The 144,179-nt window shown below is 32.4% G+C and overlaps 11 protein-coding genes, 1 long non-coding RNA gene and 3 pseudogenes across 12 annotated transcripts; 12 read left to right on the forward strand and 3 right to left on the reverse strand.

Annotated features, from left to right (window-relative positions):
- The first annotated feature begins 12,952 nt into the window (after positions 1 to 12,952).
- Positions 12,953 to 13,703, forward strand: LOC123213524 (auxin-induced protein 15A-like). The gene has a single exon (XM_044632979.1). The coding sequence runs from the start codon at positions 13,202 to 13,204 to the stop codon at positions 13,505 to 13,507; it is 306 nt and encodes a 101-aa protein (XP_044488914.1). The 5' UTR covers positions 12,953 to 13,201; the 3' UTR covers positions 13,508 to 13,703.
- Positions 13,704 to 24,017: 10,314 nt separating this feature from the next.
- Positions 24,018 to 24,770, reverse strand: LOC123214735 (auxin-responsive protein SAUR15-like). The gene has a single exon (XM_044634699.1). It carries the CDS (start codon positions 24,625 to 24,627, stop codon positions 24,286 to 24,288), a length of 342 nt encoding a protein of 113 aa, XP_044490634.1. The 5' UTR covers positions 24,628 to 24,770; the 3' UTR covers positions 24,018 to 24,285.
- Positions 24,771 to 33,985: 9,215 nt separating this feature from the next.
- LOC123214269 lies at positions 33,986 to 34,733 on the forward strand (annotated as a pseudogene).
- A 12,096-nt stretch (positions 34,734 to 46,829) lies between these two features.
- On the forward strand, positions 46,830 to 48,376 carry LOC123212694 (putative HVA22-like protein g). The gene is made up of 6 exons (XM_044631826.1): positions 46,830 to 46,861; positions 46,954 to 47,052; positions 47,126 to 47,182; positions 47,525 to 47,588; positions 47,674 to 47,880; positions 47,964 to 48,376. Exons 1-6 carry the CDS (start codon positions 46,830 to 46,832, stop codon positions 48,258 to 48,260), a joined length of 756 nt encoding a protein of 251 aa, XP_044487761.1. The 3' UTR covers positions 48,261 to 48,376.
- Positions 48,377 to 48,986: 610 nt separating this feature from the next.
- LOC123212691 lies at positions 48,987 to 54,507 on the forward strand. The gene is made up of 5 exons (XM_044631823.1): positions 48,987 to 49,552; positions 53,193 to 53,489; positions 53,574 to 53,792; positions 53,877 to 54,005; positions 54,104 to 54,507. Exons 1-5 carry the CDS (start codon positions 49,283 to 49,285, stop codon positions 54,308 to 54,310), a joined length of 1,122 nt encoding a protein of 373 aa, XP_044487758.1. The 5' UTR covers positions 48,987 to 49,282; the 3' UTR covers positions 54,311 to 54,507.
- Positions 54,508 to 54,540: 33 nt separating this feature from the next.
- On the reverse strand, positions 54,541 to 55,648 carry LOC123212692 (probable aquaporin PIP2-8). The gene has a single exon (XM_044631824.1). The coding sequence runs from the start codon at positions 55,400 to 55,402 to the stop codon at positions 54,572 to 54,574; it is 831 nt and encodes a 276-aa protein (XP_044487759.1). The 5' UTR covers positions 55,403 to 55,648; the 3' UTR covers positions 54,541 to 54,571.
- A 3,649-nt stretch (positions 55,649 to 59,297) lies between these two features.
- On the reverse strand, positions 59,298 to 60,502 carry LOC123214270 (aquaporin AQPAn.G-like). The gene is made up of 3 exons (XM_044634041.1): positions 60,420 to 60,502; positions 60,249 to 60,345; positions 59,298 to 60,151 (listed from the first exon to the last, which is right to left on the reverse strand). Exons 1-3 carry the CDS (start codon positions 60,500 to 60,502, stop codon positions 59,402 to 59,404), a joined length of 930 nt encoding a protein of 309 aa, XP_044489976.1. The 3' UTR covers positions 59,298 to 59,401.
- Positions 60,503 to 88,935: 28,433 nt separating this feature from the next.
- LOC123214271 (COBRA-like protein 2) lies at positions 88,936 to 91,028 on the forward strand. The gene is made up of 6 exons (XM_044634042.1): positions 88,936 to 89,011; positions 89,102 to 89,181; positions 89,467 to 89,917; positions 89,992 to 90,151; positions 90,221 to 90,480; positions 90,564 to 91,028. Exons 1-6 carry the CDS (start codon positions 88,936 to 88,938, stop codon positions 90,854 to 90,856), a joined length of 1,320 nt encoding a protein of 439 aa, XP_044489977.1. The 3' UTR covers positions 90,857 to 91,028.
- Positions 91,029 to 91,656: 628 nt separating this feature from the next.
- On the forward strand, positions 91,657 to 97,243 carry LOC123212693 (5'-methylthioadenosine nucleosidase-like). The gene is made up of 8 exons (XM_044631825.1): positions 91,657 to 91,825; positions 91,924 to 91,987; positions 92,656 to 92,747; positions 92,899 to 93,005; positions 93,125 to 93,199; positions 94,964 to 95,038; positions 95,963 to 96,055; positions 96,626 to 97,243. Exons 1-8 carry the CDS (start codon positions 91,768 to 91,770, stop codon positions 96,821 to 96,823), a joined length of 762 nt encoding a protein of 253 aa, XP_044487760.1. The 5' UTR covers positions 91,657 to 91,767; the 3' UTR covers positions 96,824 to 97,243.
- Positions 97,244 to 98,484: 1,241 nt separating this feature from the next.
- LOC123212696 lies at positions 98,485 to 99,121 on the forward strand (annotated as a pseudogene).
- A 2,028-nt stretch (positions 99,122 to 101,149) lies between these two features.
- On the forward strand, positions 101,150 to 101,766 carry LOC123214816 (auxin-induced protein 15A-like). Its single transcript, XM_044634812.1, has one exon. It carries the CDS (start codon positions 101,288 to 101,290, stop codon positions 101,588 to 101,590), a length of 303 nt encoding a protein of 100 aa, XP_044490747.1. The 5' UTR covers positions 101,150 to 101,287; the 3' UTR covers positions 101,591 to 101,766.
- Positions 101,767 to 102,886: 1,120 nt separating this feature from the next.
- Positions 102,887 to 103,886, forward strand: LOC123214817. The gene is made up of 2 exons (XR_006501901.1): positions 102,887 to 103,027; positions 103,148 to 103,886. It is a non-coding gene; the product is annotated as an uncharacterized LOC123214817 (long non-coding RNA).
- Positions 103,887 to 133,380: 29,494 nt separating this feature from the next.
- Positions 133,381 to 133,966, forward strand: LOC123212961 (auxin-induced protein X10A-like). The gene has a single exon (XM_044632228.1). The coding sequence runs from the start codon at positions 133,472 to 133,474 to the stop codon at positions 133,772 to 133,774; it is 303 nt and encodes a 100-aa protein (XP_044488163.1). The 5' UTR covers positions 133,381 to 133,471; the 3' UTR covers positions 133,775 to 133,966.
- Positions 133,967 to 135,193: 1,227 nt separating this feature from the next.
- LOC123212960 (auxin-induced protein 15A-like) lies at positions 135,194 to 135,898 on the forward strand. The gene has a single exon (XM_044632227.1). The coding sequence runs from the start codon at positions 135,421 to 135,423 to the stop codon at positions 135,721 to 135,723; it is 303 nt and encodes a 100-aa protein (XP_044488162.1). The 5' UTR covers positions 135,194 to 135,420; the 3' UTR covers positions 135,724 to 135,898.
- A 1,270-nt stretch (positions 135,899 to 137,168) lies between these two features.
- Positions 137,169 to 138,035, forward strand: LOC123214979 (annotated as a pseudogene).
- Positions 138,036 to 144,179: the final 6,144 nt, after the last annotated feature.

Consider the following 144,179-nt stretch of genomic DNA (forward strand, 5'->3'; position numbering starts at 1 on the left):
AAAAGGAAGTCGTTGTTGTGGGGAATGGTGGCTAGAGAGAGAAAAAACCCTAGGGATGAGAGAGAAAAGTTACTTTTCAAAACTGAAAAACGTGAGAATGTGATGAAATTATAAGTTTTTAAAACTGAGAGGAGAAGAGAATGAGATAAAATTATATTTTTATAATATTATTAGTAAAATAACAGTTTTACCTTTAATCTTAATAGAAAATTTTAATCAAAATTAGATAATAGATAGGTATTTAAATTTTTGAGCTTTAGCTAGTGCAAGTTTGGAGATGGATCAAACCTTAGTGGGAATAAGTCTTTTGGCCTAACTTCTACTGTGCTCTTATCAGTTTGGAACTCATTGTGGGCTACAATTGTATGTAAGCCAACCACATTTGTTGCTTTGCTATGCCCCATGTCTTTGATTTTTTTTTTTTTTTCGAACATAGACAATGACGGCAAGAATTGGGTCTCCCAGTGGCACTGAACTGAGGAAAATCCAAATTATCAGCTCATGCGAGTCTAAATTTAAAGAGATGTTATGTTGAAGGGGAGCATCATACATCATACCAACCTAGCGTTTGATACATCTTAATCTGCAATGCCGCTGTCTACATCCCAGTTGGCCAGAACATTTTTATTAGAAGATACTATGACTTGAAAATTAGTTCTAAAAGAGTGAACAAGCTATCTTTGAAGCATATTAAGCCATGACATATTCATTTCATGAGCAATTCAAACTGTTGAAAATGATGACTATATTTTGAAGGGAAAAGGATTTGTCCCACCCAATTTTTAACTGAAATTTAAAGCACAACCATCATAGTTGAAAAACCCAAATTCTCACCAATGTCTAACTTCTATTAACTTTTTCTATTAGAAGCAAGGGTAAAATGATTATTTTACTATTTATATTAAAAAGATATAAAATTTATTCTCTCCCCCCCCCCCCCCCCACCCAGGTTTTAAAAACTAACAATTTCACTATTGCTTAAAGTTTTTAAATTTTGAAAAGTAACTTTTTCATCCTCAAACTTAGGGTTTTCATATTTTTCAAACTGTAGTCGCTCACCAAAACTTTAAAAAATAGCAAATTCACCCTTACTCTTCAACTTCAACTTTCAATATCCCTTCTGACGTCCTCTTCGGACTCCTCATTCCCTTGAGTTGACAGTTGGTTGTGTGACGAAGAGGTAGATCGACAAATTGCGTAACGTCGTCTCACCTTCTTTTGCTTGATTCGTCTCTCTAGCATTGTCCAAGTGTCTATCGTTGTCGTCCCAACGTCTCTCACGGTTGTCCGACGTCATCCCATTGTCATCATTGCTGAATTGAGCGTCATGATTGAGATCGATGAATCATTTAACGTCGCCCGAGTGTCATCCGAATGTGACAAATGAGTGGTCATCCAAGTGTTGAATGAAAGATGGGTGGAAAAGCCAGCTTCGGTCACCAAAGAAAAAAACCCTAAAAATTCCAAACCTTAGGGGGAAAATGGTGACTTTTCAAAGTGATGTATGGGGTGAAAGCAATTTTCAAGACTTTGGGGGGGGGGGGGGAATGAAATAAAATAATATATTTTTAATAATATTATTAAAATGACTATTTTACCTCTATTTCTAATAAAAAATTCTAATGAAAGTTAGTTTATAAGTGGATATTTGAGTTTTTTATCTATTGTGGGTGTGTTTTTGAATTTCGACTAAAACTTGGATAGAAAATTGTCCTTTGCCCTATTTTAAAATACCACGTTGGTTGTCTGAGACTGTAACAAATGTAGGTGCATTTTAAAGTCAATAAATATATACTTTTGAATACATATTTGAGTACACAAATGATATATCATATTGTAATTGAATAATTTAAAATTAAGAATAACACTTAAATATATAATGATATATCATCTGTGTATTCAATTGTGTACTAAAAATATATACACATAATATTATTTTTTTAAATGAATAGATAACAATTCCATTATTCTCATCAACAAACAACATTGAGTGTATGCTATGAACCCTGTGGTAGTGTAAATTGAGCCAGTTAATTAGAATTTCCAAAAACTTGAAAAATGAATGTTATTTATCATACTGTCTCTGGTAAAAGGCAAGTGAACTCGATCGTTCATTTCAATTTGTATGCACTAAGTGGGTAGGGCTTTCTCTGTTGCAACTTATATGTTGTGTGGATTCTGGTTAAATTGGGAAAGCACAGACATGTGATTTGTCAAATGAAATGCACATGAATCATGCCCTACTCTGAACGCAACTGACAACATATTACTAGTGCAAAATAAATAACAATGCCCTTTGGCAGTAACTAATCTTCTAGTAGATTATATTAGACAGATCTTCTAATTGCCAAAACACCTCAAATTCAAGGATTTGATAATAAATTTTTATGATAAAAGTATATATATTTATTTTAAATATATAAATAAATAAATAAATAAATATTTAATATATATAATTATATGATTAAATAATTTTATATTAAAAATAAAATAATATTTAATCACATGATAACATATATAAATATATATTTATTTATATATTTTAAATAACTATTTATAAATTTAAGTGTTAGTACGAAGGATGCCCAACCATTTAATGGGAACAACAAATCTCTTATTTTTAGATCCTCCATGTGAACAGTAAAGTGGCCTTTATACATGTCGATGGTCTGAGCAGACCAAAAACTCTTATGGACAGAAATATCAGAAAGACTAATTAAGAGGTAAAGTGAAGTGACAGCTGCAATGGGGTCTATTTAAGGATGGAAGGCATGAGAAGCCACATGGTTTTGCTTCCATCTATATTTGAAGTTGCGATAGAAATGCACATTCTTACAGCTCATCACGAATGGTAATAGTACAAATTTATTCAAAGTTACCATAAGGACAAAGATAAAGGACACTGGTACTATGTGATATGACCCTACCAATATGAGAAACGTTCAAGATATAAAGCGTCCGATCATGTGAAGGTGCTTTGGGAAGAAGACAATAATTATATGAATGTGGGCTTAATTTGAATTGATGATTGATTGGAAAGAAGCGGAAAACAGCCTGGAATATTAATTGAGAAACTTTTCTGTACTGCAGCTAGTTTGACCCTGATTGACCAAAAAGCAATCAGCTATCATGAATTGCAGGACAATAGCAAAGGCAATCATGGAGTTGAACTTGGTGGTTCCTATGAATTTCAAGATTGTTAAGTGCTTTTCTACATTGAATCATAAGATGAACACAGGAATATGAAACAAAAAAGGATTAATAAGATTTTACCTTTCAAAAACAAGCTACAAACCTTTTGAAATTAAATGAATGTCTATGGTGCAAATCATAGTAATCTTCCGAGAAACAATCATCTCAACGAAACTTGGGTTCATGCCCACCAAATCATAGTAATCTCAATAGGATCATAGTCTCTTAAATACCCTTGAAGAGGTCTTTGCAAGTAAGAAAACCTATTGGTGATAGGTCTTGATTGATACTGGCGATCGAACAACCTCTAATTATCATGAAATTGTTAAAATTTGGGGAGAAAAATCAAAATAAATCGAATACAGAAATTTCTTATTAACTGAAAAAAAGCTAAACATAGTGCATAAAACAATAAAAAAGTATATCTTTTATACGCTTACAAAAAATATTCATTATCCTATTTTATCTAAATCACGTTACCCACTTTTCACACATATTGTATATCAGTAACTTAATATAAAATTAGGAACCATAAATACACAAACTAATAATCCATTTCAACCTAAATAAAAAGACCAACTTGACCTTAATTAATAAATAAATTTGAATTATTATTTAACACTACTCCTTGATTCAAATTTGCAAACTCTTATGCGCAATCTGAAATAATCATGCTTGACTGGAGGAAGTGACTTGGTCAAAATATTTGCACCTTGCTCATTTGTACCACATTCCTTTAATGTAAGAATTTCATTTGTTACTAGACTTAGAATAAAGTGATAACAGATGTCAATGTGTTTGGTTCTACTATGACAAGTAGGATTCTTTGTCATTGCAATTGTTGCTTTGTTGTGACAAAAGATTTCACTTGCTCTAACTTGCTCTTGATGAAAATCAGAAAGTAATCTCCTTAACCAAATTGCTTGAAAAGTTGATAAAGTTGCTGCAATATATTCTACTTCTAAAGTTGATAATGCTACAACTTCTTGTTTCTTTAAACTCTAAGAAATTGCCCTAGAACCAAGGCTGAAATAAGTTTCCTAAAGTGCTTTTTCTATCATCTAAGCAATTTGCCTAATCACGATCAGTAAAGCCAATTGGTCTGAAATCTGATACTTTTGAGTACAAATTCCAAACTCAATTGTTCCTGCAACATATCTCAAAATTCTCTTTGTAGCTTCAAGATAATACTTTGTTGGATTGTGTATAAATGTGGATACCACGCCAATAGAAAATATAATGTCTGGTGTTGTATGACATAAATAATTTAAACCACCAAGAAGACTTCTAAAATAACTTGCATTAGCCATTTTAGTATCATCATCAAAATTCAACTTTTCATTCACATTCATAGGTGCGGCTACCACTTTACAATTCACCATATTAAATCTTTTCAAAAGATCTATTGCATATTTTCTTTGTGAAATAAAAATTCCATCTTCAACTTATTTCACTTTAAGACCAAGAAAATAATGTAATGAACCCAAATCTAACATCTCAAATTTTTTCATTATATATGATTTAAATTCACCAACAATAGATTCACATCATCTCATATATATTATATCATCAACATAAAGACAAACCACCAAAAAATCATTTTTACTTTCCTTTTTAAAATAGAGAGTTGACTCATTGTCACTTCTTTTAAATCCATTTTCTTGAAAATAAGAATCAATTTACTATACCATGTTTATGGAGTCTGCTTCAATCCATAAAATGTCTTTCTCAACCTGTAAATTTTATCTTCATTGCCATTAACTACAAAACCTTTAGTAGTATGCACCATTTAAAAAAGCAGATTTAACATCAAGTTGATAAACATGCTAATTAAGTTGAGTAGCCAAGGCTAAAAAAGTTTTTACCATTTCAAATCGTGCTATTGGAAAGAAAGTTTCTTCAAAATCGATCCCTTGTTATTAAGAGTATCTCTTTACAACTAATCGAGCCTTGTGTTTTTGTATGCTCCCATCTACATTGTATTTTGTTTGGTACACCTATTTGAACTTAATTACATTTTTTCCTTCAGGCAAATTCACCAAATCTCAAGTTTTATTTTTCTTAATTGTCAACATCTAATCTCTCATCACATCACACCATACTTTTGCTCTTTTGCAGCTTTTTCAAAACATATAGGATTAGAGGCAAACAAAGCAAAAGTGTAAGTTTCATAAATCTCTGTCAATGATTTGATTTTTCTTGGTGGAGTTTCACTTGAAGAACTTGAAGATGAGAAAGCATTGCTACTTGGAATAGATGAATTACTACTATTAGAAGAAGAAATAGAATTTGTTGGTATTGCATCATTATGTGGGATCACTTCATCTTCTGGATTTTGAACATGTCCTTTATCTCCATTCCATTCCCATGCAACATTTTTATTAAAAGCCACATCCCTGCTAATAATCAACTTGCCACTAATAGGGTTATATAAACTATATGCCTTGGATTGAGAACTATAACTAACAAAAATGCATTTAACATATTTTTCATGGAGTTTTTGATATTATGATTTTACCAAAGCATAGGCTATACAACCAAAAACTTTTAAGTGGCTTATTGATGGCTTTTTACCTTTCCAAGCCTTATACGGTGTTTGATTCAAGATAGCTTTTGTAGGAGAAATGTTGAGGATGTACATAGTAGTTGCAACAACTTCTCCTCATAATTGATTTAGAAAGCCTACTGCTTTAATTATGCTTCTTGCCATTTCAACTATCATTCGATTTTTCTATTCAACAACGTCATTCTGCTTCAGTGTGTGTGGTACAGTAAGATCCATGTGATTTTCCTCTCAAAAAGCATTGAATTCAGATGAACAAAATTCTCTTCCTCTATTTGTGCAAAGTGTTTTTATGTAATACTCATTTTGTTTCTTAACAAGAACTTTACAATTTTTGAAATTAGAAAAAGCTTCAGATTTACTATTTAGAAAATAAACTCAACTCATACAGCTAAATCATCTGTAAAAAGCAAAAAATATCAACTTTTACAAGAGGTCTCAAGACTCATAGGCCCACATAAATCAATATCCATTAATTCAAGACAATTAGATGCTTTCCAAGTCTTGCCTATAGGAAAAGGTTTTTTATTTTGCTTTCTATAAACATAACCTTCATAAAACTCAAATGTACCAAGTTTAGGCAGCCCAAAAACTATTTCTTTTTGGCTTAACAACTTCATCCCATTAACATTCAAATGACCATAATGCAAATGCCATAATTTTGCATTACTGCATCTTTTAATAATTAAAACAGATTCTTCAACTATTGAAACTTCATGTGGAAACATTTTATTACTAGCCATTTTAACAGTAACAATATTTTGTCCTGATTTTTTGTCCTTAATAAAACATGCCCCATTGTCAAACAAAATGCAATATTCACTTGTCATCAATTGCCCGATACTTAATAAGTTATAAGTCAATCCAGGAACCAACATTATATCATGCAATAATTTTTCTTTACCATGACTTATGAAAGAAACTGTATCTTTTTCTTCAACTTGAATCTACTTGTTGTCTTCTAATCTTACTTCTGACTTTTAAGACTCATTGAGCTCCTTGAACAATAATCTTGTACTTGACATATGATTAGAGAACCTATTATCTAAAAACCAAACATCATTAGAGACAACATTAAAGGAAATGAAACTGTACCTTTAACTTGAATTTGCTTGTTGTCTCCTAACTTACTTCTTACTTTTGAGACTCATCAAGCTCTTTGAACAATGATCTTGTACCTAACGTATGATTAGAACACCTGCTATATAAAAACCAAACATTACTAGAGACAACATTTTCACAAAAATGAGCCATGAAAAGCTTACTTTCATCATTTATTTACTCTATAAAACTTGCTTGATTGTTCTCATCTTTTGCTTTAGTCCAACAATCAGCTTCCTTGTGGCCAAGTTTCTTACAATAATGGCACCAAATTAAGCTTTTATTCTATCTATTTTCATCATATTGTCCTCTGCCTTTGCCATGACTCGATTGCAAAAACCACCTCTAGCCTTGTGATTTTTCAGCTGAATACAATGACTTGTTTTTCTAAAATGACTCCCCCTTTACATGAAATACCTTTTTCTCATTCTTTTCATGTGTATTGGTTAACTAATCTTCATGAGCTTGCAAATAACTTATTAGTTCAATAAAAAAGAATAATCAAATAAATCATGTGATTCCTTAATTGTAGCAAATACATGCTCAAATTTTCGAGTAAGACTTCTCAAATATTTTGTTTTTGGTAATTAAGCATAATATTAATAAAAAGACTTAGCTAGGCTAGGGAAACAACCAAAACTTTACTTGTTGCAAACCAAAAGGACAACAAGCAAGCAAAAATCTATACAAATCACAAATAAGAAAGCAATGACAAACCCACCTTCAGCCCAAAAGACACAACCCTAAGGAAAAAAGGAAAAAGACATCACAAAAGAGGAAACAACTCTTCTTGATTAACTATCTAAGAAGATTCAAAAATAGAGTTCAAGAAGAGGCAAAATAACCAAATCAATGAAAAACAAATAAATTAAATTCATAAGGACCAAACAACCCTCCACAAGTAAGCAAGGTAGCAAAAAGTGTAGCAAAACAACAAGTAGTGGATGTAACAATAAGATTAAAATTTCCAACAAGAGAAGAAGTGCAATAAAACCAAATACTCCTAAGCATAAATTGCAACAAAATAGTAACTAGAGGAAGTAGCACTAGGATTAGAGTTTCCAATAAGAACAAAAAAAGTAGATAGACAGAGCAACAAGACTAAAACATTTCTAAGCAGAAAGTACAACATAACAACAACCTTAAAATGCAACAAGACATTAATTTCTAGCAAAAGTAGAAAGTGTAGCAAAACCAAAATACTCCCAAGCAGAAAGTGCAGCAAGAAAAGCAGTAGAATCAGGGTCTACAACACGGGGCAACATTGTCTATAGGGTCTACAACACGGGGCAACATTGTCTATCTCCGAGACTCTATAGGTAGAAGCCTATTAGCCAACAAACAAAGGGCATCAGTTAACACCCAAACTTAAATTTTAGTTCGGTAAAAAGTTGAGTTGAGTTTGTAATTTCGCCAGCAAAGAAAAAATCTAAACATATTGCTTTGAACTTCTTGGCTTTATCTAACAATAATGAAAGCATCAACAAGAACATTCCAATAACCAAAATCAACAAAACCTGTAAAAAAAAGCAAACCATTTAGGCATAAACCACTTTGACTTCTTCATTCTATTTGGATTTATCATACAGTCAACGAAAGATGTAATTTGGGAACTTCTACACATTGGTTAAAATTTATACAGTCCTTGTTCTTCTCACTTGAGTCATCTCAGAAGCTTTATCCCTAACTATCACTTTGATTGAATTAATAACATACTTCATACTCCTCCTCTCATTTTTAAAGTTCCTTATATTTCTTTCTCTCCATAATGTGTAAATTGTAGCTCAAAGGCTAATCTTGCCCAACCTCTCTACTAAATAGTTTTCTTTCTAGGTTTGGACCAAGTAGTTAACGCAGTTCCTCCAAGGTCTCAGATCATAAGATAAATCACTCATTTCCAGGATTTGCCTTCAAACTCTTAAAGTCTCCCTACAAGCAAAGAAAAGATGGTCCAAAGTCTCCCTTCTACTCTCATAAAAGCAATAGTTTACATAACTTATAATGCCAGTTATATTTCATTTATCTTTAGTGTATAGTTTATCTTTAAAAGCTAACCAAGAAATAAAGGCATCTCTTGGAATATAATTTTTAAACCACACAAGGCTCGACTAATTCACAAAGCTCTCCGTTTTTCGAAGAACCTTTTAAGTCGAGCCAATGCTAAATTTACCGAATTTGTTAGCTTTCTAAACAACTTTATCACCACCACCATTTGGTTTTTGGAAGGCGTGAGCTTTTAATTTCAAGGTGCTTCATAGAGAAAGTTGGGGGCTAAGTCCACTCTCCATTTAAGATAGTGTCATTCACCTTAGCCTATTTTGAAAGGTTTAAGTCATATATGATTTCAATGTCATATCTTTCCACAAAGGGACCTTTTGGGTTCCAATTAGTGTACCATAAGGAAATGTTCTTTCCATCTCCAACCTCAAAGGTAATATAATCCCTAACATCCTTCCTAAGCTTAAGAATACTCCTCTTAGCCCAAAAGCAATTTTGGGAATCTTTCTCTCCCAAATTGAATTGTTTTTTAGGAGGTTGTTTTTGGCCTAGGTCACCTAAATCAAATTATTATTTGCAAAGGATAAGTTCTAAATATGATGCACCATAGTTGCTTTGTTCCATTCTTTAGTTCTCAATAGACCAAAACCATCTTCATGGCAATGGGTGCACATCTCTTCCCATGCCACCTTGGCTTTGTGACAATCAAGATCCACTCTTGACCAAAGGAAGACCCTTAGTTTACTTTCAATTTCCTTGTGCACCATTGATGGGAGAATAATGATAGAAAACCAAAACATTTGAATACTCATCAATATGGACTTCTTGAGAACAATTCCTCCAACATAAGAGAGGAACCTACTCCTTTAAGAATCTTATTGATGAGAGATTTACAATCTCCTTTTTTTAACTTTGTAGTAATGAGAGGAACACCAAGATATGTGACAGGGAGAGACCTTATTTGGAAACCCATAAAGTCCATAAGCACCTTTATATCTTCGTTACTCATTCTCGAGAAAAAAATGTTACTTTTCACGAGATTAGCTTTAAGACCAACCCATTTGTAAAACAAATTTAAAACATGCTTTATAAGGCATATAAACACTTTATTCGCTTTACAAAAAGGCAAAAGGTCATCAGCAAAACTCAAATGGTTAATTTTCATTCCCTTGCACTTGTTATGAAACTTGAAACTATGATTATTGGCCACTTTTGTAAGAACATCTGACAAAATCTCCATAACAATAACAAACAAATAAATGGAGATATGATCCGTTTGTGTAAGCCCTTTATTGTTATCAAGGAAACTAACCAATTCACCATTCAAAGCAACTAAAAATTTGGGAGTTGTAATACACTATTTAATCTAATTAACCATGGTTTCCAAGAATCAAAATCGCTTTAGAGCACCAAAGAGAAAATTCCAATCCACATGATCATAAGCTTTTATAATATCAATCTTCATAGCATAGTTTTTAACCTTATTAGAAAGTCGATGATAATTGAGTAAGAAATTTTGATAAAGAAGAATGTTATCTCCAATCTTCCTTCCTTCAACAGAAGTTCCTTGGGCGGAATTAATAATCATCGAGAGAGTAACCTTAATCCTATTCACCAAAATCTTTGTGATGCACTTATAAATATTGTTACAACAAGAGATAGGGCAAAAATCATTGCATGAATTTCCTCCCAAGTCACTTCCTCCACCTTTCTAGAAGCCATTGCCAAAGGGACTCTCTTATTGATCAAATCCACCATCCATCCATGTTGTGGCTCACAAAGTTTGAGTTGAAAAGGTTGTGAAAGTATTTAATAAACATCTCTTTGATACCCGTAATCTCCCTTTCAATGCTACCATCACCTTTATTTTGTTTCTATTTCTCTTCTCATTAATACTCTTGAACAATTATTTTGTGTTGCTATCCTCTTTCTTAAGCCAATTAATTCTAGAATTTTGTTTAGTCAAACTCTTCTCCACTTTGTTTAACTTTATTAGTTTGGATATTTTCTCCTTTTCCACTCCCCGCAAAGGCTCATCATTAGGATTTTAACTAATGGCTTGTTGGGTTCTATAAAGATCTTCCCTTACCATAGCCACCCTTTTCGAAATGTTCCAAAATTCCTTTTTATTAAGGTTTCTCAATTCAACTTTGTGCATTTTAAATCACCAATCTATACATAAGATTGCCATCAACATTCTCTTCCCAAACTTTTCTACAATTGGTAAGAACCTCTCATGATCCGCCCAAAAATTAAAGAACTTAAATGGAACCTTTCGATTAATCATATTTTCACCACCATAAACCAAACACGGATAATGGTTAGATAATAGAAGGTTATCAAAATATGCACTTGCATTCAGAAAGCTCCTAATCCATGAGTCATTGATTAGAGCTCTATCCAAGTTGCAACAAATCCTACTATCTTTAATGCTTTTATTAGCCCAAGTGAATAAATTACCTCTAAAATTGAGATCCTCCAAACTAGCCTCCATACACATCCTGTTAAGGTCTTCACTATGGGAATTGTCAAGATTATTTCCTCCCATTTTTCCGAGCAAAAGCGGACTGCATTAAAATCCCCCATAGTAATGCACAACACATATTTATAATCAGAAGCTAACTCAATAATATGCTTCCATGCAATCTTCCTCTCAATTGGATAACTACTAGCATAAACAAAACAATACATGAAAGGAGCTTGACAAGCTTCAAAATTAACTTTGCACCACAACAACTGGGAAGTAGATTTGATTACTGTAAGGTCAACTTCTCAAAATTTTTGCAACAACTATTTCATTAGTAATTTTCTCACCAAACGACTTCATCTGATTAACAAGAATAGAGACTCTAGACAAATAATCTTGTACAAATTCATTAGCTTTCATAAACAAAATTTCAAATTCACAATGGTAAGTTTGCAATTTTACCGTAACCACCTTTGCTGAACTTTGAAAATCTTTCTTCAAAATTCGCCATGCCTCTATTGAAGTATCTGTCGCTATTTGGGTCTTGCTTTTGATGCCCAATTAAAGAACATAACCTATCTTTGATACCAAGAATGTTGAAATTTGAAGAGAAAAATTAAAATAAATCGAATGTAGACTTTGGAAATTTTTTATTAACTGAGAGAAGGCTAAGCACACAATATATAAAACAATGAACAAGCATGGCTTTTGTAGGTTTACAAAAAATACGCACTATTCAGTTTTATCTAAATCACGTTACCCACTCTTCACACATCCTTTGTATAAGCAACTTTACATAAAATTAGGAACCCATAACTCTTTATTTCAGCAACTAAATTTAAAATCAGGAACCATAAACACAAACTAATAAACCATTTCAACTTAAATAAAAAGACCAATTTGACCTTAATTAATAAATAAATTTGAATTATTATTTAACAGAAATGTATTTTATTTACTATTAAGTTTTAAATTGTATGCAAAACAAATTACTTTTCTCTTACAAAAGCTAGAATCATACTAACATAATATTATAATTACTGTTCTTTTTAATATATCATATACATGATGTGAATGATAGCCATAGCAAAGTTCACAGAGAATTGCGTTGAGATGGAAATAAATAATTCCTTCATATCCATTGAATCATCACTTGAAATGTCAAAATCAAATAGCTTGAAGAATAAAAATTTTTTGAGTAACTAAGTAAATTAGTGATGAGGCAACAAACTTGGCGAAACTACTCATAGATAGCCTAACTTCATGGAAAAATCTTAGCAATTAGTCATAGCCAAATTTTAGAGATTGAAGACAGAAGTAGCAGTTTGCAGATACAAAGCAGGCAGTCAACAATTTGAGACCTAGGTGGAGAGACCTAGAGAGTCATCAAAGTAATCCAAAATAATCGACTGGTTGGCTAGTTGACAAAAAGAGGACAAGGTCTAAGTTCAATGCTTCTCTAAATGAGCAAAATGCATATGAAGGTCTATTTGACGAAGACAAGTCTTAATTTGATGCCAAGAACATGTTGAGCATCAAAAGTTAAGTAGTTTATAATTATTTCAAAGCACACAGGGCCAATATTTTTGTATACAAAATCACAAGCTGCACCTCTCTCTCTCTCTCTCTCTTTTTTGTTTTTATAGGTGTGGTAGGGCATGATGCTTTACCATAGACAGGGCAGAAGCACGTGAAATATAACAAATTCTTTCACCTGATATGTTTTCTCAAGATTCTTCAATCCCCTATCATTATCCAATTCCAAGCTAAGGTTATTTAACATCTGCCCCTATAAATAGTTGGTTAGTGAAGAAACCGTTTCAACAAAATCGTCATCCATCCGTCGTCAGTCTCTTCAATCAAGAGTTTTCTTTTCCAAGATGGGTTTTCAATTGTTGCGGTTAGCTAATGCTAAGCAAAGACTTCAGAGAACACTTTCAGCTAAAATCAGAGTAGCATCAAGCAATAGTAGCAATGTTCCAAGAGGCCACATTGCAATTTATGTTGGAGAAAGCTACAAGAAGAGATTTGTAATTCCCATATCATTCTTAAACCATCCTCAATTTCAGAATCTACTGAACTTGGCTGAGGAAGAATTCGGATTCGATCATCCAATGGGCGGTCTCACAATTCCATGTAGTGAACATTACTTCATCACTCTAACTTCGGCCTTGAATTGTTCATAAATGGTGGCTTCATCATCATCAGTATATTGTTCTTGCCATAAGATCGATTCACTCGCTTGGTTCATTAGTTTTTATTATCTTCACCTTGAAAGTACATAAATTTTAGATGATATTAAGAGCCTGTCTCTTCAATTTTGTATGCAGGATCTTTTCAAATATGAAAATATCCCATGTAATAAACTATTAATTAACATAATATAATTGTTATCAATATTCTCATTCTTATCATGAATAGACTCCATTTCATGTAATGTAAAAATATTTTAAAAAGCAATTGTATATTTCATAAAGACAAGCAATACGTCAAATCAAATTAATTTTATAAGAAAAGATAATGAGTGTTTGATCTGTCACTTTTTAATTGAATTTTCATATGCAAGAGAAGATAGAAAATATTATCCAGCCTAAATTCCATTACTAAGATTTTTGTTTTAATATAGGAGGGATATATCATGCTTAACAACTCTTCTAATTGTTTGCTCTCACGCTTATGGTTAAAAGTGCCGACACTTTTTGTTGCTGGAGCTACTAATGTACATAGTTTTAGTAGTTTGTTCATGAATCTGGCTGCGCCCTCCTTGGTCTGTTAATGTTTTTCTACGGATCTTCATCATTAATTATTAGTCAAACATGCATTTAATCTAGCAAAAACAGAGAAATAAAAGCAACGCAAGAGCAATATACTTGGTTCGGATTACAAACTCGAAATCTTACATATAAGGCAGATGATAATCCTTTAGTCAGTCTACTAATAAACAAAATATAGTGTTTACAAGTTATAATATACACCCAAAAATCAAATTAAGACTAGATATTATCAATTTTACATAGACCAACGACATCTGGAGAGTAGATGATCTCACTGGACCAAGGACGATGACTGGACAATGTGAGAACCAAGAGTTCTCATTGGTGCAGAGTATCTCTTGCAGTGGAAGCAAGCCGAGAGCAAAGAGAGGGTTGGGTAATTCTAGAAGAAACAGAATGTGTTGGTTCGGAAGTAAAAAACTAAGTAATATATTTAGGGTTCCAGCCAGCAAAATTACTCATCTGCCCTTTATGCTCAAATGACAAATATGACCCTCACTTACTCTGCTAAATTACAACTATACCCTTCATTCAAGTTTAAGACATATATGCTAAATAACAAACTCTACCTTAACTTAAACTTGACATTTGAGACTTGACACTTGACATAGAAAATTACCCTTTGCAAGACTTTATAAACATTAGACACCAACTTCGCGCAAGTCAAAGGTTAACTTAAACTTACTCACAGGGACAACATTGGTTATAATATCAATTAGATTGTCTTTGGTTGACATTTTCTCCATCTTAATCCACCCATTAGCCATAACATGTTTAAAAAAATGTAGCATTACATCAATGTGTTTTGTCCTCTCATAAAAAACACTGTTGGACAAGTGGATAATACTCTGTGAATCACTATATAGAATCAAAACTATACTTATCAACTCAAGCTCATTGGTTACGCCTTTAAGCCAAAAAGACTCATTCATTGCCTCTATTATCACACCTTTGTTGTTGATAGTGCAACAATATGCCACAAGTTGCTCTTCAAACTAACCACATTTTGACCAAATGTAAACAATAACTTGTCAAAGATCTTCTCCTATCTAAATTTGCATCACAATCAAAACCATAATAGCCTTTGACAAGAAATTGGTTAGTGTTATCAAGATTATACATCAAACTAGTATCATCAATACTTTTCAAATATTTCAAAAGTCATTCAGTTGCAATCCAGTGTTCTTTACATGGTTTACGTAAAAATCTACTTAATAAGCTAATAACATATGCAATGTCAGATCTAGTACCAATCATAGTATACATGAGATTGCCAAACACATTAGAGTAAGAAATTCTCTTCATGAAATTAGATTCAACATTAGTCAAGTCATCAACAATAGATTTCAATTAAAAATGAACACCCATCAATTGGAACACTAAAAAGTTTAGCATCAATCATTTAATACATTTCTAACACCTTTTTAGTACACGAGGCTTGAGACAATACAAAATTATTCTTTTCTCTATTTCTAATAATATCTATTCCAAATATTTTTTTTGCAGAACCTAAATCCTTCATTTTAAATTCAGTCTTAAGCATGTTTTTCAATTTATTCAACTCATTTATACCTTTAGAAATAATCAACATGTCATCCACATATATGAGCGAATAAATAAAGCAGTCACTATCTGTTTTCATAAAATAAACACAATTATCATATAAGCTTCTTGAAAATCCATTTGACAACACAAAATTATCAAATCTTTCATCCCATTGACTAGGGGCTTGTTTCAAACCATAAAGTGATTTATGCAACAAACACACTTTATTTTCATTACCTCTTTCAACAAACATTTAATGTGTAGCATGAGTGAGCCTTATGCCTCTCAAGTCATTTTAGAAGTCATGATATCTTGAAGGACATATCTTTTGCTTTTGACACATACTTAGATGCTACTTCAAATTGTTCACATGTTTTCCCGTTTTATCTTAAAATGCTTTATTAGTCCTTTACATAAACCAATTTTCTTTATGCATCTTTGATAAAACTATAATCCTTTCGACTTAAAAATCCCTTCTTGTTCTATGTATTCTTCGTCTATCTCTACCAAGGTAAGATATTTTTACCTTTGTTGTATTGTTCCTAAAGATAACTTTCTTTAGGGTTTTATTCTTTGGAGTATTTGTTGATAAAATTATATATATCTTTCAAATGTCTTTAAAAAGCTCTAATAATGATGGTGCTCCTTTTTTTGGCTAAGTTGGAGGACTCATCATTTGAGGGGGGCTCCCCAATTAGTCCATAAAGAAATAAGAACATAAGGATAAAAGGTCATGGAACCTCCTCCCAAGGTAACCTTGTGGGCCTAGCCTAGTGAAACTATGCAAGGTGGGGAATGAATAGAGAAAGATATTACTCTAGCCACTCCTCCTGAAGTAAGCAAAAATGCGACATTGTCACGTTACTGCAACTTAGTAGAGCTATAGAAGTCGACAACGTTTCCATATAGTGATCCTAAAAAAAAAATATGTGACTAATTTTATAGCGTTTTAAGGTGTAAGATAACTTTGTCTTTACATCATTTTGTATGGGAGGTGATCAACTTGTTGGGTTCATTTTCTTTCAGTTATCCTCAAATGCTTATTAATGCATTTTGGTGTTGTATATTTCATATAACTTTTTAGGGATTGGTGAGGCTATGACAAAGGAGCTCCCAAATTTTATGTGATGAAAGAGAATCCAAAGGCACCTACATTTTGTATACTATACAAATGAGCAGTAAAACATTTAAGGAGTTTCAATCATATAAAGTACAATATGTGTGATTGGAAAAATAAATACGTTTTCTTTCCATACACCAAAGAAGGAAAATTCCAAAAGTCATGTAATGTGTAATAGTTTTAACCCTCTTATTCTAATTCATAGAAAATTTTAATCTTTCAGTTCTTTTTTTGTAGTAGAATGGCTAAAACCAAGTCTATCTATTACTCAATAGGAACATATTTTTAAATTTTGTAGAGCTACATAAAGAGAGGTTTAACTTGGATAAACTCATTATTGATAGGAAGCTTCGAGCAATCAGTATCATCTTATCTACCTTTTCTATTGAAGTAATGAAAAGGCCCTCTTATAAGTGTTTATATTTTAGGTTGCTCTCTTTGATTTTTTTAAACTACAAATAATATATATTATAATACTTTTTGTATATATTACACCACAAGTATCATCTGCCTCTTTGCCTACTCTATTTGCTAGGACAAAAGCATTATCTTGCCCAAGATAAAGGAAGAATAAAGACACTAAAGCTGTAAGTGGGAAAAAACCTTGTTCAAAAATTCCTTTGGCGGTTTTAGGTGGTGCAGAAGCTTTGACCTCATGTAACACCCCATTTCGAGAACAGACGTCTGATGGTAATTATTATTATTTATTTTATATATATAGGTATTTTATTTTATTATTATTTTTATTAAAAAATGATAGCAATATTAACATAATACAATTTGATGCTTATGAAGTATCCATACGAAATATTTATTAGAAATCAAGTGTGCCAAAATGTCCCAAAATAATTTCAGTAATTGTAGATAAAATGATAATCCTGGAATGCATAAATTACATAAAGTAAATTATTATTATAATAATGAGTGAAATAAAAATAAAATAATTCTAGCCGAAAGCACAACATCAACCTGTTAACCCGCCCGCCTCCTGTCTGTCCTGTTGTTTTTCCTACCTGCAACACCCAAATAAATATATGAGTTGTAAAACTCAGTAGATCTTTATAATAAATTCGATATTCTTTATAGAAATTTTCGATGGAGTCTCACTGTTACATGCGTTCTTGACGCACTCAGTCGGACACCTGTCTCAGGTGCCTCTTATGTCATTGTATTGGAAGGCATCGATCTCAAATACCTCTTATCTCTTATTCTTCAATTTTGAATATCCATCACGAATGTTGTTGACATTATAACTGTATATCTAGTAAATTCTAATTTCCCATTAATTTAAACCGAGACCTCTCATCAATTGATTTGAACATCCTCAAGATCGGGACGTCTCGTCCACTGGTCTCCAATTACGAGTTATATTATTTATACCCTTAATGTGATTATATTAATTCATATAATTTATCGATTAAAAATATGGAGAACATTCACATAATTGTTATTCAAGACAATAAGTTAATTTATGCATATAATCATCAAAAATCTTTAAGAACACATTTTATTCATTTAGCAAACCCAAGAATCCATAACTGTTAGCTAAGATTTTGTTCTAAATGATGTAGATGCATTATAACATGTGTTGCTGCATGCACCATATCCTAGCTCCCAAAAGCAAATAAACACATGTCAAAATTCTTTCTTTTCTTTTCTCTTTTCTCCAAAAAGTGACGAAATTCTTCTTTTCTTTTTCAAACATTGCAGTGTTTGCCTTTCTGGAGAAAGAAGATGACGACAATTTCGCTCATGATAGGTAACATATCTAACATATTTGGAGAAAGAAGATGATGACAATTGCACATGGCTTGCGTGCAAGTAACATAGCTAACATATTTGGTACTCGTTTGACATGTGCATGGCATGTTTGTCGTGCACACTACATGTTGGCAACAAAGCACTTATCGATTAAGACATTATCGACATCTGTGGAGCGAGTCAAACCCTGATGACATTAGAAGGTGAGCCAAACATGGTTCAGTTAAGACCTTTTGACTCTCAAGCTTCTGAATCGCACCATTATAATGCCACAATATACATATGCAAAGATGCCATGGCTTCAAAATTTGTTCCAGAATCTTAAGTTCATGCAAAGTTTCTCTCCCTCTATCTTTCTCTCTCTAGATATAAATATATGTATACACATATCAAAATTACATAACACACCATGCCGACCATACTTCCTAAGAGATTCAAAATAAGCATTCATAACATTTTAGACTTTATACATCAAATTCCAATGCAAATAAATAGGTTAATGACCTACCTCTCTTTCGGCGATTACTATGGTCTTTGCGTGGCAATGGTCTCCTCAATGACTTCCTTCTCTGGTCAGCCAATAGAAGTCCTTCTCCCTCATTTGTTGTGCAAGAAGAGAATTTTGGAAGTATTTTCATGTGTTGAGGGGAAGAGAAAAATTTTTGTAAAAAGGAAACAAAAAAAGAGAAAAATAATGTTCATCTGAGAGGCTTCTGAAACTACCTCTTCATTTTTATGTCGTTTCTTTCCATAACGTCTTTCAACAGAGTGATGCATGGCAAGCATTATCTAACCAAGAGTAACTGCTAGATTTGAATGAGATACTTTGCGTAAAGTCTGTTAAAAATTGACTACTAGGATTCATATTCCCATAGATATGTACTACCTTCCAAATAATTTTACTTATACCTATATATTTTATATTCAAACATACATACATACATATATAGTCATGCAATACTCCTTCGAGTTTACTCTCAGATGTATACAATTTCTGTATATAGACTCATACAAATAATTTATACTTACAAAAAATAATTGGGAACTAAATATAACATTGAATGATAACAAAATGATCAAATTGCCCTTTTTATTAATTTAAAAATATTACACCTCAGCTACCCATTTTTAAGGAGAAGATCTTATTTCAAGAGCTTTATGGAGAGTTAAGCAGTCTTCTCCATTTTTACTAAGGTCATTACCATAGCATGGTAAGATCCCAAGAAAGAATGAGATTCAGTTGATTGGTTAAAATTACTCACCACAATGGCTTTTTAGGTATATAACTTTCCTTTTCATTTTCATTCCAAATTTCTCTTTACATGTTTACTTACTTTTTGCCTTTCTCTTTTTTAGACACTTGATTAAATGAATCTTCTTTAATAATCAATCGCTTGTCTATCTCTAGAGGTGATAACCAAGAAGAGAATACTTGACTCAAGGTATCACTCTCAAAGATATAAGAGAGGTTTTTTGGCCATAGAGAAAAAGCTCTAGGCCACAAAAGAGAGGTCGTGAGTTGTGGGGAAGAGAGTTGCAAGTTGTAGAGGGGAAAACTCTATAAGAGTAGAAGAAATTGCAAGTTTTGGAACATATCTATGCAAAAACTATTGAAAACTTTCATCTAAGTCATGAAACTCTTATTGATATGATGGGTAATGACTATTGGATATGAGAAATTTTATAGGGCTCCTGTAAGATAGAATAATAGGATGTCCATTAGATATGGATAAGGTTATGCTTGCTTGTGATAAGCATAATAGACTTTTAATTGGTCCGACATGCTAGGCATTAGCCTGACATAGACAAATTTTGACTTATCTTGAGATAGGGTAGAATGGGAAATCCTTCAAGTAGTGAGCTCCCTTTTGTACATTAAGAGTCAACATCCTCATGGTAAGACTTTTGGTTATCTCATCTTGGGGTGATTTCATCATTATACGAATCAAGGTCTATGCATTGTTAAGTGGCTTGGTCACAGTGTAGGCCTATACCTTGCTTGTTCACATTGCCTTAACATTAATTATTTTTAACACGTTGAGGGTTATGACTGCCCAAACATGTGACATCAATACACAATGAATATTAATCGTGTCATAACTTGAGCTAGAAAAGTTACAAACTATGGGTTAATATCATCATCCATTAAGTTCAAGTCTACACCTTGGGCATTAATACAATGACGAGGTATAATAGGTTTGTCACATGAGTTATATTTTACATGTTGAACAGGGATTGTTGGGGTTGGTACCCTAGAGCCAATCCCTATGACAATACAAGTTTATTAGTAAAGGTTATATTTGTAATTTATTGTAGCATTCTTTGTCTAAAAAGTATATTAATATATGCTCAGACAAATATCCTGAGAATGGTTGAATCGTGATGAGGAGATCAGTGTTCAACACTTAATTGTGAGGACCCTATGTACACATTAGGTAGTTGTTTTTAAAACATCTGTAACTTTGATATTACCATGACCATGGACACGAATAATAATGATCGAGTTATCATAGTGTTAAATGATCTCATCAAAAGATGATGATAGTTCTCACATATCAAAGTTGTCTGTTGATAGTTTGGTATAACATATGGGTGCACGTTGTAGACGTGTTCATCAGACTGGCCTACCAAAAGGATTTCATATGGATGGTTGCTTTAATGTCTATAAAATATATCTTTTTAATGAATAGAGGTACATGTGATCTTTAGACTTGAGATCATCAGACTGTCTTATATAAAGATTGGTATGGTTTGACACCAATCCAATATAGTATAGTTAGAGGATTGTTAGAAATGTTATGATTGACTATATTGAGATCTATACAAAGACTATAGTAGATCAATAGAGGATTCGCCACTCCTGAACATGAGAGTTGATATCTCAGTTAGGGTCTTCTAATGAATTGCAATAACCAATTAAATTTATAAGCATAGTGAGATAGAGTTGATGCTCAATTCGATATTTCTTCAGTTGCTGATAGAAGTTAGTCTATATAACTCGAGGATCCCTAAAAGAGACACTTCATCTATAAATTAGCCTCAAAGAGATATCAGATGACGAAAGGATCGAATTGTATGAGCAATCGTATAACTAATATGTTAAGAAGTTATATGCTGACACTTCACTGATCAGGTGGCCATGATGTCTTACTTGAAGCCATTCTTAGTTTGGGTCTAGACAAATGTTAGACTAGGAGTTTGACATAAATCCGGTCACTACTGACTTAATGAAGAACTTATGGGTGACAAACAAAAAGGAGTTGATCAAACTTTGAAGGTATAGGATTTTCTAAGATAAATCTGAGTCAGATTTGATTTGGATCATAGATTGAAGGTTTTGAGCCTTAGAAAGATCTTTAGTCTTAAAAGCATATTTTATAATACTTAGAAACTAAAGTAAAATAATCTTCAATGGTTAGGGTTATATGTGAGAAAGTACAAGGTTGGATAGGGCTAGTACATAATTTTATGTGTGCAATGGGTTAAAAAAAAAAAGTAAAATAAATATAACATATATATATATAACCCATATGATGGCCCTTACAAGTGCCTATGTATATATATGCATGTTAGGTGTAAAGTTTTCTCATGGTTTTTATTTTAGAGAAAAGTGAGTGGCGCATATTTATTACTTTCTCACGGAAACAAAAACAAAGAAGCGCACAATCTATGTGTGCTTAACAAAAATAATAAAACCCTTGCCACACCTTGTGAATTCTTTGGTGTTGCTGTGACTATTTATAAGAATTTCATAAATCATACTCATGATTCTAGTAGATCTTTTAGCATAGTTTCAACCTCTAATTTGGTTCATGTTTTGTATGGATACTAAGGTTCAGACTTACACTTAATTCTAGGAGTGACTGTATAATCTATCTCAATCAATGAAAGTCAAAAGAACTATCTTTATACATGTATTTTCTATAAACATCCTATGAGTATTAATAACATATTTGTGAATTAATTATCCTACAAGAGTAATCCAAAGGAGGTTTTTGCAATATATTTGTTCATTAATTAAAAATTTTAATTGTTATTCCGGTGCCCGAAGACCGCAAATTCCTTGCAAGGACAAACTTGTAACCTTAGAAGTTTTTTGTAATTTTCCCTCACAGGGGTTATAGAACTTGTTTGGGAGGCATGAGATCTCTTGTTAGCTATTTTGTGAAGGAACTGATACCTTGTATGCATTGTTGAGGTGGTATTGTCAAGTCGTTATATGAACACTATATTGCTCCATTAAAATTAGTTATTTGTGCTATTCCTTCTAGTGGTGTGAGGAGTTCCCCCTTGTCACAGGGATAGACTGATCTTTCATGAGTGGTGGAGGTGGTGAGCTATGACTAAGACTTTCATCGCTAACATAATTGATGGTAGTCATAAATCGAGTAACTCTTCTTTTTTGAGATGCCATTAAATTGACTATTACATTAATGGTAGGTAGAGAGGTTGTGCTGGAAGAGCAAAAAGCTTATGTTGGAAGACTCTCCTAGCACCAATTTTTTTGTACAAAAATATGCATAAACAAGAAGTTGATCGATTTAGGGAAAGTTGGTTGTAAGAATATAAAACAATGTAATATGTAAGCAGTCATAGAACAATTCTTACATTGTTTAGTAGGAAAATTATAGATCCTATGTCCATAGCATTACTATTGAGTTTATAGAGTAAGATTACAAGATATAAAAGGTACTGAATGCTTGTAATTAATTTTTGTTTTTTATCAATCAATCCCCTTTCCTTTACTATTTGCACTTTAACTGTTGTTACTGATTTTTAAGAGGTTTATTTCTTAACAATAGGATATACTGATTTAATGTTGAGTTATTATTGAGATTACAATGTGAGTAATTTGTATATCTCACTTTGAAGTTTCCAAAAAATGAGTTGTTCTTCTCAAGGCCTGGTCCTATAACCTATGTCATATTTATGAGTTGACTTTGAAGAGAAATTTTGACCTTATAACACATATGCGTGCGCACACACACACACACATATATAGAGAGAGGGAGAGAGGTTAATAAAAATATTGGAGAAAACATACAATGTTAATGTTGTGATGAAATTCTGCATCAATCGTAGGCATGCATGCATTATCCATTTGTTTATTGACGTAGAACAATAATAGATGTACACAATTCTGATACATAATTTGAGTACATAAATAATATGTTATTATATGATTGAGTGTTATTTTTTTAAATTTAAAATCATTCAATAATATAATAATATATTATTGTATATAAAAAATATATACACATAATTTTATTGATTGACATATTTGTTTTCTTATGATTTTATTAAACCTCATATTTATGTTTTTCTTTTTTTTTTTAAATCCTTTTAAAAAATATCACACAACTTTTTGATTAAATATAATTCACATCAGAAATCAATACAACTAAAGTTCAAAGATTTCTCAACTTTCTTAATTGTGGAGAACTTAATTTTATAGTATTTGAGTATTTGATTATATATCAAGCAAAATTAAATTAATTACACTATTCCCCTTAAACATATGTTGGCATAAAATTTGCTCTCTCAAGAAAGCTCAAAAATATTATAAACAAGGAGAGTGTACAATATGGTGAATATTAAGCACTACAAGAAAAAAGTTCGAATGAGACCTCAGACAAACATATAGTATTTGTTCAGTCCCCGTAAATTTACAAATATCAGTTGCCTTAAGCCTTCAACGGAACTTCAAAAAAGACAATATTATATATTAACCTTGCAATGAGCTAATTAACTATATACTTCAATTTCAGGACCATGAAGAGCCATTACTCAACCGAGAAATCAGACTGATAAACACATCTTCAGCACAAGGAATGGTGAGACCCTGCATTTTATGATCAAAACCAAACTCTTCTTCAGCTTCACTCAACAAGGCCTGAAATAGAGGATGCTTCAAGAAGGTTACTGGCACCACAAAACGTTTGGTTTTTTCTTCTTGCTTTCCCACATAAACTGCGAAATGGCCTTTTGGGACATCTAACAAACTTGGGTCTTGGTCTGAAAATTGCTGCAGCTGCTTAGATGATGAAGATCGTCTTCGAATAATTTGCTTAGCATGATGAACCATCTCAGTCATTCGAATCCCCATTTCTAGATATATTCTTATAGTATTTGTTACAAAAATGTATTTGAAATTGGCAATTCTGAAATGGATTTATATAGGAGGAGATAAACTATGAAGCTTGCAACATGTAGGTTGTACTATATATTAAATAAGAAATTGGAGTGTGTGCAACGACTCTCTGAACCACCCACAAGGGCAATTTGGACATAGGTGGTCCAATGAAAATCCAAAAAACTAAATTATATAATAATATATTAGTATATTTAGCAAATCCAAATCCGCCCACTGTTTTTCACATCCGTAAAGGACATCTCTGAGCATGTTCTTGATGTCAGTTTTTTGCATGTATTGATCAATGAGTGGTTAGTTGCTCTAGATCCGAGAAATCATTAAGACTTTTAGGTCTCTACTTAAATTTTTATCATGATATGATAGCATTAAGCGCATGCGCATGGACTACCAGTTATATTAGTGCCAGTTTTTTGTTCTTTCTTGCGCCCATACTTCTTGCAAAACAATTAAATTAAAACATCGCATTACCGGCAGGTGACGCTTGCTTTCTTTCATACCCATCTTCTTCTTATTCTTTAACATTAAACTTAAAACACACCAAACACAAATTTTATATATTCTCTCTTCTCTTAATGTAAAATAAACTTAAATCCACTCTAAAATTAAATAAATAAAAAAAATTTGTTTAAAAAATTGCTAGTTTCAATTACTTCAACATCATAATATTTGAAACAAATATTGATTGTTAATCCTCACTACTATATTATATTTTAAATCCAACCATTAATGTTATAGAATAAAACGCTTACCACCCATCTTGCCACCACAAAAATAATTTTAAAAAATAAATTATTGTATTCATATAAAATCATCTTTCATTTGAACTTCATTCATAGTCACATACTCATAGGCAACTATTTTTTTTTTTCTTTCCATTTCTTGAGTTTTAGGAGCACTTGATGAGAAATGTTGTTATGTTAAAAACATTTGAAACATTTGAGCACTAGACATTTGTTATAGTTTTTCATTCTATGTCTAATACTAAAATTCCTTAAATCAGTAAAAGAGCCTTTTTTTATATAATTTGAGGTAGATTTCCATGCCTCCATGGGATATTTATACTCTCTCTAGAGTACCTGAAAAGAAAAATTTTGAAAGTTTCGAAATGAATACATTGAAATAAAAAAAAAGAAAAATAGTGAAAAACACAATATTAATGGATAACCTGTGAGTCGATCTATACCCACAGAGTCTGATATAAGTTTTAAAAATAATACTCATATAAATTGATCCGTTTTCAACCAACATGCATTTTTACCCACACAAGTTTTTACCAAATCCACCGACCCTTTACCAAGTCTATTGCTAACAAGTTGTTTCTTCAAATTAGGTCTATTCCTAGCAAGTTGTTTATTCAAATTAATGAGTTAATAATAGTATTTCTTACCCGCCCTCCAATAGTACTTACGCCAAAGAATTGGGATATTGTAATTTCTTTTTTCTTCAATTGGGGTTGTGCATTGATAATTTACTTGAAAATGGTTTAATTTTCTCAATCCACGAAGTTCTCGAGGTACAAAGGAGACCATCTATGGCCATATTAGTGATGTTTCCCGCCACCAGATTTTCACCCAGGCAATGTATTGTCCCATCTCCCTTATTTGTGGAATACAATTTGAGAAGTCCAACTCAAGTAATTATTAAATTAGATTGAAAATAGGGGTGTGAATATTTAACACGTACTAGTATATTTATTTCAATAAAAAAAAATGAATAATTGTTTTATTATCAAACACATAATCAGTTATAGTCAATTTGATTATTTTTGTACTTCTTAAGGCTCTTTGAATTAAGAGTCTTCTAAAAATTAATCAGTATCTTTTCAATACATTGAATATTGTAAGTAATAACGAATCAAAATCAATTAAAGTCTTGTCCCTATTGAATGTTGAGAATGTTCTCACATGAAAAACCTCTCCTTAACATATGCTTCATTATTTTATAAACAAAAACTTCAGACACCATGTGAAGCATTTAAAGTATTTTAGGGTTGAGAAATTGAGTGAATTACATTTTCCTACTCAAGGTTTTGCCTAAAAATACATTTTTACCCAAATTCTAACCCCATTAATGGAAAACAATCCTAACACTTGAACGAAAAACTAAATTACTATATTACCTCTATATTGCCCCTATTATACTCTCTCTTAAGCCATTCCTCTTTCTTCTTCTCTTTCCTCCTTTTTCTTATTCTTCCCCTTCCTCCTTTTCCTCCGACACCTTCTCTTTCTTCTACAATTTTGTTGTCTCTTTTCATACATTGAATTTCACCATTCTCTATTGATAGTCTTCTTCCTCTTGACTTTGGCCACCACCATTACACACCTCACACCATTCTCTCTCCCACCCTTCTTTTAGGAACTTGCATGGAAATTTACCACTATTATGCCCATGTATAGCCTTTGAAGCACTGACCTTCATCATCTTCTAAAGACCAAGCATCTCGCTCATCTTAGCCTAATCTCTTAAACACCAAACTAGGTTCTCTTTACTCTACCAATTTTTAATGAGGATTTGGACATAATAGTTAGAGACTTTGATAGTGTAGTAACTTGAGTAAATATTGGCCTTGGAAGACAACCATCGTCGCTAATTTTCCCCTCTCTCAACAACTTATCTTCTTGTATGCTCTATCAAGAATGGAGTCTGATGTTTTTGTTTTTTGAAAGCTAAATTTACTAGCCTTTAATTTAGGAAGATTGAAATATGGAAAACTAAATTTATTAGGAATATATTTGGAAAAGTTGATAACCATATATATATAGGTGTTAATGTGCCTCCTTTTAAAAAAAGTAGTAGATGTGCGTAACACTCTTGAAAAACCTAATGCAATAAAAATCCTAGTGCGGTTATGGACATAGGCAAAAGTCAAGTCAAACCACGTAAAATCTCTCTTGTTTTGTGTGATTGTTTGTAATATTTTATTTCTTTTCTCTTGATTCAATCCTTAAAAACTGGTATCAGAGTTTGGTTCCAATGAGGAATAATGGGAGCGATAGAGGAAGGAAAGGTTAAGATTGGCAAGTTTGATGGCAAAGATATGCAAATTGAAGATTATCTGTATCAGAAGAAATTACATGAACCCTTGTTTGGGAAGAAACTAAAAACCATGAAACAAAAGGATTGAGATCTCTTAGATTGCCAAGCACTTGATGTGATTAGATTAACTTTGACATGAAACGTCACATTTAATATTGATAATGAAAAAATTGTCAAACATGTATGAAAAGTCATCCGCTTCGAACATGGTATATTTGATGGTAGGTTGTTCAATTTGAACATGGATGAAGGTGCATCCGTTGCAAATTACATCAATGAATTGAATATTAGTTAGCTGAATTTGGTGAAGATTACCTTCAATAATGAAATCAAGGCATTGGTTTTGCTATCATCCTTGCCAGATAGTTGGTCTACAATAGTGACTACATTGAGTAGCTCATTAGGTAATTCAAAATTAAAATTAAATGATATCCAAAACTTGATTCTTAGCATGGACGTTTGCTGAAGGGAGTCAATATAATCCTCAAGGTTTGCTTTGAATACAAAACGCAGAAGTTGAAGCAATCATTATGGTCAAAACCATGGTAATGGTAGATCGAAGTTGAGAGGCAGAGGAAAATCTAAAAATCGCAAGGAAGTCATCTATTGGAATTGTGATAAAAAGGTTCACTTTAAAAATCAATGCAATGCTCCAAAGAAAAAGAAGAATCAAACTCAAGATGATGAATCAACAAATGTAATTGAAGAAATTACAACTGATGCATTGATTTGTGATATGAATAGTTCTTTTGAGTCTTGGATTTTGGACTTAGGTGCTTCACTCCACTCCATGCAAGGAATTGTTACATAATTATGTTGTAGAGAAGTTTGGAAACGTTTATCTTGCAGACGATGAACCTTTGGATATTATGGGGAAGGGTGCAGTTCCCATAAAGACTATTCGGGGATGTAGTGGAAATTGCAAGATGTTAGGCATGTTCCTAGACGTTACTTAGATAGGTATACAATAACATTCGAAGGTGGGTCATGGAAAATAACCAAGGGAAACTTGGTTGTTGCACAAGGCAGTAAGGTGGGAACATTGTACATGAGTGAAAAAGGTATGGAGTTGTTTATTGTGGTGTTGATTTGATCTTGTGGCACTGAACACTCAAGCACATGAGTGAAATTGTTAGCTTCAAAGGTAAGTTACCAAATTTGAAGTCTGTTGATGTCGACTTGTGTGAAGACCGTGTTTATAGTAAGCAAAAAAATGGTTACCTTCTCATAGACAAAAAACACATCAAAAGGTGAAAAGCTTGAATTGGTGCATTCAGATATATGAGGACCAGCCTCAGTGAAATCTCTCGGTGGCTTGAGCTATTATGTCACCTTCATTGATGATTCAATTAGAAAGGTTTGGGTTTATTTTCTCAAAAATAAATCTTTTTTGTTTACTACATTTAAAAGGTAGAAAGCTAAAATAGAAAACCAAATTGGTTTAAAGATCAAGTGTTTGAAGTTAGACAATGAAAGGGAATATGATAGCCAAGAATTCAAGAATCTCAATTCAAAAAATGGGATCAAGAGGATCAAGACAGTTTCAGGAACATCAAAGCAAAATGATGCCACTGAACAGATGAATAAAACCTTGAATAAGAGAGCTAGGACCATGAGAATACACTTTAGGCTACCAAAGCAATTTTGGGTAGATATAATTAACACAACAACCTACCTCATCAATTGAGGTCCTTCAGTTCCATTAAGGTTCCAAATAGTAAAGGAGGTATAGATTAGAAAGAAGGTAAATCATTCACATTTGAGAATTTTTTGGTGTGTTTCATATGTGCATGTTGATTCAAATGATAAAGATAAACTTGATTCTAAAGCTAGAATGTGTTTTTTCATTAGCTTTAGATCTGATGATTTCGATTATCGATTTTGAGATAATCAACATAAAAGATCATAAGACATAGAGATGTTACCTTTAATGAAAATGTGATGTTTAAGGACTGGTTCGACATAAAATCAAAGTGTATAAAGGAACAAATAAAGGAACGTGATAACATTGAGCTAGAGGGAATTTCAGAAAATGATGTGGTTAGAAAAGTGCAAGCTAGTCATGAAAATGGAAGTGTAGAAGCAAAACCAATTACTTTTGAGTCTTCATTGAGAAGATCAAATAGAGTGATTAGACCTCCACAATGGTATTCTCCTTCTTTACATTATTTACTTTTGATTGATGTTAGCTCATAATATGCGTATATTCCAATGGTATTATTCTAGTATTCCTCTGAGAATTTCACCGTAACAAAGAATGTTTGTGCATGTATGGTTCCAATGATCACGATATTATTCTGATGATATTGGTGGTGATTTTCAAATCAAGTGGTTGGGAACCAAAATATTTTGATGAGGCAATGTAGGTGAAAGATTTAGTTAAGTATGAGTTAGCCATGAAAAATGAGATGAACTCCCTTAACAAACAATAAAAATGGACACTAACTGAGTTGCTAGAGGGGAAAACAACCTTGCAGAACAAGTGCGTTTACAATGTCAAAGATAAGCATGATGACAACATGAGATACAAAGCTAGATTAATAGTTATGGGCTTTCAACAAAATATGGGGATTGACTACAATGAGATATTCTATTTTATAGTTAAGTTGACTACTATCAGCTGGTGCTGAGTATTGTAGCTGTAGAAAATCTATACTTAGACTAGTTAAATGTGAAAACTACATTCTTATATGGTGACCTTAAGGAAGACATTTACATGGCATAACAAGAAGGGTTTCAAGTTCTGGGAAGGAAAATCTAGTGTGTAAATTGAAGAAAAACTTATATGGATTAAAATAGGCTTTAGGCAATGGTACAAGAAGTTTGATTGGTTCATGTGGACAATGGATTTAATAGATGCAAGATGGATCACTATTGTTACTTCAAGAAATTTGATGATTGTTATATCATATTGTTGTTATATGTTAATGATATGCTGGTTGTTGGGTCTAATGTGAAGGAGATCAACTAGTTGAAGCAACAATTGGCAAAAACATTTGAGATGAAAGACTTGGATCCAACTAAGTAGAGACTTGGAAAGAAAATATCTAAAGATAAATTAGAGGGACTTTTGAAATTGTCTCAACAAAAGTACATAGAAAAGTTGTTAAGTAGGTTTAGTCTTCACGATCTGAAGATAAAAATTACTTCTATGGGAAGCCACTTTCTTCTCTCCAAGGAGTAATTACCAAAGATAGATAAGGAGAGAAAATACATGGCTAGAGTATCATGTACTTTAATAGTTGGAAGCTTGATATATGCTATGGTGTGTAGAAGGTTAGACATAACTCATGTAGTGGAAGTTCTCAACAAGTGTATATTAGATCCAGGAAAGAGCATTAGAAAATGTCAAGTGGATTTTTATATACTTAAAAGGCACATCAAATATGACACTTTGTTTTAAGAAGAATGATGCCACTTTATAAGGTTTATTAGATATACATTTGGGTGAAGACTTAGACAATCGAAAGAGTATGATAGGTTATGTCTTCACTTTGGGTGGTACTATTATTAGTTGGATGTTTAGACTTTAGAAAAGTGTTGCTCTCTCAACCACAAAAGTCAAATCTATGGCTATTTCGAAATCTAGTAAGGAAATAATGTGGTTAAAAAAACTTTCTAAAAGAGTTGGGCTAGACACACGACAACAATGTACTTTGTAGTGACAATCAAAACGTCATTCATCTTACAAAAAATTTAGCATTCTATGCATGATATCAAAACATTTTCAGTTGAGATATCACCACATTTATGGGTTGATAAATAATGAAGTATTGTAGTTAAAGAAATTCTTAGATCAAAGAACCCAGCATACATGATTACCAAAGTTGTCACTGTTGATAAACTGAGGTTGTCCATTGCCTCGGTTGGCCTCCAAGGCTAGTGACGAGAAAACGCCAGGCTAGGTGACCATTGTTTTAATGGGCAACAAAGGTACAGGGTTTCATTAGTGGACATGTTAAAAATCAACCTCTAAGTGGGAGATTGTCAAGAATGGAGTATGAGGTTTTTGTTTTTGGAAAGCTGAATTTATTAGCAATATATTTGGAAAAGTTGACAACTATCCATACACATACATATATAATAAAAATCCTAGTGTGGTCATAGATGTAGACAAAAGTGAGTCAAACCATGTAAAATCTCTCTTGTTTTGTGTGATTGTTTGTGGCATTTTATTTTGTTTTCTTCTTGATTTAATCCATAACATTCTCCTTGGCCAATATCAAAATCAATTATATGAAATTTGTTGCTCGTTGGTTGGTTTAGTGTTTCTTAACTCGTGAATTCAATATTGAACACATATATTCTATTAGTCTCTACTAAACACATGTATTCCATTATTCTCTGAATTACCCCTTGAATTGGAAGTCTGACTCAACTGAGTTAAGATCTTCAAAGCAACATCGTTTTGGTCTTCAAAAATTGTTGGTACAATTTCCATTATGATATGTTTTGAACAACTTGAAAGAGAGTTATTAAAACCATTTTCTCTAAACAGGATTAGAATTTCGATGAGAAAGTGTGATTTATGACTTCATTGGATGGAAATGTTTTTGGGACAAACCTTGGGTAGAGAAATATAATTACTCATTAATTTACCGAAGTAGGTTTTGTTAGTTTTTACAAAATTTATTAAAGTGAATTACATTTTCCCACCAAGGTTTGTCTCAAAAACATTTCCCAATGCCTTGATGGTATAAATCATGGCTTTCCATTCAAATCCTAAATCCATTAATGGGAAATCTATAGTAATAGGACAACGTTGTAATGTTCATTTCTTGAAATTTGAAACATAAAATTAATCCCTTTAACATTCTACATTTCTACTACAACACCATTGCCACCCCACATCCACATCTTTGTCACCACCACACCCACGATTTTGCCACCAACACCACCAAACTCTAAATCCAATTCTGAAAATCACATTCATTATAAATACAATTAGCGTTTTGATTATTATATCACCTTTGTGAACAACAATAATCACAACACAATACAAAATCGAGCTCAAGCGCAAGATCCAGAGAAAAAGATGTTGAATCGTCTATAGGAGCTTGAGAAGCAATTGTTAGACGATAATGCTGAAGAAGAAAGCGATGTAGTTTCTGTGATAACCAAAACTAATAGTGAGTGCTCTGAGATTACACAAAATCTCATGAGTTCGAAAGCCATATCTCCGATTTTTCCTACATCATCGATATCTTTTGCTCCTCCAACTTCATTGTTTTCATTGTCTTCATTGGTGGCTTCTTTGTTTCAAGTCAGTTAAAATGTACTATAATGGAAGCTGCGTCAACGATTTTAGAGGGATAAAATGACGGATTTGTGGAGATCTTAACTTGGTTGAGTTAGGCTTCCAATTCGAAAGGCAATTCAAAGCAAAGATTAATGGAGTACATGTGTTTATTAGAGATTGATGGAATACATACGCCAAGAAAAGTAAAATAATATATTATTTTTTTCCTATTATTCTAGATTTTTATTTGATGGAGTTAGAATTTGGGTGAGAAAACATGATTTATGTCATCAAATGGTGGAAAATGTTTGTGAGCCAAACCTTGGGTTGGAATATGTAATTCACTCTCATATTAGTTAGGGTTCAAAATTAAGAAGAATCATCTAGACAAAGAATAGCAGCACATTAAGATAACTGCCAAACCTAGCTACAACTCATGCTTGTATATATACATATGCCTAACTAAAATATTTACATATTCATAGTTTCACAGTGATACTGAAATTTGATATGCATTTGAGAGCCAGCAAGGAAACAAAAATCAATACTTTTGTTTTGCTTATTTCCTTAACACATTAGATCTCAAAGATCACATGGACATATTGCCCCTAAATTTCAGTGTACGGCCGCTTGTTTTCAGAGCTATATATCTAGCTGATGATCTACCGACAAACCTTACCTAGAAATCAATATAGAGAACAAATGCCTCTGTGACATGAAAATGAAAGATGGATTCAAAGAACAAGTGGATCTTAATCGGTTTATTTAATTTTCAAAATAAATATTTGATATGTTGTAAGATATAGATAAGGAAATTAATAAGCTCATGAATGAGCAAAACCATGTGAGCCTGCAAGAAAGAGGGGCCTTTTAAAATACCCAGTTGCCACTCTGCTCACCACATAAACTCATTTGCCTTAATTTTATTCACTTTATAAATACCTTAATGCAAAAACTGTAGGCCTTAACTCCAAGCTCCAAGTTCTTAGATCAAACTGAAGGATCCATTTATTTGAAGACTACAAATCTAAGATGGGTATTCCTTTGCAATCATTGATTCTAAATGCAAATCAAATTCTGAGAAGCAGACTAGTCTGAGTAGAAATCAACCAGATGTTTTAAAAGGCCACATTGCAGTTTATGTTGGAGAGTTGCAAATGAAGAGATTTGTGGTTTCAATATCTAGTTAGAAATTTCCTTAACGGATAGTTATATTAATTATAATTTTATTTTAATAAAACTGAATAATTAAATAGTTCAACAACAGTTCATATATTAGCTTAATAGATAAATAAATGTAAACTTATTATACTTACAAGTTGTAATCTTGGTGGAAAATATTTGTATGACCCTTAATATTTATTGAATCTTTCCTACTATATATTAAGTAGGTTTCTCCCTGAAACTTATATAATATAATTTTACTTATTAAAAATAATCATTTAGGAAGATTTTAGAAACAGAAAACTTGTCATTTCAATGTAGTTAATTTTGGGAACTATGCAAATTCAATTGTATGATGTTCTAGATTTTTTATAATCCTAAAATTTTTAATTCAATATTTTATAATCTATGTGTAAGACTTGCAAGATTAGGATTGAATGTTTCAATTCCGTTCATATATATAGAATTTTACATATTTGACTTGAATCACCCTTTATTCCTTGATGGGTTACACCGGGCAGAGGAAGAGTTTGGTTTCAATCATTCAATGGGTGGTCTCACAATTCCATGCAAAGAATTCCTTGATCTCACTTCTCGGTTATGTTATACTTCATGAAGTGATGAAGAACAAGTTAAAGTCCACCAAAATTTTGACATATATATTTGTGTGTGTGTGTGTATTCCCTTTTTGTTAGTAACTATAGCTAGATTAGAAGATTGAGTTTTACTATAAATTTGTATAAATTTTCTCACATGCATGTAGGTAGAGAAAGATCAATTCTCTTTCTCCGATCACTCTAAAAATCAATGGAAATGAAGTTCTTTCTTCACTTTGTCCTGGTTCTTTATCTAAATTACGTAAGTAGTTATTCAACTTGTTGATGGACTATTTTCTACTTTATATGTTTGTCTCGGACAAAAGATATTCAATTCGACCAACGTTTCTCAATTTTAAGAAGTGGAACAAACTTTGAAGAATAAACTTTGAAACAAGAAACATTGTAAAAATAAACTTTGAAGATTTAACATCACTGCAAAAACTGGTGAGTTTGATTCTACAAATAATTCGTTGAAGAACTCAAATATAGTCCTACAGAAACCTGATTAAAATATTTTGTAAAAATTACTACATTGATATATACGGTGATATATAATCTGCAGAGAAATATATTCTGCTAATTATAAATCTCAAAATAATATACATAATCCAGCTGGAAATTTTTGGGCGTATATTTCAGGTAACTTCTGTTACTTGTATAAGAATATTTTTCTCGTATAAAAAATATTTACAGATCGAAATTTGCAAAATTTTACGTGAAAATATTAGTTAGGAGACTGTTCAGCTGTGAAATGAATGTCAGACTACGTTATATATAAAAGTGGTGGAGACTCAAATAAAGAATAAAAAAAGTCTCACATCTAATAAACTTAACTAAAATGAGTGGTATATAAGTGTTGTAAATTAGATTTTAACGCAAGTCAATTGGTTTTGTGTAATATGAGTTTTAATCTTCACATTTATAAGCCTAATATATATTTCCAATATGGTATCAGAGCATAACCCAAACAGCAGGTTTAACAGTCTAAGTGTTCCTGGATATAAGTGACAATGCATCCAGCCAAAAATCGGCTGAGCTGAAAGGCAGACCTAACAACCTAAGTGCTTGCACTTAAGCGGGAGTGTTGGAGACTCAAATAAAGAATAAAGAGAGTCCCACATCTAATAAACAACCAATTAGGTTGTGTTAAGGTCCAATCCACAACACTTATATACCACTCATTTTACCTAAGTTTATTAGATGTAGGACTCTTCTTTATTTGAGTCTTCAACACCCCTGCTTAAGTGTAAACACCTAGACTGTTAGATCTGTTTTTCGGCTCAACCGATATTTGGCTGGGTGCGTTGTCACTTGTATCTAGGAACATTTAGGTTGTTAAACCCGTCGTTTGACTTGTGCTCTGATACCATGTCAGAAATATAAATTGGGCTTACAAGTGTGAAGATTGAAACCCATGTTACACAAAACCAATTGGCTTATTTAATATGAGCTTCAATCTTCACACTTATAAGCCCAATTTATATTTTCGACATGGTATCAGAGCACGAGCCAAACGGCGGGTTTGACAGTCTAAGTGTTTTTGAATACAAGTGACAATGCACCCAGCCAAAAACTGGCTGAGCCAAACGGTCTAGGTGCTTGCACTTAAGCGGGGTGTTAGAAACTCAAATAAAGAAGAGCCCCACATCTAATAAACTTAAGTAAAATGAGTGGTATAAGTGTTGTGAATTGGACCTTAACACAAGTTAATTGGTTTTGTGTAATATGAGTTTTAATCTTTACACTTGTAACCCTAATATATATTTCCGACAAAAAGGGTAAAGCTATGTCCGCTGATGGAAAGGATGAATGAGGTTCAGCGCTAAATCCAGAACTCAGATTGCGATGAGATTGGACATGTGGTCATGATGTTACACCAATTGACCCAATTACACTATCTAAATATAGAGATCAGCTTTATTCTTTTTTAGACTGTAATGACAAGAATACTTGCACTGTGAGGTCAAAATCTACAATATTCTATCTTTCAGGGCTGGAAATAGTGGGTCCAAGGCTGGCATTTTCATCTTCTAGGCCGCACTTGTCTACCCAGATAAGCATCACATGTATTTGTTCTTAGGCAGCATAAAGTGTGCGGCAGATGGTTTTGAGGCTTCAAGTTGATTAAGTTTTTATAGACTATGCCTGATTTTCAAAGCCATAAAAAAAAGGGACATCTGTAGGTGCCATAAATTAGCGCATAAATAAGAGACAAGGAGAAAGAGAAAAAAAAAAAAATCATGATGAGCTGTCTTAGCTAAGCCATGTGCACTTTCTGAGTTGCCAAACTGCCGAATTATGCTGCCAGCCGCCACACATCTACATGGCTTTAACTGGAAAAGTATGGCACTCCATTCTTTCACAGCCATATAAATACACCACTAGATAAGCCTTCAAGCTCCAGCGTCTTTGGTCTTCAATCTTCAATCTAAAAAATCAACCAAATTCAACTTCATTTGAGTTTTGGTTATGGGTATTCGTTTACCAGAGATGATGCGTAAAACTTAATAAAAATCAAAGTGATGTGCCAAAAGGGCATGTTGCAGTTTATGTTGGAGAGCTTCAAAAGAAGCGTTTTGTGGTTCCAATATCTTACTTGAACCACCCTTCAGTTGTAGACTTAGACGAGCAGAGGAAGAATTTGGGGTGGCCTAACAATTCCATGCAAAGAAGATGTTTTTATTGAAGTCACTCCTAGATTGATCGCCTTGTGAAACAAGAAATTAATAGTAACTTTTGGCAGGATTTTTTCCTTCTTAATTTTGTCCTCCTGGTGGAGTTGGAAAGTTTGTACTTACATAATTTTTTCATTTCTGTATTTTCCTAAAACTCAGTGTAGGCTGAGAGATAAAATATTAGCTCTCCCGGGAAACATCTTTGACAAATAATTGTAAGTTCTTACTTACCAAATTTTATGAATCTTAATCTTTAAACTTCCCCTTTTTTCTTCTTTGACGGGAAATTTATTCGAATCAGATTATTTTTCAAAGTCGAATTAATTAAATCAAATAGGTAAAATCTTGGATCTAGTAACTGATTTTACAATCACTACAATATGTAATTCAAAAGTTTGATCTTGATATATCGACTTCTAAACTTTTGGTTTGTTAAGTAGTAGGTGAAGATTGTAAACTGCAAGTTTCTTATCTTAGGGCCAAACCCTAGCATAGTCCTAAACATCGAATAATCAAGCAATATAACAAACAAAACTGACTGTCCATGTAGCTAATTGACCTTAACAAGAAATTTTCAAGACTTTTTATATACAAAGTCAAAGAAAACACTTAACAGAACCAGTAAAAAGTACAGATTGTGAAGCCCACTAGCTATGTTTTACACTTCCACTGTAGGATCATTTTGAAATTGCATAGTTATATTACACTTCAACTGTTTTACATTTAACAGTTGAGGTAATTTCCATGAAAAGAGTTACGATTGTTTGATGGATAGTAATCATTTTGAGATTGCATAGTTATATCAGTTGCTGCTTTATCCTGGTATTGGTCATGTTTAAACATAGGATTACTAAATTTTTTATTCACACGGTGACAATAATTGTCTGGACTGGTAAATATTATTTGGACTCTGATATATATCATGTCACTTAAAATGATACTAGAAGATTGAAAAATTGATTAAATAGTTTGTGGATTCCTAACCTATAAAAACACATTTTGTTTTGCAAAACTTAAAAAAGAAACTTCAAAATATTATGACATCATATATAATATTATTTTTACTGCCATGATTTTAAAAACTCTAACTAAATATCACTTAGTAATTACAAAGAATAGATGTCATACATTAAAATTTCACAGGGAGTGAATCCATGTTGTGAGTCTTTTTAACTAAAAATTTTGAGGTAAACCTAATATACAAAAGTGGGTGAGTCAACTTGACAAGTAAAACTTATTCTACGTGACAAGTAAAAACAGACATGATATATAACTTCTTAATAAAACATTACATTTTATAGGCTTTTTTTTTCATATTCATTAATTATAAGAAAAAACAATATTCCTCATGTTTCATAGAATAATTTTTAAGAATTCACTCATATAATAAAAAACATAAATTTCATACTTGCATTTGTCGCATAGTATCACCTAAGGTTAGATTCGAAACGAGTTCGAAATGAGTCAATCGTACAGAACCAAACTTGAGCCTGATTTGGAATATGTTAGAGAATATGAATCCAAGCTCAAACCCGAGCAATGGAGGCACTTGGTTCATTCGGCTTGCAAGCCAAGCATGGCTCGCCTGCCGTTTGAAAATTTCCTAAAAGATAAGAGTGCACAAACAATAGTCAAAGTAAAAGTGTTGAACCCTAAAATTTCTATTACACTTTCTCACTTCTCCACCTCCTCTTACGTTTGTCTTCGACATTTCGATTCTTTAGTTTTAGACTTTCAGTTGGTTTTCTGCGGCCCGCCTCCTCTGCATTTCTGTTGGCTCTTCGCAGCTCTCCTTATCTCGCAGAAGTGTTTGACTCTCCAACATTTCTCCAGCAAGCTTTCACGTTTGGCTGGCGACGACTCAGAGGAGGAAAATTCGATTGTTCTTTGCTTCGGTAACGACAAGTAATCTCTCCAGCGAAATCAACAGAGCACGAAAATTTTGAAAAGTGAAATAGTTAAAAATAGCATGATAATTTAACTTCTTTGACACTATTTTTGTGAGGAACTTTGATTTATGTTTTCAAATAGTGAAAAAGTGTTTTTCCGCCAAACCTTAGGTAGGAAAAATGTAACTTACTCTTTGTCTTTTTAAGAATCATCTTAAATCCTTGATCAAAATATTTCATAACAATTATTTTCAACAGTCTAAATCATGTGAAGTTTCAAAGTGAAGAACATGCGCAGTCTTACTTTTCATAGATTGGACAACATTAAATATTTTCTCCACATGAGAAATTAATGGTCAAAATCAAATTTAATTAATTCAAATCGATTCTGCTATGTTACTGCACTATCTTCATTGATCAACATAATTCAAACATACAATTGTGTTGAGTGTTGGTTAAAAACTGGACCTAGTATTCAGGTTTGAATAATTTGCACGATATAAGATAATAATTAGTTTTTGGTTTATTTTTAAATAGAGGTGAACAAAAGTTCAAATATCCTATTATAAAGGTTAAGAAAAAAATATACTCAACCTAGTATCCATCATTTGGTTTTAGAGTTGGTTCCCTGATCGGTTGGGTTCTTTAAAGTGGTAGATTTAGAAAACGACATCGTTTTCTAACTTCATAATATGTTGGAATTGCACCCAAATTTAAAGTCTACTGTGCACATCCATTCTTGTAATTATGAAATATGTCTAATAAAAATATAATTTATAAAATGTAGGTATACTTGGAAAAAAGTGTTGAAAATAAGTTAAAGCCGTACCACATTGAAACTTTAGAGTCGTAATGGATTTGCCATTACAATTGGTTGAATATTCCAAAAATTAAGAAGTTTATCTTAAATAGACGGTCATTGTATAAGAATTATGTACACGTTAAGTAATTTGTTATACAGATTTTGAGGCTCAAACTTTGCTCCAACGCAATTTGAAATTTGATTTTGAATTTAAATCTATTCGAATTTGACTTATTTACGAAAACGACTTGAACCTTAATTGAGATTGGTTTTTTTCGAGTTCAAACATAACTCATTCAATCCAAGTTGCAATTCAAGCTCAAGCCACTCGAATCAAATTTATCCTATGCATACATTCTAATACTAATAAATTGAGGCTCAAACTTGGCATGTTTTGTAAAATCAAGGCTCAAACTTATTTTGAAAGCGGTTTGATTTTGACTTTGAATTTGATTTAAATTAAGTTTAAACCTGAATGTTCGAATCCATTGGAACTCAATTCATTTATAAAAGTAAGTTCAATCCTTAGTTTGAACTCAAACTTAACTCATTCAATCCCAGCTATGATATGAGTTCAAGTACTTCGGATCAATTCCAACACGTTGCATGCATTCTAACGATAGTAAAAAAATTTTATTATAAATTTAATCAGAGATGGGACCAAGAATTAGACTGTTTCACATGTTATTTAAACTAACCAAGGATTTGAAATTAATGAAAAGTTTAGTTTAAGAGAATCAAACATGAAACTTTCATATTAATAGCACATGTTTACGATAATAATTAAGGAATTTAAACATGATTCTCTAACATTAATCACAGATGTTAATGATCGAGAAGTAGATAAATTATATAGGACCAAAAATACTAAAAGTAATAAGATTTTTTAAGAAATGGTGGATTTAATCCAAACTAAATTTAGAACAAATTTGAGCTTGAATCAAAGCTATAAGACTTAACTCAAATTCAAACTCATTTGAATTATTGTATAGTATGAATGGAAGGTTACTAAGGAAATGTATTCTATTGCATAGAGAAACAATATTGTCAATGGAAAAAACAGCATCACAAGATAAACAAACAAAATAATTTAGAGTTGAGTTATCAAACTGAAGTTCAATTCAAGAACAATTTATTCGAGACCAACTCAGATCCAATCCACCCATAATCTCATATGTTTCACCTCACTAACCATGCAACGACTGCATGCTTTCCCTCTAATTGACCATTCAAAGGTCTTCAGTCAACACAAAAACCCACAAAAGCACAGAAAATACTCGCTTTTTTCTTAATGAGCTGAGATCAGCCCGACCGAACTATACATCTGTACTCCCACCCACTCATCAAGCTTTTTCGCCTATAAATTCCCCAAACCTCATTCATGTTTACATTAAACTTAAACACAAGACACAATCCCCACCAAAACTCACCAAAAATCTTTCATTTTTCCGAAATTTTAGAGCTTTTTTGATTATGAATTCACGAAACTTAAGCACCCTTTTGATCTTTTTTATGGTGTCAGTGGCCTTATTGAGCCATGTTGGTGTCGAGGCGACAAGGGTTTTGCAGGAGGATTCTGCAAGTGCGAATCACTTGGTGACTCGTTCTTCTGTCTACGAGAAGGCAAAGTTCAGCATGGGGTGCTGGCTTCAGCGACTAGCGTCGGGTCCCAGCCCCAGAGGCAAAGGCCATTAGCCGTCGATGCAGTTGCAGAGATAAATAGAAAATTTAAATGAAATTAATCTTCATTTGTTTTATTGATTTTTTACTACAATTTCTGCTATAGGATAGTGTATTATACGAAGGGGAAATATATATATATATTTTTTACAGTAGCAGCTATTTGTTCTTAGTCGGGTTGCAACAATTACGTTAATGAAATTAATAAACCTATTTTTTAATAATATATTATATACAAACAAATATTAGTTTGAGTAAATACAAATTGATTTATCATTATATAATATAATGGGAGAATAATTATTACACACCCGAATTATGTTAAATTGATAAGTTATCACTTAAAAAAATGGATATTATCTCATATTCCATCAACAATCGAACATTAGTTTCTATGATTTATTATAAGTTTTCACGCATCATAAATTCACAAAAATTGCACACACTCAAACTCAAATACACATGTATAAGATAAATTTAAAAAAGAAAAAAAACCAAATGAAACAAAGTTTAATTTCCTTTCAACACTCTTACAAAAGCAGGATATCAACATTGTCAGGAATTTAGACTCTTGAGAGAACGACTTCTATTATCTGATTTTAATAAATTTTATAATTATCCTACAATTATGAAATTTTAATATAATATAAAATATATAGAATAAAACCTCTGAAAATTTTGAAAATATAATTAAATTTAATTTCTAATCCAAAACGTGTGACAAAGTCAAAATATAACACCATCCAAAATTCAGAATCATTTCTGAACAGTCCTTGTTATAAAATTTTGATATAACTTAGAACAGTCCCTACCTATTCTACCATTTTTAATCATTTCTGTACTTATTAAAAATTCATAAATTTTTTATATGATTTAATAAAACTATATATAAGCCTTTAGGAAAATCTTTGAATAGAAATTAATTCAATTTTATCTTCGAAAAAACTCAACGAAGTTCTAATATGCGCAATAACAATTCTATCCTTAATTCTATTCTAAAGCAATTTAGAACCTCATGAGACAAGTTCTTAAATTTACTCAGATTCTAAGCTCTTATTGTATTGAGAATACACTTTCACCTGCCCTCTTCAATTGCAAAAATAGTGGAAAAATTTAGAGTATTGTAATTAGGACAGAAACTCTTGAAATTAATAAAAATGTCAATTTATAGGTTCCTTCTTAAGGTTTATAATGTGGTGAATATTAATTTTCACACAATTTTTTTCTTTTTTTTTTTGGGTATAGGATAGGAAAAAAAAGCGGAATGTCTTACGTCAACTTTCTAAGTTGCAAGGGTAAGTGGTTTATGGCATCAGAATCAAGCATGAACGACGGACACAATATTTTAAAGGCCAAAGGACTTATTCCCACTCAAGTTTTAAAGCGTCCTCAAAATTTTACTTACAGGGTTTCAAAAACCTAAATACACACCCACAAACTATTAAACTTAATCAAAACTTTTAATTATAGAGGTAAAATCACCATTTTACCATACAATTTTAAAATCCTAAAAATTTATATTATTTTCTCCTCATAATTTGAAAAACTAACAATTTTTCTGCTACTCAAAAGTTTGAAAAATTCACTTTTTCCTTTAAGTTTTTTTCTTCATTCTCTAGTGACTGAAATTTGTAGTTGTGGTCAATCAACTACCCTAATATCTTCTTCTTTAGTTGTTGACCTTTCCACCAGAGCAGGTTTATTGGACGAAGACGAATCGTCTTTGTTCAACTAAAGAGACAAAGAGACTCTTCATCTTTTCATTGGACAAAGATGGTTCGTTTTTGTCTGACGAAGATGGTTCATCTTCTTCCAACAAATTTGCTCTGGTGGGAAGGTTGACGATTGAAGAAGAAGATGCTGGGGTGATAGCAAATTCCTATCGTCAAATAATGAAGAAAAAATCTTAGGGAAAAAGTGAAAATTTCAAACTTTGGGATAGAAGAAAACTTGTTAGTTTTCTAAACTTTGGGGAGAATGATATAAATTTGTAGGGTTTTAGGGTTTAGTAGTAAAATAACAATTTTACTTCTTATAACTAACAATTTTGGTTAAGGTTAGCCACCATAGGTGGATATTTGGATTTTGAAACCTCGTGGGTGGGGCTTTGGGAACGTATCAAAACTTGGATGGAAATAAGTCCTTTGGCCTATTTTAAAATTTAAATATTATAAACTAAACACACAATTTGGCCACAAACCTACAAGATCCGTTTATAGGAATCACTATGCAATCATGTTAATGTATGTGATAAAACCATAGATATGGGGCTTATAGAAACCTTATTCACATATGTAGCTCCTTCGTCTTTATCAAAGGCGATAATATATGAAAAAACACTTCCGTTTCAGGGGTAAGAAGGCACCAAGAAGTTCACATAAGGCATGAGGCGATGGAGGCAATGGAATGGCTCAAAGATTTGTTAGAATATCTTGGCAAACGGAATGAATGTAAAAATATATAAAAATTGCAAAAAAAAAAAATATCTCAAAAGGGTTGAAAAAATGATTCATTTATATAGAACACAATGAACAATTATTCATAAGGCATACAACATAGTTCATATGAATTATATCATATCGCAATATCATATAAAATTCATGATTATCCAAGTTTCTAGATATATAATAAAATCATTGGATAAGATCAATTCCTGATAATAAATTACTATTCACACACCATGCATGGTCATACATATGACTTGAAACTTATCCAATTTTCAATTAATCTTTATCCAAATTGGATAAAGTCAACTATTTAATATCTCATTCCAACCCATCAAATTCTGAATTATTACTTTTTGGCCCTTCAAGTAGACATAGTTATACTTAAGTCTAATTATTTTATAGAATTTGAAATTGTGATTTTAGATAGTAGCCACAATTCACTTAGTACAACTCAAGGTCTCTAAAACTAAGATCTACCTCCTTTGTATGTAATCTGTAGACTCTTTATCATATTGGTAGTGAATGGATTCATATCAAATGTATAGTCCACTAGTCATTTGAATATAGATCAAAATTAGTCTCTAATAAAGCATCAGGACCATCCAACCAATAAAATGTCAGCAATTGACTTTTATCTATTAAAAATATAATTACCGTACAATTTGATTTTTCCATCATATGATATTTCTTTGAGGTTGAGACATAAAATTAGTGCCAAATTCAGAGCATCTCAACATGCATTTATTGACATCTATATCAATGATCATATAGTATTGAATTCAGTAACAACTCAATCTTATTGTAAACACATATTTAAGTAGTTGTTGAAGTCCATTAGTAGTCCTACCAAAGATATTAGCTCTTATACTTTGGAGGGATAAATCATTTACTAATCTACCATAGTCTTCATATATCATTGAAGATGATCAATCATCAATATTCTAGCAATTTTTTTCTCAAGGACTATATTAAGTTAGTATCAAACCATAATGATTTTTGTATAAATTGGTCTAATTAGCTCAAGAAAAATGATCACATATAGCATCGTTTATTATAAAATATGTTATATAGATACTTGGGTAATCATTCATGTGAAATCCTCTCTGTAAGTCAATTTGGTGAACATGTCTACATGGTAATGAGTAATTCTAAACCTCTCTAGGGTGATTACATGATTTTATTCTATAATATATATATGTGGATGTATAATAAGCCTATAAACGGATCTTAGGATATGTTTTAGCTGAATGTATATTTGTTTGTATAAAACATTAAAATTATTATTCTGTCGTTATTTTATATTCAACACGGAGTGGAAATGGTAAGGGTAGACATGACAATGGGTTGGGTCTGGTCAGTTCCAGCTCGATCCATCGGGCTTATGGGCCAGGCTAGGCCTTAAATGGGCTAGCCCATTTAAACAATTTTTAAAGAATTTTTAATTTAAATTTTTAAATACAAATTATTTTTCAATTATTAAAATCAAGAATAATACTTTGAATATTTTATTTATAATCTCTCATTTGTGGTAAAAAAAATATTGTAGTTATATGACGAAAAATATTATAAGTTTATAATATAGTACAAATAAATTGATTTACATATTGTATAAATTACAAACATAAATAAAATATATATACTATACCATTTATCTACTCATCTTTAACATTCAAATCTTTGAATTTTTTTAACATTAGATTCATTTGTAATGATAAAATTGAAATAAAAATAAAATTATAAACACAAAGAATTATTATTTTCGAATTCAGATAATTTTTAAAGGAGAGTTAATGAGAAAAAATGATATTGAAATTGATGAAGAGTTGGATTGGTTTATATGAAGAAAAATTAATTAATTAATTAATTAAAAAAAAAGTGTTAAAAGGCTTCTGCCAAAAAGGCAGAAAGCCTTGGCAGCCCTTCTGCCCTCTGATTTTTTTTTTTTAAATTTTTATTTATTTAAATAGTAAAGGATTAGGTTGGACTGGTTTATGAGTTTAATATTAAAACTCATGGCCCAACCTAAAAGGCTCATAGGTTAGACCCAACACATTACAATATCGGGTTGGACTTTAAATTTGTGCTTCGAGCCGAGACTTTATTTGACCCAACCCAATTGATATGTCTAGGTAAGGGTTAATTTTGGAAATTCATAGTAGTTACCGTCCATTCACCAAGTGTGAGTGTGTTTTGAGTGGAAGAGAATGGTTATGAAATTCAAATGACCAGATACACTGTTTATTAGTTGAAGAATTTAACAGATATATCTTTCTTCTTCTTTTTTTTTTAATATCATTCTGGTACTCCGTTACAATTTTAAAAAATTTTAAAATATACAAGAGTACAAACATTTCAAGTAGAGGTGTCGTTTCATTTTATAATAAAATTGTTATTGACTATAATTTTTATTTTATTTAAAATATAATTTTAAAAATGTCAGATTATATTATCAAGTTTAATATATTTTTTCATAAATTAATCAACTCAAAACGGTTTCAGTCGTGGCGCTTCGTGCCACCCCACCAAATACTAAACGGTTTCTCTTGTCACCCAAATTTAACCATCTGGCTTTATGATTATGTCTGCTTATTATTGCCTGCAGGTTGAGGAAAACAAAAAAATGATGGGATCTTTTCTTTCAAGAACTTTGCTGTATGTATTACTTTCATAGCAAACTGCTTCTGAGATACTTCTAATTATATGAGAAAACTAAGTTAAATATTGTTATGGCATGCTTTACACAGAATGGTTTTTGGATATGCATACCCGGCTTACGAGTGTTTCAAATCAGCAGAGAACAACACACCAGAGATTGACCAACTCCTGTTTTGGTGTCAGTACTGGTAAGGGTTTTTTCATTCTTTATTAATTAAAACGTGATTATAGGCAAATTTACAATTGTTGATGAATCTTCAGGATTTTGGTGGCTATGTTCACAGTTTGTGAGAGAGTTGGCGATGCCTTCATTTCCTGGTACATATAATCTATTCTACTTTGTATCTAGTGACGGTTTCAAAACTCTAGAAAGAAAAATTGTTATTTTTTAAATTTTATGTGAGAAAAATTATTATATTTTTAAACTGAAAAGGAAAATGTAATAAAATTTAAGTTTTTAAAATTTTTTTATTAAATAACGATTTTATTTTTAATATTAACTGAATTTTTTAATAGAATTTTATTTATAAGTGTGAGTTTAAGATTTTGAAAATTGGAGGATATGATTTTGAGATTACAGTTAACATTGGGTGGGACAAGTCTTTCGGCCTTTTATTTTCTTTATTAATTTCATGATGGGGTTTCTCGATTTGCTGCTAGGTTACCAATGTACGATGAAGCTAAGTTGGCATTCATTATATACCTTTGGTACCCAAAAACAAAAGTATGCATAAATCATCCTGTTATTATTTAATTATTAAAAAAATGTATAATTATACGAGATGTCATTAACTTGTGATTTTCTTCAGGGAACTAGTTATGTTTTTAATTTCTTATTGCGACCTTATGTCTCAGAACATGAGACAGAAATTGATCGTAAGTTGTTAGAGGTGAACGTTAGGGCCAAAGAGATGGGTCTTCTCCTGTGGCAAGAAGCTGCTAGTTATGGGCACACTAAGTTTAGTGATATTTTGCACTACTTTTCTTCTGAGTCAGCATTACAGCCTCAGGCTCAGGTAATGGGTTCATTGTTGGTAATTATCAAGTATCTGTAAGTGAGAACGCCTTGCTAATATTTTAGAGCAAACAATTAATTCAGCAACAGCAACATAATGATGGGAGCGATGGCGCCAAAGAACTGCGGCCTGAACAATATCAGTTGGGTTCATCCAGTGAAGCAGTAGAAGCAGGAAACTTGCCAATGTCAACATCTCAAGTAAGCTCCAAAACTAGTCAATCTGCCAGACAAGTTACATGTTTGGAAACAAAAACAGTGGCAATTGAACCAGCGTCTTCCTTAGATTATGAAAATATAAATTCAAAGGCCATTTCTAAGGAAGCTACCCCGCGGACACGGAACAAATGGAGGATATTTCGGGCTGCATCCAACAGATAAACACACTTAGTCTTTTCTATCTTATACAATTGATGAATTCAATTCTTATACGAATGTTCCATGACTTTGAGCTTAAGGAAAGTAAATTGTTTGTCCAGATGGAACCAAACACAAAAGTTTTTATTGGACAGATCGCTATTGATTAACGAGTAATTCATTTTCTTTCCTGAATATGACCAACTCTCTTCACACCATTTTACACACAAGCCCAGTTGCTTTTACCATTGTCCTATCTAATGGTCGGTTCCTCATTTATTATATGGAATAAAATATAAATGGGAAGATAGATTGAGTGTGGCGTGGAATCACCACCACCAGATAAAAAACCAAGAGATGAAGAAGACAATTCAATAACACCCAGCTATCAATCGGTAGATGGTTGCCACGTACACTAAAAAACTTCAATGCTACGCCTTCCCAACCGAGAATTGCAGAAGCGAAGCAGTACACTCATCTCTTTTTAATTTTTGGTAAAAGTCTCACACCGCCCCATTTGTCCTAACCACACACCCATTTTGTGGTCACCAGTCACCAGCTTCCCTCTCTCATGTAAACGTGTTTATAAACATTGGTCAATATTAACAATTATTAGAAAATAAAAACCATCATAATTACAATTCATTTTTTTACATAAGTATTAAAGGTGGAATTTGGCTGTTTTTTAATATTAATTTGTTGTCTTCTATCATCTTCTATTTCACTAATTAGGAATTTGAAAGAAACCGCACGTTGAAAAATTAACAATTCTAAATGGAAACCATACCAAACAGATTTCCCAAAACTTAGACTGTACATAAAATTACAAAATATAAATATACCAACTGATTCATATTCATATAAAACAGTCTAAAAAGAGAGCAATATAAAGAAAAAGCGCAAGGCAAAGGGAGGTTCAACCCAAAGTTAAAACTCTTAATAACTACTTTAACTCTTGTGATTCACGAGACTCTCACAAAAACAAAGCCATCACAAGACTCCCAAGAACAAGTGTTTGAAAAGATCGATAGAAAGAAGAGGAATTAATGGAGACAGCAGGGACAAGCAGTGTGGCAGGTGCAACAAAGAAAAAAGGTAGTGAGCAACAGATGCTAGATGGTTCCAATATAATGAAGTTGGTTGGGGATGAGGAGGTGTTTAGCAGCTTTGTTGATCACAAGTTCCATGAACTTGATAGAGACAAAGATGGTCAGCTCTCTGTGAGGGAGCTTCAGCCTGCTGTTGCCGACATCGGTGCTGCCCTTGGCCTGCCCGCTCAGGGTTCTTCTCCTGAATCCGATCATATCTACTCCGAGGTTTCTTTCTTTCTTTCTTTCTTTTACATGAATATTTATCCAAATATTATTATAATATGCATGATTTTTATTCCTTTTTTCTGTTTTAGAGAGAAAACCAGAAGCCCTTGTTATGGATTCATGCTAAGTATGTCTATTAATGTGTTTAATTTTGGTAACTAGAGCATTTTCCCACTTTAATTTTCTATGGTCTTGTCTCACATTCACTTCTACTTTGCATTATTAAAACATTATATATGAATTTAGTTTTTAATAAGGTAAAATGTATACAAATAAAAATTAACAAAATTATTGATGCAAATTCCCGAAGTAAGTAGAAGAAGATAAAGTTGTTGCAGAAGAACTTGACTTGGTGCTCTTGATTACGTTTATCAGATGCTATCTAAAACCTACTAGTCAATTCTAATCATCTTCAACTCACTAATCTTGAGTCATATTTTATGTTTTGTTTTCAATTTATTTAATCACATTTTCACTAATTATCAAGGTAGGTACACCAAGTAATGAATCCAACTATCTTTCGGTCGGCTTTGTGACTCTTTATTGCTTGTAAGTTAGGCTAGAGGTTTTGCCTTTTGAAATCCCTCACATCACTTTACCTACCTTTCTTTCATATATATCTTGAGATTTAAAGGAGGAATCTACTGACGATCGAATGTTGTGGAAACTACTAGGTGTGCCTTTTTACAACTTTATGACACTCTTGAAAAATCCTATAATCTAAAATAATTGTGGACCAAAGTCAATCATGGATCTGCTTTTTTGTAAGCTCAATGCTGCTTGCTTGGTTGTTGACTTGGTGATATTAAAAGCGAAAAGAAATGTCTGTTTAATCGGTGGTATTTCTAAAATTTAACCTTATTAAAATTTCTAATATTAAAAGTGAATAAATTTTAATATACTCAAATTGTAATTCATATTAGATCAGATTATATTTATTAGTGTAATTTAATTTAATTTAAAATTTTTTAAAATTATTATTTTTAATTTGAATTTTTTTAAATCACACCAAACCATGGGTACACACCCATAATTCTCCACCCTCATATTCGTCACTTAAGAGTAATTCTCGTCTTTGCCCAATCCTTCTACGAGAATGGCAGAAAATTTTCTTTCCTACACGTGGGGAATTATTGTTCCCCGCTCCCACCTAGTTCTCGATATTATCTGTTGCGGGCACAACACCATTCTAATATTCTCTTTGTTAATTCTCCATGTATACCATTCACAAATGAATCACCATTACCCATTTCACCGTTCATTTTAGCTATTCCATTAAGTACTTTTATAAACTTTTGGAGCTGGCATCACATGTTTCAGTTGTCGATGGCCCATGGTTTGATGAAAGACAAGATTTTGTTTTTCAAACAATAGTTCTTTTCTGAGATTCTGAAGATCTACGATGTGATGCTTGCACCTTTTCCATTTTTATTTAATGCGTTATCAAGACCAGATGCTCCCGTCACTTAGCATATCTCAGAATATAGAGGAAGAGAAAGACAAAGAGAAAGAGAAAGATAAAGAAAAGATAGAAAACGAAGGACAAGCCGAGAAAAGAAAGAAAGAAAGAGAAAGTGGAGAAGAGGGAAAAGAAAGAAGAAACTAGATAAAGTAAAAAGAGAAGAAAAAGCGAACAAGGCAGGAGAGGAAGAAAAAATGAGAGGGAAATATATTTCAATTTAGGATAGGTTTTGGGGCGGGTAGTGCTGTACTGAACCTAGCTAGCTTGGGTTTGAAATCCAGGTCAATTTGATTCAATTCGGTTTGAATTCGTTTGATTCGAATTTGAACTGAGTTCAAGTTAAGAGGTTTGACTTATTTTAAAAACGAATTGAATTTAAACTAGAGAGAGTTCTGTTTGGTTTTTGCTCATGCATTAGGTAGATGACTTTATTAAGTTTGAATTTGGCTTGTTGTTCGATTCGAATTATATTAAGTAATTGTTCAACAATGTCGTTTTGTTAATAAATCATGAATTCGAACTATGAATTTGAACCATATATTCAAACTAGAGGGGTCAATTGTGCCGGGATGAATGGAGGCCCGACCTAAATCCTAGGAATAAGGCTTGACTTGGAACTGTAGCATGTTGGGCTTGACCCATAAGCCTTTCCAGAGGGGGGTCATGGGCCTAGGTGTTAGGCCCATAGGTTGGCCCTGACTTAACTTTATTACTATTTATAATATTTTTAAAAATTATAATATAGTTAATTAATTAATTAATATTTATAGGAAATAAAGTTAACAGGTCAGCCTATTGTATATAGGGTTACGCCTTGGACCTTAAAGTTTTTTCATGGTCGGGCCCAACCTGAAGACTGGTTACTGTGTGAGGCTAAGGCTTAGCTTGGCCCATGGGCTAAGCTGGAGCCGACATGACTCAGCTCATCACCACTTCTATTAAAGCTATAAATTTAAACTATAAATTCGAGTTAAACTTAAACCGAACTCAAACCATCTTTAATGTTGACTTGTCAAATGTGAACTGAATTATTTTTTATTCTATCGAATTGAAATTAAAAAATGTTTAAACTAAGTTTAGTTTGCATCCAGCCTTAAAAGCGGGACAAAACTCCCTATCCTGTCCATGATTGCAAGGTTATCTCTTGTCTCTATCTAGTCTTACTTCTATTGGAAAATCCTCTCTCATTTTAGGGTTAGATAGGTTGGTGATACAATTAGGGGTTGTTTGGTTAGCAGTTAAGAAAAAATATTTTGGTAATTTATATTTTATTATTTACATTCGTTTTGTTTAGTTTAGTTTATCAGTGATAAAATATTACAGTAATTTTATATTATCAATGGGGATATGATAGATAATATATATGATAATTTGATTATCATCTCTACTCTAGGTATTAAAGATTACTAAATTAATTTTGATTTTATTATAATTTTATTTTTATTTATTAATTTTTTAAGAGTAAAATAGTCTCACTTTTAATTAATATAATAAATAATATAAAATATTTTTTAAAATAATTATATTTAATGACATTTAAGTAAAATAATGTGTTTAGTATTCTTTTATTATCTTTAACTAAACACAATAATTATTTATGTCTACATATTTTTATTAAATTTTATAAAATATAATAATAATTTATACTTAATAATCTTTCAATTTTAACAATAAAATATTTTTCAAACTAAATACTTGATAAAATGGTTGAATTACCATCTATATCTCCTAGCTAGGTTCAAATACGATGCATTAATTTTTTTTTTCAATTTAACTTTAATTGATAAAAGGCATAATTAAAATTATACTTTATTATTATTTCATTAACTCTATTTTTTTATTTATTCTTCCTCTCCACAGTATGACGATTACCGTCTGCCTTCTGAGACTCCATGCTGCCACTATAAATAATCCCAAACTAATTCAATATAACTTGTCTGAGTAATCTAATTATGTATTATACCACATTTTTTAATTGTTTAAATCATAATTTAAAATTTGATTTTTGGTATAATTTACTATTCATGATTATAATCCAATTGTCATGTCATAGCTCATAAATATCTATGATTAAGTTTTTCTATCACTTGGGATGATAAGAAAGTGATATTTTTTCAGAGATATTACTGTATCTGACAGTGAGCATTGTTCAATTTGTTTGACATACTTGTTATATAGGTTTTGAATGAGTTCACTAATGGAAAACAAGAGAAGGTGAGTAAGACTGAGTTTAAAGAGGTTCTCTCGGATATATTACTAGGCATGGCTGCTGGCTTGAAACGAGACCCTATAGTCATCCTCCGTATTGATGGAGAAGACCTGCGAGAGTTCATCAATGGCCCTAGCTATGAAGCAGAGATGGTCTCCATATTCTCTCAAATAGACTCACCTCATACATCACTACGTGATTACATTATCAACGCTCTCGATAAACTTACGGTTGATCAAGGGATGCCCCCTTCCTCTGATTCTTGGGTAATTAATCAACTGTCATTTAAACTTCTATTTATGTTATTTTATATGTTTCTTCTTTTATTTGTTTTCTTGATTATTGCATAGGTTATTAGCAACATTGTGGAGCCAGCCATGCAGTCTTGTGGTAATGATGAACATGGAAAACCTGTGTCTCAAGAGACATTCTTGGCGGAGTTTAGGAAAGTAGCGGAGTGTGTAGCTCAACATTTGGAAGAGCAGCCTGTTATTGTTGCCCATAGCGAAAACATTTTCGACGGAAGTGGCATTAAAAGACTTCTATCCAACAAGTTTGAATTGGAAAAGGTTAATTTGCTGCAAACATTAATTGCTTTTCTTTTGTCTAAATGATGAACCCAGTTGCTAATTACGATTCATTTCCAAATGAAGACAATGAATGCAGCTCTAGAGAGTGTGCCAAAAGATCGTAGTGGAAAATTGTCCAAGGACTATTTACGGGTAGCTTTGGATACATTGGCTCCATCAGCTGGTTTACCTCCATTTGGTGCTGTTGATCAGGTTAAAAAACCTAATTAAGTTCTGATTCAACCCATTTTACACCTCTAATTAACTTGTAAATTAACATATCTTATCACCAACTTAAACTAATTGTGCAGATGGACAAGGTTGTTGGTGATGTTCTCAAAATGGTGAATGCTGATGATGGGAAGATAATTAAGGAAGAGGAGTTCCAGAAGATTCTGACTGAAATTCTGGGAAGTATTATGCTGCAATTAGAGGGCAATCCCATCTCAATATCTATAAATTCGGTTGTGCATGAGCCTCTTGCCACTCCATCTCCACTTATGCAGCCATGCCCCTAGTTACACATATCACAAGCTTTTAATATATGAGTGTGTGTGAAGAGAAACCGCTTAAAATAAAAAGAGAACAATTTTTTTATGTGTAAGTGCTGCTAGCTGAAGTTGTGTAATGTGTTGTTGTGGTTATGAATTTGATGCTTGTGATATACAAATATTAATTAATTAATTGAGAAAAAAGTTGTCTTTTTGTTGAACAAGCTAAATTGTTTGTGTTAGTGGAATATGGGACCTTCTAATTCTTTACTTTAATTCTGTAAAAACTTACATATGTGCATTGATATCTTCACTTTCATCTTGGAGAGGAGGTGGAATGGAAGTCCCTCTGATGAAGGCTTTTGTCAAATTTATGAAGTCATTGGTGGATGTGTCCCACACTAAACCTTCTCTTGGTAAGGTTTTAGTATAACCATAATAAACAATGCAAGCAACAAAAGGACCTACCCAGAAAACCCAGTGCCCTTTCCATAATCGGCCTCCATGAATCACTGCAGGGCCTAAGCACCTTGCTGGGTTGAGGCCCACCCCTGAATATCCAGCCTCCCCAGTTACTGTTATGGACACAAAAACTGCAAGTGCCATTGCCCCTGCCACTATGCTACAAACCATTCCCAACCCAAGTTCCTTGCACCTTTTCTTATCAAATGCCACTGTTACACCAACAAACAGTACCACAAATGTGCATGTAGATTCCAGGATTAAAGCTGATCCAGCATCAATTCCAGTTGTTTCCCCATTTCCTTTAATTATACACCCACCATAAGAGTACTTCTGTTCTGCATTCTGGTTCATTGCCCTATACAGTACAGCAAAACTTATGATTGAGCCAAAGCATTGAGCCAACACATATATGGCAGCTCTTGCAGGAGTTATGACACCTTTCAAAACAGCAATGAAGGTGAAGACCGGGCTCAGATGGCCTCCGGAAAGCGGAACTGTCACCATGAGGAAGAGGAAGGCAATTACGAATACGGCAAAAGGAACAAGAAGCTTAGGTTCAGCCTCATGAGAATTCAAGCATGCGATAATGGTAGTTGTTAGAGTAAATATAAGACAGGCTGTTGCTACTAACTCCGTTGTAGCTGCCCTCCACATCTGAAACAACAAATCACATGAAACGACTACATCAATATCCTTATGTCTCTGCCCTTGAAGCAGACTAACATTACATGAGAAGCAACGAAATTTAGCTGCTCATCAAACTTTTATGTCATTATAGATTTAATAAATAAAGGTATATGTGAGGAAGAAAAAAGGCTAAGAGGACGCGTGATGAAATTAGAGTGGGTGTTGTAGCCGTTTTGAAAGAGAGACATGAAAAAATTGAGGGGAAAAAGTGAGAGCAAGGGAGAAAAGGAGAAAAGAAAGTTGGAGGAGGACAGGAAACCTTTTTGGCGGTTAGTATGTGCGAGGGGCGAGAGAATTAAGATGGGGCTACAGCTCGATTCATCCTTATCCCAAGAGGAAGATTGGCTTCATAGACATGTGCAAACAGAGCATTGTGATGAATTGGTTGTAATTCCCTCCCATCTTGATAAATAAAACCAGGGCATTCAGTATCAAACACGTTTTGAGTTGTATTGTTGTGCTGTGTTTGTTATATTTTGCAGGCGGAAACGCATCAGAATGAAACATGCAAAAAAGCTACAAACACCTGAAATAGCTAGCCAATGAAGTAGCTAGTAATTAAATAGAGTAGTAATATGTGCATAAATAATGCGCATAATTTTATGTATAAATAATAATATGTTATTATATGATTAGATAGTTTCAAATTAGAAATAAAACAACACTAAATCATATAATGACATATTATTATTTGTTTATATAGTTTTATTGAATTAAACTCGACAAGCTTAACTCTAGGGAATAAAATTCGTGGGATTCAATGCAAGAAAGTAGCAATTCATCAATATCTTTAATGTCTCTTCCTTTGAAACAGGTTAACATCAAATGTAAAGCAACTAAATTTAGGTGCTTACCAGCTATTGTAATATGAATTATACTTTGTGCTGCTATTCTTTGTGAATGAAACATGCATTAATACTTGAAATAGTAGTTAGCTGATGAAGTAACCAGGTACTAATTAAAGAATTTGTTTGGCTCGACAAGCTTACCTCTGGGGCGTAAAATTCATGGGAGCCAATGCAAGAAAGGAACAATTCCGTTGTTAAACGTATTGTTGCACGATGATGATTGTGATGATGATGAGCTTCATGGGGAGCAACCGAATTCATTGTTTAAAATTCCAAAGATTGATGAGTAGAGACGAGGAAAAAGAGGCACAAATAAATGAAACACTTGAAGATCATGCTTCATATAGGCTTTAACATGTGCATGGATATTCCAGAATGCATAGACCTTGTGAAAGCAATTAGTATGGCATAATTTTTAGCATATGAATATGCTTTTGCGCGATTGATTATTCTATTTGTTGTTTATATCTATATAAGCCGGCTTGAACTTAAGTGGCCATTATTTGGACTTTTGGAAGATGTTATCACTCGTAAAAGCCAAAAATTTTGTCTGTTTAGTTAAGGGTAATTAATGGAGACTATAACCAACCTTAGTAACTAAGCGTTATCCTTCCTTTCTTGCTTATACCGATCATTTGCCTAGTTAATGCACACGGGAACTGAAAAAAAATTGTATAAAAATTATATAGGTATGATACAACAAATGGTGAAAAGGTACATTTGTAAAAATATGGTTGTAAAATCCAGATATAGAAAAAAAATGAAACATGTATATACGAGTTTTATATGATATATCATCAATAATACGTTTAAAAAAATATGATAGTATTAATCTTAGTTTTTACACTTTTCATGGAACAACTCGTTAAAATCAGTATAACATTGTCTCTTCCTCCAAATACAGAAAAAAATATATATGAAACATGTGTATCAGTTATATGTTAGATATTCCTCAATTTCTTCCTCATCAACCTATTCTTCTTTCAGATTGTCTCTTCCTGCAATGCAACTTTGAGTAACATAAAGTTGTATTGATTTTCATCTGTTTTTTGCTACCGTCATTACATACTCAAAATCATTATCATTTCGAATCTCATATGGACACCCACCACCGATGCTTCATTGGGGATACATATGTGCACATTTGAATATTGACTTCAAGTGATTATGAGACGATAGCATATTTTCGTCACAAATCGTTTGAAAACATTACTTGTGTAGATGTAGATCCCTTTTTCATCCCCACCAATATATATCATTACATTATCATATCTAATAATTCATTACTTTCTAAAGCGAATTATAAATGTAGTTTTTTTTTCATTTTTTAGTGAAAATATACTTGCAACATAATTGAATAAACTTGGAAAAATAATTGGGAAAGTCTAGAAGAACAAGTAAGCAAGTTCACCTAGTCTAGGGGATCTCGCCTAGGGTAGCCAAACCCATCTACCCATCATTCTTCATCATTCCACTTAATCTAATCAATTTTTCTAGTTGAAATTATCAGTAATCTAATTAATTTAACTAACACAGAACATCATTTAACAATTATATTTCATTTCCCAAAAATTTCACAGTTTGTCTACTGGACTTTTTTTATTTTCAATTGTAAAACAAAGAAAATACATAAAATTAAGGGTTTGGATCAATGCTAACCTGAATTTGGATAAGTTTTATGCAAGATTTCTATAAAATACTTGTTATTTTGTGATCAACTATTGATTGAACCTTCTCTTTTTAGAGTTGAAGAGTCTTCTCTTTTTAAGAATGAAGATAAGGATAATTTTAGTATTATGTTGACTTGTGATATAAATGTTTAGTGAATAAAATGAGTGATAATTTTGCATAAACGAGGTGTTTTGGTGATAAAAATTTTAATATCCTTTGAATTAAAATATTTAATTAGCCATCAAACCTTAATATAACACAATACATACTCCATTTTGAAATTATAGTTTCAATATTTTCAAACACAATACATAGTCTACATTTAATTGTAGTATCTCAAACATATAACCAAGCTAATTAATAAAATATAATAGTTGATTTTTTTTTTTTAATTTTACAGGTTTAACAACAATGTGTTATTTCAATCTCACATTTATCTTCTATAGCTGAGTCAAATTCAAATTATATAAATATTATTCTAAAGCACAAAGAAAAAAACTTTAGGAGTAAATATTAATGAGAAAAACATAAACCCTAATTTAAAAAATTCTAAAGAATTTATATTATCTCTCTCAAATTTTTGTCATCCCTACACATCATTTATCCTAAGTGCAAAGAATTTCAAAATCTAATGATAGTGTCAGAAAATATGATTAATTAGACTTGTATTTCTTTTGTATATAAATTAAGAGTGGATTCTAGCACTAAATAATACAGATAAAAAATTATTTATTAGATCAAAGTAATTAATTTTTTATCTTGATCACATTGTCAATGTTAATTATCGGTTATAAACGTTAACAAATTGAAATATCAAATAATAAATTGAGATAGAATTCAAAAAGAAAAACTAGGGTATTGTTAAAGATTTTTTATTTCGAAAGAGTGTGAACGTAACTTATCATTATTTGGGTTAAGTTTTATATATTTTATGTAAAACGACATTATTTTATATTTTGTAAAATGACATTATTTTATTTGTTGTCCAAGAAAAAAATTAAGAAAATATAACAACATACAATATAAATTTAATACAATAAACATATAAAATACATGTTTTATATATTTTAGATTTAAATATAATACTGTATTTAAAATAATAAAATATAACAAATACTAATAAGACTTTAATAGAACGCGAATTTTCTACCTGGAATCATCAAGCAGGCACAGCACAATCAGTTAATACAGGAGACAACTAAGTACATGTATCCAAGTAGCTTCCAAAATAATAATTCTAAACTTGAATGCCATTTATTGCCAATAAGCCCAGACAACATTTTCCAAACGGCAGATACAGGTATAGAGAATGGAAGATCTACACAAAATTCAGAAACAGTAAGACAACAACCACCGCCACTGTGACGTTTTAAAAAAGTAACTGCACCCCTAATTAGATAGAGATTGGATCAAATTTTGCCATTAATTAAGAAAATGAATACATCTTCTATGCGTATGTGTGGAAATGCTGACGTGGAATAATCTTAGTGTACAAGGCAAAAGCCACGCAAGCAATACCGGGACCCGCCCAGAAGACCCAGTGAGCATCCCAGAGATGGCCTCCTCTCACAATGGCTGGACCCAAACATCTTGCAGGGTTCAACCCCGCACCAGAATATCCCTTTTCACCTGTAAGAGTTGTTGATATAAACACAAGAAGCCCCAATACTATTCCAACGATAATAAAAACTGAAACTTGACCCAGAGATTTGGCTTGCCTAATATCAAAAGCCATCCATATGGAAGCAAAAAGAAAGACAAATGAACAAATTATCTCAATCCATAAAGCCTGAGTTGTCCCCAGACCAATCACAACTGGGCCATTTTCTCCCGGTGTAACTATAGTGACAGTGCAGCCTCCAAGTGAATATGTATCTGCCATGCTGCTGCTTATAACAGCTTCTAGTGCTAATGCACCCACTACACCACCAACGCATTGAGCGAAAATATACATGACAGCACGTGTGATGGAACACAGGCCGGTGAGTGCAGCAGAAAAACTGACAATTGGATTAATGTGACCACCAGAAATGGGAAAAGTAGCAAGAAGAAGAATTGTTACAATTATTGCAACCATTGGTGCTATTATAAGGTTGGGTGTCTTTGTATTCGTCTGAAGGGAGGAGATGACAATGGTATCTAAAGCAAAAACCAGGACGGCCGTACCCAAGAGCTCAGCCAATGATGCTCTCCACACCTGAACATCATCATCATGAAATTCTAGCATTAACGAAACTGAATAATATGAAATCAGTAGGTTAAATTTTTGTGCATGCAAAATTATATGAACGTACGTTCACGGAGACAAGCTCTTTCAACCCCAACTTCATATTCCATTTAGAAGTATGCTGTTTCTTGTCTCCTTCTACCACAATCAACCTTTGATCTGACCTGCAAACAAGTGAGACCAACAGTTAAAACCAAAATAATATAAAACTAGCAATGAAATGAAAAATGGCACTTACTTTGGTGTGGCAAAAGGTTGGATTTTGTTTGCATTATAGCCATTCTCCATATCGTCGTCAACAAACTCCACATTTCCAGCCATCTTCTTCTTTGGATTCTGCACTACTTCTTGGCTTACTCTTTCTATAATATCTTTCAAATTTATATAGCCAGAACAACCAATTTCACGTGGGGAGTATATATATGTAGTTATAAAATAATATTATTCAATAATAAGTTATACTTTACTGATTTTTTCAACCATTTTTCTTGACCAACAATGCTGCTTCAATCTCACGGCGCAAATAGCTTACATTATAATGTCCAGGACTGTAGGGATTGAACTGCTCCTTTGACTTGTTATATCTTTAAAAAGAAATCCCTTGAATAATTTATAATGTCCAGGATTGCAGGGATAATTTGCGTGATTCTCTCCACTGGAATTTGATTCGTGATGATTTTTTTATATATAATTCTTTCCAACAGTCAGTCATATCATTATGCATAATAATATTATACTTATAAACTTTGGACTTGCTTATCTTTACCTTACATCTCAACTGAAACAATATTACATGAATGATAAAATAGTGATAAAAGAATATGGTTTAGCCAATGACTCCCATTCCATTTAATTAAGGTAACACATTGTAAATACTAAATTCTGAAAGCCAAAATCTCCTGTAGTGGCGATGGTAGAGTTGGGTTGCCTTACTTCAAAGTAATTGGCTACGCAAGTTGAGAAATGTAGCGATGAATACCAAGCATGGCAGTAAGAGAAGTAAACCAGTAGAATCCAGCAATTTCCAACCACAATGGATAAAGGAAAAAAGAATTCAGTGGAATTTAGAGTTGATGGGAGATAAATGTTGACAGTTTTCTAACAAATTTCATTAATGTAAAGCATGCATTAATTATGTCAATAAAAGATATTACTATTAAAGAAACTCTATGGAAAGAGATAATTCAATTTGTGTAAAACATATGAAAATCAGAAGTGGGTGAAGATGATGACCGGAAAAAGAGTTGAAGTGGTTGTAATCGATATTTAAAACTTTTATTTGTTGTGTTGTATTTAAGATGAAAGTGTTTTATTTTAAATTATAATTTTCAATATTTTTTAAAATATAATTATTTAAATTTCAATTATTTTATAATATATGATCCCATTGTAATGGATATATAAAGCCTTTATTTGTTGTGGTGTATTTAAGGCGAGGGAGCTTTATTTTAAATTATAATTTTCAAATTTCAATTATTTTATAATATAAGATCCCACAAAGATTGAATTAGGTAAGTTAAGAGTATTATCTTGATATTTTGTCAAGAGGACTTGAACTTAAGCTCTCTACCTTAAAAGTTCATCATTTTACCACTCAAGCTATCCCTCGAAGGCATATTATTTATAACTTAAGAGTGGTAAATTTTCTTAAGAGAATATTAACAAAAAATAATTCCCCCTGAGATTTAGATAAATAACAATAGTTCCCTTAAGGTTCCAAAAAGAATATTAGTCCTCTTGGCAATAAATTGTCTTTTAAGGTTGGATTTGATCTACGTTTGTTCAAGCTCCGAAATAAGCTTGGTTTAAGTGAACTCAACTTGAGTTTGAGCCTAAGAATTAAATATTTTTCAACTAAAACTTTAGAGGTATTCAACTTGTCAAGCTTGTGACCTTGAAAAGATTCATTATGACTCGATTAAAATAACGTCATTTTGATTAATATACATTAAAACAGTATCACTTTAATATTAAGTCAATTTTAAAACTTAATTCAAACTTGAGTTGAACTTGAGCTCGGCTCCTCTCAAATGAGTCACACTCAAACACTTTTGAGGCGACCTTGAGCTTGAGCTTGACTCCACTTAAATTGAATCGAAATCGAATTTATACAAGCTCAAATTCACTTTGATTTGAATTCAGTCTGAGCTTTCATTATGAAATCTCAAGGGGTAAAAACATACTTAAATATTACTTATAAATTAAACTATATTAAAAAAAAAAACCTCTTTATTTATTTATTTATTTTTGGAGAGAATCGTCAAGAAAGGCCTAATTGCATCCAATGTTTTTAAAATATGCAGTTTGATCGGTTAAATAGGTTGAATAGCCCGTATAGAATGGAAATATTTAAAAAAATCATGAAAATATTTTTTTAATAAGTTCAAATACAAAAAAAAAAAAAAAAAAATCAAAACATTAGTGACATGCTAAAGGAAGACATTATCAAATAATTCAAACTTTACCTTACGGATAGGGCAATAGAAATTTCAATAACAAATATTAATTTAATTAAGATTTGTTGGAGAGTCATCATCATGCTATCATTTTCACCTCCTATAAAAAATATTAAAGTTATAATCAATATCTTTTTTAAAATTCTACTTCAAGTATTTTCTGTAACTCATTGTCAAGTTCTCCTTCCTTTTCTTCTGTAATCCAAATAATTCATAATTTACCAGATTATAATACTTCTTAAAAGGTAAATATATATACATTGATATAAAAATAGTATTCTCATTAGTAACCCTTTTATACACACACACACACACACATATACCTAAAAGATATATGTATAAGAAAAGTAACTTAACTTTTATATTTATCTTGCAAATGCAAATTGTAATAAACATAGACAAGCTCATTAAGCTTTTGATGTTCTAACATATAATTTTTGTGTGTATGTGTTCAAACCCGCTATAATATCGTTCACATCTAGAAAAAGAATTTGTTTCGCTAAGAAGCTTTATCACTAACTTTTGCAAATTTGGAGTATCATAGAGAAATAATTTTCACCATTCATCTTAATTTCATTAAAAAACAAAGGTCAAATGACTATCCCCCAACCAAGGTTTGTCAAAATGACAATTTTATATCCCTTAAATTTAAAAAGTTCATTTTTCCACTTGTTAATAGATCTGACAAAACATATGGATTGTCTGCAGGTATCCGCTCATAAACTAGTACAAATTTTTAGCTTTTGAACCCGTACACATATAAATTTAATTTTTATTGGTGCACCTAGAATAAATTTAAAATTAAAAAAAAAGGTTATAATATTAGAGTTGGGGATTGTTGGAAATATATTAAGTCTATAAGTGTGAAGATTTAAACTTATATTATACAAAACCAATTAACTTGTGTTAAGGTCCAATTCATCACACTTATATACCACTCACTTTACTCACTTTTATTATATGTGAGACTCTTTTCTTTCAGTCTTCAACACCCTTCCTCAAGTGCAACAACTATAGTTTGTTAAATTCATCGTTTAGCTAAGTTCGCTTGGATGAGCATATTGTCATTTTTATCTAGGAACACATTAAACTGTTAGGTCCACTGTCTGACTTGTACTTTGATACCATTCTGAAAATATGTTGGATCTATAAGTGTAGAGATTGAAATCGATATTACACAATTTCAATTGGCTTATGGTAATTTTTGCACTTTAGCTCAATAACTTTCATGGTTTGCTTTTCTGGTCTTGAATAATCTATCTCTACCTTTCTTTTCTTTATTGTTGTGCTGGTGTTTAATTTAATTGTCTTGATTTGGAAATGTCATTACCAAAGTGAACAATAACTTTTCTGGTGTTACTTTTCTTGTTATATTTTGTTCTGAAATTTTTCAAAAAAAAAAAAACTATATTGCCTACCTAATGTTTGTTTCTTATTCAAGGAGACTCATTGTTTTTTTTTAACTGATGTGATCCATTGTAGACTGATCAATTTTTCTGTACAATAATAGACTTGTAAGAAATACAAGTGCTCTTTACCTTGTTGTAATACGACTAATTGCAAGCAGTTGTAGAATGGTTCATTTTTTGATTTTTGAATTATGGCTTCTTTATAAGTCTTTAAGGCTTTATAAATCTTTTAAGGCTTTATAAGTCTTTAAAGCTTTATAAATCTTTTAAGCTTCATAGTTGATTAAACTTACCTTCTGTTTGTAGTTGGGGTTTCTTTGTTTTGCAAACTAATAAGTTACTATTGCTTTGGTACTTTGTACCAGAGTAATGTCACTTCTTAAGTTTGTCCTCAGATCTTAAATTCCTTTTCCAACTAAGGTATATTTTCATGTCCTTGTTAAAAAAAAAAAAAAGCAGAGGAAAGTGGAAAGGTGGTGAGTCTATTCAGTAGTCCAAAGAGTGAAGAGGATGTAAGGATACATGATGATGTAAGATTTATTTTGCATAAATTGGATAAAATAAATCATTTAATTATAATCCCAAGATCTATACATAGATTATAAAATACTGAATTAAACTTTACAGTTTTAGAAATACCTGGATCTCCATGCAATTTGAATCTGAAAAACATTTGAAAATAACCTGAAATAACCTGTCGAGATCATCTCTTGACATAACTTGGTCTTCTACTCTAGAAACTTCTCTGAATGATAGCTTTGTATGGGTAAATTATATTTCAGTCGTACTGCATTTGGTTTTGGAATAGGGACCTAACCAATTTATAGTAGGTTAATTAACCCCCTATCAAGATCCAATAAACCTTAAGACCTACACTTGTGTTGTCCACCTAGATCATAACCTTTAAGTATATTGAGCTTATCCTTATTGATCATTTAAGTCAGTCTATAAACTGACATTGGACTATTTTATTACTTGTGTAATACCCTCAGATAAGTTTCAGGGGTAATTATATCTTTTGACCATATTTTGAGATATTTTCCATTTTAAATATATATATGTATGGGTGTTTATATATATATATATATATATATATATATATATATATATATATATATATATATATATATATATATATATATATATATATGTATGTATAAATAACTATATATATATATAAATACAAAAAGAAAAAGAAAAAGAGATAAAGAGAAAGAGATAAAGATGTATATAAAGAGAGAAAAGACAAAAAAAATAAATAAAGCTTCAAGGCTTTTCCATCATCTTCCCGTCCATTCCAACAGCCACCATTTCTAATGCTATTTTCCTTTGTTTTGTGAAGATAAAGGAAGGAATTGAAGGGGTTTTAGAAGACAAAATAAGAAAAAGAAACAAGGAAGTACTTTGGAAGCCTTGGTAACCAAAAGATCTCCTTCCTTTCCCTTTACCTATGATTATATATATATTTGATACATGTTATATGAATATGTTAGTGTGTTTTGGTGTTGATTTAAGGTGATTTTGGTGATAAAGGAAGCAAGACAAGGAAGAGGAAGCTAACTTGCCAAGATTGACTTGAAACAAGGTAAAAAGTGTCATCCTTGATATGTTGCATGTTTTAGGCTTTTGGTTTCTTGGATCTATGTTATAAATGATGATTTTGAAGTTGAGGAATGTTGTTTTGCCATTTGGGATATCTATGTGTTTGATTTTGTTGTTGGCAGAGAGTTGGTTAATATTTACAGTTTTACCACTGATTTCATCCCATATTTTGGCTACCTTATCTGATAAATCATGGGTGCTATTATAGATTTTTTGAAAGCTTTGTGAATCCTCTTTTCAATGATATATATTTTGTATGAATTAAAGACTGTTTGGACTGTTAAATTGCTTGAACAAAAAAACTGTCTTACCAAATAAACAGTGAAGACAATTTTTTGCCACTAATTTCATCCCACGTTTTGGTTGCTTTATCTGATGAATCATAAGTGCTATTATAGCTTGTTGGAAATCTCTTTGAATCCTCTTTCCAATTATATATAGATTGTATGAATGAAAGATCATTTGGACTATTAAATATTGTATGAACCAAAAGGACTGTTTTACTAAATAAACAGTGAAGATAGTTTTTGGCACTGATTTCATCTCATGTTTTGGCTACTTTATCTAATGCATTATGAGTACTATTATAGCTTGTTGGAAAGCTCTTTGAATCCTCTTTTCAAAAATATATAGTTTGTATGAATTAGAGATTGTTTGGGTTGTTAAATTGTATGAAAAAAAAGGTTGCCCTACCAAATAAACAGTTTTATAACAGTATTTCACAGTTTTTAGGAAAGAAAGAAAAGGAGAAAAAGGAAACGAAGAAAGAAAGAAAGAAATGAGAGATAAAGAAAAGCAAGAAAAGGAATTTGGGGCTCAAGATTTAGGAGTTGTCCCAAGAGTATGGTCTGGTGAGTTATGAATAGATTTAGATGGAAGCAAGATTAGTAAGATATAAGACACACACACATGCTATGAACTATGAGGGGGCACTTTACACTACACCACCCCCAGTAGGGCATATCCGCAGTAGGACACGTCTGTAATAGGACATAGACCTCTAGTAGGGTCTGCTCGCAGTAGAGCATGCCCGTAGTAGAGCCCAATTCAGATTCAAAATGGTGTAGTCAGAGAAAAGAAGAGAGCTCAAGCTTAGAAAGGTGTCAAATCCTTATAGTCAGCTTTCAGAAAGTATTAAATAGACACCAGATGGGACAAAGTATGACCTAAATAGTAAAGAATGAACCAGATTATCCCCTCGATTTCTTATAGAGGTTATGATGTGGGGTTGAGTCCCGAGAGGGAGTTAGAACATGAAATGAGATAGTTTACTTAATTCTTTCCCCTTACTGATTGTTCTTATCTCTCACTTCCTTTTCTTTCATGATTGTAGGTACAAGTGACCGTGATAGCTGCAGGACAGGGTCAGGTCAATGAAGATAGATCTGACTGGAATAAGTTATCTCTGGTTTATATTATATGCATACATTCGTATGTTTTAGTTGACTTTTGACCTTTTTGAGATGATTGTATAGTTGTATCAGATTACTCCATGTTTTCATATGTTTCTAGATAAGTTTTTATATGAGTATATACATCTTTTGTTCGCTTTCAGATTTTTAATTTTTTTAGAATAATTTTTAAACACTTTTAGTGATGCGCTCATTTTAAAGTATTTCAAAAAAAAAAATAGACGCTCCGAATATTAATTCGTAACATTTCTCCTTTGATGGGTAGTACTTTTAAGGGAGGGATGTTACAACTTGGTTGTATTAAACAAAACTATAATTAATGTCAGTCTACATTAGGAAATTTCTAAAAGATTAAACTTACCTTTTGTTTGTAGTTGAGGTTTCTTTATTTTGCAGACTAATAAGTCATTATTGCTTTGGTACTTTGTACTAGAGTAATCTCACTTCTTAGGTTTGTCCTCAAATCTTAAATTCCTCTTCCAACTAAGGTATATTTTCTTGTCCTTGTAAAAAAAAAAAAAGGAAAGTGGAAAGGTGGTGAGCCCATTCAGTAGTCCAAAAAGTGAAGAGGATGTAAGGATACATGATAATGTTCATACATATCTATAATGTTATTCAAGAGTATATAGAGTCAAGTTTATGAGGGGATATTAATGTACATAGAGTTAAGTGTTATCTTTGAGTGATATTATCCTCAGGGCAGTGTCGTAATTGTCAAGAGTCAAGGGTCAATTTGAGTGATCCATTTTTCATAGACACACTTAGGATTTGTGATCCCAGGTAAGATCGGTTCAAGATCATGGGATCTTTTTCTACCAGATAGGAAGGATTGTTGCACAAAATGTACTTCTAAGTAATTGCCCCGTAGATCTTATATCTATCTATATGAAAAAGAAATCATGTAACGAAGGGGATTCTTATTTGTACAAACGGTACTTTGAACTTGGAATGAGCATGAAGAAATTAACAATGCTTCTTTATTTTTTGAGTTGTTCTGTCAGATTGGTCGGTCAAGACCTTTGATATCTACCCAGACAGATAAATTTTTACTTTTCTATAATTAAGTTGCAATATGTTAGGGACTAGAAGAAAAAGTCTCACATCCAATAAGAGTGAGTAAAGTGAATGGTATATAAGTGTGATTGGTTGGACCTTAACATAAGTCAATTGATTTTGTATAATATAAGTTTCAATCTCCCACTTATAGGCCTAATATATTTTCGACATAATATCAAAGTACAAGTCAGACGGCGAGCTTAACAGCCTAAAATGTTCTCATATATAAAAGACAATGCAAACGTCTAAATGGACTCAGTCAAATGACAAGCCTAACAGTTTATAATGGTTGCACTTGAGGAAGAGTATTAGAGACTAAAAGAAAATAGTTTCACATCTAACAAAAAGTGAGTAAAGTGAATAGTATATAAATGTAATATATTAGACTTTAACACTAGCCAATTGATTTGATGTAATATGAGTTTCAATCTTCACACTTATAAACTAAGTATATTTTCAACAATAATGGAAAATGAAAGGCATATGTGTAAGTTTTCCATTGAACTCATGGTCACTAACAATTAAGAATTACATTGATTATGTTTCATAGGAACTGTTGTTGGGCTCAAAAATTGGTTGCAAATAACCTTCGTTATTGACCAATTAATTCTCCTTAGAGGAATTGCTAGCAAAGGGATGCCAAGCCATTAGAAATATATTAGAAAGCTCAAGTCAGTTAATCAAGCAGCTTTTAATAAACCTATGTTACTTCCTTATGATGGCATAATTGCTACTAGGGGTAGATTCGAATCAAATCAAACTAAAACATAAGTTAGCTCGAGTTTGGTGAAAATGGTTTTAGAGATAGTTCAAGCTTGACTTGAGTTTAGAGAGTCAAGAGAAAAATTTGAGTTCTTAACTCTATTTGAATTTGTAGCTTGAATTTATGACTCAAATTTATAATTCAAATTTGTAATTCAAATTTAATGTTTAAATTCAAGGCTTAGTTTTTTCTTGAGTTTTCCAGGAATATTTAACACCAAAAAAACTTTGGTGTATTAGAAATTTTCTAATATGGGCTAACATTAATTATATTTTTGGTTTAATATAATCGAGTAATTGAATAGTCTAATGTCAGTTTGCAATTGGATTTAAGTGATCAATAAGGATAAACCCAATATACTTAAAGTTATGATCTGGTTGGATAGCATAAGTGTGACCCTTGAGGTTTATTGGACTTTAATGGGAGGTCAATTAACCTACTATAAATTGGCTAGGTTCCTGCTCTAAAACCTAATGTCGTATGATTGCAATATCGCTTAACCATTCGAAATTGTCATTCAGAGAGGTTTATGAAGTAGAAGACCAAGTCACGTCTAGAGGTGATCTCAGCAGGTAATTTCAGATGTTTTATGATTTCAAATCGCATGAAGATTCATGTATTTCTAAAACCCTAAAGATAAATTCAGTATTTTATAATCTATACGTAAATCCTGTGAAATACAATTGATTGATTTATTTATTCAAATTTATATAAATAAATCTTACATGTGGCATCAGAGCTAATATGCATTAGGTTATGAAATCTAAATTTGGTGATTAAACTCTGAAATTATATTTTGAAAACCCTAAATCTAGAGTTTTAAAGTTTTTTTTTTTAATTATTGCTTTTAATAATTCTAATTTTGAATAAGGGTTCTTGAATCAGAATTAGGGTTTCAATTTTTTTAATTAGGGATTGATTCAATTTCAATTTTAGTGTTTTAATTGATGAATCAAATCCCGACCTTAGGATTACACTATCACAAATTATAGAAATTGAATAGAATGTGCATTAAATTTCAGTATAAAGTCAAACCAAAAGAAATTAGGATTTATGTTGAAATTAGGGTTTCAGTTTAATTTCTGAAATTTAGGGTTTTCTAATTCAAAAATCAAACCTTAGAATTAAGGTCAATAATTTGAAATTAGACAAATCTCTTATTGAAATTCGTTCTGCGTTAATCAAGCTTCGTAATATGATTGAATGTTCCACTCGATTAGGCCTAAAATAGTTTTCATTTATTAAAAAAAAAGTGACCCAGAGCTACCATTTGGCCACGATTTTCAACAAAATCAAAGGCGTTTGAGCCACCACTAGCGTGAGTCTTACCTCACGCCCACACTCTTTTAATCGACATTGCCAAACAACGCCGACATCAGGAATAAAAGTGTCATTGATGTCATGGGGTTTTTTTCTTCTGTCTCGATTTCTTCTGTCAAGAATAAAAGTGTCATTGATCCAATGACCTCATCCTCTGAAAAGTGACCAAGGTGAGTTAGTAAAAATCGATCGAATGATCAGAAGACCGATTTGTTGACATCAACATCGCAAATCAAATTTAGGGTTTCTTTGGGATGGTGAGTCAAAACCAGGTTAGGAAAACCCATGGATCCGACCCACTAATTCAGATGGGTTAAGTCAACCCTATTGAGTCAAATCAGGTTAGACTTGGCCCAGTGATCTAACCTGAGAATTATTGAACCAAACCTAAGGTGTGTGCATCCATGCACTAAGCAAGCCTTGTGCCCACTATATCTAAGACATGTAGGAGTGTGAGTTGTGTAAGAAACTCATAACTGCATGTGAAAGCACATGAAAGGAAATGTCTACACATGGAAGCCAATGTCCGATGCATAAAGCCATTCTAAAACCTCTTGGAGGTGTATGATAGCATGTAAATGACACTAGTGGCTTGTTTTGGCATGTGTAATGGTGCATTTCCATCAAGACAATGCAACAACACATAACCTCAATTCTGGAAATTACTGTTCATATGGCACAACATCAATTTATCTTTCAATTTTAACCAATCAAATGAACTCCAAATCATACAACTTATAGATCATTGGAAAGGGCATTCAAAAAGTTTTCTAATGATATATAATAGCAATCACAACTCATTCAACAAGGCATTCAAAACTTGTCTCAAATTTTGTTGGCAAAAACTGGAAATTGCAAAATCATACACTGTGAACAGTATCCGAGGCATACAACACACATTCAAATCTTTACACTTTGGATTTCAAGGGTAACAAGAAAATTAACCAAGGTATAAAGGAAAGTTCCACCAACCTTGGGGTCTTCCACCACCAATTCTTCCTCCAAGATGAATTGGATAAAGGAAATGAGAAAAAAAACCAACAAGCTTTCTTCAAATTTTCATTCAAAAACAATACCAAAACTTTTACAAATAAAGATCCATCCCTTTATATAGGAGGCATGGATGGCAATGATACAATATTTCCTACAAAAGTCAACTAAAATGGCATGAATTAAGCTAAACCATTCATTCTAAACCAAGCCCATACATAGTAATTAACTAAAGACAAAAGTTAGTTGTTTTTTCCTTAACTTTAGGAATGATGTTTCCTAACTAAAACAACTAAATTCTAACTTAGTTCCAATGTAACTAAAACCCAATTTTGGGCTCTTTGGGCTTCTCAAAATGATGCTTGGACGTTTAGGCCATTGATGGACTTTAAAAGTTGCACTTTTGGATCAATTGGAGCAAGCTATTCATTTGGACCTTGGGTGGATATAATAAGACTATATCCAAAAGTGGTTTTGGGCCAAAATTGAAGGTGCAATGCTTCCTTTGGCTTGGGATTTGCTAGAACTTTATTCTTCTTGGCTTCAAAGGTTGCATGGAGACTTAAGGATGGCTTGGAACCCAAAAATGACAAGGGAGTTACGTATACATTATCCTCCCCGGGTTGAGAAGGATTTGCCCTCAAATCCTCAAGATGGCTACCCTCCACTTGTTGACCATTCATAAACAAGCTCTCTTTCTTGACTTTTTTTCCCTTAGTAGCCTTATGAACTTGTTGTGGACTAAGAGGAGTTAAAGTGATAGTCTTGCCATTGAATTTAAAGGAGTAAGTGTTCTCCTTGCCATCATGTTTCACTTCCCTATCAAATTGCCATGGTCTTCCCAACAACAAGTGACAAGCATCCATAGGAATCACATCACACAAAATCTCATCACTATAATGCTTACCAATGGAGAAGAAAATAAGCACTTGTTTGACTACTTGGAGGCTGGTCCCATTACTCAACCATTGGATCTTGTATGGTTGAGGATGAGGTATGGTAGGTAATCCAAGTTTTTCCACTAAGGTAGATGAAGCTACATTTACACAACTTCCACTATCTATAATTAAATAACACACTTTATCTCCAATAGTGCACCTTGATTGGAAAATGTGGAGTCTTTGCTCTCATGAGGAAGAGGCTTGGCATGCAATGCTCTTCTAATCACTAACATCTCTCCTTCATCAGCTTCTTGTAGAATTTCTTCTTCTTCTTTGTTGGCTTCATCACTTTCATGGCTGGAAACTTCACTTTCTTCTTCTTCTTGAAGAGACTCCTCAATTGCTTGTATCTCTATCAAGGATAAAACTCTCCTATTAGGGCATTCAGCTTGGAAGTGTCCATAGCCTTGACATTTAAAGCACTTTTTGTTAAAGAGGTTGGTCTTCACCATATTAGGCTTGTCTTTAGTTGGTTCCATAATTTTTTCCTTGTCTTTCTCCTTGGAAGAAGAATCAGCAGCATTTGTGTAGGATGGGGAACCTTTATGGAAGGTAATTCCCTTGGTAAAAGATGTGCTTTTGTTAAATAATGTCCCTTTGGAGAATGACTTGGAAACCATGGGCTTCATGGCCTTCTTTTGCTTCTCCACTTTAATAGCCAACTTACACACATCTTCAAAAGTGCAATATGGTTGCAACTCCACAATATGAGCAATGTCTTGATTCAATCCTCCAATAAATCTTGCAATGGTTTGCTCCTTTACTTCCGGCAGCTCACTCCTCATTAATAGCTTCTCAAACTCCCTTATGTAATGCTTTACTTCATCACTTCCTTGCTTAAGGGTGTGTAGTTTGAGGTAAAGATCTTGTTTATGGTTGTCCAAAAGGAATCTTCTCTTCATAAGCTTCTTTAGTTTCTCCCAAGATCTCACTCTCTCTTTACCATCCCTTTCCCTTTGCTTCTTATGATTTTTTCACCACAAGGATACATAATCCTTGAATTTCAAGATGGCAAGTTTACATTTCTTCTTATCCAAATAGCCTTTATATTCAAAAACTCTCTCAATAGCATATAACCAATCAACAAAATCATCCAGACTCATGCTCCCTTCGAATTCTGGAATTTCAATCCTTAAACCCTATCATCATCCTTTTCTCTCCTAGGTGGCCTCTCTTGTTCTTCCTCACTTGAATAATCATGAAGCATCAATTCCTCCTTATGATGTCTAGGAGGAGGAGGGGAAGGTCTAATATGTCTTCTTGGTTGATGTAGTTGGGTTAGGTGAGGTGGAAGAGGGGGTATTTGGCTTTGTGTTGAAGTTTGGGGCTGTGATAAGGGTGCCCGACTTTGAGTGAGGGTCAAGTCTCTCGTCATTTGCATCATTTGATTCATTTGGTCCTTAATGGCCTTAAGTTCTCCTTTGACCTCTTCTTTTAATGCCATGTTGGCAAATTCCCAAAGATGAGGAGACGAGGAGGATGAGGATGAAGTTCTTTTATGGGACATTTGTGGTAATGGCTAGTAGGTAAAGGTTAATGGTTATAAGTGTTTAAGGGTTGGGGTAAGTATTGCTAAGTGTTTAGGTTAAGGAAGGTTTGTGTTTAAGGCAAATTAAGGTTCTGTAAACAGTAATTTGTAGTAAACAGTAAATTTCAGGAGGTGAACAGCAGCTCCGGGAGGTAGAAGTCAGTTAACAAATCACACAAACAACCTAGGCTCTGATACCAAATAGTGCATTTCCATCAAGACAATGCAACAACACATAACTTCAATTCTGGAAATTACTGTTCATATGGCACAACATCAATTTATCTTTCAATTTTAACCAATCAAATGAACTCCAAATCATACAACTTATAGATCATTGGAAAGGGCATTCAAAGAGTTTTCTAATGATATATAATAGCAATCACAACTCATTCAACAAGGCATTCAAAACTTGTCTCAAATTTTGCTGGCAAAAACTGAAAATTGCAAAATCATACACTGTGAACAGTATCCGAGGCATACAACACACATTCAAATCTTCACACTTTGGATTTCAAGGGTAACAAGAAAATTAACCAAGGCATAAAGGAAAGTTCCACCAACCTTGGGGTCTTCCACCACCAATTCTTCCTCCAAGATGAATTGGATAAAGGAAATGAGAAAAAAAGCCAACAAGCTTTCTTCAAATTTTCATTCAAAAGCAAAACCAAAACTTTTGCAAATAAAGATCCACCCCTTTATATAGGAGGCATGGATGGCAATAATACAATATTTCCTACAAAAGTCAACTAAAATGGCATGAATTAAGCTAAGCCATTCATTCTAAACCAAGCCCATACATAGTAATTAACTAAAGACAAAAGTTAGTTGTTTTTTCCTTAACTTTAGGAATGATGTTTCCTAACTAAAACAACTAAATTCTAACTTAGTTCCAATGTAACTAAAACCCAATTTTGGGCTCTTTGGGCTTCTCAAAATGATGCTTGGACGTTTAGGCCATTGATGGACTTTAAAAGTTGCACTTTTGGATCAATTGGAGCAAGCTATTCATTTGGACCTTGGGTGGATGTAATAAGACTATATCCAAAAGTGGTTTTGGGCCAAAATTGAAGGTGCAATGCTTCCTTTGGCTTGGGATTTGCTAGAACTTTATTCTTCTTGGCTTCAAAGGTTGCATGGAGACTTAAGGATGGCTTGGAACCCAAAAATGACAAGGGAGTTACGTATACATTATCCTCCCCGGGTTGAGAAGGATTTGCCCTCAAATCCTCAAGATGGCTACCCTCCACTTGTTGACCATTCATAAACAAGCTCTCTTTCTTGACTTTTTTTCCCTTAGTAGCCTTATGAACTTGTTGTGGACTAAGAGGAGTTAAAGTGATAGTCTTGCCATTGAATTTAAAGGAGTAAGTGTTCTCCTTGCCATCATGTTTCACTTCCCTATCAAATTGCCATGGTCTTCCCAACAACAAGTGACAAGCATCCATAGGAATCACATCACACAAAATCTCATCACTATAATGCTTACCAATGGAGAAGAAAATAAGCACTTGTTTGACTACTTGGAGGCTGGTCCCATTACTCAACCATTGGATCTTGTATGGTTGAGGATGAGGTATGGTAGGTAATCCAAGTTTTTCCACTAAGGTAGATGAAGCTACATTTACACAACTTCCACTATCTATAATTAAATAACACACTTTATCTCCAATAGTGCACCTTGATTGGAAAATGTGGAGTCTTTGCTCTCATGAGGAAGAGGCTTGGCATGCAATGCTCTTCTAATCACTAACATCTCTCCTTCATCAGCTTCTTGTAGAATTTCTTCTTCTTCTTTGTTGGCTTCATCACTTTCATGGCTGGAAATTTCACTTTCTTCTTCTTCTTGAAGAGACTCCTCAATTGCTTGTATCTCTATCAAGGATAAAACTCTCCTATTAGGGCATTCAGCTTGGAAGTGTCCATAGCCTTGACATTTAAAGCACTTTTTGTTAGAGAGGTTGGTCTTCACCATATTAGGCTTGTCTTTAGTTGGTTCCATAATTTTTTCCTTGTCTTTCTCCTTGGAAGAAGAATCAGCAACATTTGTGTAGGATGGGGAACCTTTATGGAAGGTAATTCCCTTGGTAAAAGATGTGCTTTTGTTAAATAATGTCCCTTTGGAGAATGACTTGGAAACCATGGGCTTCATGGCCTTCTTTTGCTTCTCCACTTTAATAGCCAACTTACACACATCTTCAAAAGTGCAATATGGTTGCAACTCCACAATATGAGCAATGTCTTGATTCAATCCTCCAATAAATCTTGCAATGGTTTGCTCCTTTACTTCCGGCAGCTCACTCCTCATTAATAGCTTCTCAAACTCCCTTATGTAATGCTTTACTTCATCACTTCCTTGCTTAAGGGTGTGTAGTTTGAGGTAAAGATCTTGTTTATGGTTGTCCAAAAGGAATCTTCTCTTCATAAGCTTCTTTAGTTTCTCCCAAGATCTCACTCTCTCTTTACCATCCCTTTCCCTTTGCTTCTTATGATTTTTCCACCACAAGGATACATAATCCTTGAATTTCAAGATGGCAAGTTTACATTTCTTCTTATCCAAATAGCCTTTATATTCAAAAACTCTCTCAATAGCATATAACCAATCAACAAAATCATCCAGACTCATGCTCCCTTCGAATTCTGGAATTTCAATCCTTAAACCCTATCATCATCCTTTTCTCTCCTAGGTGGCCTCTCTTGTTCTTCCTCACTTGAATAATCATGAAGCATCAATTCCTCCTTATGATGTCTAGGAGGAGGAGGGGAAGGTCTAATATGTCTTCTTGGTTGATGTAGTTGGGTTAGGTGAGGTGGAAGAGGGGGTATTTGGCTTTGTGTTGAAGTTTGGGGCTGTGATAAGGGTGCCCGACTTTGAGTGAGGGTCAAGTCTCTCGTCATTTGCATCATTTGATTCATTTGGTCCTTAATGGCCTTAAGTTCTCCTTTGACCTCTTCTTTTAATGCCATGTTGGCAAATTCCCAAAGATGAGGAGACGAGGAGGATGAGGATGAAGTTCTTTTATGGGACATTTGTGGTAATGGCTAGTAGGTAAAGGTTAATGGTTATAAGTGTTTAAGGGTTGGGGTAAGTATTGCTAAGTGTTTAGGTTAAGGAAGGTTTGTGTTTAAGGCAAATTAAGGTTCTGTAAACAGTAATTTGTAGTAAACAGTAAATTTCAGGAGGTGAACAGCAGCTCCGGGAGGTAGAAGTCAGTTAACAAATCACACAAACAACCTAGGCTCTGATACCAAATAGTGCATTTCCATCAAGACAATGCAACAACACATAACTTCAATTCTGGAAATTACTGTTCATATGGCACAACATCAATTTATCTTTCAATTTTAACCAATCAAATGAACTCCAAATCATACAACTTATAGATCATTGGAAAGGGCATTCAAAGAGTTTTCTAATGATATATAATAGCAATCACAACTCATTCAACAAGGCATTCAAAACTTGTCTCAAATTTTGCTGGCAAAAACTGAAAATTGCAAAATCATACACTGTGAACAGTATCCGAGGCATACAACACACATTCAAATCTTCACACTTTGGATTTCAAGGGTAACAAGAAAATTAACCAAGGCATAAAGGAAAGTTCCACCAACCTTGGGGTCTTCCACCACCAATTCTTCCTCCAAGATGAATTGGATAAAGGAAATGAGAAAAAAAGCCAACAAGCTTTCTTCAAATTTTCATTCAAAAGCAAAACCAAAACTTTTACAAATAAAGATCCACCCCTTTATATAGGAGGCATGGATGGCAATAATACAATATTTCCTACAAAAGTCAACTAAAATGGCATGAATTAAGCTAAGCCATTCATTCTAAACCAAGCCCATACATAGTAATTAACTAAAGACAAAAGTTAGTTGTTTTTTCCTTAACTTTAGGAATGATGTTTCCTAACTAAAACAACTAAATTCTAACTTAGTTCCAATGTAACTAAAACCCAATTTTGGGCTCTTTGGGCTTCTCAAAATGATGCTTGGACGTTTGGGCCATTGATGGACTTTAAAAGTTGCACTTTTGGATCAATTGGAGCAAGCTATTCATTTGGACCTTGGGTGGATGTAATAAGACTATATCCAAAAGTGGTTTTGGGCCAAAATTGAAGGTGCAATGCTTCCTTTGGCTTGGGATTTGCTAGAACTTTATTCTTCTTGGCTTCAAAGGTTGCATGGAGACTTAAAGATGGCTTGGAACCCAAAAATGACAATGGAGCTACGTATACATCATGTAACTCTCCTAGAGGCTCGTAATAAGGTTATATAGTGTATGATTGCATGTTGGCAATTGTTGGAGGCATCTATAGGCTTATGGTGTATGTAGGTAACTTGTAAGGTCTTCTAAATGCATTTCAATGAATGTAAATAGTAAATTATATCAAGTGACTACCCATAATAATGTGTAATCAGTTCCTAATAAATGTGTGTGTTTGCATAAAGGCTCATTTTGACATATTAATGTATGTTAATGTCTTATGGTATTAAAGTTATCCTAGGGCATGTAAGTGAGATCATATTAAAGGTTTAAGGATATACATTGGAACTTGTGAAAGACAAGCGATAATCCATGACGTGCGTAAAGGACTTATGGTAGCACGTAAATCGCTTGTGATGACATATAAAGACATATTAGACACCTTATAAGTCTCCATTTGAAGATGAATTGAATTTTAGGTTAAATATTGTGACATAAACTACTCCCCTAAAGTTAATAATATTGTTCACTAGGTTAGATACAACGGTTTAAGGAAGATTTTCAGAGATAATAAGGTATTATGTCTTATGAAATCAGATTAAGACAATAATATTAAGTATCATTGAAATGTTTTATGAGTTTTTGTGATGTTAATCACCAAAGTGGTACATTGTTGAGACTTACAAAATTTTCATTCGGTAATGATACATTCTTCAATTTTAATGCATAAAGTTAATTTTGGAAATGCACTGGTCATGAAAAACTCAACACACCTAAAGGTGGTCAAGCTTATTCAATTGACATGTGTTTTCCTATTAAATAGATAAGGAACAATGGTTTAAAAAGTTTTATCTGCCTAAAGGTGATGTTTCTTTCAAAAATTATATGTTCTGAAGGTCCTCATTTAACTTTAACCTTGCATTTGGGATCCTAATAGCATGTCATTTTTTTCTTCCCAAAGGTGATTTAATGATGATGCACCAAGAATCTCTATAAAGTATGACTTATATCGTTTTAAAGCTATATTGATTATTGTCTAATATGGATTTATTGCAATATTTAATTAAGATTGTTAGAGAATAGTTGGAATGGTATCTCATGAAATTTTAATTTTGACAATATTATTTAGTCTTAGTGGAATTTATTGTAAGTTGTCAGAATGTTTAATCGTCAAAGTGATGTATTCATTGAAATTTGCAAAATTTCTATATTTGGTAAAAAAGATATTCTTCAATTGACACATACAATTTCTTGCCCAAAGGTGGTTATTGTGTATTAAAATTGATGGTTGCATAAGGTGTTTGTGAAATTACATTGGTTGTGAAAAATTCAATTCACCCAAAGGTGGTTGTGATTTTACAATTGACATATGTTTTTTCTATTGATGTGAAAGAGAGTAGTAACCTAGGGGGTTTATCTGTTTAAAGGTGATAGACTTTCCAAAAGTTATTTGTTTTTCTTATTTGTAACCTTATGCTTGAGGGTTCTAATTGCATGTCATATTCTTTGCGTAAAGGTGATTATATGATGATACACCTAGAACCCTCATGGATAATAGCTTATAAGGTTTTCAAGCTATTTATTGCCAATGATACTGCTTATGATATTGCTTATTGCATCTTATCTTTAATAAAATCCATTGTTGTGAACAATAATGATAATGTCACAATAAAGGTCCTAACTGACTCTAGAGAGTTAGAGATAAGATTTGAATTTGCACTGCTAATTAAGGATATAGTTTTGGCTTAGCTAGTTGATGAACCATTCAAACTCAAGATGAAAACCCAATTGAATAAATGGATTTCTATATTGAGTGGGAGAAATCCATCAAGCTAAGGTTGCTTGTCATAAAAAATGTATTGTCGATTACCTTATTGGAGGTTTACCTTAAACCATAAGTGTTAATGAGTTATATGACTTGGATAAGGTATGATAATCTTGAAGGAGTTAAAATTTGATAAGTATATGTTAAAGTTTAAAAGGCTTTATAAGATCTTCTTTTGACTTCAGTCAAATCATGAGTTAAGATATAAGGTATTATTAATTTGATTCTTAAATGTTCTTGAATAAGAGAAGCATAAAATGAAAAAGTTTTAATGGTAGGTTTGGTTGTTCAATTAAGACCTAATTATAAAGGAAGAACAACAATAATAAAAGTACTAGTTTTGATTGCCCAAATAAGGTTATGATTTTGAATGTGAAGTTGGTCAATAGATAAAGACTAAGTAAGTGAAGCTCATATTTAAGTTGAAAATTGTGTGGACATTAAGGTTAGCAACATGGGCATAAAGAAAATTTTATCAAATTTCTAAGATTCTGGGACTCCAAGATGGCGTAGCTACAAAACTCAATTGTAGTTTTAAAGCCATGATGTGAAGCGATTGTGATTGAGTATCCTTGGGGTAAAGAAGACAAGAAAACATAATATGTTCTAAATGAGTTTTCTGGTAAATCTATGTTGAAGATTTCTTCAAAGTTTTGGAGCATTCTAAAGAAAGGAATTTATCATCTCATTTAAGGTACTAAAATGATTAACTCCAATAAGGAAAAGGTCTTGGGCCTTGAGACTTTTAAAAGTGATACTCTTCCATTTTAAAGGTGAAATAGATTCGTTTAATCCTTAAAATGCTTATATGGTATAAAGGTGTTATCGTTAAAATAATAGTGGGAGTCAATAAAGTTTACAAAGACCTACTGAACCTAAGATCACCTTGGAAGATGTTCTTAATAAATAATTGATAGCTAATTTCATAGTGGATGAGTCAAATATGATTATTATAGTTGTGGAAACCTTAATGAGGAAGTCTATTATAAAAAACCAATTTGCTATCATTGATAATCTTTATGTGTATCTCAGTAAGAGAGACTATGTTATTGAAAGCTCATTTGGACTAGAGTTATGCAAGATAGATATCAAAGTAGTTATTTTGAATAAAGTCCTTATATAAAAGTCCATATGGTACAATTAGATTTTTCAAAAGCATAAAGGATGAAGTTTTTGGTATGACATCTTAAAAAGTCTATCTATGGTTGAAATAGACGTATTGATTGTAGTATTTCAGATTTAATAAAGTGTAGTTGCTTATAACTTCATATAAAGTGAATTGGATCAATATACGAGTATGAAGATCAGTTGGAGCATATTTTTTCCTTCATGGTATGGTTCAATATGATTGTAGTAATGATGTCAATTTGTTTCCAAGATCAAGTCAGCTTATTCAAGACTTTTGCTATGAAGGAACTTAAAGATATATCTTTTGTTCTTGGTGTTGAGTTACATTATGATAGGACTCGTGGATTTAGTGACTTATGTCAAATGCAAACTTGAAGTATGTGTTTAAAATGCTCAACATGAAGAATTGTAGGGCAAACGATGTTCATATTGTAAAATGAGAGAAGCTTAACATCTATATTGATAAAGAATGAGGGTGAAAGAGAATCCATATGAAAAATCCCTTATAATGGTACTATTTAAAGTTTGATGAATACACAAGTAATTTTTGCATTTAAGGTTCTCAATTTATACCTCTCAAATCCAAGTTTGATTATTGGGTTGTGGTTTAAGAGGTGATGAGATGTTTGCAAAAGATCAAGATTTTGGTAGTTGTAAAGATAAGCTAAAATTCATTTTGGATATAGTATTATACTCACTAAATGAACTATATTTGGAAAAGCACTAAGTAGTCGTTAGTAGCAGCATTAACCATGGATATTGGAGTTATAGTTTGCTATGGGGCAACTTTTTAGGTGTGTGGTTGAATGATTACTTGATTGAACTACTTAATGTTGACTCTCTAGTAGTGCAATTAGGTAAAAGACCATTGGTAGATTGAAACATTCAAAATAAAATATATTACAATTAAGAACCTCATAAAGAAAGGAGATATTAGACAAAAGTATAAAATGTAAAGTTAATAAAGGGGAAACCCTTAATCAAAGGAATAAGACCTGTAACCCATAAAGTCATATTGAAAATATGAGGGTGTTTAAAGTCTTTTGATATCTAGGGTTAGTGGGAGTTTTTATTATCATTATTTTTATTGATATGTTTAGTTACTTATTATTTATTTATTCATTAATCATGATCTTATTGACATATTTATTTGTCTATGAATGTATGCGCATATATATGGTGAAGATACAACATGTATCTTAAGATAAAGTTTCTCTTTAGTATGACATTTCTATGTGTATTTTTCACGAGTCTTGAGTAAGGTTGAAACATACAGACTTCATTGGAAGCAAAAATGATTTCTCTTGTTTCTTTTGAAACATAAGGTTGAAGAGAAATCATAAAGAGGACTGATAGAGCTATAACATATGTTTGTGATCACTTTGTTCGGTGCTATTTCTGCTACACTCCCAGATTTGATCCATGTTGATCTGATTATTAGTAATTATGATTAAGAACAATCTTATGTTGATAGAGGACATAAGTAATGTCTTGGTTTATTATTGATGGTCATATTAATTAGATTGTCTATTAAAGTGTAATTTATCTTTGCACTATTTTGTTTTTTAAAATAGTGGCCACTTAAAGTTAAAAATATTAATTACCCGAAAGTCAAAATTATTATTTTTTACTTAAAATAAAATAATTAATGTTGTTCAAGTGGGAGAATGATAGAAATTTCCTAATGTAGACTGACATTAATTATATTTTTGGTTTAATAAAATCGGGTAATTAAATAGTCAAATGTCAGTTTACAGATGAGCTTAAGTGATCAATACATTTAAAAATTATGATCTCGGTGGATAGCATAAGTGTGGGTTTTGAGGTTTATTAGACCTTGATGAGGGGTTAATTAACCTATTATAAATTGGCTAGCTTTTTGCTCCAAAACCTAATATAGTATGACTGTAGTATAGTTTACCCATTCAAAACTGTCATTCGGGGAGGTTTATGGAGTAGAAGACTAAGTCACGTCAAGAGGTGATCTTGATAGATAATTTCAGATGTTTTATGGTTGCAAATCATATGAAAATTTAAGTATTTTATAATTTGTGCATAGATCCTATGAAAGACAATTGATTTATTTATTTATTCAAATTTATATAAAAAAAATCTTACATGGTGCACCTACAATTGCATGAATTCTTTAACAAAGTTCAAAAAGTATGAGAGAAATGAGAAAGTGATAGAGAGATATGAAGTGAAATGGTTCTCAAACGGATAAGAACAAGAAGAGGATTAGTAATCTCTGTCATTGCAGGTCATTCTCCTACCTACTATCTACCAGCTTGATTCCTTTCTTTCATACTGTCTGCCTCTTTTGTCGGTGCACCAAAGTTTGGTGAACCATTTTCTTTTTGTTGTCTCTCTTTTGTGTAAAGGAGAGACAAGTATTAGAGAAAGTGACGAAAAAGAAAGAAGAAAATGCTAGAAAGAAAGGTGAAGAAGAAAGTTCGTAGAGTGAGAAATATTGATAGAGAGAGAAATTCTTATGGAGAGAGATATATTGATTTTTTAATGCAAACTTCGAAAGTCAAAAAGGAAAATGTAAAAAGTTGACGAGTCAGAATTGTAGAAGCTACACATTTTTTAAAGTTAGCCAAGTTGGCTCCAACGACCCATGACTTAGCTCAGTTTGAGTTGAGTTAATGGTTGGCTCGTAAATTAAATTAAACCAAATTTTATTTAATTTGAGTTTAACTATTTTTTAGATAAACAATATTTTATTATTTGAATTTGATTCAAGTTTATCAAAAATAAACTCAAACTACGTTACATCAAACTGAGTTGATTCGACTCAATTTTAAACTTGATTTGTTATCAAGAGTAACTTTATTTATCTGATTGATCACATAAACGCAATATTAACATGGGTGTGATAAATTAATCACATTGTTATATACTTTTTATATAAAATGATATTTATTTTGTAAGTGTTTTTTTAATAATATAAAAAAATATTAATAATGTTACATAAAACCAATATATTTTTTATTTACAAACTTAAAAATAAAAAGATATATTAATTATATAGGTAACCTATAGACCTATCCATACTCATTGGGTTGGGTATAAGTTTTTATATTCTTCACCCATATAACTAGACTTGTTTTACATGCACTCACATCGATCTGATTCGTATTCGACCTAATTCATCCATTTGCTTGGTCTATTCGTCATCAACTTTTGTTAATGAAAAACATCTAATTTCATTTTACATTACTATTTTGTTTTTAGTAAAATTACAGAAATTGCTCTAACATTTAATACAAATATCAATTACTATTTTATCTCTTTTTCTTATTAAAATTACACAAATACCTTGAACATTTAACCTCCCATCTAATGATGTCTGACTTGTGCACTTTAAACTGATATCCTTTCTCAAAAAGGATCTCGAATTACTACGTCAATGATATGCTGTTTACTTAGCAATAATGTATCAAGTTTTGGAGAATCGCCATCTCTTTGCACTCGTCGACTTGTGGATGTGGATGTGGATGGCTCGTTAGGAAATTTAGGTAACCAATGAAATGTATCAACACAAACATTCCTGTCATCAGGATTTGTTTACGGAAAACTATTTGTACCACTAATATCTTCATTAACATGTGTCTTTTCTTCGAATTTTGGTTCCTCAATGGGAATATCATGTATAACCTTCCAATCAAATTCACTCTAATCTGAAAATTTTTTTTCATTGCCACGAACAAATTTTCCTGCACTGTACAATACATCAACATGGACATCATTTAAGTATGCAAAGTCTTCCTCAAAAAATTCTTGTTTCATATTGACCTTGATGTTTTGAACTCTTCCTAAACCAATCTCATGATCTTGTAAATAACTACTTAGCTTACCATCTTGTAAACCCTCATCTAGTTGTTAAACCTCATAACTATTATCATTAAGTGTAGTTGTTACAAAAACTAGAACACATTCTTTAAAAGGTTAGACAGACTAATAAGAACCTCAACTTCTTCATCATTTGAAATTTCAACAAGGATGTCATTGTCAAGATGTCTTGGTCTTATGCTTATCTAAATGTTGTTTATCCTTTGATTTATGTTACATTTTTTGCTCACCATTTGGATTAATCCCTTGAATGTCGTACGCTCTGGAATTTTAATTAATTTCTGATTACTTCCAATATATTTTATTACATTGTCACTCATTTCTATCAATTCCCCCTATGTCTAACTGAAACATATCCTGTTATTTAGATTAATCCTATAATGACATTTGAAAGTGTACAAATATATAATCAATGTAAATAACATGACCAAAAATACTATTTAAAGATTTGTGTTACATTATTTTATTAATAAGTTCAAGTTTCTTGATTTTATTTTTATTGAACAATTATACCTATTCCATAATTCTATTATATATTATGACTATTAATATACTTTGAATAATTTGATACTAACTTTTGAAAATATCACTTTACCCTTATATAATCAAATATTATTTTACCCCTATATCATTAAATATTATTTTACCCCCAAATATTATCTAATATCTTTAACACCTTTCATTGTAAAATATCATTTTATCTTCAAATATTATCTAATATCTCTAACATCTTTTATTATAAAATATCATTTCACCCTTCACTATTATAATTACAAAATACCTCTATAATTTTTTATCATTTTAATTTTTACACACAACTCTAATTTATTATATAAGATACCATATATAATTGTATTATCAATAAAAGTAATAACGATTAAAGTTATAGTACGTATAAATACTTCGATATCATGAACTTTTTTTTCTCGCTCAAAATCACTCATAAACCTTTTTTCTCTATCTTGAAATTTCTCTCAGATAAAGAATAAAATTGTATATGTTAATGGATAAAGGAAGATATATGATTTATATAGAATAAAAGAAAGATAGTTTTGGTTTTTTTATTTAGATATTTAGGACATTTTCGTTTAACTCTTTTAAAATATGAGTATTTTCATTTAAGCTACAAAATTATGTGTAAATTTTTTATAACCCATGAAATATGGGTAATTTCATAAATTTCCCTAAAATAAGGCTGGTTAGGGCTTAGGGCCGGGTCCTTTGGAATTTATATTTTTTTTATCTTTTTAATCAATAGTTATTAATATTGCTTTAATTCTTATAAATCATAAGCAATTTTTTCTTTTAATTTTCTAAACCAAATCAACTCGAATTGTTTCTCAATTGAATTTAAATCAAACCATAATTTTTGAATAATTTGGTTTGAATGATTTTTTATGCATTCAGTGGAAACAAACTGAGGTCGAATATTGTCTAAATCAAAATTAGCTCAGATGAAAAATGATTAATTTTTTTTACTTGAGTTCATCAAGCCAAAATTAAAATAGATCAAGTTTAGCTCAAATGAAAGTGGTTCAATTCGAGTTGAGCTTGAGTTCATTACTCTGAATTTATGACTCAAATTCATGACTCAAGTTTGACAAAACGATGTAGTTTTATTTAATAATAAGAAAAATGATGTTATTTCGATAGTTGTTTGACACAACTTGAATCAAGTGACAAACCAAGTTTGAACTAAATCGAGCCATCCCTCGACTCGCAAGTTAGATTAACTTAAACTCTCTCTAATTTAAGTTTGACTTAATTTAAAAAATAAGCTGATTTAAATTCAATTTGAATTCAAATACAGTTCAAGTTAGGTTAGGATTAGAAATTTTTGATATAATTCTATTTTGAGTCAAGTTATGATTAAGGGTCTTTAATCCAAAACTTAAACTGACATATACAAACACAACCCAATGATATGAACTGTCGGATTTAGTAAAACCCAAAAAAGATCACTATTAAAATTTCTTATAATAACAATTATTATATATGTTACAATACTTTTTCAAATATTTTTGACTTTTCATAATTTTTAGTGGTTTTTAACATAAATGTCAAAATAAATATCACTAAAAATATTTATAAAGTCAATTACTACAAATGCTACAATAATTATTTTATTTTACATTTTTACTTCCCATGGTTTTTAGTGACTTTTATTATAAATATCATAATAATAAATGCTACAGTAAGTTTTTTATTCTTTTACTTCACATGATTTTTAACGCTTTTTTATATAAATGTGATAATAAAAAGACCAAAAGATTTATTCCCTTCTATCGTATAGTATAATTCCAAATTCACACTCAGTTAATTTTCAAAAATTCAAAATCTCATCCATAAGCCAATTTCTATTAAGATTTTTAATTAGGATTAAAGGTAAAATCATTATTTTAATAATATTATTAAAAATATATAATTTATTATATTTTTCCCTAGATTTTAAAAATTAACAACTTCATCTTTATCTAAAGTTTTCTAGCTTTGAAAAGTAACATTCTACCCCCCATCTAGGGTTTGCATCTTTTTTCCAATTTGTAGCAGCCTCCCAGAACTTTTAAAAACTTCAATTTCACCCCTTATCTTGAACTTCAATTTCTGGGATCCTCTCTATCCATCTTCGACCTCCTTCTTTGCTTTAATTGAGCTAATGTTAGCCTTGCCTTGCCGATCTATCCTTCGATGATGTTAGTGATGTGAAACTACGGTGTGACGAAGATCTCTTCGTCGTATCGTGTGACAAAGAGATCTTCATCTCTTTATCGCATAAAGAGCCGACCAACCATTTTGATGGTGAGAGATGACTAGTCGAATGAAGGAAAAAGGAGGAAGTTGTCGAAGACAGAGTGGCGGCTGGAGAGGGGCAAAGAAAAAAACCTAGGTGGGGGAAATAGTTACTTTTTAAAACTGGAAATGTTTAGGTAATGATGAAGTTGTTAGTTTTCAAAATCAGGGAAAAAAATAAGATAAAATTATATATTTTTAATATTATTATTGAAATAACAATTTTACCCTTATCTGTAATAGAAAATTTTAACAGAAATTGACATATGAGTGGGACTTTGGGTTCTTAAGAGTTTGAGGGTAAAAGTTTAGAATAACAACAAAACTTGGGTGGGAACAAGTCTTTTGGCCTAATAAAAATGCCACCAAATATTCCTATAGTGTCATTTATTATAAATGACACAATATATTATTAAATTTTTGACTTCTCAAAATTTTTAATGATTTTTAATTAAATTCTAATAAAATAAAGGTCATTAAATATTTTCATAGTGTCAATTATAATAAATGCCACAATACATTATTAATTTTTTGACTTTCAATCATTTTTAATGTCTTTTGATTAAATGTCAAAAAAAAAAAAAACCACTAAATGTTCCTTTTGTTGTAGTGATGGAAGTTTGAAATAGTAATAGAATTTTTTCTTTGACGTATCAAAAGGTTAGCCTCTTGGATTAATAATATCTGGTAGTAACCGCTACAAATTGATGAAAAGATTAAGAAAAATAAATGAAGCTGTACATGGGACACATGAGAATCGTTTTCAACTGGGACAATTATTAAAAGAAATCAACGAGAATATGCTGGCATCTTTTGTTTTCAACATGACCACCTTAGGCTCAGAAATAAGCAAATATTTGGATAACATAAAATAAACCCTACTGTTATCCTTAACGTAAACAACAACTGTCTAGGTTCATGAAGCATCCATTTTTGGTGATGTGTTGATATTCTGATGAGGGCATAATCTTCTAAACGTTGATTACTATGAGAAAAATAAGGAAAATATACAGCTATCTACACCATTGATTGAACGGCAACAGATTTGTTTCATTTGTTTGCATTAGCAATGAAACAAACAATATTTCTCATTATCAGTCTATTATCGTCATTTTTTTTTTTCTTGTTCTAGGAATTATCCCTTTCATACATATCAGTGACCTATGAATCCTGTACAAGACAAAAAATATTCCAAGATATAGTGAACAGTACAGAAACTTGGGGCTAGACATTCGAAGAATTTCCTATTTGGATTTGTTTGTTAATTAATATCTCTTCGATAATACCAGTGATTGTTTGTTTGTTTGTTTATCAGCATGCAGCTGTTGAGTCATCTAGATTATTGTAATATACTATATTCTTTTTCGTGTTAGCATAGATAATGAAACCCTTATTTTGTCTCATTCAGCAGTTTCTAAAAGCATTTATATATTATATGACCAACTCTTTAAGTTACTGTACCAACAAAAATGGGGTTTAACTCTTCTAACTTGTGCCCTTTAGCACTGATATCGATATTGTTAGTTGCTTTGGGCAACTTTGCAGGCATTTCACTTTACTTTCTTTCATTTTTTTCTATTTTGATTGTGGAAGGAGTTTAGACTACTCTTCATGAGTTCTTTCTTTGGCTTGCAGATTGTTATGACACTTTGGATCCCAATCGAAATATTACTGTTACTTTTGACATCCATCAATGGACGGATACTGGCTATGTGGTTAGTGGGTGATTAATAATTTTCACTTTATGTTGTAGCATGAGCAGTTCTAATAAATGATGAATCTGATCTTTCCATTTCATAAAGAATGAATTTGCTTGGTCAAAATTTCATAGCTTTTAAATGAAAGAATCCTTTCACTTCTGCTATGTGTTTCATTTGGTGATTATTTTGATGTCTCTCTTTTAACTTATATTTCGCACAATACATAAATATATCTACAGCTAAAGGTGGTACAATGATGTAGTCTTCATTTTTCTAAGATGATTTTGATTTTAATTGCAGGCAAGAGTTACAATTCAAAACTATTATCAGTATCGCCATGTGGATAATCCTGGCTGGAAAATAGGGTGGACATGGGTCCAAAAGGAGATCATCTTGTCAATGTCTGGTGCTTTTGCCACTGAGCAAGGGAAATGCACTGAATACAGAATAAATGCACACTGTTGCAAGAAAGATCCTGTCATTGTGGATCTCATGCCAGATGCCCCGGGGGAAAACAGGACTGAGGGCTGCTGCCGTGGAGGCCTTGTTTCTGCCTATGCTATTAATCCTGCTAACTCATTCTCATCTTTTGAAATCACCGTTGGTAATTTGGGTAGCAATGCCTCTGAACAAGCACCCCAAACTCTCACTCTATCGGCACCAGGTCCTGGTTACACTTGTGGCTTACTAGAGGATGCTGATCCTACAGTTTCTTCAGCTATAGGGGGCAGAAGACAGGTTCAAGTTTTCAGTAAGTACTTCATATTAACTGCAAATCTATTTACGATTTGAGAATGATGAAGTTGCCTTGTTCATTTGGGGCAGAAACATGGAAATCAACATGCACTTACTCTACTTTCTTGGCTAACCAAGCACCAGTCTGTTGTGTTTCACTCTCAACATTTTACAATCCCACCATCACACCATGCCGTAAGTGCAGCTGTGGATGCAGAGGAGCTGACAAAACGGCACTCTCATGTATAAGGTAAATCCTTATGATTAACAGCTTAATTGAATGCCATTCTTACCACTCTATGTAAACATTTGATTGCAGACAAGCTTTGCCATTATCACAGTCAGATTTAGCGAATAGTCTGGACATTGTGCGATGCACTGATCATATGTGCCCAATTCGAGTTCATTGGCATGTGAAGAACAATTACATGGACCACTGGAGAGTGAAACTAACGGTATCTAACTACAATTATCAGAGAAACTACTCAGACTGGAATGTGGTTGTTCAGCATCCTGGTTTCAAACAGAATTCAACTACATATAGCTTTAACAGTTCCACGCTTCCTGTCAGCTTCGCAGGTACATCAAGCATGGATTTGTAGCATATTATATCAAATTATTCATAGATTGATATAAAATTTAACATATATTAATTGTTGCAGATGAAGTGGCTTTGTTTTGGGGATTAAGGGGTTTTAATGAGGAACTGTTGAATGCTGGTGATAATGAAGTGGGCTCGGTGAGCACAGAGATACTCCTGGAAAAGGACTTGAAAACATTCACATACAGAAATGGGTGGGGTTTTCCTAGAAAATTATACTTCAATGGAGAGGAATGTGAGATGCCACTTCCAGACACATTCCCAATGCTACCAAATGCCTCCTCATCAAATCCTAAACCCATTAATTGTTTGCTCCTTCTCCTTTTAATATATCTCTCTCTCAAGTTTAATTAATCACCATTATCTCTGCAGCAGCTTCCTAAGCCATATATTCATATATACTTTTAAATATATATATATATGTTGGTATGACATGGTGGGCTAGACTGCAGTGATATAAAACTGAAGGACAATGGTACTTCAAGATAACTATGAGGGTCTCTCTGTAATTGTCCCACAAACATATAAAAATACACCATACCTGTAACAGTTAGGGTTTCGTATTATTCTTTAAAAATAAAAATACACAGTAGCCTTCTAAAATTCTCTCTATGAATTTTTGCTTGTTTGATTTATGTTTGATGATTTTCTGCTACTCAAGTGATTTATTCACTTATATAAACATGAATGTAAGTATGTATGTTTGTCAATATCATCTTCATCATGCATAAGAGTACTGGAAATTAACATTAATGAGTTACGTGATTAAATTCTATTTTACAGGTGTACTAGAATAAAAATATTTTATGAATTTTAGAAAAATGAGATGGATTCTTCTTCAATTGAGTTGTTGTAATTATAAATCATATGCTAAAAAAGCTGCGCGGTGGACTCAGAATAATCGCAAGCAAAAGACAGAATGATTCCTTCCCACGTGGCCATGTTTGGGCGGGTACGAGTGTTCTGGGGCCTCAATCAAAATAGACATAGAAGTGGGCTCCATATCCATATCGAAATAACCACGAAACTACATCCACCGTTCAATCTATCTTTCGCGGTCCCCGTACGGAAACATTCGAATGACAATCTTAACATTAGGAAAGAAGGAAAAACCGAATTATAGAAGTTGAACCGGGTTCTAGCTCTTGATAGGCCGCAACAATAGTCAATTGCAAAATTTCCGGCCCTTTCTATCACTTTCTTTCGCTCTCCAGAGTTTCCAGAGTGAACTTGAGAGAGAGAGAGAGAGAGAGAGAGGGATAGCTATGGCTTCAGGCGACGAGAAATTACAGGAAGCCATTTCGTCTATCGTCATTATCATCGGTACTACCCTTAAATGAGCTACTTGATTATTTAATTAGTTTGTTATGGGTTTTTCAACATTATTTGTTTGCCTGTTTTGTTACCTTTTCTTTTTGAAGCTATGCAAGCGGAAGCGATGCCTCTAGTGACCAAATTCGAGCTCAAAGAAGACGAGAACTCTGTGTGAGTTTTTTTTTTTTTGTCTATGTGTTATTATCGAGTTTGAGGTTTGTAAGGTACATGAGAAATGAAAATTTCTTCTAGTCAATTGGATTGATCATTAGTGGACTTTAGTTATGTTCTTAAAGCTGTTTGTGAATGGTAAAGCCTCTCATCTTTGTAAGGTAAATTTTTTAAAGAAGAGTTCTTGCACACTACACCTTTAGATGAATAGTTGCATAATAAAATCTTTTTGTATCTAAATTAATTTTTTGTAATCTTCTTACAACTGCTGTGATTGGTGTGCACGGTATTTGGTTTTCGAACTCAATTCCATGCACAAAACAGGGGTTTGACATATAACTAATATGTGTACGATGTATGTACACGCTTTTCTTGGACATTTGTACTAAAAAAAAAAAACCCCAAATTGAAGGTTCTGGGAGGTATGCTTTCAATATTGTTTTTGGACCTTTTCATATTTTGCATAAATTGGTTGCACTCAAGATTCAAACCAAGATATGCATATAAGAAAGTGGAATTTGTTTATGGGTAGCCATGTTCCTTGGCTTATAATTTTTATATAATTTAGAAACAGAGGCAGGCAGTTTAAGTTAAGCAGCTCCGCATCATTGTGGTATGATATATTTTATTAGTTGCTTATATATTGGTGAGTTGATTCAATTGGACAGGTTTCCTGAAGGGGTCCCGTGGGTCAGGTATCATGGTACTTACAAAGACCTTCATATAAACATAATATGGCCTGGAAAAGACTTAACTTTAGGTATGCATTTGGTTCTTGTGATTTGTTTTGTACTCTTAAAAATGTTTCTATGAAGAATAAGAAGAAAAGGATGACATAATTCTTGTACTTTATAGGAAAATGAACTTTTCTTCTTGATACCCTTTTGCTTATTCAAACCAATCCTTTTCAGGGGTTGATAGTGTAGGAACAGTTTCTGCATCCCTTGTTACATATGCCTCAATTCAAGCTTTAAAGCCAGATCTGATTATAAATGCGGGCACTACTGGTGGCTTTAAGGTATGTGCTCTGCTCTTTAGGAAGTGGGATTTCCTGCTGTTTTACTTAGCAGAAGAAGAAGGAATTTATGGTTTCCATCTTTATGTGTAAGCATCAAGGACACCATATTTCTTCTGCAGGCCAGGGGAGCAAGCATTGGTGATATTTTCATCATTTCTGATGTTGCTTTTCATGATAGGAGGATACCCATCCCTGTAAGTGCTTCTTTATTTTTTTTCATATTTCTCGTCCATGTGGTGACAAAAAGGATCTGAAATATATATTTCAAATCTTTTTGATCCAATAACATCATTTTCTGATACCCAAAGTAAAGATTTAAAAGTTGAAAACTTACTTCATTTTCATTTGCATGCGTATATTTATTTTGGAGTCTCTTATAGGTTCTTGTTTGATTTTATACATTTTGTATAGTGAATGACATATCTCAGGTCTATTCAGAAAGCTACACCTACTTTTCGTGGGTTAGCTTGTCTCCTTTTTTATCTATTTCTTGAATACAATTTTTTTTTTCTACTAGAGTCAAGGTATATGTAACCTGCAAGAAGAAAAATGTTGGGAAAGTGGGATAATTATGCAGTCATGATAAATGGAAGAGTGGGGATTCTGGGGGTATTCAAAGTAGGGAAAGTGAGGCAGTTATGATAATGTATAAGAGTGGGGACTAAAGGAGGAGAAAAATTAGTGAACATGGAAACATGTGGGAGCAGTTGGGAATTGAGCAAGTATAAAAAGGAGGATTGTTGTAGAAGTTGAAGAAGGAAAAATTAAGAGAAATCATAGTGGTAGGGAGAGTTCTAGCCTTTCGAAAGCTTGACAGATTTGGGAGAGATTTTGGCCTCTCGAAAGTCAATATTGTTGTGTTGGATTTTTAAGGTTGACTTTTCCGGCCATCGGTAGCAATTCGGCTGATGGAAAAATGGGTGAGATTTTTCAAATTAGGTAGGAAGAAATATAAAAATAAAAATTACATGCCGGTTGGGTCATCAAAATTTGTGCAGAAGAAGAAAACAAGATGAACTATTTCTTGATAGAGGGGGGAGGATAATGAAATTTTACAAAGGGGAGATTTTTCCTCACCATCTTGAGGATGAGGGGGTTTTGAAAGGGGCAGGAATGTTAGGGTTAAGGTATATGTAACTCGCAAGAAGAAAAAAGTAAGGAAAGTGGGTAATTATGCAATTATGATAAAGTGGAAGAGTGGGGATTAAGGTTGGATAAAATGTACGGAAAGTGAGACAATTATGATAAAGTAGAGGAGTGAGGATTAAAGGAGGAGAAAAGTAGGGAGCATGGAAACATGTGGGAATAATTATGAATTTAGCAAGTATAAAAGGGGGATTTTTGCATAAAGAAGAGGAAGGGAAAATTGAGAGAAATCATAGTGGTAGAGACAAATTAGTTAGAGATCTTGGCGTCTCAAAAAACTAGTAGAATGGTGTTTGGTTCCTGCTTTTGTTCTGCTATTATTCAATAGAAATATCCTATTTTCCATTCCATTCTATTTGTGTTGTTTGGATTGACTGTTTGAGAGTTAAGAGATTTATGGGTTCCTAACAGTTTCCTTGCCAAAAAAATAAAATTGTTATGCATATAAAAATCTTGTACAAATTGATATAACATCACTCTTTTATTACCATATCATTCATAGTCATTTATTGAGCTTTTTTTGAGTTGACTATCTATATGCACTCTTCTGCCCATTTGTATCATGTTAGTTTGTATAAAAAAATTAAAGAATTCTGTATATCTAGTAGCATTCTTTATATTTTGAACTCTTGTTTATAATTAGCTGTGGCATGTGACTGTTGGACTTAATCAACTTCTAGACTGATATATTCTTATGCATTAGATTTTTCAACCTGCTACAAGGTTTATAAAACCACATTGGTGTAGCTTTATATAACAAATCTTCTTGTATCATTTTCTCATTCAGCTTTGTTCTGCCTTGTTCTCTGTAGGTCTTTGATCTGTATGGAGTTGGCTTGAGGCACACCTTCTCAACACCCAATCTTTTGAAGGAGCTTAACTTCAAGGTAATAACAATGCATTAGAATGTTAGACCTTTTGGTCACTTAACGACTCAAAGCTCCTTCTTGGTTTATTCTGAATCCTCTCTGTTTTTGGTATAGGTTGTCAGTTTGTAGATAACATCAGCCTCTCATTGTTTTTCTCATATGTATAATTTCTTAAATAGTTATTTATTTATTTATTTTTTGTTTTGGACAACTTCTCTGTGCCTACACAAACTTATAAGGTAGAAACTCAAAATTGTGTTCTTTTTTATTTATTTATTTATTTTAAGTGTATTAGCAACAAGTCATGTTCGATAAAACAGGTTGGGTCAATTAACAATACTAGATGAATCTTGCAGTTTTAATTGAACATTATGACTGCCCAAATTATACCAGAAGACTGTTTGAACAGTGATTGATTCAAACATTTGCTGCTTGATAGGCTTATACTCAGGTTGATCCAGCTTTTCTTTTTTATCTGGGACTTCTAAGTTGCTAACATATCAACGTAGAAAAGGACATAATATAGTTTCTTGTACTCTATGCTTTTTCAAATTAGACTATGCAAGAGTTTTCCTCATTAGTTTAAGTGCTCTAAACTGTAATGTGGATTAGCAAGTCTGGTTGATTTACATTCATGCATCTGTTTTGAAGGCAGGCCTTACTGTTTATTGCTATCTGAATGTCTTTTACTGATCTCATAATTTCTCGGTGAGTGAGGTGCATCATATTTTATAACTGTCGTCCTTGTGGAGGTAGTCTCTTCAATTACTTCTATTTTGGTACATCTTAGTCTATTGAGATCTTTCATTAGTATGCAAATGTTGTTCTATGTAGCTCACATTAGAGACGTGAGATTCGTGAAAATGAATTTGGTTTTTAAACTGTTTTATCTTGTTGGTGACTCTGTCTACAAAATTCATCATACTCATCTTTTTGTTCCAGGTCGGCAAATTATCTACTGGTGACTCTTTAGACATGTCCCCACAAGATGAAGCAACGATTATTGCTAATGATGCAACAGTTAAAGACATGGAGGTAACCTCTAAAATGTGCTACATGTTACTCTGTTTGGTAAGAGGGAAGGCAAGGGCAAAGGACAACAGAAAGAATAGGAGAGGACCTGTCATCCTTCTAGCCATCTGGTTGAATAGGATGGAAAAGCAAGGGAAAATAAACTAGTATATATTAATTTGACAATTATACCTTCATGTTAAAGTTTTGTGTATATTTGACCAATATATATATATATATTTTACTTTTATGTAACTTCAGAGTAGAAATATAAACTGTTCTGCCATTTAACATACCAAATTTTCCCATCCTTGTCCAACTCATTGAGAGGATGGATTGGATTTTGTTTCTTGGAGGGGAATATGGTCTCTTCTACCCCTTTTTTCTAACTGTTTCCTTCTGTTTATGTCCTAACCGGTTGGGGATTAGTCATTCTTGATAGAGTAAATGAGGAATTGCATGTTTGGTTTGTGACCTTTGTATTTGCTATTTCTTCGGAAGCACATGAAAGAGAACTTAAAATTATTTTTGTATGAAATATCTATATTTTGCTCATAATTCTTCATTGATTAATATAAAATTTTTGGATTGCAGGGAGCAGCTGTTGGCTATGTAGCTGATCTTTTGAAAGTCCCTGTGATATTTGTCAAAGCTGTGACTGATATAGTGGATGGTGAGAAGCCAACAGCTGAGGAGTTCCTGCAAAATTTGGCTGCAGTGACTGCTGCACTTGATACAGCAGTCACTCAAGTTGTTGATTTCATCAATGGAAAGTGCCTTTCTGAACTCTAACATGCTGGGTCCTGACTTTATTTTTCTGGAAAAGGAAAGAATATATTCAGCTAAGTTTCTCATAAAACTAAAGTTCGTATATGATTGTCAGCGCATGATTGTTATAGTTTTGGTACTTGTAGTTAACCTGCATAAAATGTGACTAGCCAACATATATATTCTGTCTTGTACACGGGCTTTTGCAGTGAATTGCGTATGGCCGACTCAAAGTCTTAATACATGATATTTTTCGGTTCACTATCTGTTGCAGCCAAGAAAGACTTGCTTGTAAGGGGAAGAAATTTGGGAAATTTTTATAATAACTGTCTGTAGTCTGTAATAGAATTTCCTTAATCCTGTTTAGGATATGTTTTGCAATTACCAGATTGATTTGAAGGAATTGTGGCATTTTGTTAACAGATATGCCGCAAATACCAGCCATTTTGCAGTCTCAAGTTTTACTCTGAAATAAGAATGTTTGAAGCATATGAATGACTGATTGACTGAGCTATAGCATAAAGATTCATTCAAAACTTAATCAAATAATGAGCAAGTCCCGCCAGCACCAGTTCCCAGGGGCAACTATTGCCATCAGGTCAGCTGAGAGCAACAACATCAGGACTGAGGGTTTTTTAATTACTAATCACTTTAGGCTTATAAAAAGTATTTCAAACAATGGCTTTGTATGTTGAAGGAATTAAAATGAGAAGATAATTTTATAGAAAATCAACAAACAATTAGAATAAGCTTGAGCTAGTTTTGTGGATGTAACAAATCTTTGTTTTAAGTGGCAAGTTTTTTTGAACCAGTGCTAAATGCCTACAAAGTTCTTCAACAACATACCTTTCCAGAAGGAATTTCTGAGAATAGAATTTCTATCTAATTAAGGACAATATCCAAAATGACTGGTTAAAAATGTACCAACCTTACAACTTCATTCATTTAATGGTGTTGGATTCCAGGCAGTGGAGAAAGCCGATGTGTCCGATTAATATGCCTTATTATAGAGAATGTTGCATGTGTTCATTCACATTATTTATAATCCTTGTAAACCAAGGTGTTTGACTGATCAACTATTTATAGGGAATCTGATGTGATAGTTCATCTAATACATTCATTTCTTCACAAACAAACAAGCTAAGAATCACAATCCCTATTCTTGAAGATTCAATAAGAGTATCAAACTGGTATTCCAGATACATGATGAATATAATTTTTTTTTTCCATTATGACAATCAACAAAACACAGAAGTCTCTTTCTGTTTGTTCAATTCTGATTAAGTAAAGTCTAGATGTTTAGCATTACCAAACAAAACCACATGATAGTAACTTTTGATGCTCCTATTTGTTCCCAATTCTTCTCATTCACTAACGACATCATCACATGAGATTATATCTTGTGTTTTTGTTGGAATTAAATGGCTAGTTGCATTGATCAGTAGATAGTTCATGGACTCCATATTCAAGTGGGCCTGTGTAGATTATGCAGTCAAGTGGTAGGTTCAACTTGATTGTCCCAAAAACATCCTAATGGCAGGTTCAACCATCCGAATATAAATCTGAAGCAGTTCCCCTGTTATTTGCAATTTGTTCAATCTTAAATTAATATTGACGATTAGTTGGAAGACAAAACAATGTGATATCTCGTGAGCATGTCTCCTCATCATCTATAGTGCCTTTTCGCCACACACCACACATCAGAAGAACTTTCATTATATATACATAACACATGATTATTTTCACCATGCAGCCTCAAGTCTCAACTACAGAAATCCACTTGATTTTCAAGTCCTTTGTGATCCATTGCCAGACTAATCTAAATAAGCCATGGGTTTTCGTTTACCTGGAATTATTCAAGCTAAGAAACTTCTTCGAAAGCCTTCATCTTCTGCAAGCTAATCATCCACAGTAGCCTCTGATGTGCCAAAGGGCTATCTTGCAGTTTATGTTGGAGAGAACAAACGAAAGAGATTCGTCATACCAGTATCATACTTGAACCATTCTTCATTTCAAGACTTGCTAAGTCAAGCTGAAGAAGAATTTGGATATGACCATCCAATGGGCAGGCTCACAATTCCCTGTAAAGAAGACATCTTCATTGATCTCATTTCTCGCATAGATGAGCCATGAGAGATGACACTAACAATTATCTGTAAATCCATTTTTATAGAGCTAACATTCATGAATACCCTTCACAAAATTTTATTTTCCTTTTTCTTCCTTGAGGAGAGAAAATGTATTTCCTAGTAAGGAAAATGTATGTATTCTCAACCAAAATGGCAGTAAAAACATTACGAAATGGAAAGTTTTGTTCCTCAAGTTCAATTGGTTTATCATTCTTCTTCTTATCTATCTTTTTCTTCAATTAAAATATTTAAATTATTCTATATTTCAAACATAGCTCATCAGATCATTTTTATAATGCTCCAAATGCTGATCAGGCTGAGTGAAGATGTTAAGCATCGCCAAACAAAACCAAATGATAAGTTCTTTTGATGCTCCTACTGAATCCATCATTTCTTCAATTCATTCCCAATTATTCTCACTCACTAGCGACATCATCACATGGGATTATATCTTGTTTTTTAGCTGAAGGGATAGAAACCTAATAGTTGTTATTGTGATTAAATGGCCAGTTGCTTTGATCAGTAGACAGTTCATGTACAAGTGGGCCTGTGTAGATTATGCAGTCAAGTAATTCAGCCATCCGAATAATAATCTGAAGCAGGTCGCCTGTTATTTGAAATCTGTTCAATCTTTCATTAAAATTTGATGATTAGTTGGAAAACAAAACAATGTGATACATCGTGAGCATGTCTCTTCATCACACACCACACATCTGAAGAACTACTGCATACTCTTTCATTAGATATATACGCATATGATTATGTTCACCATGCAACACCAAAGTCTCAACTCTACAAACCAAAGTTATAGAAATCTAATTGTTTTTCAATTCCTTCGTGATCTATTGCCAGATTTATGTAAACAAATCATGGGTTTCCGTTTACCTGGTATTGTTCAAGCTAAGAAACTTCTTTGAAAGCCTTCATGTTCTGCAAGCCAATCATCTGCAGTAGCCACTAATGTCCCAAAAGGCTATCTTGCATTTTATGTTGGAGAGAACAAAAGAAAGAGATTTGTAATACCAGTATCATGCATGAACGGTTCTTCATTTCAAGACTTGCTAAGTCAAGCTGAAGAAGAATTTGTATTTGACCATCCAATGGGCGGGCTCACAATTCCCTGTAAAGAAGACATCTTCATTGATCTCATTTCTCACATAGATGAGCTATGAGAGAGGACACTAACAAATTATCTGTAAATCCAATTTTATAGAGTTAACATATTTTAATACCCTCCAAAATTTTGTTCTTCTTTTTCCTCCTTGGGGAGAGGAAATGTATTTACCAGTAAGGAAAATGTATGTATTCTCAACCAAAATAGTAGTAATAAGCATCACTAAATGGAAATTTTTATTCTTCATGTTCAACTGGCTTATTCATTCTTTCTTATCTATATTTTTCTTCAATTCAATCCTAATATTAGTTTATCTTTCAAACATAGCTTATCAGATCATTTTAATATTGTTCCCAATACTAGCCAAACAACATCATTTACTGTATCTTCATTTTGATAATACTTGTTTGTTTAACATGGTTGCTCATTTTTATAGAATAAATAATTTAAGACATTGTCGTCTCTGTGAAATTCAGCCTATTAGCTTTGAACTACTTCTTACTTGTTTAGTTCCTAAACCACCTATTGGGATTCTAACAATTAGTGTAGAAAATTGATTGAAAACAGGGTCTTCCATGCTGAGTATACCCTTCAATGAATTTTAAAATCAAGTTATTTGATATTCATTCCAAATACTCCACGATAAGCTTGTTTCATTTTGACGATTGTTAGATATCTATTTCAATTTCTTAATCTTATATGCGGTTTAAAGAAGGCTAATTTCTTTTTTCCTGAAAATGGTCCTTCAACAGATTATGTTGTCAGCATTTACTACTCATACATGTTACTGTTTAAAGTTACTTTGACAATATGCAATTGTGAGATGTTAGATGACTCTGAACTGTTTGATGGCAGTACTCGATTACTATACAACGGCAAACTCACAATATCTGTTCATTTCCAATACACATCAGATGGGTCCCTGACTTAGCAGCAGTAATAAGGTAAGTAGGTCATCATGTCTCCAGTATTGTTGCTAACTTATGAAGGTTGAACTGGAAGACAGTGCCATGTGATCCATCAAGACTCATGTCTACCCCTAGACCTCATTAGTGTCCCCCTTCACCACTCATTTCACATGAACTTTCCTGCTTATCAATCTATAAATGCACATAGAAGTTGGTTCACATGAGCAAAGCAACATAACTCTTTACATCTTCAAGAGTGTAGTTTTTGCTTGTTCTGCAATTTTTTTTAATCGTCTTCTTGTTCATCCCCCCGAGATATAGACATACATATAAGATCATGGGTTTCCGTCTACTCCGAATTGCTCAAGCTAAGCGAATTCTTCTAGGATCACTCTTCATGGCAAACCAAGATGCTTCAATGGCTGTAGAAGTTCCAAAGGGCCATTTTGCTGTTTATGTTGGAGAAAACCGAAACAAGAGATTTGTGATTCCGATATCATATTTAAATAACCCTTCATTCCAAGAGCTGCTAAGTCAAGCTGAAGAAGAATTTGGATTTGAAAATCCAATGGGTAGTCTTGTAATTCCCTGCAGAGAAGATGTGTTCGTTGACCTACTATCTAGTTTGAATAGGTCATGAAAGGCTGCTCTACCATAATTCAGTACTTAACAATTTTGTATAGCAAGCATAACTAGTAAATGAAACTTTGATTTTCTTTGATGCAAGCCATGGCGGATAGCTCTGTATATGAAAAGATAGTGCATACGGTCTTAGAATTTTTACCAAATTCTCTATAAAATGATATTCAGTACAAATTTTTGTTCCTTTGTTCAGTTCAACAAAATTTTTCATCGTTTTTGTTCCCAAATCAGATACTGTTTACTTGTTTCTTGAATTGGGATCTTGCAATACACTATTCCCCCTAATTTTGAAGCTCTAGCTTGGTGCATGATAACCCATAGGCATAAATGAAAGAGTAATTTGAATGTATTACAGAACAGAAGAGTTGATTATTCTAATTGTGATGCTGTCTAAGAACTTAATTGGTATATCAGGGCGTTGGATGGAATTGCTTAGAGATCTTAAACAACTTGATTGGAAAGTACAGAGAAGATACATATTTGATACGAAATCAATCAGATATCGCCAAGTGCATATTAACTCAAAAAAGCTTTTGGTAGTTTGGCAGCAAGTGTAGCGATTGAAGATCACAACTGATGTGCAAATAATTCTACCCCTCTTTGTGTTAACCGTAAGCTTCAAGTTCCTCTGAACCACTGCAAGGTTTTTCAACAACATAGCTTTGCAGAATGAAATTATGAGAAAAGAAGTGATACCTAAGTATTATAATCTAAATAACCTATCAGAGAATGTGATATGGAATGTTAAAATCGTTGTAAAGAGGCATACCAAGGCTTCTGCTATAGAATGCTACGTGGTTATTCATCCTAAATAAACGAAATCCTTGCAGTGGCGCAAGATTGTTCGCTGATAAGCCATTAATAATAGATATGATGTGATGGATGTTGACCATTCCCACTATGATCAATCCACTTTGGTTCTTATACTCCATTTAAAAAAAAAAAAAAAAAGTTTATTTACCCTAATCCCTTTCCCATCAGTTTGAGTCTAGATGTTAATCATCAGTCATCACCGACAAAACCACATGTTGTTCACTTTGTTGCTCCCACTCAATTCATTAACTCTTCAAATTCAGGTCCCAATTCTGATTGTCACTGGCCGAGGACATTATCACATGACCTAGCTGATTGTTTGGTATAATGATGGATCCACAGATCTAATAAAAAATCGCTTGGATGCATTAACTAGCAGACATTTCATATACAGCATTAAAATTCAAGTGGACCTGTGTAGATTGTGCTGTCAGTTTCTGGGCTAAGAGTGATATAGACAACTGGAAATTGACTGCTCAATGGAAATAATCATATATATTATACAATGGGAGGCAAGCCATGCGATCCATCCTCATCATTGCTCATAACTGATTTCTCTCCACCACTTTTTCAAATGCTCTCCGTATAGCACTTGGCCTACATGTACGCATATCTAACTCAGGTTTTTCACCACCAAATTTCATAGTCTATTTTTATGTTAGAAGTCTCATATACTCTATTCAAAGAGTAATTGCTTTTTCTGCAAGTTATTTGAAATAATCTTCTTGTTGTTCTACTTGAGGTATAAACATCCATATAAGATCATGGCTTTCCATCTGCCTCGTTCGCAGCAAACCAAGATTTTCAATAGCCACAGAAGTTCCCAATGGCCATTTTGCAGTTTATTTGGAGAAAACCGAATAAAGAGATTTGTAATTCCAATATGGTACCTGAATCACCCTTCATTTCAAGATCTGCTAAGTCAAGCAGAAGAAGAATTTGGATTTGATCGTCCAATGGGCGGTCTTACAATTCCATTCAGAGAAAAAGTCTTTGTTGATCTAATGTCTAGTTTGAAAGGGTCCTGAAAGAGCACTGTAGCATAATTCTATATTTACAATTTCGTATAGCAGACATAACAGGTATCTTTATTTTTCTCCTGTGGAGTCGTGGAAATTTCCCAGCTTCTCTATGAATTTGTGAAAGTGGAGCTAGAGCTAGCTAAATGGCATGATCAAAAAAGGAACAGCACAACAGGGTATGTATGGTCCTGGAACAACCGATAGCACAGCAGAGTGTGGTCCTGGAGCAAGGCCTGGAATGTGCCAGCACCCAACAAGAGAAGAACCTAAAGTTTGTTGAATCAGGTGGAAGGACAACAAATCAATGTTGGAAAGTAAACTTGGAGAACAAGAATTAGAAAGCTGCTGATAACCTTCCTCAATAATAAGATGTTTTATGTATATAAATAGAACTATTAATTCAATGAAATGTATGCAATGATTTTTGCTAATAGCTATAGCAGTGCTCCAATTTATACTTCTCTGCATGTTTCATTCAAACAACCCCTGCCTAGCTTAGCTGAGCTCACTAAGTAAAATGTTCGTTTGGTATCAAAGCAGGTTCTCTCAAATGACAGGGTTTAGCATTGGTGCCACTGCTTCGTCACAAACTACTTGCTCAACTTCTACCTTCAATTTTACAATCCCAACCAAGCTTGAATTGCATAATTACAAAACTTGGAAAACACAGGTTATACCTCCAATTAGAGATAATGATTTAGACGGACTTATCAGTGACACAAAGTTAATGTCTAACCCTTCATAAACCCAGCCTAGAACTCAAGAAACTGTAAAGCATACCAATTCGTGTGCTCGTATGAATTGGCATACTCTTTCTTCCTTTACTTTTTTCAGAAGTATACCTCTTTGACTTGGCGAAGAGTCTTGAAGTATCCCTCTTGTCCACAACCATGAATTTATTCAATCAGTGTAGGAATCAAGTCGAAGTCACTAGATAAGAAAATTTTGCCCTTTAAAAAAGGAATTTTGTCATTGGAGATCCAGATGATGCTTATTAGCTTCTTGGATTGGTTTTAACCATTGAGGAATAGGTAAGGATATGGTTATTAGCTATGCGACAGGCCCACAATGAGAAAAGGCATTGGCGGCAACATTGTCTTTTTCTTATCAATGCCTGGGGTGAAGTCATATTTGATTAACTTGATCAAGTACTTTTGTTGAGTTGTGGTGGTTATGTGTTGCTCCCATAAGAACTTCAAACTTCGTTGGTCGATTTGGACTATAAATTTCCTTCCCATCAAGTATGGCCACTGTTTATGCAATGCAAGGATAAATGCTATCAATTCCTTCTCATATGTGAAAAGAGATAGATGTCTTCCTAAAAGAGAGGTGTTGAAATAGGCTATTGGTCTTGAATGGGTATAACTCTTATTATGAATCCAAATGCATCGCATTCAACCTCAAAGGAAGTGGGAAGTCAGGTAGTGCTAACATGAAGCTTGTGTCATGACTCTTTTAAGGTTTTGGAAGGTAGATTTAGCCTTATCGCTCCATTTGAAGGAATTCTTTTTTAATAGGTTAGTGAGGGGCCTTGCTACGATTGCGTACCCTAAAAGCAACCTTAGGTAGTATCCATTCAGTCCAAGAAATCCTCAAAGCTCCTTGATATTTGTGGGTTTAAGCTAGGATTCCATAACTTTGATCCTGTCCATATTCACTTTCACTCTATATTCCTCAATAATGTGACCCAAGTAGTGCATTTGTTTTTTTAGCAAAACTACATTTCATTATTTTTACCACAAAGTGATTCTACCTATACTGTTTAATACTACTAGGACATGTCAAAATGTGTTTCCCAGTCTTTATTATAAATGAGAATACGATTGAAAAACACCAATGGAAATGTCTTCTAACATTCATGAATAATAACATTCATCATAAACTAGAAAGTAGAAGGATCGTTCATTAGGCTGAAAGACCTGGAAATCTTGGCCATCTTCCGGATGCATCCTGATTTGATAGTAGTTGAATTTGAGGTTGAGTTTTTTTAATCAATAAAATCCACGTAACTTGTCCAAAAGTTCTTTGATGACTGGTGTCACAAATTTTTCTGTAATGGTAACCCGATTGAGGATCCAATACTTAATGTAGAATCTCCCAATGCCATCACCTTTTTTAACTAAGAGCACAAGCGAGGAAAAAGGACTTCTATTAGATTTGATGACTTCTTGTTCCAACATTTCACCTATAATTTTCTCAATTTTCTACTTTCAAAAATAAGGGTAGCGAAAAAATCTTACAGTTATTGGTCCACTGTTGGCTTGTAACGGAAATTTTGATCGTGCTCTCAAGAGGGAGGTAAGCCTTTTGGTTTTTGAAAAACCTTTGGAATTCTCTAATCTTTTGTTTGAGAATTGGCAGCATTAGGAATAACCAAAGAAATTTTGATGCAAGGTTTCTCTCTCGCTATTTTTGGTGTAAAGTTTGTTGAAAGGTCTTGCCACTCACCATTTTCAAATTTACCGTATTGATTCCCTCAAGCCAAACACTTTTTCCATTAGTTTGAAACGTCAGCTCCATATTTCAAAAATTCCAAGAGACTGGTCCCAGTTTTTGTAACCACTGAGCCCCTATGATGCCTTTGCATCCCTCTAATGGCTAAAAGGAAAAATTGACTTTAAATGTAATACCTTCCAAGCTAATTTTCACATTCTAACAAGGACCCAAACTATTCACTTTCTCTTTGTTGGCTACCATGACTCTCATGGTAGTGTCCTGCTTTGTAGAAATTCACATGACTCGAGCTACCCTCTTATAGAGGAAATAAAATTTTTAGATGTAGCCAACTATATTGATGTAACACCCCAAATCGAGAACTTATTCGAATTGGAACACTTTATTTTTATGACATCATTCTCAAAAGGGAAAAGGACTATTTTCCACCTAAATTTTAGCCCAATCTCAAACTCACACCTACAGGAGATGAAAAACTCAAACTCTCATCCATGACCAAACTGCCGTCTAAATTTTCAGTTAAATATAGGAGTAAAATTGTCATTTTACCTATAAACTTTAAAACTTAAAAATTTTAATCATTTCCCCCTTCAGGATTTAAAAACTAACACCTCAACCAATTCTCAAAGTTTGAAAAGTTTAAATTTTACCCTTAGGGTTTGCTTCCTTCTACTACCACTATCGATAGTTAATGCTCTCCATCGATCTTCCATCTCTGGCTACAAAGGACAACGAAGGATGACCCTTTATCGTCTAGATCTGAACGATGAAGTATTGTCTAGATCTAGAAGAATAGACAAAGGATGACCCAGATGCGACGACGAAGGGCAACGAAGCGTCGTCCTTTGTTGTCTGGGTGGTGCGATGAAGAGATCTCTGTCTTTTCGTCGCACCAAAAAAAGGAGAAGATCGGAGATGACATCGAAAGATGAAGTTAAAGAGTAGAGGTGAAACTGCTGTTTTTGAAAGTTATAAAGGATGGTTGAGTTTGAAAAAAATATAGAAATCCTAGGTTTGGGGGTGAAAATGTTACTTTTTAAAGTTTGAAAATTTAAGTAAAGGTAAAATGATAATTTCTAAAACCTAAGGGTGGGAAAAGTAATAAACTTTGTAACTTCTTAATATAAACGATAAAATAACTATTTTATCCCTCTTTATAACAGAAAAAATTAACATAAGTTTGGTCATGAGTAGAAGTTTGAGTTTTTTATTTTCTGTGGGTGTAGGTTTGAGAGTCGGCTAAAATTTGGGTGTGAAATAGTCCTTTTCCCTTCTAAAAATTATTGTCACATCATAGTAATATTCCTCATGAGAAATAATTTAATAAATTGTGCATATTCAAAGACTTATAGATTATCATCATATGGATACTATTTTTATGTTTAAAAAAGAAAATGAAAAAAAGAGAGGTATTATTTGATGAATAAAAATATGAAGAAATATTGATGGATATTTAAAGAAAAGATAAGATTAGATAAATATTTAGTTAGACTAGGATTTTGATTTATTTTATTAGATTATTGGTTATTTAGGTTTTAATTGTGTTAGCATCGAATTATGAATATAATTGTGTTTGTGCATATTAGAAACTGGAATTCTAAGTAATTATTGCATTTTGTTTTTTTTTTTTGGAAATGAAATTAATTTAAAATTCAATTCTAAAATTTTTATTAAAGGATCATTAATATTATTTTGTTATTTTTTATGAGATTATAAATTACTAAATTTTGTAGAATAAGGATTGTCTAGTAAAGAATTTGAAGTTTGTGTATATTAGAAATTGAAATTTTGTAAGATAATTGCATTGTGATTTTGTTGATTTTTCGAAAATGAAATTGAATTAAAATTCAATTCTAAAATTTTTCTTGAGGGATGATTAATGTTTAGAAAATCCCAAAATAGGGATTGTTCAGTAAATAATTTGAATTCTAGGTAGGTTGATATTCTATGTGTAATTCCCTCTAATATATTTCAGGGGTAATTATGTCTTTTGACCCTGTTTTGAGATATTTCCCATTTTAAGTATATATATTTGTTTTACATGTATATGTATGTTTATATATATATAAAGAGAAAGAGATAAAGAAATTAAAAAAAAAAAAGAAAGAAAAGGAGATAAAGATTATATAAAGAGAAAGGAAGAAGACAAAACCAAAAAGAAACTTCAAGACTTTTCCCTCTTCTCCGCCTCATCCAGCAGCCAGCCTTCTTCATGCTTTTTCTTTGCTTTTTGACGAAAAAGAAAGGATTTGAAGGAGTTTTGAAAGACAAGTAAGGAAAGAAAAGAAAATGAAGCACTTTGGAAGCCTTGGTAACCAAAAGATCTCTTCCGTTTCCCTTTACCTATGTTTATATATGTATTGGATGCATGTTATATGAATATGTTAGTGTGTTTTGGTATTGATTTAAAATGGTTTTGGTGATAAAGGAAGCAAAACAAAGAGAAGGAAGCCAACTTACAAATATTTGACTTGAAACAAGGTAAGGGGTATCATTCTTGATATCTTGCATGTTTTAGGCTTTTGGTTCCTTAGATCTATGTTATAAAGGATGATTTTGAAGTTGAGAAATGTTGTTTTGCCATTTGGGGTGTCTATGTGTGTGATTTTGTTGATAGCAGAGAGTTGCATAATATTTACAGTTTTGTCACTGATTTCGTCCCATGTTTTGGCTGCCTTATTTGATGAATCATGAGTGCTATCATAGCTTGTTGAAAAGCTCTTTGAATCCTCTTTCCAATTATATATAGCTTGTATGAATTAGATATCATGTGGACTGTTAAATATTGTATCAACCAAGAGAACTGCTTTACCAAATAAACAAGGGAGAGTTTTTGCCACTGATTTCATCTCATGTTTTGACTGTCTTATATAATTATTTATGAGTATTATTATATATTTTTGGAAATCTCTTTGAATCCTCTTTTCAATGATGTATAACTTGTATGAATTAAGGATCATTTGGACTGTTAAATATTGTATGAACCACAAGGACTGTTTTACCAAATAAACAGAGGAGATAGTTTTTGCCACTGATTTCATCTCATGTTTTGACTTCCTTATTGAATGAATTATGAGTTCTATTATAGCTTTTTGGAAAGCGCTTTGAATACTCTTTTCAATGATATATAGCTTGTATGAGTTCAAAACCGTTTGGACTATGAAATTATATAAAAAAGAAGGTTGCCCTGTAAAATGAACAGGGTTGTGAACAACATTTCACAGTTTTGGAAAGGAAAGAAATGAGAGAAAAAGAAAAATAGAAGAAAAGCAAGAAAAGGAATTTGGGCTCAAGATTCAGGGGTCGTCCCAAGAGTATGGTCTGGTGAGTTATGAATAGATTTAGATGGAAGCAAAATTAGTAAGATATAAGGCCCGCATGCCTGCTATAAACTATGAGAGGGCACTTTACACTACACCGCCCGCAGTAGGGCACGTTCGTAGTAGGACACATCCGTAGTAGGACATAGACCCACAGTAGGGTCTGTTTGCTGTAAAGCATGCTCGCAATAGAGCTTAATTCAGATTCAGAAATGATGTAGTGAGAGAAAATAAGAGAGCTCGAGCTTAGAAACGTGTCAAATCCCTATAGTCAGCTTCTAGAAAGTATCAAATAGACACCAGATGGGATAAAGTATGACCTAAATAATAAAGCATGAACTAGATTATCTCCTCAAGTTCTCATGGGGGTTATGAATGAGGTTAAGTCCCAAGAGTGAGTTAGAACAAGAAAGGAGATAGTTTACTTAATTCTTTCCCCTTACTGAATGTTCTTATCACTCACTTCCTTTTCTTTCATGATTGTAGGTACAGGTGATCGAGATAGCTACGAGGCAGGGTCAAGTTAACGTAGGTAGATCCGACTGGAGCAAGTTATCTCTGGTTTATATTACATGCATACAGTGGCATGTTCTTATTGACTTTTGACCTTTTTGAGATAATAGTACAGTTGTATATGATTACTCCACATATTCAGATGCTTTGAGATGAGTTTTCACATGAGTATATACATTTTTTGTTCGCTTCTAGATTTTCAGTTTTCTTAAAATAATTTATAAACACGTTTAGTGATACGTTCATGTTAAAGTATTTTAAAAGATAAAAAAAAATAGACGCTCCGGATATTAATTCGTAACATTTCTCCTTTGGTAAGTAGTACTTCTAAGGAAGGATGTTATAGTTGGTATCACAACATGATTTTGGGAACCAAAAAGATGTTTTCTAAAACAAAATGGAGTAATCCAAAGTAACACATAAATAGAATACTCTCCAACCACGCTAACTACCCTCGCAGCCGATCACTGTAAGTTAAGTTTTCACTTATACCTGCTGAGTTTTATGAAACTAATGTGTTCATTTTCAGGACCTATGAGTCAAACACCAGTAGATCCCTCTCAGAGGAACTAGAGTGAAGGAGTAGCCCCTCAGGTACCCTAGAAGGCACTCAATGCACATGATGTGTAAGAGATTTTCAAAGAGATGATGAAAGAGCACAAAGGTGCTCCTACATAGGGAAGTGAGATAGTGCATATGCCACCAACCCAAGGACATGATATGAGGGAGGTTACTTCAGCATCTACAGCAGCCCTAGTGAGGACTCAGTTGCATCCTATTTTCAACCTCCTTAGTATGCACCAACCTCAAAATTTGATGGTGTAAAGGACCCAATAGTGGTTGAAGAGTGGTTGAAATCAGTAGAGAGTGCAATGGCCCTGTTTGACATGACCGACCAAGAGAGAGTTAGATATGCCACCTATCCTTTCAAGTCAGGGGTAAGAATATGGTGGAACTTAGTCAAGGAGACAGTCAATGTCTCAGAGATGACATGGTCTGAGTTCAGACATCGATTTGAGGCAGAGTACAGGGGCACCGATGTTACTTGTATCAGGGCCCAAAAGTTCATTAATCTAGTGCAGGGGACAGACTCAGTAAAGGAATATTCCACAAAGTTTAATCAGTTGTTCTAGTATGCCCCCAAGATAACTAGTACAAAGATAGGGCATATGCAGAAGTTCGTATATAGGCTAGATCCAGAGATAGCTCGAGATGTTATGATAGGGGCGTAGCCACCTAAAACTTATGCAGAGGCCCTCGATAGAGCTTTGAGGGCAGAGGTTTTTGTGAGAAGGAGGTTTGGTCAGACCACAGGGTAAAATGTTGCACCCCACCCCCTACTGCCATGCCAATTCCCTCAGTGAGCAGTGGTTTAACTTTAGTACACAGAGACTCTTCTCTAGACCGAGACAAGAAGGGTAAACGACTTCTTTAGTTCAGAGACATGAAAAAGAACTAGAAGAGTGGAAAGAAACAAAAATGACCTAAGATACCAACTTGCTAGAAATATGGGAAGCAACATATAAAAGAGTGTTTAACAAGCCAGATAGTTTGTTTCAGATGTCGTCAACCTGAACATATTATTTGTTTTTGTACAGCTGCCCCAGTAAGAGTAGAGCAGTAACAGTCTATTAGAGGGGCTACAACCAGAGTTTATACACTCACCTAAGGCCCAGTAGAGGCTAACCCATCAGCAGTTATGGGTCAGATTCTCTATCTTGATACTCCTATTTATGTTTTAGTTGATTGTGGGGCTACTAATTATTTTGTAGCCAATAGTTTGCTTGAGAGGTTAAAGTTGCAATCAGTTAGAATAACCGAGAGGATTATTATCGAGTTGCTTGATAGGGGTTCAGTCATTAGTGAGATGATGTTATTAGGACAGAGTATTATGATTTAGGGTCGACAGTTACTGGTGGACCTAATTGTGTTCGAAATACCAGATTCTGACATGATTTTAGGGATGGATTTTTTAGGGAGATACGGAGTTGAGATTGATTGTAAAAAGAAGAAAGTGAGATTTAACCTGGACTCTGGAGATCAATTCGAGTTCGATGAGGGTCATATCCAGAGTTTGATGATCAGTATGTTAAAAGCTAGTAAAATGTTGAAAAATAGGTGTACAGGATAATTGGTTCATGTAGTGAGCAAGGTTAAGTCAGACCTAACTATTGATAAAACGCTAGTGGTACGTGAGTTTCGATATGTGTTTCCAAGTGAGCTACTGAGATTAGCTCCCGAGCGAGAGATTGAGTTTAGTATAGAGTTGGCACTTGACACAACTTCTATTTCAAGAGCACCCTATCGAATGGCCCATACCGAGTTACAAGAATTGAAAAAGTAACTTCAAGAGTTACTAGATCATGGTTTTATCAGACCGAGCCATTCTCCTTGAGGAGCTCCCATCCTATTTGTGAAAAATAAAGATGGGTCTATGGGGATGTGCATTGATTACAGAAAGCTAAATAAAGTCACAGTTAAGAACAAGTACCCATTACCCAGGATTGATGACCTATTTGATCAATTGAGGGGATCCATCACTTCTCTAAGATAGATTTGAGATCTAGTTATCACCAGATGAGAATGGCAGAGAAGGATATACCCAAAACAACTTTTTGAACGAGGTATGACCACTTTGAGTTTGTAGTGATGTCATTCGGATTGACAAATGCCTCTGCAATATTTATAGATTTGATGAACAAGGTATTCCACGACTGCTTGGGTAAATTTATTGTGATATTCATTGATGATATCTTAGTGTATTCTTGTAGTCGAGAGGAGAATGAGCAGCACTTGAGGTTTACCTTCTAGAGGTTGAGAGAGAAACAATTGTATGCCAAATTCTCAAAATATGAATTTTGGTTAGATAGAGTTGCCTTTTTGGGGCATGTGATTTCAGCAGAAGGTATATCCATGGATCCTAGTAAGATTAAGGCAATAGTTGAATGGTCGAGACCAAAGACAGTCAAGGAGATTCATAGTTTCTTGGGTTTGGTAGGGTATTACCGAAGGTTTGTGGAGGAATTTGCCATATTAGCTAGACCTCTTACAACCCTCACAAAGAAAACAATGTCATTTTAGTGGTCAGATGCTTGTGAGACAAGCTTCCAAGAATTGAAAAGAAGATTGATTACTACTCCTGTGTTAGCATTCCTAGAGGAGAGAATTGAGTACGATTTATACACTGATGTCTCACACGGTGGTTTAGAAGTAGTATTGATGCAGCAAGGCAAGATGATAGCATATGCCTCAAGACAGTTGAAAGAATTCGAAACCCGATACCCTCCTCATGATTTGGAGTTAGCAACAGTGATTTTTGCTTTGAAAATCTGGAGACACTATTTGGATGGGGTAAGATGTAATATTTATACTGATTATAAGTGCCTCAGATATTTCTTCACTCAGAAAGAGTTAAATATGAGGCAGAAGAGATGACTAGAGTTAGTAAAAGACTATGACTGTGATATTGAATACCATCTAGGCAAGGCTAATGTGGTTAGACATGCCCTCAATAGAAATGTAATGATATCACAACTGACGACCCAAAGAGAAATTCAGAGAGATATAGACCAGGAGTAGATTGAGCTTGTGATTAGAGCCCTCACCAGATTAGAGATTCAGCCTACTCTTATAAATGAGATTTGAGAGGCTTAGACAAGAGATGAGTGGTGTCAACAAAAATTTCAGAAAGTGTAAGAGGGTCTCGAGACAGATTTTCAAGTATTGAATAGAATTCTTAAATTCAGAGATCAAGTATATATTCCCCAGATAACTGAATTGAGACAGAGAATTCTTACAGAGGCTCATAGTTCTTTTTACACTGCCCACCCTGAGGGTGTAAAGATGTATCAGGATTTAAAAATATATTTTTGGTGGTCAGGCATGAAAAGGGATATAGGTGAGTTTGTTACCAGATGTCTCACCTGTCAGCAAATTAAGGCCAAACACCAGAGACCTTCAGGGTTACTTCAACCTCTGCCTATTCCAGAATGGAAATAGGAGCATATCTCTATAGACTTCATCAGTGGACTCCCTAGAGTTCAGAATGGATGCAATACTATATGGGTGATTGTGGATAAAATGACTAAGTCAGCTCATTTCTTGCCCATCAAAGATACTACTATCACAGATCAGTTGGAGAGATTATATGTTAGAGAGATTATTAGACTACATGGTGTACCCATGACCATAGTATCTGATTGTGATACAAGATTTGTATCAGCTTTCTGGAAGAATCTCCAAAGATCTTTGGGTACTAATTTGGCATTTAGTACAGTCTGTTATCCTCAAATGGATGGTCAGACGGAGAGGGTTAATAAGATTTTGGAAGACATGTTAAGGGCTTGTTGCTTGGATCATAAAGTTATATGGGTAGAAATATTATCCTTGGTGGAGTTTGCTTATAATAATAGCTACCAGACGACTATTCAGATGACATCTTATGAGGCATTATATGGTAGAAGGTGTCGTTCTCCTCTTCATTGGGATGAGATAGGAGAGAGAGATGTGTTATCCCGATCCCTTGGGCTTGAGTTGACCTAGAAAATGATTGATGATGTCCAACTGATCAGGCAGAGAATAAAATAGGCCCAGGATCGACAAAAACGTTATGCAGACCATCGACGCCGAGACTTGGAATTCAATGTAGGTGAATTTGTCTTTGTAACGGTTGCTCCATTCAAGCATTTGATGAGATTCGGTAAGAAAGGAAAATTAGCTCCTAGATTTATTGATTCATATGAGATAATTTAAAGAGTTAGTAAAGTGGCTTACAAATTGGCCTTACCAGCGAGTATGGGCTGGATTCATAATGTATTTCGTGTCTCATCATTGAGGAAATGCCTTGGTGATCATTCCCAGGTCGTGAATACAGATGATATTAAGTTATCAGAAGACCTTAGTTATGAGGAAAGACCGATTCAGATACTTGACAGAAGAATTAAACAACTAAGGAACCGATAGATTCTTCTAGTAAACGTCTTATGGAGAAACCAAAAGATAGAGAAGACTACCTAGGAAATGGAGCAAACCATGAAGGAGAATTATCCAGAGTTGTTTTTGTGAATTTCGAAGAGGGAATTCTTGTGAGGGGGAAGAGTTGTAATACCTTCTGGTATATTCCAGGGGTAATTATGTCTTTTGATCATATTTTGAGATATTTCCTATTTTAAGTATATATATTTGTTTTACATGCATATGTGTGTTTTTATATATATATATAAAGAGAAATAGATAAAGAAATAAAAAAAGAAAAAAGAAAAAAGAAAGAAAATGAGATAAAGATTATATAAAGAGAAAGGAAGAAGACAAAACCAAAAAGAAACTTCAAGACTTTTCCCTCTTCTCTGCCTCATCCAACAGCCAACCTTCTTCATGCTTTTTCTTTGCTTTTTGAAGAAAAAGGAAGGATTTGAAGGAGTTTTGGAAGACAAGTAAGGAAAGAAAAGAAAAAGAAGCACTTTGGAAGCCTTGGTAACCAAAAGATCTCTTCCTTTTCCCTTTACCTATGTTTATATATGTATTGGATGCATGTTATATGAATATGTTAGTGTGTTTTGGTATTGATTTAAAGTGGTTTTGGTGATAAAGGAAGCAAAATAAAGAGAAGGAAGACAACTTGCAAAGATTTGGCTTGAAACAAGGTAAAGGGTATCATCCTTGATAACTTGTATGTTTTAGGCTTTTGGTTCCTTAGATCTATGTTATAAAAGATGATTTGAAGTTGAGAAATGTTGTTTTGCCATTTGGGGTGTCTATGTGTATGATTTTGTTGATGGCAGAGAGTTGCATAATATTTACAGTTTTACCACTAATTTCGTCCCATGTTTTGGCTACCTTATTTGATGAATCATGAGTGTTATCATAGCTTGTTGGAAAGCTCTTTGAATCCTCTTTCCAATTATATATAGCTTGTATGAATTAGAGATCATGTGGACTGTTAAATATTGTATGAATCAAGAGGAATGTTTTACCAAATAAATAGGGGAGAGTTTTTGCCACTGATTTCATCTCATGTTTTGACTGTCTTATATAATGATTTATGAGTGTTATTATATATTTTTGGAAATCTCTTTGAATCCTCTTTTCAATGATATATAGCTTGTATGAATTGGGGATCATTTGGACTGTTAAATATTGTATAAACCACAAGGACTGTTTTACCAAATAAACAGAAGAGGTAGTTTCTGCCACTAATTTCATCTCACGTTTTGACTGCCTTATTGAATGAATTATGAGTGCTATTATAGCTTTTTGGAAAGCTCTTTGAATCCTCTTTTCAACGATATATAACTTGTATGAGTTCGAAACCGTTTGGATTATAAAATTGTATGAAAAAGAAGGTTGCCCTATCAAATGAACAGGGTTGTGAACAGTATTTCACAGTTTTGGAAAGGAAAGGAAAGAAAGGAGAATAAAAGAAAAAAAGAAAGAAAAAAAAGAAAAGGAATTTGGGCTCAAGATTCAGGGCTCGTCCCAAAAGTATGGTTTGGTGAGTTATGAATAGATTTAGATAAAAGCAAAATTAGTAAGATATAAGTCCCGGATGCATGCTATGAACTATGAGAGGGCACTTTACACTACACCGCCCGTAGTAGAGCACGTTCGTAATAGGACACGTCCGTAGTAGGACATAGACCCACAGTAGGGTCTGCTCGCAGTAGAGCTCAATTCATATTCAGAAATGGTGTAATAAGAGAAAAGAAGAGAGCTTGAGCTTAGAAAAGTGTCAAATCTCTATAGTCAACTTTCAGAAAGTATCAAATAGACACCAGATGGGACAAAGTATGACCCAAATAATAAAGCATGAACTAGATTATCTCCTCGAGTTCTTATAAGGGTTATGAATAAGGTTGAGTCCCGAGAGTGAGTTAAAACAGGAAAAGAGATAGTTTACTTAATTCTTTCCCCTTACTGAATGTTCTTATCACTCACTTCCTTTTCTTTCATGATTGCAGGTACAGGTGATCAAGATAGCTGTGAGGTAGGGTCAGGTCAGTGTAGGTAGATCCGGTTGAAACAGGTTATCTCTAGTTTATATTACATGCATACAATGACATGTTCTTATCGACTTTTGACCTTTTTAAGATGATGGTACAGTTGTATATAATTACTCTACGTATTCAGATGCTTTCAGATGAGTTTTCACATGAGTATATACATCTTTTATTCGCTTCTAGATTTTCAGTTTTCTTAAAATAATTTATAAACACGTTTAGTGATGCATTCATGTTAAAGTATTTTAAAAGATAAAAATAAATAAAATGGACGCTCCGGATATTAATTCATAACATTTCTCCTTTGGTGGGTAGTACTTCTAAGGAGGGATGTTACACTATGTTTATTAAATGTTTTAATTAATTAAGTTTTTTTATTTGTAATTGACAAATTTTCTAGAAATTTTATAACATGTATTTTTAATTATGTCAAATTTATATAATTTTCTGATAATTATATAAATTATTAAAAATCTTAGAAAAATATTCTAATTTTTTGATAATTTGATAGTTTGGCTTTCTTAAACGTTTTGATAAAGTATTTTAATTCAATTGTATCTTAATATTTTTATGAAAATTTTACTATATTTATTTTAATTTATATCAAAATTTCATTATAGTTACACAAATTATTAAAAAAAAATATATAACCTAGACTGTCCAATAAAGTTCTCAAATTTTGGACAACTTTATATTTTGATTTCATCGAATATATTTAGATACTCTCTCCTTATAGAATGTTTTGAAGTGGAAATTAAATATTGATTCATTTGAAAATTTTATGAATTTTAATTTTTTCAAATTTCATGAATTTATGATGAGAGAATTATTTTTTGAAATTCATATAACAATAGTTATCCAATGAATGGTTCATATATACACAATACGTTATATACTATTAGAGGACACTTGTAAGATTAAATCATTTGATTTATCATTGTTAAGATAATATGAAGATATTTGCATCCCATTGGGCAATTTAAAATAAGGAAAAACTAATGTTTAATTTAAAATATATAAAGGTGATTTATGTTTCGAATTTTATTGCCTGAAGATATGTTATCTAATGTTTAATTTAAAATATTTTGAAAATTTTCTTGGAAGATATATATATTTTTTATATAAACAAAACTTATATTATTTTATATTGTTGTCAAGACAAATGTATTGGATGAATTTCTCTAATAAAAATTTTCAAATATTTTCCAAAGATAAATGTTTGGTAGAAAGAAAAGTTTTATAAAACTGTTTTTGCCAAATGTTTATAGTAAGATGAGAAATTGACAAATGAATTGATAAATATGAATGTAACATCCCAAAACTAATATTAACATATAATAAAATTTAGAATTTTTTTAACCAAATATGTCCTGACAGTCTTATTTTTTTCTTTCAACATCAAAACATTATAATAAAAATAATTGTCTTTGATAGAAAGCATATACTCAAATAGATACAAATTTTTTTTTCAACCTCTTCAGTTGATCCCTTTTTACTCCTTATTCCTCAATTGTTAAATAGTCACTCACACTTTATATGAAAATCTAATCTGCAAAAAGTTAATGACGAGGAGGTGAGCCATCAACTTGATAGGTAGAAACTAAACGAAAGTATGTATGCAAAAACATTTAATTTAAATACAAACAAAAAGGGTCAAGTGAAATCAAATATTTAAGCATATAAAACAATATATAAATACTAAAATATATTTGAACTTTTCTTATATCAATCTCAAGTCAAAAATATTTTTTAGACTCATGTTACGTAGTGTCACCTGTACTCCTCGTGATCTGACCATAATTTTAGAATTAGATGCCACCTATAATCCCAATGACTTGGCTGGAATTTCAGAATCATATGTCACCTATAATCCTGGTGACTCGACCAGGATTTAAAAGTGTGTACAACAAAACAAATAATCCAATTGGACTAAACTTATAGTTTCAGAGTTCAAAGCTGGTATTTAGAAGCTATGAACAATCAGTCAAAACCACATACATACAAAGTTTTATATCATAAATGCACCATAAGTAATTTTATCTCGGTTACTACTAAAATAAATTTGTAAATCAATGTCTAAGTAAATAAAATTTGGATAAAATAAAATTGTATATATAAATATTTTATAACTCACAAAAGCTATTCCATGTAAACAAAACAAAATATTTATATTATATAACTTTCAAAAACACTTGTACCGAAATAAAATATCTATACAACTTACAAAAATATTTATATAAATTTTTAGTTTAACAGAAATGTTTACGAAAATATATTATAATTTACAAAAACTTTTATATACACATAAAACGACATATTTATATAACTTATAAAAATATTTATATAAATCTTTTGGTTTAAAAGAAATATTTACAAAAATATTTTTTTCCTTAACGAAAACATTTGTATATAAATAAAACAAATTATTTATATAACTTACAAAAACATTTATATATACAAAAATGAAATATTTATATAACTTGCGAATTTATATATAAATAAAACGAACTATTCATATAACTCACGAAAACATTTATATATATATAAAACAAAATATTTATATAACTTACAAAAACATTTATATATAAATAAAATGAAATATTTGTATAAGTTATGAAAACATTTGTATAAATGTTTGGGTTTAATAGAAAATGTGTATAAAATAATTATATAATTTACGAAAACCAAAATTTTCATATTTGACTATCATTTTCAAACATAAAACATTTATATGCATAAAAAAAAATATAGTTTTTACTTACCTTGATTAAGAGTAAAGATTCACACAATCCTTATATGTTTCAAGCAACCACACAAAACCTACTCGAATTCATAGCCACAATCAATAAATTCAACTTGCATCAATGACTCTTAGAAATCCCTTTCAAGATTCCATTGAAAAACCTCAATTTAAACCTAATTTCACAAATTATAAAGGTACTCAAATGAACAACCTAAACCTAACTAACACATGTCTACACTATATAATCTTTGTTCCATGAATTTTATAAATTTCTATACAAACTGAAATATTACAAAACTTGGCAAAGATAAAGGAAATATATAAATAATTTACCAGAAAAATATTCAACTTAAAAGGATATAAAAACTTCTTGAAAAATTAATTTCTTCCACAGTTAAAGAACACTGTCAACAGTTTTCGGGTTTGACAATTCATGCTTCTAGTAATTTTATAAAATTCTATATAAATCAAACAATTACGAAATTTTGCAAAAATAAACTTCACATATTGATGGTTTAAATAAAAAATATCAACCACATAATAATTTAAAAAGCCAGGTAAAACCCATTTCTTTAATAGATCACTAACACTTCCAAGCATTTTTCAGATTGGACACACAATCTTGTAACAATTTTAAATAAATATCATATAATGTGTAAAATTGTGAAAATTTCCAGAAATAAACTAGTTAAGCTAAAAATATTAAAGTAAAAAATAATTCAAAAAGCTCTAAAAATTAAATTATTTTCATAAGTCATAAACCCTGTCACATAAATTGCAGGTTTAACACTCAATCTTATAACAATTTTCATAAATCATTTTAATTAGAAAAATTACAAAAATTTCCATAGTAGAACTAGACATACTAATTTATATATAAAAAATATATTCAAATTGAGAATGTTTAAGAATGCCTACTAAATTCTTTTACAGATTACAAATCTATAAAAATTTCCAAGTTTAGCACCTTGAGATTCTAGCTAATTTTATGTCATTATTATAACTTATAAAATCAAATAAAATTCATAAAATGGTTAATAATACTCTGTAGCATTTTAAATGAAATTTTTGGAATTTTTAAAATACTTTAAACTAGCAATTTAAATTCACAAAGTTAGTATATAAGGAAAGTACTAAAAATTCCAATTTTTTATAAAATTGAGTTGATATGAAAAATAACATAGAATAAAACATATATAAAAGTTTATTACTAACAAATAGATACATTCAAGGGTAACATAAATATTATCAATGAAAATCCAAAAATTATATATATTTTATTTTGTTTATTTTATAAACTAATATACTACTATCATGAAACAAATAATGTACAATGCAAACTAGAACATATTCTAGTTTACAATAGTACAATTGAATTGAAATTCAAAAAAAAAAAAAAACCTTATCCTAAATCATAACATGCCTATATACCCAAATAAATGAAAATGTTGAGACATACCTTAATGCAAGAAATAATATCAATAACACTGTTTCACTATTCTAGTCTCATTCTCAACAATTCTTTTCTTTCTAAAACCAATACTCAAAATCTTCTTTTTTGGTTTGAAAGAAAATATCTTCTCTATCCCCTTTTTTCTTTTTTAATGTAAACTTTAAAATAAAATCACATTTATCTTCAATTTAATGGCAAATAAAAATATCCTCTCTCTTTGTGGCAAGATCCTTGCCTTTAACTAATAAATTTTTTTTTTCCAAAATTGAACTTACCTTATCTCCTAAAAATTTAAATATTTTCTTATAATAACATCCAAGGATTGAAAAACTGGACCAGACAGGATGGTTTGACTAGTCAAACCGTGAACCGGTACTGTAGACGGTTGATATAAATTCTAAAACTGTTTTACAGTAAAAATTGGGTTGGATAACGAGTGAACCGTTAGCTCACAATCAAACCTGGTTTTACAGTTCACTGTTTAGTGTTTTATTTAAAAATGAACAATTTTCTTTCTTTTTTTTCTTCTTCCATGTTGTGAAGTTTTGGCTGTCGATGACTTATTCTAACTTCATCACAACAGTTGATCTTTTACCAACGATGGTTGGAAGATGTTTTTCAACGACCACAAGGACACTGTTGAATATTAGTTTTGATCATAGGTTTAAACAACAACAAATATTAACGTCTGTATTTGCTGTTGTTGTCGACGATATCGCAAGTTGAGACGACAACTGACGATGACAAATTCCTGTGCTATAGTGACCAACGATTGTACTTCAACAATACTGACAATAAACTGGTCATTGTAAGGTTATGTAATCTTTATTTAAATGTTTTTCATTTGAACGTATAAACTGATAGCTTGAAATGTAGGTTCTGGAAAAGTAAAATGTAGACTTTTTATATTTATTTTCTTTGGTCAATTATTGCAACAGTAGACACTTTATATTTGTTTTCTTTTGTCAATCGATGTAATTGGTGCACAACAAGCCAACAATATCATCATCATGTTTATTTGTTTTTGTAATTTAATATGTTTTGGCTTTTAGTGCTTAATAATAAATGAATTTGTTATTGTTAATTTATAATTGACTTATTGTTATTGTGTGTGTGTGTGTATATATATATATATATATATATTTTATAGTGGTTTGTTATTGTGTCTAACAAATAGATAAAGTAGAAGTATGTCATCACCTGGGGTTAAAGCTTCTTCGACACTGTGTCAAATGAAAGGTGATATTGCTTGGGCACATATTTCTGAAAATATTGATGAGAATGGAAGGAAGATCTTGAATTGTTTATATTGTGATAAGACAACTAGAGGAAGTGGTATATATAGAATGAAACAACATTTGGCTGGAAATAAAGGTGATGTTGGCCCATGCATTAAAGTTCCTCATGATGTTAGATATCAAATGATAAATGCATTAGATAAGATTGCTGTAAAAAATAAAGAAAGACAAGATTTTTGTAAGCATGCAACTCCTTTTGATGCTAGTGTATCTTAATTTGAGGGTGATATTACACGTGAAGAATTCGAAGAGTTGTCTCCTCCAATGAACATAAATGAAGGTAATACTAGATCTTCTAGAAAAGAAAATAGATCAACAAATGATTCAAAAAGAAAAAAACCAATTGGTGTTGGGGATTTTTTTGCTCCAAAGACTACTAGTGGGTCTCAACCTTCAATAAGGAGTGTTTTGGTTGGAAAAGAAGCCAAATGGAGAGCTAACATGACTATTGTGAGGTACCTATATGATGCTTGCATCTTTCTTAATGTACTAAATTCTATTTATTTCTAGCCTATGTTAGATGTCATAACTATAATTGGGTCTGGATATAAACAACCAACATATTATGAAACACAGGTGAATTTGTTAAAAAATTCAAGAAGGAAGTTCGATTGTTTGTTGATAGTTATAGAAAAAATTGGGAAGATGTTGGTTGTACACTTATGGCTGATGGTTGGGCAATTGATAAATTTCTTCATGTATTGTTTAAAAGGGAGTATTTGTTTTATTAAATCAGTGGATGCATCTGATGTTGTAAATGAGGTAGACAAATTATTTGGGTTGTTTGAGGAAATAGTATTATGGGTTAGACCTAAGAGTATTGTCCATTTTGTAACTGATAATGGAGCTACCTACAAAATAGCTAAAAAATTGTTATCTAAAAAATATCAAAATATTACTTGATCTCCTTGTGCAACACACTGTATCAATTTGATTTTGAAGGATATTGGCGAAATGGATCAATCTATATATACACGTAGAAGTTGGTTTACATGAGCAGAGCAACATATCTCTTCACATCTTCAAGTGGCATATTTTGCTTTTTCCACAAATCTTTTCTTTTGTCTTCCTGTTAATCCCCCACAAGGTATAGACATACGTATAAGATCATAGGTTTTTGTCTGCCTCGTATTTCTCAAGCTAAGCGAATTCTTCGAGGATCATTCTTTGCGGCAAACCAAGATGCTTCAATAGCTATAAAAGTTCCAAAGGGCCATTTTGTTGTTTATGTTGGAAAAAACCAAAACAGTAGATTTGTGATTCCGATATCATACTTAAATCACCCTTCATTCCAAGAGCTATTAAGTCAAGCTGAAGAAGAATTTGGATTTGAAAATCCAAGGGGTGGTCTTGCAATTCCCTACAGGGAAGACATGTTTGTTGTTCTAATGTCTAGTTTGAACAGGTCATGAAAGAGTACTCTAACATAATTCAATACCTAACAACTTCGTATATCAGACATAACTAGTACCATGAAACTTTGATTTTCTTTGATGCAAGACATGGAAGATAGCTCTGTATATGAAAAGAAAGTTCATACAGTCTTAGAATTTTTACCAAATTCTCTCTCAAATGATATTCTGCACAAAGTTTTGCTACTTACTCTTTTCAACAAATTTTTCATAATATTTTTCCTAAGTGAGATACTATTTACTTGTTGCCTCAATTGGGATTGCAATACAATGATTCCCTCTAATTTTGAAGCTCTAGCTTGGTTCATGATAACCTAGAAAGCACAAAAACTAACAATGGGATTCGTTGCCATGTTTTGGAAACATTTCTGTTTTCGAAACTCCTCAAAACTTTTATGAAACATTTCAAGAGCATTTCTAAATTTTTGAAAAATTTTGAAACGCATTTCTTTTAAAAGAAAATTCGTGAAATTAATTAAACACACATCTTTTATATTTTTAAACTCGAAATATCTTTAAATCTCATATTAAATTCTTCTCCTCTCTATTTTTCAATGTGTTATTCATCTCATTTCCAACATGTTATATAAATTGGTGTATATTATTATCTTTTTTTTTTAAATATCTACATATTCTTACACAACAACTTACAATAGATTAGATGATTCCCTTTTATAGTGTTTTTTCTCTTCAATATTTTTTATTATTTATTTTTATATTATACAAGTTTATATATTTTTATTATAAAAAATTGGTATTTATATATAAAAAAAACTTTATATTTTTTATATTTGTAAGTTTGCCCACATTTTTGTTTCTCATATCTTTTAGAAAATATGTTTCCACATTTTCGTTTCTGCATTTTCCTGTTTCTGCGTTTCCATTTCCGTGCTATATAGATGATAACTAATAGGCATAAAAGCAAGAGTAATTCGATAGTTTTCCAGAATAGCAGAGTTGGTTAATGTAATTGTGACGCTATCAAAGCAATTTCATTAGCATATCAGGGCGTTGGATGGTATTGCTTAGAGATCTTAAATAACTTGATTGGAAAGTCTAGAGAAGACACATATTTGACACAAAATCAATCAGAAATCACCATGAGCTCATTAACTCAAACAAGCTTTTAGTAGTTTGATTGCAAAGTGGTGTGATTAAAGATCACAATTGATGTGCAAATCTTTGTACCCCATTCTTTTTATTATTAACAGAAAGTTTCAAGTTCCTTTGAACCATTGCAAAATGCCTTGGCAGGTTTTTCAACAACATAATTTTCCATAATGAAATTATGAGAAAAGAAGTGATATCTAAGTATAACAATCTAAATAACCTATCAAAAAATGTGATATAGAATGCTAAAATCCTTGTGACGAAGCGTGCTAAGGCGTCTGCTATGGAATGCTACGTGGTTGCTCATCCTATTTAATCGTAATCCTTGTAGTAGTGCAAGAATGTTGACTGATATGCAATTAATAATGAATCTGATTTGATGGATATGATTGTTCATATTTTACAAAGCAGTCTCATAATTAAAATCCCCTGTCGTGGACATTTGAAATGATATTAGGCATGGATATTGACCATTCCCACTACCATATAAAAGTTTTACTAGGAATCGAAAGCTGACAAAGCATTTGAATGAAAATACCTCACTTTCTCATTGATTCAAAAATTTACAAGCAACTCTATTTTCATAGAGAAATCCAAAGATTAAAAAATCAAAATTACAAGCAGTAAATTGATTAACTATTTGGTCTTCTTCAAAATAATCAAAAACCTTTGGATTAGTGACCTGGAAATCAATTGTTTCTTCACAATATGAGAGAGAGAAGGGAGCTTGAAAGAAGAAAAATATCAAAATTTTAAAGAGGGTCGAGAATGTTATACAATTTTTATAAAAATTAATCACCCATTAATAAAATGACACTTTTCCTTGATTTTCGACTAATTGTTTGATTTTTTTTAATAGTAATCAATTAGCAGCCTAAAAATCACATGTTACTTCACAATTTGAGAGAGAAGAAAAATATCTAAGATTTGACGAGGGTCAAGAATGATCTAATATTTTTATCAAAAATTAATCACCCATTAATAAAATGACATCACTCCTTAATTTTCGACTCACCATTTGATTTTTTTCAATAGTAATTAGCAACCTTAGGATTAGTACCTAGAAATCAATGTTTCTTCATGATTTTAGAATGAGAAAGGGATGAGATTCCTTGTTATAAAAAGAAAAAATCTTAAAAGAGAGAAAACATCTGAGATTTAATGAGGGTGAGAATGTTCAACTATTTTTATGAAATATTAATCACCCTTGAATAAAATAACACCTTTCCCTAGTTTTTGATTCATCGTTTGATCTTTTACAATAATCATTAGCAATTTTGGGATTACTGATCTTGAAATCACCATTCTTTTAGAGATAGAAAGGAGGGCTTGAGAGAAGGAAAATATGAGATTTCAAGAGTTTTGAGAATGTTCTATTATTTTTATGAAAAATTAATGACCCCCGGATATAATGACACCATTACTTGAATTTTGACTTACTGTTTGATCCTTTTCAATAATCATTAGCAACCCTGGGATTAGTGGCTTGGAAATCACCATTTCTTCACAATTTTAGAAAGAGAAACAAAGAGCTTGAGAGAAGGAAAATATCTGAAAAGGTTTCGACTATTTTTTATGAAAAATTAATCATTGTTGAATAAAATGGCACCATTCCATGATTTTTAACTCACCGTTCGATCTTTTCAATAATTATCAGTGATGTTGTGATTAGTGGCCTAGAAATCACCGTTTCTTCAAAATATTAGATAGAGAAAAGCAAGCTTGAGAGAAGAAAAATATTTGAGATCTGAAGAAGGGTCTGTTGAAACCCCTTGGCAACCAACCTGGCTTTTAATCCATTTATAATCCATTACATGCATGTTCTCATTTAAAGGCACTAAAGTTTATGTGTTGTCTTTGAGTAGTCCATTAAACTTTTTTGTCATAGTATGAACCCATAGAGAGTCTTACTAAGTAGCTTTGATGGATTTTGAAATTGTGGGAATAGTGATAGTTTGGGCTTAAAAGGTTCCAAGGGCTGGAAGAGAACCAATATTTGATCTTGTAACCATATGGTGAACATTTAGAGTAGGCTTATCAGCACAATCACCTAAAACTATTGGTTTAAGTGTGACTTGGGTTGTTGTAGAAGGTAGATGTGATAAGGATTGACTAGATGATGTGTTAGTGGCAAGAAGGGCACCTTTAAATTGAAAGTTTTGAAAGAATCATTAAAATCTAGTGACATAGGTTTAGTGAGAGATTTATTTGGTATAACATTTCTATCATGAACATGTGTTAATGTTGTGCTTGCTTCTTCAAAAGAATCAACAAGTGAAACAAACTATTTTAAGGTAGATGATGGTTGATTATGGACAAAGGGAGCTAAAGATTGACCAACTTTTTCAGGAAGTGTAAGAGAAACAACCTTAGACAACTTTCTTTGTGCATGAATATTAAAAGTAATTGGGTATAAATAGACTATTATGTGGAAACTTCAAATTATGTGATTGAAAACAAAAACTTTGATTGAAGTTGGAATTTGACTTAAAGAAGAACTTTTACTCATGAAATTTTACCCTTTTAACTTTGTGCAAATGATAGTGGACTTAAACATTTATACCTTTTATGTACTAGATTATACCCTACAAATACACATTTTTGTGTTACAATCAAATTTATGTTTATTATAGGGTAGTAAAAGAGGATAATAGGCACTTCGATATAAAGGTTTCTCAGAATTCATAATTTAGATTCTAATTGAATATGACCTGATGTGGACACTTTTTGCTTAAAACTAAGTCGGGTAGTTTATTTATCAAGAAGATGGTAGTCTAAAAAGCAACCAACAAAAGGATAGAGGCATAGTAGCTTGTGCAAATAAAATTGGTGCTAGTTCTATTAGCCAAAATAAAAAATACAAGAAAGAAAGAAGAGAAAATTTATGCATTCTTTATTCATTAACTGAAAGCCTTTAAATAAACTGTACAATGATAAACATTAAAGCATGGACAAAAATTTAAGAACCACTAACCCACAACCTTAAACAACTTTAAATAACCTCTAACCCATTACTTTACACAAACTTAAATCCCATTACTTTAAACAAATTTAAATCCCACTACTTTAAACATGGAGAGGTTTCAAAAAATTTTAGAACCATTAAAACACATAAAAATAACTTCCTAAAAATTAGGAAATACTACCCACTTTTTAGCACACACTAACCACCTATTAATTATTAATTTATTATCCAACAATCCCTCTCTTAAACTAATATTTATAACATTAGTTTAATTCGATATAATAGACACTCAAATTAAATTTTCAATTAGGCAAACTCCAAGTAACTTCCTAAGTTTATGAAATGCATCTAGTTTGAAGGTCTTGGTAAATATGTCAACAACTAGATCTTCACTTTTGCAGTTAATTTCTTCTCTTGTGAGATCTTATAAATAGTGAAACCTTACATCAATATGTTTGCTTCTTCCATGCAAAACAAGTTTCTTCCATAGTTTTATAGCTAAGTTGTTGTCATAATATATGAGAATGGGTAGGTCCTTCTTGCTTGAAATGAACCTCTTCAAGGATATTTCATAGCCAAATTGCTTGAGAAACACATGATGTTGTAGCTGCAAGTTTGACTTTTATGGTTGACAAACTTAGTTGGTGTAGAGACAAAATCACAGTTTTTCATCTGAAACCTGTCTAAAATCTCATGAACATAATTCTTTTAGGAAATAAAAATTCTAACACTTGATTGCACCTCTTCAATTCCCAGAAAATAATGCAACATTCAAAGATTCACCATATCAAATTCAACCATCATGGATCTTTTAAAATTTTCAAACATGTCGATATCATTTATAATGAAAATAAGGTCATCCACATATAAGCACACAATAAGTATCTTCCCATCATTACATATTTTAATAAATAGTGTCTATTCATATGGACATTTTTTAAAACCTTCATTCAAAAACTAATCATCAATTTGACAATATCAAGCATATGGAGCCTGTTTTAACCCACATAATGTCTTTTTCAATTTGTACACTTTATCTTCACTTCCATGCTTCATATAATCAAGGGGTTGATCAATAAATACTTGTTCTTGTATATCACCATGTAAGAATGTTGATTTCACATCTAATTGAAAAATAGGCTATGAATTTTGAGCTGCTACTACAATCACCAATCTGATTGTATCATATTGAGTAACTAGAGCAAAAACTTCTTTACAGTCAATCTCATATTCTTGCTTGTATCTGTCAACTTCACCATTCTCCTTCAATTTTGTCTTTTAAACCCACTTGACACTAATTGTCTTATGTCCTTTTGAAAACTCAATCAATTCCAAAGTATTGTTTCTTTCAATGGCTGCAATTTCTTCATCCATAACCTTTTGCCATTTTGATTCCTTTACAACTTCTTTAAAATTTGTAAGATCACAATAAGAAAACCAAGCCAAATATGTAAGTGGGTCTTCAAACTGGTCAATTTTAGCTATTTCATAATCAAACATCCATGCGAGTCTTCTTTTAACATGTTATGGCCTTTGTTGAATTTTTTTCATTGTAGATGAACTTTGAACATTTTTTGGAACTGCTACTTGCTGCATATTCTCTAAAGATTGTTGACTTTTCTCATTATTATTTTCATCAAAAAGTGCTAGAATATCTCCTTTAATGTCATTCTCATTCCATTGTCAGGTTTGATTTTCATCGAAAACGACATCCTTGCTAATAATAATTTTCTTAGTGATTGGATTGTAAAGCTTATAAGCTTTTGATTGCCCACTAATACCCAGAAAAATGCACTTCTCCCCCTCGTCATCTAATTTCTCCCTTTTTTGGTCTAGAACATAGGCAAAGGCAATACACCTAAAAATTTTAAAATGGTTAACTGCCAGTTTTTGTCTACTTCATGTTTCCTATGGCGTCATATTTTGAATAGAAAATGTGGGATTTCTATTTAAAATATGAATGCTTTAATTTATTGCTTCGAACTAGAAATTTTTTGGAGCACAACTTTTTGTCATAAGACTTTGTACCATATTCAAAATAGTAAAATTCTTTCTTTCACAAACACCACTCTACTGAGGTGTATATGTTGTTATAAGGTGCCTTTCTTGGTTCCATAAGTCTCACAAAAATTTATAAACTCATGTGAGTTGTATTCTCCTCCATGGTTTGTACGAAGAATCTTTATTGGGTTTCTAACTTTCTTCTCAACAAGTGCTTTATAACTTTTAAAGGTTACAAAAGCTTCAGATTTTTTCTACAAAAAATAAACCCAATTTTTTTTTAATTGTAATCATTGATAAAAATGATAAAATACCTCTTTCTCCCATTGAATGGAGGATTTATCAATCCACATGTATCAGAATGAACAATTTCCAACTACTTTCTTGTCCTGTGTGATTTTCCTTTCAAGAATGGATCATGATGTTGTTTGCTAACAACGCATTCTTCAAAAATTTTTGAAGGGCTAGCAAAAATCGGAACACCAGTAATCATATTTTTCTATTAAAGTATCTTCAGATCACTAACATTTAAATAACCATAGCAAAAATGCCACAACCAAGCCACATCATTTAATTTTGTTGAAAAACATAATCGATTGATGCTATTGAGATAGAGAGGAAACATCCTATTTACAGTCATTTCAACTCCAGTAATTAAACCTAAATTGGCATCTTAGAATGAAACATACTCCATTTTTTATGAGAATCTCATAACCTCTTTCTTGCAATTGTCTAATGCTTAGTAAATTTTTCTTCAATTGTGGAATTAAAAAACCATTTGAAATTGTTTGAGTAACATTTTCTTTTGTTTGAATAGTTACCTGTCCTTTTCCCATGATCAAGACTTTCAAATTATCCCCAAACTTTACATATCGTGTACTAATTCATCTAAAGTTGAAAAGACCAATTTATCTCCACACATATGATTGTTGCATCCCATGTCTAGATACCATAGGTTCTTGTTAACCTCTTCTCTTGTATAGCAAACCATTAATAAGGATATTTCTTCCTTCTTTTCTGCAAAATTTGAATTTTCTCGTCTACTTTTAGAGAGATTAGTTCGACATTTAGATTTGTAATAACCATACTGGTGACATCGATAGCACTCAACATTAAACTTGTCTCTTGGTCTTAATTAGTTGAGCTAGACTGCTTTTTTCCCCTTCCTCTTCTGGCAGAATTATGAGATTGATTCTCTTAATTAGTTTATTGCAAACAAATGATTTTCATTTGAAACCTTTAATGTATATTCCTCCTCTTGCCGACTAAACTTTTGCTCAAGAACCAGTTAAGAACTTTCCAATTCATCAATTAAATGTTCTTCAATATCATTTGCTTCCTCTATACAACAAACAACAAAATTAAAATTTGGTGTTATGGATCAAATAATTTTTTCATTTATGGTGACGTCCATCATTTGTTCACTGAGAATCCTCATTTTGTTGACGATTGTCATCGTTCATGAAATGTAATCTGTGACCAACTCTCCTATTTTCATCTGTAATATTTCAAATTGTGAACAACGTGTTTGAAGCTGTTGCCTCCTTGCTCTTGTTGATCCTTGAAATTTCTTTTTCATAAAGTCCCAAATATCCTTAGAAGTGTCTTTGCAAAGAATGGTTTCCAAGATTGAATGATTAGTTGCTTGGAAGACATAATTTTTGGCTTTGAGATCTTTTAATTTTAATGCTTCCATTTCGACTTTCTGTGTCATTGACGTTCCTTCTGCTGGTTTGGCTACTCCATTCTCAATAATCTGCCAATACTCCTTTGATCTCATGAAATTCTCCAATGCTCGTAATGACCAACAAAGCAAGGAATTGGTGGTTGGACAAAATTCTCAATTGTCATAATTTTTTTTTTGGCTACAGAATAAAATAAGCTACTGCTTTCCACAAACTCTCTTATCACAAAAGTTTTAACCTTGCTCTGATACCACTGTTAGCCAAAATAAAAAATACACGAGAGAAAGAAGAGAAAATTTTTTCATTTTTTATTCATCAACAAAAAAACCTTTAAATAGACTATACAATAATAGAGACTAAAACAGAGACAAGAATTTAGGAACCACTAATCTACTACCTTAAACAACTTTAAATAGCTACTAACCCATTACTTTACACAAACTTAAATAACCTTAAATAGCCATTAATCCATTACTTTAAACATGGAGAGATGGTTACAACAAATTTTGGAACCATTAAAACACATAAAAATAACTCTCTATAAATTAGGATACACTACCCTCTTTTTTAGTACACACTACACACTTTATTTACACACACACTGTCTATTAATTATTAAATTATTATCCAACAGTTCGACTATATGTTTATGTTTTCTTCCTATCCTGCCATTTTGTTGATCGACATAAAGACAAGCATGTCTTAAGCTTATGTCATAATATTGCAAATAAGGAGTTAAAACTCGTAAACTCACCTCCCTAGTCACACTGAGTTGTCCAAATTTTTTTTTGTCAAATTGTCTATTTAGAATTTTATGGAACTGCATAAAGACAATTTTGCATTCAGATTTAAGTCTCAAAGGAATAACCCAACTAAACCTTGAGTAATCATTGAAAAAATGTATATGGTATCTAAACCGTTCCCTCGACAAGACATGTGTTGGGCTCAAAACATTACTGCAAACTAATTTTAAAAGTGAACTCCTCTTCAAGTAGAAACTGGAAAAACAATTCCATTTAATTTGTCAAATTGACAATCAACCAAAAAATAAATGTCATTCATAAGCTCAACTGAACATTTAAGTTCTCCTCACATCTAACAATTTAAAAGTGTACTTTGGCATAATCCAGTATCGAACAATCTTTTGCAGCATACATAACTAGTAAAATGAATCTTTCTTTTACAGTGGTGGGAATGAAAAATGATTACAATTTTTACAAATTTTAACAAATTCCTTCTCAGTTCAAAATGATTTAAACATTCTGCAGAAACTTTGGTTTCTTTATTATGAATATCTAGCTCTATGTATTATTACCAATTAGAGTTATTTCTTTTGTGAACTAGAGTTGATCTTAACGAATTCATTCGTAACTTAACGAATAATCTACGAATCATAATCCCTATTCTTGAACATTCAATAGGAGCATCAAACTCATAGTCCAGATGCATGCTGAATATGATTTTATCTTCTTTTTTTTTTTGGCCACTGTAACAGTCAACAAAACAAAAGGGTCGCATTATGTTAGTTCAATTCTGATCAGGCTGAGTGTAGATGTTCAGCATCACCAAACAAAACCAAATGTTAGGTGTTTTTGATGCTCCTACTGAATCCATCATCTCTTCAATTCGTTCCCACTTATTCTCACTCGCTAACGACATCATCACATGGGATTATATCTTGTTTTTTGGCTGAAAGGATAGAAACCTAAAAGTTCTTGTTGTGATTAAATGGCCAGTTGCTTTGATCAGTAGACAGTTCATGTCCAAGTGGTCCTGTGTAGATTATGCAATCTGGTAATTCAGCCATCCGAATAATAATCTGAAGCAGGTCCCCTGTCATTTTAAATTTGTTCAATCTTTCATTAAAATTTGATGATTAGTTGGAAGACAAACCAATGTGATACATCGTGAGCATGTCTCTTCATCACACACCACACATCCGAAGAACTACTGCAGACTCTTTCATTATATATATACACATATGATTATGTTCACCATGCAACACCAAAGTCTCAACCCTACAAACCAAAGTTATAGAAATCCACTTGATTTTCAAGTCCTCCGTGATCTATTGCCAGATTTGTGTAAACAAATCATGGGTTTTCGTTTACCTGGTATTGTTCAAGCTAAGAAACTTCTTCGAAAGCCTTCATGTCCTGCAAGCCAATCATCTGCAGTAGCCATTAATGTCCCAAAGGGCTATCTTGCAGTTTATGTTGGAGAGAACAAAAGAAAGAGATTTGTAATACCAGTATCATACTTGAACCGCTCTTCATTTCAAAACTTGCTACGTCAAGCTGAAGAAGAATTTGGATTTGACCATCCAATGGGTGGGCTCACAATTCCCTGTAAAGAAGACATCTTCATTGATCTCATTTCTCACATAGATGAGCTATGAGAGAGGACACTAACAAATTATCTGTAAATCCAATTTTATAGAGTTAACATATTTTAATACCCTCCAAAATTTTGTTCTTTTTCCTCCTTGAGGAGAGGAAATGTATTTACCAGTAAGGAAAATGTACGCATTCTCAACCGAAATAGTAGTAAAAAGCATCACGGAATGGAAATTTTTGTTCTTCATGTTCAATTGGCTTATTCATTCTTTCTTCTCATCTATATTTTTCTTCAATTCAGTTCTAATATTAATCTTTCAAACATAGCTCATCAGATCATTTTAATATTGCTCCCAATACTAGCCAAGCAACATCATTTACTGTATCGTTGCATCTTCATTTTGATAATACTTGTTTGTTTAACATGGTTGCTCATTTTTACAGGTTGAATAATTTAAGACATTGTCGTCTCTGTGAACTTCAACCTATTAGCTTTCAACTACCTTTCTTACTTGTTTAGTTCCTAAACCACCTATTGGGATTCTAACAATTAGTGTAGAAAATTGATTGACAACAAGGTCTTCCATGTTTAGTATATCCTTCAATGAATTTTAAAATCAAGTTATTAGATATTCATTCCAAATACTCCACCATAAGATTGTTTCATTTTTACAAATTGTTAGATATATATTTGAATTTCTTAATCTTAGATGCTGTTTAAAGAAGGCTAATTTTTTTCCTAAAAATGGTCCTTCAACAGATTATGTTCTCAACATTTACTTGTCATACATGTTAGCTGTTTACAGTTACCTTGACAATATGCAATTGTGAGATGATAGATGACTCTGAACTGTTTGATGGCAGTACTCTGACTAATATACCACGTCAAACTCACAATAACTGTTCATCTCCAATACACATAATGTAATATTCACCTTTTAATTATTATTATTATTATTATTTAAATAGGATAAGATTTAAATTTTAGGGGATAAGGTAAGTTTCAATTTTAAAAATATGTTATTAGGTAAAAGCAAGATAATAGTTAAATTTTCTATAAAGAGATGAGATATTTTATTTGTGATAAATGTGGATTTATTTTAAAACTTATCTTTAAAGAAAAACAAAATCAATATTAATAAAGGGAGAGAGAGGATTTTCTTTTTTTTTTCAAAACAGAGAGAAAGGTTTTGATTATTGATTTAGGAGGAGAAGAATTTTGAATAGGAGACTAAAATAGTGAAACTGTATTGTTGATATAAGTTTATTACATTACTTGCTTTTACCTAATAAAATATTTTTAAAATTTAAACTTACCTTATCCCCTAAAATTTAAATCTTATCTTATTTGAATAATAATAATTAAAAGGTAAATATTACACATCAGATGGGTCACTGACTTAGCACCAGTAATAAGGTAAGTAGGTCATTATGTCTCTAGCGTTGTTGCTAACTTTTGAAGGTTGAACTTGAAGACAGTGCCATGTGATCCATCAAGACTCATGTCTACCCCTAATGTCCCGCTTCACCACTCATTTCACATGAACTTTCCTGCTTATCAATCTATATATGCACATAGAAGTTGGTTCACGAGAGCAAAGCAACATAACTCTTCACATCTTCAAGTGTATAGCTTTTGCTTATTCTGCAAGTTTTTTTAGCCATCTTCTTTGTTCATTCCCGGTGATGTACACATACATATAAGATCATGGGTTTCCGTCTGCCCCGAATTGCTCAAGCTAAGCGAATTCTTCGAGGATCACTCTTCATGGCAAACCAAGATGCTTCAATGACTGTAGAAGTTCCAAAGGGCCATTTTGCCGTTTATGTTGGAGAAAATCAAAACAAGAGATTTGTGATTCCGATATCATACTTAAATAACCCTTCATTCCAAGGGCTGCTAAGTCAAGCTGAAGAGGAATTTGGATTTGAAAATCCAATGGGTGGTCTTGTAATTCCCTGCAGAGAAGATGTGTTCGTTGACCTAATTTCTAGTTTGAACAGGTCATGAAAGAGTACTCTAGCATAATTCAGTACTTAACAATTTTGTATAGCAGGCATAACTAGTAAATGAAACTTTGATTTTCTTTGATGCGAGCCATGGAAGATAGTTCTGTATTTGAAAAGAAAGTGTGTACAGTCTTAGAATTTTTACAAATTCTTTATAAAATGATATTCAGTACAAATTTTTGTTCCCTTATTCAGTTCAACAAAATTTTTCATAGTTTTTGTTCCCAAGTCAGATACTGTTTACTTGTTTCTTGAATTGGGATCTTGCAATACACTATTCCCCCTAATTTTGAAGCTCTAGCTTGGTGCATGACAACCAATAAGCATAAATGAAAGAGTAATTTGAATGTATTACCGAACAGCAGAGTTGATTATTCTAATTGTGATGCTGTCTAAGCAACTTAATTGGTATATCAGGGCTTTGGATGGAATTACTTAGAGATCTTAAATAACTTGATTGGAAAGTACAGAGAAGATACATATTTGATACAAAATCAATCAGATATCGCCATGTGCTCATTAACTCAAAAAGGCTTTTAGTAGTTTGGCTGCAAGTGTAGTGATTAAAGATCACAACTGATGTGCAAATATTTCTACCCCATTCTTTGTGTTAAACGTAAGCTTCAAGTTCCTCTGAACCACTGCAAGGTTTTTCAACAACATAGCTTTGCAGAATGAAATTATGAGAAAAGAAATGATATCTAAGTATAACAATTTAAATACCCTATCAGAGAATGTGATATGGATGCTAAAATCCTTGTAATGAAGCACGCCAAGGCTTCTGCTATAGAATGCTTTGCGGTTATTCATCCTATATAATCGTAATCCTTGCAGTGTTGCAAGATTGTTGGCTGATAAGCCATTAATAATAGATCTGATGTGGTGGACATTGACCATTCCCACTATGATCAATCCACTGTGGTTCTGATACAACAAAAAAAAAAAAAGTTTATTTATCTTAATCCTGTTCCTATCAGTTTGAGTCTAGATGTTAATCATCAGTCATCACCAGACAAAACCACATGTTGTTCACTTTGTTGCTCCCACTCAATCCATCAACTCTTCAAATTCAGGTCCCAATTCTGATTGTCGCCGAGGACATTATCACATGACCTAGCTGATTGTTTGGTATAATGATGGATCCACAGATCTAATAAAAAATCGCTAGGATGCATTAACCAGCGGGCATTTCATATACACCATTAAAATTCAAGTGGACCTGTGTAGACTGTGCTGTCAGTTTCTGGGCTAAGAGTGATATAGACAACTGGAAATAAACTGCTCAATTGAAATAATCATATATTAAATAATTGGGAGGCAAGCCATGTGATCGATCCTCATCAATGCTCATAATTGATTTCTCTCCACCACTTTTTTGAATGCTCTCCGTATAGCACTTGGCCTACACGCACGCATATCTAACTCACGTTTTTTGCCGCCAAATTTCAAAGTCTAATTTTATGTTAGAAGTCTCATATACTCTATTCAAAGAGTAATTGCTTTTTCTGCAAGTTATTTGAAATAATTTTCTTGTTCTTCCATTTGAGGTATAAAAATCCATGTAAGATCATGGCTTTCCATCTGCCTCCTATTGTTCATACTAAACATATTCTTCGCAGCAAACCAAGATGTTTCAATAGCCACAGAAGTTCCCAATGGCCATTTTGCAGTTTATTTGGGAGAAAACCGAATAAAGAGATTTGTAATTCCAATATGGTACCTGAATCACCCTTCATTTAAAGACCTGCTAAGTCAAGCAGAGGAAGAATTTGGAGTTGATCATCCAATGGGCGGTCTTACAATTCCATTCAGAGAAAACGTGTTTGTTGATGTAATGTCTAGTTTGAAAGGGTCTTGAAAGAGTACTCTAGCATAATTTTATATTCACAATTTAGTATAGCAGACACAAGACGTATCTATATTTTTCTCCTGTGGAGTCGTGGAAATTTCCCAGCTTCTCTATCCATTTGTGAAAGTGGAGCTACAGCTAGCTAAGTGGCGTGATCACAAGAGGAACAACACAACAGGTTATGATCCTGCAACAATGGATAGCACAGCAGAGTGTGGTCCTGGAAAAGGCCCGGAAATGTTCCAGCACCCAACAAGAGAAGAATCTAAAGTTTGTTGAATGAGGTGGAAGGACAACAGATCAATCTTGGAAATTAAACTTGGAGAACAAGAATTCGAAAGCTGCTGATAACCTTCCTTAATAATATTATGTTTTGTGTATATAAATAGAACTATTAATTCAGTGAAATGTATGCAATGATTTTTGCTAATAGCTATACCAGTGCTCCCATTTCTTCTTCTCTGTATATTTCATTCAAACAACCCCTCCCTAGCTTTGCTGAGCTCACTAGGTAAAAAATTCGCTTGGTATCAAAGCAGGTTCTCTAAAATGACAGGGTTTAGCATTGTTGCCACTGCTTCATCACAAACTACTTGCTCAACTTCTACCTTCAATTTTACAATCCCAACCAAGCTTGAACTGCATAATTACAAAACTTGGAAAACACAGGTTATACCTCCAATTAGAGATAATGATTTAGACGGAGTTATAGATGACACAAAGTTAATGCCTAACCTTTTATAACTCCAGCCTAGAACTCAAGAAATTGTAAGCATACCAATTCGTATGCTCGTATGAATTGGCATACGCTTTCTTGCTTTATTTTTTTTCAGAAGTATACTTCTTTGACTTGTCGAAGAGTCATGAAGTATCCCTCTTGTCCACCACCATGAATTTTTTCAATCAGTGTAGGAATTAAGTCGGAGTCACTAGAAATGAAAATTTTGCTCTCGAAGAAAAGAATTGTCTTGGGTGATCCAGATGATTCTTATTAGCTTCTTGGATTGGTTTTAATCATTGAGGAATAGGTAAGGTTATGGTTATTAGCGATGCAATAGGCCCATAATGAGAAGGGGCATTGGTGGCGACATTGTCTTTCTCTTATCAATACTTAGTGTGGAAGTCATATCTGATTAACTTGATCAGCCACTTTTGTTGAGTTGCGGTGGTTATGTGTTGCTCCCATAAGAACTTCAAACTTCTTGGTCGACTTGGATTATAAATTTCCTTCCCATTGAGTATGGCCACTGTTTATGAAATGCAAGGACCAATGCTATCAATTCCTTCTCATATGTGAAAAGAGATAAATGTCTTCCTAAAAGAGAGGTGTTGAAGTAGGTTATTGGTTTTGAATGAGTATAACTCTTATTATGAATCTAGATGCATTGCACTCAACCTCAAATGAAGTGTGAAGCAAAGTGTGTTGTGGATTGCTAATTGGAGCGCATTAGATCACCAAATCATCATCAAAATTCCAGATATCGAATCCAAGTATGTTTTTCTATGATCCTAGACCCTTTTAATTTCTACTAACATAGTTATCAGAGCCTTGTTTTATTTGTGTAATTGTGATGTTGGTGATGTAAGGATGATTATGAAGCATGTTTAGAAATTGATTGTCATGAACAGTGCTATTTTTTAATATAAATATGTATGGACTTATTTTAATTGTTGATGAATCGTTGTAATTTTGTGAAATTAATGCCTAGAATCATGTTAGGATGAATTCTAGATATGAGATGCATGTTTAGTTATAAAAGATTGCATTGAATTCACCTTAAATTGATCGAATTTCAGTGACAAGTTCTCACCCAAAAACTGTGACATTCATGCATTAAATTCATGAAATCCGATGACATTTTCACCGAAAATTTCATGAATCTAAATCGTCGTGTCACGGGCTTCAAAAGCCCTATGAAATCATCATCATTGGATGGTTGAAAGATGGCCAATTTTGTCGTCGAAATGTCTAGGGTTCATATTGCATCGCTGGTTGCAATCGGGTTGAAAAAACTTAATTACCCGACACATTGGTCAATGAGTTAGTCAAAACTCGTTGGTCACTAGGTCAAACCATTTAGTCAACTAGGGTGATCTGACTCGGGTCCTAACCCAAGGGTTGGACGATCAACATTTGATTGGTCAATTGTCAAATAGTTGACTAGTCAAAGGTTAACATTTGATTAACGTGTGAGGGCATATACCTAACTCATAATGAAAGGATATATTGACTTTTGATGTCAATGTCTGATCATTGGACCAATATAATTACCAATATTATCTGGGATGACAAGAAAGTATTGAACTTCTGGGATTGTTTGTATGAGTTACAAAAAGCAGAAGAGCGAAACATTGTTATGAACATAAGAAATTCTACGACTCTTTCTATTTTCCCAAATCAGCGAAGTGTAAGGCATGTTGGCTATCGCAAACAACGTAGGAACTTTATATTGGATAAAGTTACTCTAAGGATTGTTCAAAAAGCAAAAGAAGTTTATAGTCTTCGGGATTGGTATGAGTGGAAGAACGATTGATTGTTAAAATGCCATCTTTCAACAATTATAAACCATGGATCAAGGATGGTTCAGATTCTAGTTCTAGTCAACAATGGTCCTAGTTGTTGAAGCTTGTCATTGAAATGTTCGAATATTCATGCCTATTATTTATTTTTAGTATGCTATTGTATTGAACTCCTTTCTTTTTGAATTATCGAAATATTAAATCATATGTTGATTCAATATGTATTATGACTATTTGTGAGAATTCTGAGATTGGTAAAATTTAACTATTTTTGTCTAGAATATACATTGATGTGATTGGATTAATTGTTAAAATATTAAAGATTTGTGTCATAGACGATGATTGAGAATATGGTAAACTTTTGACTCTATGTCTTATGTAAAATATTTTAATTTTTTAATGCACAATTGCAACAATAAAATGTGTATATATGTCTTATTGTTGGTGTTATGTTGGCATATCTATGTAGTTATATAGAAATGGCTTCAAAAAACATTATTGTCGATTTGAATAAAAGAAAAAGACTGAATAAGAACAATTATAGGATATGGAGAATGAGAATGCATTATATATTAGATGAACAGGATGCCTTAGAGGCTATTAATCAAGTTATGGAAGAGCCCCAGTTGGCTGAGGGGCAGAATCCTAACATTGCCCAACATATGCGTGACATGGATGTTTATAATGCCTGGAAAAATAAAGATTTAACTGCTAAAGTTATTTTGATCAACTCAATGAATGATAACATTACTTATTAGTATAAGCAATATAAAATTGCAAATGCTGTGTGGGTGGCATTGATGGAGAAGTTTGCAGGAACGACCATAATTCTATTAGTTTTTTGTTATTTGTAACTTCTAGTAGTCTGGATATGGATGCAAATAAATAGCATGCTAGATTAGGTCATATTGGCTAAAAAAGATTAAACAAACTGGCTCGTGAAGGTTTACTAGGACCTTTTACAAAATTAGATCTGTCTATTTATGAGCATTGCTTAACAGGAAAAACTTTTTGAAAACCTTTTAGAAAAGCTATTGAAGCTGAGATTCTTTTACAACTTGTACACTTAGATATTTGTGGTCTTATGAATGTCAAAGCTAGAAAAAAAGCATTCTATTGTATCACTTTCATAGATGATTATTCACTTTTTGGTTATGTTTATGTGATCTCCCATAAGTTAGAAGCAATAGATTACTTTAAACATCATAAAAATGAGGTTGAGAATTGGTTAGACAAAAGAATAAAAACCTTGAGAATTGATCGAGGCCATGAATATTTATCTACCGAATTTAAGGAATTATGTAGTGGAAAATGAATTATGAGGTAACTAACAATTCTAAGAACTCTACAACAAAATGGTGTAGTGGAGAGAAGGAATCGAACTCTATTAGAAATGGTTAGGTCTATAATAACGCAAGCAAATCTTCCAATTTTGTGGGGAGATGTTCTATTAACTGTTACTTATGTACTTAACTAAGTGCCTACTAAGTTAGTAACTTCCACTCCATATGAGTTATGGATAGGTAGAAAACCTGATTTAAACATGATACAACCCTGGGGGTTAGCTGCATACATCCATGACACATTCCATAAATTCGAAAAATTGGGACCAAGAGGCAAGAGATATATCTTTATAAGATATTCTAAACACTCTAAAGGGTATATGTTCATAAGAGAGGACTCTAATGGAAGAATGATTGAAATAGAATATAGAGATACGATATTCGTAAAAGATGAATTTCCTAAGAAGGGTGATTTGATTAAAGTCTTCATCTGCATGAGACGAAAGAGGAATAAGGTGACAGCTCGTCTCAACGACTATTAGTTGTGCCACAAGAGACAATGTCTTTACCTGTTCCAGATAATGGAAGCAATGAGATTGAGCTCCAACTTATTTCAGATAGTGGAAGCGAAGATCCTTAATTGTATAGGAGTGAACATCCTCAAATCCCTAAAAGACATTTCGAAATTGATAATGAAGTTTTTATAATTGCTCTTCTTGAAGACAACGAGCCTAAAAATATCAAAGAAGTTTTATCATCCCTTAATAAGGAAATATGACAAGAAGCATTAGAGAAAAAAATAAAATCCTTGAAAATTAACCATGTTTGGAGTTTGGTGGACTTACCACTAGGTCGAACACCTATTAGGAATAAATGGATTCTCAAAATTAAATGGAAGGTGGATGACTCAATAGATAAATACAAAGCTCATCTAGTAGTGAAAGACTATACCCAACAAAAAGGTATAGATTATGAAGAAACGTTTTCGCCTGTTGTGAGATTTACTTCAATCTGTGTTATTCTATCTATAGTAACACACTTAGATCTAGAATTATATCAGATGGATGTCAAGACAATTTTTCTCAATGGAAAACTTGACGAAGAAATCTATATAGATCAGCCCATAGGTTTTGTGGTAAAAGGCCAATAGTGTAAAGTATACAAGCTCTAAAGATCGATATATAGCTTGAAACAGTCATCAAGACAATGATACTTAAAATTTCATAAGATAATATTTTCTTATAATTTTAAGATGTTGGAACATGATCATTGTGTCTATATGAAAAAGCTTGACAACAAGCTTGCAATTCTATATCTTTATATAGATGATGTGCTGATAGTTGAAAGTGAATTGAAGTATGTGATGATCATTAAAAAATTGGTTATCCACAAATTTTGACATAAAAAATATCGGTGAAGCAGATTATATTTTGGGTATTAAAATTAAAAGGAATCATTCTAAGAGACTTTTGGCTTTGTCACAAGAGTATTATATTTAAAAGATCTCAAAACGATTCAATATGGCGAACTACAAATCCATAGATAATCCTATGTCAAAAGGCAATTTGTTGAGTCAAGATTTGTGTCTAGAGACTCAAAATGAAAGAAATGAAATGTCCTTAGTACCTTATTCAAGTGCAATTGGAAATCTTATGTATACAATGATGTATATTTGCCTCGATATTTGCTTTGTTATCAAGTTAGCTAGTCGATATCAATCGAATCCAGAAAGAGAACACTAAAAGGCTATTAAAAGGATATTGAGATATCTGAAAGGCACTGTGGATTACTATTTATGCTATCAAGGAGCAGATTTGTGTATCACTGGCTATTCGGATACTAACTAGGGTACTGACTTGGACTAATGCAAATCAACTTCTAATTATGCTTTCTTATGTAGTAAGAAACAAACATGCATAGTCTTATCCACAATGGAAGTAGAATTTGTAGCATGTTTTGTAGTTGTATAAGAAGCCGTTTGGTTGAAAAGATTTTTTGGAAAATTTAAGTGTACAGGATGCAACAGTTGGTCCAGTAGTTGTACATTGTGATGATAAGTTGTAATAGCTTTCACAAAGGATCCGAAATTTTATAATAGAACCAAACATATCGACACTAGATATAACTCTGTCAAAGATATCATTTCGAAAAAGGAAGTAAATGTACAATATATTTCTATGCATAATATGGTTATTGATCTTCTGACCAAACCAATTTCAAGAGATGTATATCTTGCATATGTTAAATCTCCTGGTTTGCGTAGAATATGATAAATGATTTGTTGAGTATATATTGTACTTGCAACATAACTTGTAGAACATCAAAGAATTTGAATTTATTTCATTTATGTGTTTGAATTCTTGGTGTTTATCAAAATACACATTGTTTTTTTCTAAAGCTCAACAAGGTGATAATGTCACACAAGTTTGATTGGCTCACTCACACAAGCAATTGCCTTTGACATTGAGAAGAGAGCATGCAAAGATGAGATATTTGATAATGCTAAGAGAGCACACTTAGAAGATGAAAGCTACTTAAGAAACGAATTATTAGATATGTCGCTTTGATAATCAATCAAGATGACATCATGAATAAAGGAATTTTTACAATGACAGGTTTAGATTCCCTACATTCAAATAACTTGTGAATGTCAAATATGAGTTCTTGATATATAATGACACCCGTAAGATCGAAGAGATGATTAAGAACTTAGGTTAGATACTGAGTGCAATGATTAAAATAAGATTTGTATAATGTTGGTAATGACATTTTGAAAAGATACACATTATAATGCATGATTCATAC

Source organism: Mangifera indica, chromosome 4 (genome assembly GCF_011075055.1).
Source record: "Mangifera indica cultivar Alphonso chromosome 4, CATAS_Mindica_2.1, whole genome shotgun sequence".
NCBI classification, from domain to species: domain Eukaryota; kingdom Viridiplantae; phylum Streptophyta; class Magnoliopsida; order Sapindales; family Anacardiaceae; genus Mangifera; species Mangifera indica.

Bases quoted from the DNA above. Each gene is read 5' to 3' on its own strand.
- LOC123213524 (XM_044632979.1), top strand. From the start codon at position 13,202: ATGGGTTTTCAATTGTTGCGGTTAGCTAATGCTAAGCAAAGACTTCAG.
- LOC123214735 (XM_044634699.1), bottom strand. From the start codon at position 24,627: ATGGGGATTCGAATGACTGAGATGGTTCATCATGCTAAGCAAATTATT.
- LOC123212694 (XM_044631826.1), top strand. From the start codon at position 46,830: ATGATGGGATCTTTTCTTTCAAGAACTTTGCT. The intron at 47,183-47,524 runs GTACATATAATC...ATTTGCTGCTAG, and splicing joins GGCGATGCCTTCATTTCCTG to GTTACCAATGTACGATGAAG. The intron at 47,881-47,963 runs GTAATGGGTTCA...CAATTAATTCAG, and splicing joins CATTACAGCCTCAGGCTCAG to CAACAGCAACATAATGATGG.
- LOC123212691 (XM_044631823.1), top strand. From the start codon at position 49,283: ATGGAGACAGCAGGGACAAGCAGTGTGGCAGGTGCAACAAAGAAAAAA. The intron at 49,553-53,192 runs GTTTCTTTCTTT...CTTGTTATATAG, and splicing joins CCGATCATATCTACTCCGAG to GTTTTGAATGAGTTCACTAA. The intron at 53,793-53,876 runs GTTAATTTGCTG...TTCCAAATGAAG, and splicing joins ACAAGTTTGAATTGGAAAAG to ACAATGAATGCAGCTCTAGA.
- LOC123212692 (XM_044631824.1), bottom strand. From the start codon at position 55,402: ATGTGGAGGGCAGCTACAACGGAGTTAGTAGCAACAGCCTGTCTTATA.
- LOC123214270 (XM_044634041.1), bottom strand. From the start codon at position 60,502: ATGGCTGGAAATGTGGAGTTTGTTGACGACGATATGGAGAATGGCTAT. The intron at 60,346-60,419 runs GTAAGTGCCATT...ACTTGTTTGCAG, and splicing joins CAACCTTTTGCCACACCAAA to GTCAGATCAAAGGTTGATTG. The intron at 60,152-60,248 runs GTACGTTCATAT...GATGATGTTCAG, and splicing joins AAGAGCTTGTCTCCGTGAAC to GTGTGGAGAGCATCATTGGC.
- LOC123214271 (XM_044634042.1), top strand. From the start codon at position 88,936: ATGGGGTTTAACTCTTCTAACTTGTGCCCTTTAGCACTGATATCGATA. The intron at 89,182-89,466 runs GTTAGTGGGTGA...TTTTAATTGCAG, and splicing joins GGACGGATACTGGCTATGTG to GCAAGAGTTACAATTCAAAA. The intron at 89,918-89,991 runs GTAAGTACTTCA...CATTTGGGGCAG, and splicing joins AAGACAGGTTCAAGTTTTCA to AAACATGGAAATCAACATGC.
- LOC123212693 (XM_044631825.1), top strand. From the start codon at position 91,768: ATGGCTTCAGGCGACGAGAAATTACAGGAAGCCATTTCGTCTATCGTC. The intron at 93,200-94,963 runs GTAAGTGCTTCT...TGTTCTCTGTAG, and splicing joins ATAGGAGGATACCCATCCCT to GTCTTTGATCTGTATGGAGT. The intron at 96,056-96,625 runs GTAACCTCTAAA...TTTGGATTGCAG, and splicing joins CAACAGTTAAAGACATGGAG to GGAGCAGCTGTTGGCTATGT.
- LOC123214816 (XM_044634812.1), top strand. From the start codon at position 101,288: ATGGGTTTCCGTCTACTCCGAATTGCTCAAGCTAAGCGAATTCTTCTA.
- LOC123212961 (XM_044632228.1), top strand. From the start codon at position 133,472: ATGGGTTTTCGTTTACCTGGTATTGTTCAAGCTAAGAAACTTCTTCGA.
- LOC123212960 (XM_044632227.1), top strand. From the start codon at position 135,421: ATGGGTTTCCGTCTGCCCCGAATTGCTCAAGCTAAGCGAATTCTTCGA.